Genomic DNA, 136,988 nt, shown 5'->3' on the forward strand with positions numbered 1-136,988 from the left:
TTGGGGGCGCTCGTGAGCAGCAACCAGGATGGCTGCCTATTAATTTTGTGCCTCGGCTGCCGGACGCATCGGCCGATTCTTGACCCTCAGGGGGGGTCCCTCTGCTTTCTCCCTGGTCCCTTGTCCCTCCGGTACCCTGATGGGTAAAAAAACGCCGGCCGCCCGCACATCCAGTATCCGGAGAACCGCGCCGGAGGTTGCGGCCTACCCGCCGGAGGTCGCGGCTGAAGCCGCGGCCCCGATTTTGGGCCGGCCGCCAGAGGCTTCCATGACCCTGGCCACTGGTTCGCGACTCCCGCCGGAGACCGCAGATGAAGCCCCGGCCGCGATTTCGGGTCCTCCGCCATCACTATCTGCGGGTGAGATGAATCCTGGTAGGATGGAAGACCTTGCATCAGAGCCATCCCTGCAGTCTCCCATCATATCCCTGCGGGATGCTGAGCTCCTGCGCCGCTTCAAATGCATGCTGCAGTCAGAATTGTCTTCCGCTACCTCAAGCTGGCCGACCGTCTTTCGCGGGAAATTCGGGAGTTGGGTAACCGAACAAACGATCTCGAGGATAGAATGGACGCTGCGGCCACGGTCATTGAAAATCACGAACAGGATTTGTGCGACCTCAAGAAAGAATTGGCAGACGCGCTGATACGGCTTGAGGATTTCGAAAATCGTTCCCGCCGTGGCAATTTGCGGTTAAGGGGTATCCTGGAAACGGTCACGGATCTTACTTCCACCGCTACTGCTCTGTTTCAGGAGCTGACACCCGCTATTCCCATTGACCGGCTCGAAATTTGACCGCATACATCGCGCTTTTGGCCCCAGACGACCAGATGGGCCCCCGAGGGACATTATCATCAAGTTTACTTATTACTGCACTAAGGAAACTATCCTCTTGGCGGCCAGAAATAACCCTGATCTCAGCTTCCAGGGGCATCGCTACCAGCTTTTCGAGGACCTCTCCCAGACCACTCTTCAGAAGCGCCGCCAGTTGAGGCCCTTTACTTCGGTCCTGGTGAAACACAGTATTAAATATGCCTGGGGCTTTCCGTTCCGCCTCACCTTCACCTATCAGGGCCGCAGTCGCTCTGTGACTACGCCGGAGGAGGCCCATTCTCTCCTGGAATCGTTACACCTTCTTTCACCGGATGCTGCTGATCGGAGCCCAGCTCATTCGTCTGGATCCCCGGCGAGGCCGCTTCCTCCGGGCCACGTCTGGGAGCGGTCGTCCAACAGGAAGAGGGCCCTCCCTCAGACCCCTTCGCAATCAAGTCCTTCCTGTTCTTCTCCAGGCTGAAGATGCGTTTTGGACCTCCCACGTATTGTCTCACCGATGGACTTTTCTGACGGGACCGTGAGTTTGGCCCTTTGGGCTTTCCCAGTTTGTTGGCATTCCAGGTTGGGACTGCTCCAGCTTGCTCCCTTGGGTTCTATCCCTGGTTGGGGGGGGGGGTCTCTTCCTGGCCTTAAGACGCTGTCCTAGCCTATTTTGGACCCGGGTGATGATATTCGGGTCTCCGTTGGTGGCATTGGGTGATGGTTCCCTCGGGTTCCGGGGTGGGAGGTTGACCCGGTAGGCTTGGTTGGGTGGGAGGAGGTTGGCCCCTATGGTTCTCCGGGTTTTAATGGGGAGGTCATCACGGAGGTTCCTGCTCCTGGGACTTTTAGTTTTATTATTTTGGTACCCCGTTTTATTATTGCCTTTTTGCCCCCTGAGGGCTTATGTTTTTGATGTTTCCATTTGCAGCCATGTGTCTGGTGGTAGAGCCACCCCTAACTGGTATCCTTCACGTGTAGGATGCATGTCACCATTGGCGTGACACGATTGCACTGTTGTATATACTTTTTGTGTCTTTTTCCTTTTTTCTTTCTTTGTTTTTTTTTTCCTCTCTGTTCTTTTTCGTTTTTGTTTTATGCGGGGTTCCGGGACGCCATGGTCCGATCGCAATTGGGAGTGGAAATTGCTGGCAGCTTTAGGCTTTTTTTTGCTGAGCATGTTGCTCTGATGCCGCCATGGCCTCGCCCCTTTTGAAAATACATTCACAAAATGTTCAAGGTTTTAACTCGCCTCAGAAGCGGGCTAAAGTTTTTCATCACCTCAAATCGCAACAAATTCATGTGGTATGTTTACAAGAGACCAGGTTTTCTCAGTCCTACGTTATTTTTCACATCACTATCCCACCTTTTACACGGCCTCGGCTCCTGAGAAGCGTCGGGGTGTACTGATAGCTTTTAAACGCAATCTCCCTTTTGTCTGTGCTAGGAATATAGCGGACCCCACAAGCAGGTATCTGCTTCTGCAAGGTACGCTCTGGGACCAGGAGGTTACTTTTGTCTCTTACTATGCGCCTAATCGTTTTCAGCATAAATTCTTTTTGCATCTTTGCACCATTGTTTCCCGACACTGTAAGGGTCTTCTTCTTGTTTTGGGGGATTCAAATCTTACCTTGGATTCCACATTGGATAGGCGCTACGCACGGGGGTCGACCCCTTCTCATGACTTGGTGTTGGAGGAATGTATGCGCTCTCTCTTGCGGATGGCGGGGCTGGTGGACGCCTGGAGGGAACTTCACCCAACCGAGCGCGACTTTACATTCTATTCCAATCCTCAGGACCGTTTTTGTAGAATTGACCATATATTCATGTATGTTCAGCAGCTTCCCTTGGTTCGGCGGATAACTATTCCCTCCTCACCCTGGTCGGACCATGATCCCTTGGTACTCCTCCTGGCCCTTTCTGGGTCAGAACAGCGCCATTTTCATTGGCGCATCAATGACTCTTTATTGACCACTCAGACTACCTGCCAACAAATAGAATTTTTCTTACGAACATACTTCACGGAAAACTCGGGATCGGTCTCTTCGGCTGTGCATAGGGAGGCGCATAAGGCCACGGTGCGCATAAGGCCACAGTGCGGGGTCATGTTATATAGCTGGCGGCGGTCCGGAAGCGGGAGCGCCGACTTTTGGAGCTTCATTCTCTCCTGGCCTCTGCAGATGCGCGTTGGAAGTTATCTCCATCCGCGGCCCATAAACGCGCTCGGGACGCTCTGGCGGCAGAGTTGGACCTACTTGCCTCTTCGGAGGCGGAATGGTGCCCTGCGTTGGACCAAACACAAATTTTATTCCTGTGCTAATAAGCCGGGCCCGATGCTGGCCAGGAAACTCAATTCTGTGGGGAAACCCCATAAACCGATTCGACTGCGACTTCCTACAGGTGGCTATACTTCTAATCCCCAGCAGATAGTTTCCCGTTTCTCAGACTTCCTTTCGCGCCTCTACGCTAAACCAGATCCCTTCCCCGTGGCTCAAGCAGAGGCATTCTTTCAAGATCTCCGACTTCCTGGGTTATCCGAGGCAGCACAGGTGGCACTCAACGCCGGTGTCACTGTACCAGAAGTGCTCCAAGCTATCAAATCTTTACGGTCCACCGCGGCCCCAGGTCCCGACGGCTTTTCCGGTCTTTTTTATAAGAAATTCTCAGCCTTGTTGGCGCCCTTTTTGGTTGACTATTTTAATGCGTTACGACAGGGCTCCTTGCCCTCTCCAGATGCGCTTAGAGCGCATATCGCCATGATTCCTAAGACGACTGATGATGTACAGGAACCGCAAGCCTTCCAGCCCATTTCTCTTCTTAATGAAGACCTGAAGATATTGGGCAAGATCCTTAGTTTTCACATCAATAAATATTTGCGTAGCCTGGTCCACAGGGACCAAGTAGGGTTCGTCCCCGGGAGGCAGGTGGGTGATAACGTTCATAAGGTGGTCCATCTTATACATTTTCTGCAACAGCGGAAAATCCCGGGATTCTTACTGTCTTTAGACATATATAAAGCCTTTGATTCTCTATCCTGGGAATATCTGCGGTTTGTGCTGTCTCGTTGGGGTTTTGGGGATTCTATTCTTTCTTGGATTCAGGCCTTGTATTCTTCTCCTTTGGCCTCCGTTAAATACGCTGGGTATTTTTCAGATCCCTTTCCTATTGGGCGAGGGACGAGACAGGGTTGTCCCCTGTCCCCAGCGCTCTTTGTCCTGGCGCTTGAGCCACTGGCTTTAGCGCTTCGGACCGATTGCAATGTATCGGGGGTTCCTTACACGGGACAGGAGTTCAAACTGAACCTTTTTGTGGACGATGCCCTCCTGACTCTTACTAAGCCCCTGACGACGCCTCCTAATTTGCAACAGGTTCTTGAGCTCTTCTCTTTGATTTCGGGTCTCCATATCAACTTGGATAAGACTGTCACCCTTAATATTGCTTTGGCTTCAGATTTGGTTTCGCGCCTACAATCCCACTTCCCTTACAAATGGGCTTCCTCTTCTCTTGAATACTTGGGCATTCACTTGACCCCCACTTATGACTCCTTGTTTGCTGCGAATTATTATACATTGCTTAGCTCTTTATCTTCTCTTATGCACTCTTGGCAATTTCCGCACCTGTCTTGAATAGGATGGGTTAATTCGGTGAAAATGACCATCTTGCCGAAATTGTTGTATTATTTTCGCACACTCCCGGTGCGGGTTCCCCCTCATTTTCTTTGGTTGCTTCAGGCGAAGTTAATGCGTTTTATCTGGGCCGATAAGTACCCCAGAGTATCCAAAAATACGCTTTTTGCCCATAGACTTCAGGGTGGTCTTGGGGTGCCTAATGTAACTAAGTATTATCAGGCGAGCCAGATTGCCCCGCTGTCTGTTGCACGCCTCTTCCGACGTCCCCCTCTGGGTCCTGTTGGAACTACCTAATTGTGCCCCTATCGCACTGTCGACGCTTCTATGGCTTCCCCCTGCCCTGTGCCCTATGGCACTGAGTCCGATGTTACTTCATGGCTTACAAGTCTGGGACTCGGTACGTTACTCTGGTGGCCTGATGTCACCTTTTCTGCCTTTGCTCCCAATTATTAACAACCCTCTTTTCCCACCGGGTTTAGATCACCCAGGGGCGTTGTCTTGGTGGGTGACTAATGGTTTTTCGCAGGTGCGGCACTTTTTGATTTTTCGGTCCTTTCCCACCTGGAACTCTCTTCGGGAATCCCGGAATATCCCCCCGGCGGAATTCTTTCGATATCTTCAATTGCGACACTGGCTGCTCTTGCTGCGGGGCACTTCTGCTTTCCCATACCAGAAATCTGCCTTTGAACAGCTTTGCCAACAGCGTCCGGGCACTCCGGGCCTTATATCCCTTCTTTATGCAGCTTTGAACAGACGCTCGTCGCATACTTCTCTTTCATATGTTGTTCAGTGGGAGCGCGACCTGGGAGTGGCTGTGGATCCGGAGGACTGGAATAAGGCCTGGTCACTCATAGCTAAATGCTCATTTAATACGACCACCTTGGAGGCAGCCTATAAGGTATTGTTTCGTTGGTACTGGGTTCCGACTCGGTTGGCCCGGGCTAACCCTGCCTGTAGTGATCAATGTTTTCGGGGTTGTGACCATCGTGGAGATGTATTGCATATCTGGTGGTCATGCCCAAGACTGTTTTTCGTTTTTGGTCTCGTGTGTTTGGCCTCCTTTTCACCTTGTTCCATCTCTCCATACGCCGGGATGCTCGGTATGCTTTGCTTCATTGCCCCATACCGGGCCTCTTGGCTCACCAGCAGAAGTTGGCTTCCTATCCGTTTTTATCGGCCACTAGAACAATTGCTCAGGCCTGGAAGAGTCCGTTTGTCCCTCTTCAGGGGGTGCGGGATCGTATGACCACTATGATGCTCAACGAACAGATGTCGAGTATCTGCAACGACTCCTAACGTACATTTTTGAAAATATGGGAGCCGTGGTTGCAATATGCCTTTCCCTCACTCCCCCCGGCTAGTCTGGGGATGTAATGGCGTTCGGTATTGGCGCTCTTGGACCCCTGCTCTTTGCCCCCCCCCTTTTTTCTTTTTCTTTCCTCTTTCTTCCTTTTTCTCTCTCTCTCTGTTTTTGGTGTGACTAGACAGCTGCATTTAGTTGTTATAGGCAGTTACATTAATGTTTTGCAACTTATGTGCCATTGATAGCCCCTGCGTGGGTGTACCTTTTGCCCTGTTGGCGTTAGAGCACTGTTTTTCCTTTTTTTTATTTTGCATTTTTTTTATCTGTGCAATTGACAGCCCCTGCGTGGGCGTGTTTTATTGCCTCTGTTTTATATTGTTTAAAAAAATTAATAAAAACCATTGAAATAGAAAACATTAAAAATTATTAAAAAAATGTAAAAAAATTTAAGAAAAATATATATATATATATATATATTTTTTTATACTGTCACCAGTCAGTGCCCCTGATCACTGCCATGCCAGTTATATGATGACGCTGTACTGCACTGGTGACAATATGTAAAAAAAAAATTGTGAAAATAATTTTTTGCATTTTTTCATTTTCCGAAAAATTATGACAAAAAAAATACAACTTCAAAAAACTCGCCATGCCTCTTATGAAGTACGTCGGACTGTTTACTCTGCAAAAAGGGTTCATTTGGGGGATATCTGTAATGTTCTGATATTCCTGGACCTCAAGAAATTAGATTGCCTGTCAGTACTTCAGGATTGATCAATTTTCAGATATATCCCATAGTTTGTGAACTCTATAACTTTACTACAAACTAAAAAATACATCCTAATTTGGGTTATTTTCACCAAAGACATGTAGCAGAATACATATCGGCCTAAATGTATGAAGAACAATTATTTATTTGCAAACTTTTATAACAGAAACAAAGAAAAACGTGGGTTTTTTTCCCCCACATTTTTGGTCTTTTTTTGTTAATTTAGCAAGGACTAAAAACCGCAGCGGTGATTAACCACTTCCCATCCGGCCGTTGTATATAAACGTCCGGACGGTGGCAGTGCAGGGTCGGGTGGCCGTTTATAAACGACTTTCCTGGCCCCCTGCTTGTGCGCGCTCCCTGGGAGCGTGCAGCACCGTGATCCGGTGCCCACTGTGTCCTCCGGACACAGTGAAACACCGATCATCGGGCGGGACCTCCGTGGGAGGTCCCGATCATGTGATCACTGATTAGCCAATCAGTGATCACATGCAGAGTAGTAAGCAAGATGTCACTTGTGACATCATTGCTTACTACATGTGAAATCTGTGAATGATCACAGAGGTCACATGGTACAAATCTATTCACAACAGCCTTGTACCATGTGCCAATCACGGCTCTCACACTATTTATCAATGGCTGCAAGAATGCAGCTAGAGAGAAGGAGAAATGATTGCTTTTACAGCCTTTTTGGGTGTAAAAGCAATCAGTGTAAAAAGAAAAAAATCTTCACCCCCCACAAGTAGTACAGTGACACTGTACTGGTGACACTGTACTGTTAGGGTGACAGTATGTAATAAATAAATAAATTAATAATATAAAAAAAAAAAAATGTAAAAAAAGTGTTTACAAATTATTATTTTTTTTTAATATTCATTTTCTCTCATTTTATCTATTTGGAAAGCCTTTCATGGTCCCAGTACATTGTTCTGGAAGCATGGTGACAAGCCTTATCTTACCTTACACAGTGAGGGGGTTTTCTTATTAACTCTTTAAATAAATAAAAAAAGTGAATTTTTGTTTTTTAATTTCTTAATTTGAGCTGCCTTTCAGTGTCACCTATCAGTGCCAGCCAGTGCCACCTATCAATGCCAATCAGTTCCACCTATCAGTGCTGCCAAACAGTGCCACCTATCAGTGCCAGTCAGTGCCGCCTATCAGTGCCAGTCTGTGCCGCCTATCAGTGCCCATCAGTGCCGCCTATCAATGCCACCTATCAGTGCTGCCAGTCAGTGCCACCTATCAGTGCCAGTCAGTGCCGCCTATCATTGCCAGTCCGTGCCGCCTGTCAGTGCCGCCTAACAGTGCCAGTCAGTGCCGCCTATCAGTGCCACCTATCAGTGCTGCCTTTCAGTGCCCATCAGTGATGCCTGTCAATGCCCATCAGTGCCACCTACCAGTGCCTCCTCATCAGTGCCCATCAGTGCCACATATCAGTGTCTATCACTGCAGCCTCATTAGCGCACATCAGTGAAGGAGAAAATTCACTTATTTACAAAATTTTATAACAAAAACTAAGAAAAAACTTTTTTTCCCCAAAATTTTCATTGGTTTTTGGTTTGTTTAAGAAAAAATAAAAAACCCAGAGGTGATTAAATACCACCAAAACAAAGCTCTATCTGTCACAAAAAAAAATGATAAAAATGTCATATGGGTACAGTGTTGCATGACCGCGCAATTGTCATTCAAAGTGGGACAGCGCTGAAAGCTGGAAATTGGCCTGGGCAGGAAGGGGGTATAAGTGCCCTGTAGGCTGGTGGTTAACAAAAACAAAAAAAACCCCAGTTGATCCTGCCAGAAATCTTATCAGCTCAGAAGTCATGGCCTGGACTGAACGGAGCTAAGGGGAGGGCCAGCATGACTGCGGCTTGCAGACGAGGCGGAGATTGGATTTGGGTGGGAGGATATTCAGTAGGTAGGGGTGGTTACTCACCTGATTGGAGTATTGGAGTTTGAGGGTGGTCTTTCCAGGATGAGGAGAGGGGTTGGGACTTGCTGGGTGTCAGGCGGAGCTTGTGCCAGCACGGGTGAGGTTTCTCCCGCCCTCCCTCCCTGGACCTGTTTTGCTGTTTTGTTTTTGTTATTCCTCTTGTCCTTTGTGTTTGTCGTGTTGTTTGGTTTTGTTTGGGTTCCTTGATTTTATCTTCTTTCCTTGATCGGCATTTTGTGTCCTGGGGTGTTTGGCGTTTTTTGTTTTGTCATGGCAGCCGGCAGGGGTCGCTGGGTCTTTGAAGGCGGTGTTGGAGTGACCATTTGGTGGATTATGGGTTGGGCCCATCGTAGGTATGGGTGTTCCTTCCCAATTATAAGGTCATGTTGGTAAGGTGGGAGTTCATTGGCTGTATCTGGGACTACGTAGTTGTAGTATTGTCCCCGAGGCAGTGTAGTAGCGGCTGGGGGCCTTTTCATTGGGTGTCAGATACAGCTGAGTTATTGATTTGAGTAACAGTGCCTTCGAAGACCTTGGACCCGGTTGGGATCATTACTGTCAGTTACTTGATTGTACTGTATGAAGTGTTATGTAAGAGTTATGTTAACCCGTTGCCGCCCAGCCTATAGCCAGATGGTGGCCGGGCGAACAGCTCATCCCTCCGGGTGGACGCCATATGGCGTCCTTTCCAGAGCGCACATTGCACATGCCCAAAGGGCCGCGCTGCGGCATGATCTGTCACTGGCCATGTACCTCGGACAGGGCCGATGACAGTTCTGTGTACCGGCCCCGTTGCCAGTACCATGTGACCTGCTGTGACCAATCACAGCAGGTCACATGACACTTGTATACAATGGATGGCATGAAAGGAAGCCATCCATTGTATACAAGTGTGTCTAGCTGTGAATGGTCACAGCGATCACATGCACAAACTGGGCCAATCACGTGTCATGTGATTAGCCGTGGCCAAATCACAAAAAAAAAAACCTGAATGAATCGTCTTCATTCAGGTAAATGCTTGCTTATAGCAAAGTAATTCTTTGTTTATAAGCAAATTGTGTAAAAAAAAAAAAAATACTGATCACTTCCCCAAAGTAGTACAATGTTACTATGGTAACATTATACTACTTTGGTCATAGTGAAATATGAAAATAAATCTTAAAAAAAGAGAAAAAAATGTAATAAAAAATAATAATAAAGAAATGATCAATTTTTTTTTTCGTACTGTCACCAGTCAGTGCCCCTGATCACCGCCATGCCAGTTATATGATGACGCTGTACTGCACTGGTGACAGTATGTAAAAAAAAAAAAAAAAGTGAAAATCATTTTTTTAATTTCTTTATTTACCGAAAAATTATGTCCAAAAAATTACAACTTCATAAAACTCGCCATACCTGTTATGAAATACCTCGGACTGTCTACTTTGCAAAAAGGGGTCATTTGGGGATCTCTGTACTGTCCTGATATTCTTGGACCTCAAGAAATTAGATTGGCTGTCAGTACTTCAGGATCAACCAATTTTCAGATATATCCCATAGTTTGTGAACTCTATAACTTTCCTACATACTAAATAATAAATACTAATTTGGGTTATTTGCACCAAAGAAATGAAGTAGAATACAGCTCGACCTAAATTTATGAAGAACAAATATATATTTGCAAACTTTTATAAACAGAAACAAAGAAAAACGTGTTTTCAGTAATTTTTTGTTAATTTAGCAAAAAATAAAAACCCGCACCTGCGATCGTGTTGTGGGCTGAGATGCGCGGGGGTGCCATTCGGAATGAATGGCAGCCCCGTGCGTCTTGTAAGAGCAGAGCGATTCAGCTGTGGGTGGTTGCGGGTGCAGGAGATGATGCGATTCCCGAACCCACAACCAGAACGTACAGGGCGGGCTAGTGTGAACCCAGCCTTACAGGGGAGGGGGACATAGCAAGGAGGGTGGAGGGGGGGAGGTAACAATAGTGTACACTTAGAGGAGATATTATGGGGGGCAGGGGTAAGAGGATATGCGTTGGAGGGGGGGTGCTTTGAGAGGGGAGAGAACTTATGCTAGAATGAGGGGGGTTGGAATTTGAAATCCCCCCACCCCACCTTCTAGCACAAGTCCTCTCCCCTCTCAAAGCACCCCCCCCCCAGCGCATATCTGACTCCCTCCTCACCCCACCTTCTAGCATAAGCCCTCTGCTCCCCCAACACATAATCAAAGCCTGGCCTTTGTTTAGCCATGCCCCATAAGGCCCACCCACTGTAAAGGTTTACCACGCCCACTCTCGCAGCGCCACGCTATGCGCATCGCAGGTCTCTGCCTCCCTCAAGTATATAAATATTTATTTATTGTAGACAGAGTTAAAAATTAAAAAAATATAAAGAAAGAGAGATTTTTTTTAAAATCTATATATATATACTATGTGTATGTAGACAGCGAGATCTGTTGATCAGCGGTGCTGGTGGGAGGAGCCTAATTGACTGCCACTGTGGTGGGTGGGGCCTAACTGGCTCCACTATTATGGGCGGAGCCTAACTGAATGTTTTAAGAAAAACATCCGGCTCTGTCATTTCTTCTTGATCCGCGCACTGATCACAAGTGTTTGTGATTGCTCTACAAAGCGATTTCTTTGACTGATTTGCGTTTATCACCTGTTAAATCAGCGAGGCAAATATCAAATCGATTTCTTTGATTTCTGTTTGTCAGCTATAATATCTGCGAGACAAAGATGGGAATGCTGCTGAGAGCATTGATCTTTGGTATTGTTCTACATCTGGCAACAGGTACATATTGATCTTACATTTATTTATTTCAGGTACTTATATAGCGCCGTCAATTTACGCCGCGCTTTACATATATATTGTACATTCACATCAGTCCCTAACCCTCAAGGGGTGTACAATCTAAGGTCCCCAACTCACATTCATACATACACATACTAGGGCCAATTTAGACGGGATCCAATTAACCTATTCGTTCTATTCCTATTCCCTTCTATTTCCAAAACTAAAAGGTTATTGGCTTACTTTAACCACTTCCCTCCTGGCCAATAGCTGAATGGCGGCCGGGAAAACGCTCTAGATTTACGGGTGGATGCCATTTGGCGTCCTCTGGCACATGCGCAGTTTTTTTCGCGCTTACAGAGCCGCGCAGCGGCGCGATCTGTAACCGGCCATTCACCTCGGACACGGCCGATGACAGATCTGAATACCGGCCCCCGTTGCTGGTTCCATGTGACCTGCTGTGACCAATCACAGCAGGTCACATGACAGTTGTATACAATGGATGGCTTCATTCATGCCATCCATTGTATACTAGTGTCTAGCTGTGAATGGTCACATCGATCACATGCACATGTCATGTGATTACCTTTGGCCAAATCACAGCTAAGAAAAAAAAAAAAAAAAAAAAAACCCTGAATGAATCGATATCATTCAGGTAAATGCTTGTTTATAGCAAAGTAATTCTTTGCTATAAGCAAATTGTGTAAAAAAAAATAGTGATCACTTCCCCAAAGTAGTACAATGTTACTATGGTAACATTGTACTACTTTGGACATAGTGAAATATGAAAACAAATCTTAAAAAAAAGAAAAAAAAAATAATTAAAAATTATTTAAAAAATTAAAAAAATGTAATAAAAAATTAAAAATTATAAACAAATTTAAGAAAAAAAAAATATATATATTGGCTGATTTGGAAAGAATTTATTTGCAAATTATGGTGGAAAATAAGTATTTGGTCACCTACAAACAAGCAAGATTTCTGGCTCTCACAGACCTGTACCTTCTTCTTTAGGAGGCTCCTCTGTCCTGCACTCATTACCTGTATCAATGGCACCTGTTTGAGGTTGTGGACAGGTGTCTTTTATACTGATAACAAGTTCAAACAGTCACACTCCAAACTCCACTATGGTGAAGACTAAAGAGCTGTTGAAGGACACCAGAAACAAAATTGTAGACCTGCACCCGGCTGGGAAGACTGAATCTGCAATAGGCAAGCAGCTTGGTGTGAACAAATCAACTGTGGGAGCAATAATTAGAAAATGGAAGACATACAAGACCACTGATAATCTCCCTCGATCTGGGGCTCCACGCAAGATCTCACCCCGTGGGGTCAAAATGATCACAAGAACGGTGAGCAAAAATCCCAGGACCACACGGGGGGGGATCTAGTGAATGACCTGCAGAGAGCCGGGACCAACGTAACAAAGGCTACCATCAGTAACACACTACGCCTCCAGGGACTCAGATCCTGCAGTGCCAGACGTGTCCCCCTGCTTAAGCCAGTACATGTCCGGGCCCGTCTGGAGTTTGCTAGAGAGCATTTGGATGATCCAGAAGAGGATTGGGAGAATGTCATATGGTCAGATGAAACCAAAATAGAACTGTTTGGTAGAAACACAACTCGTCGTGTTTGGAAGAGAGAGAATGCTGAGTTGCATTCAAAGAACACCATACCTACTGTGAAGCATGGGGGTGGCAACATCATGCTTTGGGGCTGTTTCTCCGCAAAGGGACCAGGACGACTGATCCATGTACAGGACAGAATGAATGGAGCCATGTATCGTGAGATTTTGAGTGCAAACCTCCTTCCATCAGCAAGCGCATTGAAGATGAAACGTGGCTGGGTCTTCCAACATGACAATGATCCCAAACATACTGCCCGGGCAACGAAGGAGTGGCTTTGTAAGAAGCATTTCAAGGTCCTGGAGTGGCCTAGCCAGTCTCCATTTCTCAACCCCATAAAAAACCTTTGGAGGGAGTTGAAAGTCTGTGTTGCCCAGCGACAGCCCCAAAACATCACTGCTCTAGAGGAGATCTGCATGGAGGATGGGCCAACATACCAGCAACAGTGTGTGCCAACCTTGTGAAGACTTACAGGAAACGTCTGACCTCTGTCATTGCCAACAAAGGATATATAACAAAGAATTGAGATGAACTTTTGACATTGACCAAATACTTATTTTTCACCATCATTTGCAAATAAATTCTTTCCAAATCAGCCAATGTGATTGTCTGGATTTTCTTTCTCATTTTGTCTCTCATAGTTGAGGTCTACCTATGATGCCAATTACAGGCCTCTCTCATCTTTTTAAGTGGGAGAACTTGCACAATTGGTGGCTGACTAAATACTTTTTTGTCACACTATATCAGTATTATATATTTATAAACAGTTAGTAGTGTATGGCCAGATCTGGTCTGTATTTATAGAAAACACTGAATACTGTATGGCCAGGTCTGGACTGCATTGAACACTTTGAAGAGATTTTTCAGGCTGAGAAAAGTTTAATGATGCAGGGAAAGTTTCACGGTGGAAAGGCTGTCCCCTTGCTGATTGAGGATCGTATGCATTATGTGAGTACGTTGCATCCCAGAAATGCTGAAGGGAAACCTAAAGACAAAAAGTGATATGCAAACATTAAAAAATATTGTGCAGACAATAGTGAATGGCGTTATATAAAAATATAAAACAAACTAACAGGGGCTGTGACCCTTCCCTGCTCTATCAACGAACAAAAAAAATGGCTTTAGATATCCATTTACTGATCTCCCTCAGTAGTGTGAACCCGGAAGCAGTCAGTGCTGAGAATGTTTGGCTTCAGTGTTGTCATACCTCGGCCACTCTGACTGAGGAAGAAGCTAATTAACCACTCTCCCACCAGAGGATTTACCCCTCTTCCTGACCAGGCCATTTTTTGCGTTACTGCGCTGCGTTACTTTAACTGATAATTGCACGGTCATGCAACACTGCACCCAAATGAAATTTACATCCTTTTTTCCCCACGAATTGAGCTTTCTTTCGGTGGTATTTGATCGCCTGTGTGATTTTTATTTTTTGCGCTATAAAAAAAAAGTCTGACAATTTTGAGAAAAAAAACAATATTTTGGACTTTTTACTATTAAACACGTACAGTAAAAAAATGTAAAAGTCAAATTTCATCATAAATTTACACCAAAATGTATTCTGCTCCATGTCTTTGCTAAAAATAAAATCCCAATACGTGTAAATTAATTGGTTTACATGAATGTTATAGTGTTTACAAATGGCGGTATAGATACTGGAATTTTTGTTTTTCTTTTACTAGTAATGACGGCGACCAGCGACTTATAGCGGGACTGCGGCGGACATTCTGACACTGGGTGGGGAACTGACTTGGTGTCACTGATATTCCCAGTGACACCAATACAGTGATCAGTACTAAAAAAAAGCACTGACACTGTACTAATGGCACTGGGCAGGACGGGGTTAACAGGAGGGGCGATCAAAGGGTTAACTGTTTTACTAGGGGGCAGTGTGTTGGTGCTTCACTGTAAGCACACTGCTTTGGATGGCTGTGCTGTGCACAGCCATCCAAAACAGTATGCCCGAGCCGACAGGGAGGAAGCAGATTGATAGCCGATTGACAGCCACAGCCGTGAATGGCGGCACTGGTAGGGCTCACACACGCCCCCTACCCAGAAATACAAAATCACGTATATATACACACGTGATTTTGCACACCCCTGCTGCCCTGTAGCAGTATTTCTGTTATAGGGCGGTGGGGAAGCGGTTATGCACAGCGGTTGTCCACAGCCATCCAGAGCAGTGTGCCCGAGCTGACAGGGAGGAAGCACATTGACAGCCGCTTTGACAGCCGTGGCCGCAGATGGCGGTACAGATAGGGCTCGCCCCCTACCCAGATACACAAAATCATGTATATATCCACATGATTTTGTGCACCCCTGCTGCCCTGTAGCAGCATTTCTGCTATAGGGCGGCGGGGAAGCAGTTAAACACAGTCTGTGCTTGATCAGCTTCAACAGCAGGGGTGATATCATGGGTCTAATAGACCCCTTATGTCACCTTAAAGTGAACCTGTCACCTGCTCTGTGCTATGACAGCCTCCAGTGATAACATATAACATAGCCTCCTTGTGATAATAAAATTTGTTTAAAAAAACGCAAACATTTAATACAATAAATTAAAAAACACTCAACAACTCACTATTTTTAAAGCCCCCTGCCCCATGTACACAGACATATGAACATGTGCTAAATCATACATTGGGTGCAGATGTGTGTGAAAATGACAATTGTGTCACAAATACTGTATCAGGTATCATCACGCACACCATAGTGAGAGTTATACTTCTAAGGCCATCATTTATGGGGAAATCTACACTGATGACCTGTAAAAGCTTTTAAAGTGTCGCCTACAGGCAACTTTGGGTACCATAGTGTTTTGCCATTTTACAGGAGCATGCCATTGTGAGGTTTGGCATATTTGGTATCTATTTGCTCAATGCAACCTCATCTTTTATATTTTAACAAGAAATTGGAGGTTATGTAAATTGTATGTGCAATACAATTAATTTGAGTGCATTTTTTTTTACTGAACATATAAATTTGATAAACAGTAGTAAATACTGAGTGACTTAAAGTGTTCCTAAACCCCAAACCCTGCATCTACTATACCTGGTCTCCCCGGACCCTGCATCCACTATTCCTGGTCTCCCCGGACCCTGCATTCTCTATATCTGCTCTCCCCGGACCCTGCATCCACTATCTGGTCTCCCCGGACCCTGCATTCACTATATCTGGTCTCCCCGGACCCTGCATTCACTATATCTCGTCTCCCTGGACCCTGCATTCACTATATCTGGTCTCCCTGGACCCTGCATCCACTATATCTGGTCTCCCAGGACCCTGCATTCACTATATCTGGTCTCCCCGGACCCTGCATCCACTATATCTGGTCTCCCTGGACCCTGCATCCACAATATGTGGTCTCCCTGGACCCTGCATTCACTATATCTGGTCTCCCTGGACCCTGCATTCACTATATCTGGTCTCCCAGGACCCTGCATTCACTATACCTGGTCTCCCAGGACCCTGCATCCAGTATATCTTGACTCCCATAGTACACACAACATGGAAATGCAATTATTTTAGTAAATATAAACTGCTAAATACCTTTTCTCATCAGAAGTTAGAGCAGTCTTGTGTCAGCTGTCAAGCCCAGCGCTAGCTAAAGCTTGTAGGAGGAGTTTTCTTTCTGCTCTAGGAAGATGCAGGACCCCTGACCTCTGTCTGACTAGTGCTGATTGGCCCTGTGCTGATCACATGCAATCTCCCAAGAAACAAAAAAACCTCTCCGGCAATACACACCAAACTGAGCATGTGCAAAATGCCTACGGTTCAGTCTGTCTTATCAGCAGATAAGAGGTAAGCGCTTGAAAAGGGGGAGGACCAGAGGAGAAAGGATCAAACGGCTTTTTTAACCAGTGCAGAGGATTAACCCCTTAAGTTCCACTCTGAGTATAAAAAGCATGCTTTACTGCATATACAGACTGATTTTACTGTTGTAGGTTTAGCAACACTTTCAAAATGTTGCATCCACTACCATTTTATTCTACAGGGTCTGCTTTCAGAAAATATATAATATGTTAAGCTTTTAGGTGCAATTTCATGTAAAACAAATGTGCATTTTAGTATGGTTGTGTAAAACTTAAAAAAAAAATGGATCCAGAAGTGACAGGGTTAGGGATATAAAGTCATGGTCATGGGAGGGAGAGGTTGAAATGCAATATCTGCACACAGGGGTGGGCAACTGTGGCCCTCCAACTGTCGCAGAACTACAAGTCCCACCATTCTTATGCCTCTGGGAGTCATGATTTAAACTGTCAGTCTTGCAGTGCTTCATGGGACATGTAGTTCAACAGCAGCTGGAGGGACACAGTTGCTCACCCCCGTCTGCACAGATTAAAAGGTATACAGGAACGTCTTGTTACCTTCAGTATTTTCCAGCAGCAGGCTTCATGATGCTGTATATGGATTTGTCCTTGAATGTTAGTTCCTATTTGTGGAAAGAAAACAAGTCATCTGAGCTGGAATATAATTATAGGGCTGGGACTTTAGGTATATGGAAATTATAGATATTCTGTATCTTTCTCATATGGAAGTTGTTACCATTAGATGTCCCAGTACAGCATCCTACTGACAACGCAGTATAGCCAGGACACCAACAACTGGGATAACAGTCGGAAACCCATTTCAGTGCAAATACCCAGCATACAGATTCCTATTCACAGTTCAAATATGTATAATAATACTTACCTCATAGTGAGAAGCTTGACTTACTTTCTCCTGCATATAAAAGACACATATATTAAATATGATACATTATTATACATATATTATATTATAAAACAAATAACAAATCTTACCGGTAATAAAGTCTTATGTAACACTAGAAATTAGTGAACCAATGAATAGACGTGTGCACGCTGGAATTATTTATTTTGTTTCATTTCATTCATTCTTTGAAGAATTTTGTTTCGTCATATTCGTTATGTTGAGCCAGTTTTTGGAATATGTTTTGTATTTTTGCCCTTCCCTTCGTACATTTGTTGGTCTGGGGTGAAGTTTTGAAAAATTTTGCAGTTATTCCAGAAGATTGCTATTTATTCTATCTATTATCAAATCGGAAGGATTTGAATTAGAAGCATTCAATAGTTCAACCCAAACCAACCCAAAAGAAATGGCATGAGCGGATTGGACAATATCAACTGGCGTCATGTGCATCCAAATTGACAAATGAAATGAATTTCAGATCCATTCATCACCCGAATCTGAATTACCGAACAAATTTGAAAATTTAATTAATTTCCCCATGGGCCCAAACTACCATCGCATCATGTGATGTCATCTGAATGAAACAAATGCATTCATTCATTTCATTATATCTTTTTCTCTTGATTCATTGACATTGGTTTCTACATCCATAGGTAGATTTGTATACATCCGAAACTCCGAAAATGAAATTTTCATCCCAAAAAAATTAATTGAAATGAAACAAAACACACGTCTACCAATGAACTAGGCTGGAGACTTTTTTTTGTCCCAATCCTCTGCAAAATTTTTTATTATATTAAGGATATCAACCGATCACCTCTGAGCCCTGTAAAACATTTGTTTCACAAATGTCAGAAGCATTTGTACTGCATCTTTGTAAAGGATTAATGCCTGTTTCTTCAGTTCCATCCAGTGCCCAAAATGCAGTTTAATTTTCTGAAACACCTCAATCAGAAGACTTTGCCAAAGTTTGGCCACAAGATGCAGCTGAGGATACAGGCATTCATTTCTTACAAAAATTATTGTTATTATTATTATACAGGATTTATATATCGCCGACAGTTTGCTCAGTTCTTTACATTATGGTGGGAGACAGTACAGTAACAATACAATTCAATACAAGAGGGATTCGAGGGCCCTGCTCCTTGGAGCTTACAATCTAGGAGGGAGGGGATAGTGGTACAAAAGGTAATAACTGTGGGGGATGGAATGGTTGGAAGAGTGGAGGATTCCAGTATTAGCTGAGGGCGGGGTAGGCTTCCCTGAAGAGATAGGTTTTCAGAGTGCGCCTAAAAGTGAGCAGAGTAGGCTATAGTCTAAAAGATTAGGGTAGGGAGTTCCAGAGGATGGGGGAAGCCCTGGAGAAGTCCTGGAGACGAGCATGGGAGGAGACAAGGGAGCTAGAGAGTAGGAGGTCTTGTGAGGAGTGGAGAGTACGGTTTGGGTGATATTTGGAGACAAGATTGGTGATGTAATTTGGGGCAGTGTTATGAACCGCTTTATACGGCAGTGTTAGTGTTTTGAATTTTATCTGTTGGGCAATTGGAAGCCAGTGGAGGGATTGGCAGAGAGGGGTGGAGGTCAGTGGAGGGATTGGCAGAGAGGGGTGACAGATACAGAACGGTTAGTAAGGTGAATGAGTCTGGCAGCAGCATAGACTGAAGTGGGGATAGCCTGCGATGAGGTAGGCCAATGAGGAGGGAGTTACAGTAGTCGAGGCGTGATATAATAAGGGAGTGAATGAGTTTCTTAGTGGTTTCCGAGGTTAGGAATGGGTGTATCTTGGAGATTTTGCGGAGGTGAAGTCTACATGAGTTTGTCAGCGATTACAGGACATTTTGTTCAGCATGCACAGATACTTCAGACATTTATTCAATGAATGTTTTATAAATAGACCCTCCAAGTGCATGGCCTGGTATTCTTATAGCAACTATTTGCCATTTATCACTAAGCATGAAGGTGGCCCAAAAACTGTCCCCATTTCAAACACAAGCCTGGCACTAATGGATATTGGTTTCTTTGGCATCCCTTTTTGGTGCATGCATATAGTTACTATCTGCCATGATAACCAGGTAAAGGAGTCCTTTACACCTAATATGATCACTAGGGATGAGCTTTCAGATTTGGACCAAACTAGACTGAATTTTGACATTTCAACATATGGGCAAACTAAATAGGGTGTCCACTTAACCAGGAGATGGAACCTCCAGTTGCAGCTGGAAGTCAGACATTTAGTGGCAATATCACTACTTCTATCATTACACACTTCCAACATCTAATACTGGCATTTCTTTACTACATGAAAGGTGCAGGAAAGAGCCCGTAGGTGTGTTCCAGTACCACAAACAGACACGTTCCAGTATAATCAGATTACCAAATAAAGCAATTAAGGTGGACTAATACTGCTGGTACTGAAAAGCTCCTCTGCCCCTTCACCCCATGGATTCTACCTACAGAGTGAATGAATCTCTTTGATTCTCATGGGGGTTTATTATAGGAACTGAAGCATAAGATTTTAGGGACTTTCAGTTCCCTTACTCTAATCAGCCCTTTCATGTATTCATAGGAAGTATTGTAATAAGAGATAAGCGTTCTGTTGTTTATTCCCCTTTTACTGCTTTTGCAAAATTGTCATTCTGTAAGTTTTTGTGATGCTAAAGCTAAGCTCAGGCTAAATACACAGATGAAAAACATACTGTATAAGGGAGCTACTTTACCTGCCAAAAGATTTATATCTCAGTCTATCCAGGTATAAGATTTCCACAGCTCTGCCACAATGCACAGATTTTTTGTTTTTACAATTATACACAATTATAAACCTTTGTAGTTTTATTATTATTTTTGAAGGGATGGTACAAATTTAACAGAGGTATGTATGATCTTCTTGAAATTAAAAATACATATAGAATAATGACAGTTTAGTAGAATATAAACTGATATTTTGTTACAAAATAAAAATAATATTATTAATATTAATTTAAAAAATGTATAAATGTATAAAAAATATATAAATAAATATTATATATAATATATATATACTCAGTATCTCACAGAAGTGAGTACACCCCTCACATTTTTGTAAATATTTGATTCTATCTTTTCATGTGACAAAACGGAAGAAATGACACTTTGTTACAATGTATTTACAAAAATGTGAGGGGTGTACTCACTTCTGTGAGATATTGTGTGTGTGTGTATATATATATATAAAATTATTATTCTATTACCTGAGTTCCTGGCAAAGTCCTTTCATAGTTTTGTTCAGAAACATGTTCATTCTCATACACTAAGCTACTTGGAGCCTCTAAAAAGAAGGTACAATGTGGTGTAAAAAAATAGTTTTAAACACACAATGAGATAAAATTATAAATAAGATGAATAATAAAAAATACAATTAATAAGATCATATAATAAAATCAATAGGATAACATTACATATACAGTCAGGTCCATAAATATTGGGACATCGACACAATTCTAAAATTTTTGGCTCTATACAGCACCACAATGGATTTGAAATGAAACGAACATGATGTGCTTTAACTGCAGACTGTCAGCTTTAATTTGAGGGTATTTACATCCAAATCAGGTGAACGGTGTAGGAATTACAACAGTTTGCATATGTGCCTCCCACTTGTTAAGGGACCAAAAGTAATGGATCAGAATAATAATCATAAATCAAACTTTCACTTTTTAATACTTGGTTGCAAATCCTTTGCTGTCAATTACAGCCTGAAGTCTGGAACGCATACACATCACCAGACGCTGGGTTTCATCCCTGGTGATGCTCTGCCAGGCCTCTACTGCAACTGCCTTCAGTTCCTGCTTGTTCTTGGGGCATTTTCACTTCAGTTTTGTCTTCAGCAAGTGAAATGCATGCTCAATCGGATTCAGGTCAGGTGATTGACTTGGCCATTGCATAACATTCCACTTCTTTCCCTTAAAAACCTCTTTGGTTGCTTTTGCAGTATGCTTTGGGTCATTGTCCATCTGCACTGTGAAGCGGCATCCAATGAGTTGTGAAGCATTTGGCTGAATATGAGCAGATAATATTGCCCGAAACACTTCAGAATTCATCCTGCTGCTTTTGTCAGCAGTCACATCATCAATAAATACAAGAGAACCAGTTCCATTGGCAGCCATACATGCCCACGCCATGACACTACCACCACCATGCTTCACTGATGAGGTGGTATGCTTAGGATCATGAGCAGTTCCTTTCCTTCTCCATACTCTTCTCTTCCCATCACTCTGGTACAAGTTGATCTCGGTCTCATCTGTCCATAGGATGTTGTTCCAGAACTGTGAAGGCTTTTTTAGATGTCGTTTGGCAAACTCTAATCTGGCCTTCCTGTTTGAGGCTCACCAATGGTTTCCATCTTGTGGTGAACCCTCTGTATTCACTCTGGTGAAGTCTTCTCTTGATTGTTGACTTTGACACACATACACCTACCTCCTGGAGAGTGTTCTTGATCTGGCCAACTGTTGTGAAGGGTGTTTTCTTCACCAGGGAAAGAATTCTTCGGTCATCCACGACAGTTGTTTTCCGTGGTCTTCTGGGTCTTTTGGTGTTGCTGAGCTCACCGGTGCGTTCCTTCTTTTTAAGAATGTTCCAAACAGTTGTTTTGGCCACGCCTAATGTTTTTGCTATCTCTCTGATGGGTTTGTTTTGTTTTTTTCAGGCTAATGATGGCTTGCTTCACTGATAGTGACAGCTCTTTGGATCTCATCTTGAGAGTTGACAGCAACAGATTCCAAATGCAAATAGCGCACTTGAAATGAACTCTGGACCTTTTATCTGCTCATTGTAATTGGGATAATGAGGGAATAACACACACCTGGCCATGGAACAGCTGAGAAGCCAATTGTCCCATTACTTTTGGTCCCTTAACAAGTGGGAGGCACATATGCAAACTGTTGTAATTCCTACACCGTTCACCTGATTTGGATGTAAATACCCTCAAATTAAAGCTGACAGTCTGCAGTTGAAGCACATCTTGTTCGTTTCATTTCAAATCCATTGTGGTGGTGTATAGAGCCAAAAATTTTAGAATTGTGTCGATATCCCAATACTTATGGACCTGACTGTACAATCCAATGGCTGCCACTGCATGAAAAATGGGCCAGAATGCCAAGCAAAGCGTGTACAAAGTATATATCATTCAAAATATAAGGCTGCTCTCACCAGACTTGAAAGGCTGACAATCAGTGATGAAGTTTTGATTGGATGTTAGGATGAAACACATGCTAAAGACCAAAGAAGGATCTGAGGAAGAGGACCTTGTGCTTCTTTAAAATGTTAAATATAAAATCACTGAGTGGTCACCTTTGAAGTTTCGTCAATGCTGCCTTTTCTTTTGGATTAAATACACACACACGCCAAAACATTATGACCACTGACAAGTTAATTATTTATTTAATTACCGTAGCATCTGAAACTCGGTGGATATATTAGGTAGCAAGTAAACATGTTGTCCCTAAAGCTGATGTGCTAAAAGCAGAAAGACTGGGCATCGCAGTTTGCTGTGTATGGGGCTATCTAACCGCAGACCAGTCAGGGTGCCCATGCTGACCCGTATCCACAGCCAAAAGTGCCTATAATAGGCATGTGAGCATTAGAACTGGACCACGGAGCAATGGAAGAAAGTGGCCTGGTCTGATGAAACATGTTTTCTTTTACATCATGTGGATGGCTGGGTGCATGTACTGTACATGGTTTACCTGGGGAAGAGATGCCACCAGGATGCAGAATGGGAAGAAGGCAAGCCAGTGGAGGCAGTGTGATGGTTTGGGCAATGTTCTGCTGGGAAAACTTTGGTCCTGCCATTCATGTAGATGTTACTTGACATGTACCACCTACCTAAACATTGTTCCTGACCAAGCACACCCCTTCATGGAAGCTGTATTCCCTAGTGGCAGTGGCCTCTTTCAGAAGGATAACGTATCTTGCCACAAGTCTGATCAGTGGAGGCTCCTTCCTCGTCCAGCCACTCGGCTTCTCCTCTCTACTGGCTGGCTGTGTGTGCCCTGCAGATATTGGCTCCTGTGTGCACTGCCACCTCCTGTGTCATTTCTGCCGGGGGGTGTCAGAAAAAATGACACCCAAGGCAAATGTTCACGAATGGTTTGAGTAACACAACGAGTTTGTGGTGTGGACTTGACCTCCGAATTCTCCAGATCTCAATCCAATTGAGCATCTGCGGGATGTGCTGGAAAAGCAAGTCTGATTCATGGAGGCCCCACCTCTCAACTTACAGAACGTAAAGAATCTGCTATTGACTGCTTGGTGTCAGATACTACAGCATACCTTCAGAGCTCTAGGAGGGTCCATGCATTGACAGGACACAATTGGCAGCATAAGGGACCTATTCAATTTTAGGTGGGTGGCTGTAAACCTATGGGTGATCTAATTTAAAATAATAATAATATATATTAAGACAAATGTTAATCCAATAAAATTGTGTGTTTTGCTGTACATGGCAGCTATGGTCAAATTCAGATTTGACCTGAACATCCTATAGAACTCCTTCACTAGAATATCTGACCAATTACTTAATCTTCTATATGTACTTATTCAAGTGTTTTACATTTTTTGTAATGCTGATTTGATCAAAAATATGGTTTAAACGATATATTATGATGAAGTTTACTCGAACACAGGAAGAAGAATACTATACTGTACTTCTTTTTGCCTTTAGAACAAAGTACACAATGACTTCAAGGAGGAATATCCCAAACACTGTGCCGATGACAATTCCAGCAATCTCCCCACCGCCAAGTCCACTTCCAGAGGTCTGACATAGTGTTGAAGCTGGAGGACAAAATAGGTCAGATAGAGGGAAATTACAAGAGAAAATGAAGAATTATAATGTTATCAAAGCACCTGAAAGTAAATGAACAAAAACAATTTTCATTGAACAAAAAAAATGTATAAAGTGTTTTTAAACCCAAATGCTTAATGGATAAGTTCACCTTTATGGAAAGAATAATAAAAACACATATTTTTGCAGAAAATATTGAGCCTGGAAAGCATTGCACCTGTGATCAGTAGATCATGGGTGCAATGTGGCTCCTGCAGATATGTCCTCTGGCTTCCAGCCCTTATCTCTATACAGATGCCCTCACCGTCCTCTAAAACTCAAGTCCATCTGCAATAGTAGAAGACGGTACTTGCAGTTTATTCATTCACAAGAAACTGAGAATGACAAATCAATGAATGAATGACACAACTGTGTTGGTGGAGCTCTACACAGCTGTGCTCTTTTAAAAAATTGACAGTGGGTGAAAGGAGAAGTATCCACGCCGACTGTCATGGGGGAAGGAGGATCGGGGGGAAAGGAGGTAGTAAAAATAGGAGGTAGTTGAAACATGTTACATGTTTAAACCCGTATTGAGGGTAGAAGGTTCCAAAGGAACTGCAGAGGTATGAAAGTTTAAGAGTTAAAGTCAAGTGTAGCCCCCGCTATGTGCATCGAGGGATTCCATGCTGCTACTGGGACTGGTATTGGAAAACACTAGACAGGTGGTTGTGGTCAGCGTTAGGCATGGTCTGCCTAATTCGGGTGTCGGCAACCCGCGGCTCCAGAGCCGCATGCAGCTCTTTTTCACCTTGGCTGCAGCTCCGGAGCACACTGCCCACCAGGTGACAGGCAATAGGGCAGCAATGGGCAAACTACGGCCCGGCGGACCTTTTAATCCAGCCCGCGGAGCTAGGCTCCCGCTAGGCTCCTCTCACAGTCCGCCCTGAAGACCGGTGTAGCATGAAAATCTGTCTCCTATGAGGATCTGTCCCCCTCGACGTATCTGCGCATGTGCCAGACATCGCCGATCGGCTGCTAATGCCTGAAACTGGCACATGCGCAGATACGTCGAGGGGGACAGATCCTCATAGGAGACAGATTTTCTTGCTACACCGGAACGGCGCGGGAACACGGCGAGAGGAACGCGCGGAGCAAAGGTAAGTGAATTGACACAGGGGGGACTTGGGGACTTAATATGGGGGATGAATTACTATAGAGGGGATGAATTACTATATGGGGATGAATTACTATGGGGGATGAATTACTATATGGGGGATGAATTACTATGGGGGATTAATTTCTATATGGGGGATTAATTACTATATGGGGGATTAATTACTATATGGGGAATGAATTACTATATGGGGGATGAATTACTATATGGGGGATGAATTACTATGGGGGATGAATTACTATATGGGGGATGAATTACTATGGGGGATGAATTACTATGGGGGATGAATTACTATATGGGGGATGTATTTTCAGTTTTAAAAATGTGGCTCTCAAAATAAATTTCAATCGTGGTTTTGGCGAGATTTGGCTCAGTTGAAAAAAAAGGTTGCCCACCACTGACCTAAGGCTATGATTGTGATTATGACTATACACTGTGGCCCTGATTAACCCTTTGCTTACTGGGCTCTTAAACCCCCTTCATGACCAGAGCGCTTTTTGCAATATATGCAGTGTCGGATTTGTTTTAAATGTTGCAATGGTTTTGCGGCTCCCAGTCTTTTTTTCCCTCTCGGAAACGGGTCCAAGTGGCTCTTTATGTCTTAAAGGTTGCAGACCCCTGGCCTAATTGATAGCTACTGTGGGAAGATATACATTTACACGGGGACCCAAGTGTTAACTGGAAAACAGTTGTTGTGCAATTGTACATGGTGTATGTTCATCTCTAAGAGTAGAAGTCTGTCTTAATGTCACGTATTCCCTGATGGCAACCTCAGCCTTGTCCCAGGGCAATGGTGAAAATGGCACTAAAGCAAAGGTACCCCGTGTATGTGAAGCAGAGAGAGAGTGACCTAGATGCCTAGCGTAGCCCAGAAGAAACTCACCCCTGGGTAGGCCTCTCAAGTTTCCCAGACTTGGTGCCCAATGAGTTCATTTGAAAACATGGAGGAAATGACAAACAATCACCACCCCACTACCCCCTCCCACCTTAGAAACTGGCCATACATGGATTTAAATTCGTCTGGTTCAGCAGGATCCAGCCAACTTTCAATCCATGTATGGGCAGGCTGATTATAGCCAAGTCAATTCATTGGTCAACTTTCTTGATTTTTTTACAAGCTATTACTGCCAGCGGCTATAGCCCCTAGCATTAACCATTGTGTTCTGCCCATGGGGAAGGCTCTCAATGCCCCCCCCCCTTCCGACAGAACACAATAGCCCTGCAGGAGGCATTTGAGCAATTTCCTTTCCTTCTATATATTATCATCTATAGGCTGCTTTAGTCTGCGCACTTTGCTATTTTTGTCTACTTCAAATAAAAACAAAACAGCAGCACCCAATGCAAAGGGAAATTCATCTTGCTGGGTCAGGGTCCAAATGCATTGTCATAAAACACTATTTTTAAATAAAGCCAATAATGAGATATTTTATTCTAACCTGTGAAGTGTCAGGGCAGGAGCGATGGAATGGGCAGGCAGGCCTAATGGTAAGGTCATGCAGCGACTGAAGACAGCCGCTACTCACAGACCAGAGTCCCTCAGGGCGCGGAGTCTAAGCCCCAGGCTGCCCTTCACCAGGGCCCCTGATGGTGGGGATGGACTTGACGCAGCCTGAGACCAGGTCGCGGCCCCCGAGTAACCCCAGCTGTGGTAACGAATGCCGCCAATGGTGTACAGCTGGTGGAAAACGTATAGCGTGGTCGGACAGGCCGGGTCGATAACAACGGAGCAAACAGTACAAGACGGTAGACAAGAATACTCAGGTCACGGGCCGGGTTCAGCAACGGGAGGTCAGGTAATGGGATAGGGCAGAGAATAGTCTTGTCCAAGCCGAGTCGGTTACCAGGAGAGCAACGAGAACAGAACAAGAGCTTGCGACAAGGAAACATACAGGACACGAATGCAGAGAGCAACTGCAGGCAGCAGGCTTAAATGTGATCAGCCACACCCTTCTGGAGGAGGAGCCACAGAGGCCTGAAAGCATAAAGACTCCCACCATGCTTTGCAGGAACTTAAGATGGATGCTGGCACATGGAGCAACACAATCTCTGAGGAAAGGTAGGACCTTGACATGAAGTAGACATGTGCAGTTTGTTTCATTTTGAATAGAAATTCGGATGAAATTGTCATTATTCGGAGTTTTGGATGTATCCGAATTTCACAATAACATTAGTAACAAATTTAATCGAATGCAAAATAACAAAACAAAATTTAGTCTGAAATTCGAACCGAAACAAAATTGAATTTGAAAACAAAGTCGAAATATAAACATATTGCTGACTATTGCTGATTTCTTTCAAACACTATGTGCTAGAATATAGCTGTCTTCTGAAATCCGAATTGCGAAAAGAATAGAATAGAAAATAATACTATAGAAAATAAATAGAATAGAAAGGATTGGAATATAGTAGAATAGAAAAGAATAGAATAGAATTTAAAAAAAAGCATAGATTTGAAAATAATAGGGTAGAATACAATAGAAAGAATATAGCCTTCTTCCAAATTTCGAATTTTGAAAAGAATAGAATAAAATAGAATAGATAAGAATAGAGTAAAACAGATTAGAATATGCTAGAATAGAAGGTAAAGGAATAGAGTAGAAAAGAATGGAATAGAACAGAACATAAAAGAATAGAATATAAAATATTAGAATAGAAAAAAATAGAACAGAAAAGAATACAAAAAATAGAATAGAGTAGAAAAAAATAAAATAGAAAATAATAGAATAGAAAAAAATAGAATAGAATGAATATTGCTGTCTTCCGAAATTCAAATTTCAAAAAGAATAAAACATAATAGAATAGAGTAAAACAGTAGAATAGAATAAAAAATAAAAGAATAGAATAAAATAGATTAGAAAATAAAGGAATAGATTAGAAAATAAAATAATCGAAAAGAATAGAATAAAATAGAAAAGAATAGAAAGAATATAATCATCTTTCTAAATTCAAATTTCTAACTTCAAATAGAATAGAACCAACTATTCTTCACAATAAATTAGGATCGATTCAAATTTGTTTCAAATCCATTGGAAAAAATGTTAATCCGTTCGGAAACAAAGGAGTGAAACAAAATTAGTAACAATGGAACGATCCGAAACGAAACAATTTTTTCATTTTGCAAGTGTCTACTCTGAAGTACTTATCACTCTTTAACGACTAGCCTACAGGGCACTTATACCCCCTTCCTGCCCAGGGCAATTTCCAGCTTTCAGCGCTGTCACACTTTGAATGACAATTGCGCGGTCATGCAACACTGTACCAATATGAAATTTTTATCATTTTTTTGTGACAGATAGAGCTCTCTTTTGGTGGTATTTAATCACCTCTGGGTTTTTTTTTTTTTCTTAAACAAACCAAAATCCACTGAAAATGTTGAAAAAAAATGTTTTTTCTTAGTTTTTGTTATAAAATTTTGTAAATAAGTGATTTTTCTCCTTCACCGATGTGCGTTAATGAGGCTGCACTGATGGACACTGATAGGTGGCACTGATGGGCACTGATGAGGAGGCACTGGTAGGTGGCACTGATGGGCATTGACAGGCATCACTGATGGGCACTGAAAGGCAGCACTGATACATGACACTGATAGGCGGCACTGATAGGCAGGACGGCACTGACTGGCACTGTTAGGCAGCACTGACTGGCACTGATAGGCAGCACTGACTGGCACTGATAGGCAGCACTGACTGGCACTGATAGGTGGCACTGATTGGCAGCACTGATAGGTGGCACTGATTAGCATTGATAGGTGGCACTGACTGGCACTGATGGGTGACACTGAAAAGCAGCTCAGATGGGCACTGATATGTGGTATTGATGTGCACTGGTGTGCACTGATATGTGGCACTGACGGGCACTGGCACGAGGCACTGACATAAGGCACTGATGGACACTGACAGGTGGCACTGCTGGGGCTACACTGATAATCAGGGCACACTGATCATCAGTGCCCTGGTGATCAGTGTACATGTCCCCTCCGTGGAAAGCCGATTACCAGCTCTCCTCTCCTCTGTCAGCGTGACAGCTTGAGAGGAGAGAAATGCCGAAAACCGGCATTTCCGTGTTTACATGTGATCAGCTGTGATTGGACACAGCTGATCACATGACAGAGCCGACATCTTCTGCTCTTTCCTTGATCGGTGATCCGCTGTGTCCAAGGGACACAGCGCATCGGTGATCGCCGCGCTGCACGCTCCCTGAGCCGCGCATGCGCAGTGAGAATGGGAGGACGTCATATGACGTCCTCCCAGAACGAGAAAACCACCTTGCGCCCGTCATATTACTATATGGCGGGTGGGAGGTGGTTAAAGCGATTGAATAGTACTTTATTGGTCAGGAAATGTTTGGGAAATTACCATATCTGCCTTTATATATAAAGAAGCTGTGGCAGTATGCTGAGTGACTGGGTTGCTGACCACACATGTGTACGTCATCTCATTGTCCAACTTTGCTCCATCTATATGGAATGTATTCTCCTGGACACTTAAATATGTTCCATTAAACCACTGGTAGCTGGGCCGTGGGACAGAATCAGCAGAACACATTAATAAAATGGCAGAATTTTTGAGTGACTGGTCAATTATTTTCACATTTTCTGGCCCATCTGCAATACAAAAAACAAAACACGGGCATCAGTATAACAGCTGTAGAGAGAATCTGAATTGGAGGTAAACAAGGTTGTGTTCCTCGAGTTCTGAGCACATTGAAAGTTAAACTTAAACCAAAAGTATTTTTTCTTTACATTAAACAGATTTAGAAATAGTGTTTTTTTTAATTTTTATTTTTTATTTTATTTGCTGTTTCTGTTCCTGTTGGAGAGATTTCTTCCAACTTACTTTTCCAATAACAATTTTCAGTGGCGCAATGAAGGAAAATTATGGAAGGAACCAAGATGATAAAAACAATAAAGCTGTGAGGTTCTATACCTTCCACACTTTATCTAAAATGAAATAAAAATTCTGACAGGAGCTTGTCTTTAACATTAATAAAGTGATATTAACTCAAAGGCAAACATTTATTATATTGCAGCCTACCAATTCTTAGATGTGAGGTGATGGCTGCATTAGTTTTCTACAGGGTTTGGGTTTTCTTTCCTTTATTTTCACTTGGTGGTCCGGTAAAGCTTGGCCATACATGGGTTGAATTCCAAACAAATTTTCTTTAAAAAATTTTCATTCAAATTTTGCACCATTAGTGGGCCACAGCAACAGCTGATTTTCTTGCGGCCAACACTGGCTGTGGAAGGAAAGAAAATGATATCATCCAGTCCAATCATGCAGCCATCACATCTAATGATTAATAAGCTACAATATACCCTATTTTTCGCTCCATAAGATGGACCTAGATTTTAGAGGAGGAAAACAAGAAAAAAATTATTCTGAACCAATGGACTGCAAACATAGCACAGGAATTGACCAGAGACTGCTGATGTACTACAGGAGATGACCAGAGACTGCAGACATTGTACAGGAGATGACCAGAGACTGCGGACATAGTACAGGAGATGACCAGAGTCTGCGGACATAGTACAGGAGATGACCAGAGACTGCAGACACAGTACAGGAGATGACCAGAGACTGCAGACATAGTACAGGAGATGACCAGAGACTGCGGACATAGTACAGGAGATGACCAAAGACTGCAGACATAGCACAGGAGATGACCAGAGACTGCAGACATAGTACAGGAGATGACCAGAGACTGCAGACATAGCACAGGAGATGACCAGAGACTGCGGACATAGCACAGGAGATGACCAGAGACTACGGACATAGTACAGGAGATGACCAGAGACTGCGGACACAGTACAGGAGATGACCAGAGACTGCGGACACAGTACAGGAGATGACCAGAGACTGCGGACACAGCACAGGAGATGACCAGAGACTGCGGACACAGCACAGGAGATGACCAGAGACTGCGGACACAGCACAGGAGATGACCAGAGACTGCGGACACAGTACAGGAGATGACCAGAGACTGCGGACATAGTACAGCAGATGACCAGAGACTGCGGACATACTACAGATGACCAGAGACTGTGGACATACTACAGGAGATGACCAGAGACTGCGGACATACTACAGATGACCAGTGACTGCGGACGTACTACAGGAAATTACCAGAGACTGCGGATGTACTACGGGAGATGATCAGTGACTGCGGACATACTACAGATGACCAGGGACTGCGGACATACTACAGATGACCAGAGACTGTGGACATACTACAGATGACCTGAGACTGCGGAGATACTAGAGACTGCGGACATAGTACAGCAGATGACCAGAGACTGCGGACATACTACAGATGACCAGAGACTGTGGACATACTACAGGAGATGACCAGAGACTGCGGACATACTACAGATGACCAGTGACTGCGGACGTACTACAGGAAATTACCAGAGACTGCGGATGTACTACGGGAGATGATCAGTGACTGCGGACATACTACAGATGACCAGGGACTGCGGACATACTACAGATGACCAGGGACTGCGGAGATACTATAAGAGATGACCAGAGACTGTGGATGTACTACAGGAGATAACCAGAGACTGCAGACATAGTACAGGAGATGACCAAAGACTGCAGACATAGTACAGGAGATGACCAGAGACTGCAGACATACTGTAGGAGATGATCAGAGACTGCGGACACAGTACAGGAGATGACCAGAGACTGCAGACATAGTACAGGAGATGACCAGAGACTGCAAAACTTTGGGGAGCAATGGGAGCAGGAGGGGGGCGGGTACCCAAATGTGATAGGTACCCGCTGTGACGATCGCGGCATCAGACCCCAGCCCTTCTCACCAAACCCGTCACGTGCGTAACAATGCCACGCCCAGCTGTGCCCTGCACACAGATTTTCCAGCTAATGGACCACAGTCTGTGTACCGGCAGCCTGGAAGTAATTGTTACTGGGTCAGGTTAATTACGCAATTAACCCTTTTTTTTTTTTTTGCATTAAAATTCAAATAAGTAGTTTTTTTCCTCCAAAATATTGCATTTGAAAAACTGCTGCGCAAATACTGTGTGACATAAAAAAAACACCATTTTATTCTCTAGGGTCTCTGCTTTTAAATATATATATATATACATATACACACACACACACATGGAGCTCAAGTGGTGAAGCAAGCAGAGCAGTTATAATAAATACCAGAAATATCTTTATTATGAAATTGTATTAAAAAAACTGGTGAGCCATTGAAGGAGCACCCTACATAACAGAAACTGGTTAACATACGTTTTTGAACTTTGTCAATCACACCTATATGAGCCTATTGGACTCGCATTCCAACACCATGGCCATTAATATAGAGCCCCCCCCCCCCCCGCCCCATCCTTTCCAGCTATAGCAGCTTCCACTCTTCCGGCTAAAAAACACTAGTCAATTCTAATACTGAGGTCGGACTTAAAGACCTGACTAACAATTGGTGTTCTATTTCATCCCAAAAGTGTTCAGTAGGGTTGAGGTCAGGGCTCGGTGCAGGCCACCTAAGTTCCTGCACATCAAACCATGTCTTTATAGAGCTGGCTTCATGCTAAAATCAAAAATGACTTTCCGCAAATCGTTCCCTCAAGGTCAAAGAACATTGTCTAAAATATCTTTGTACTGTATGCTGTAGCATGAACAGTACCGTCCACTGGAAATAGCTGGACTCAACAATTGGGTTTTAGAATGAGATGTCCAACAAGCTTATGTAGATGTAATGGAAAGGAGTCCAATAATCGTTGGCCATATATCGTAGTTTTTTTGATTGTTGACCTGTTGGACTGTCTGTGATGTATGATAAAAAGCCCTTCATAGAAACAACAACTATAGAGAATGGAATTAATGTCACCTACACACTGTGGCTGCTTTGTTTTCTGCAGTCCTCAGAAACAGGAAGTTTTCTTTATTAAATTTTTTTTACTGTTACAAAGCCAAACCCTAATGTAACATTCTTTATCAAACAGAGTATCCAAAACAAAAAGCAAACAAAGGTGAGTTTCTTTTCACATGATGTAATTATTTATATTTTAATTAACTGGTTGGGCTTTGCGTTACTAGACAGCATTGAAAAGGTAACTTAGCTTTTGGTCTTCCTTCACCCTATGATGAGGTGTTTTTATTACAATTATGTATCTGTTAGAGAGAGATATGCCCTCACTTCCTGTTCTTGTGACAACTTTCCATTAGGGACTGGAAGTGAAAAAAATCTACCAAACAAGGACACAAGCAGAAAAATAGTCTGACAAGTTATAATCATTCCCTAATCTATCCAAAACTAGAAATAAAAAAAGAAAGTTTTAGTTAGAGAAACACTTTAATTTTAAGCCCAACTCTGGGACTGAAAAAAAGTGTATCTAAAAGCAAACAAAATACTGATTGTTAAAGAGGAGGGCTGAGTAGCAGCCAGGGTGGGATAGTCAGGAGGTCAAATTGTGGTCAGGGCTGAGAGGCTCTGCAGGCCAGCCCCTCTGGAATTTCCCACTGCTCTAGAGCTTTGGAGGAAGGTCTAGAGGCAGTGGGTGGATCAGAGGAGTGACTGGCTTGTACTCTTGAGGGATCCTGGCCAATCCCCAACAGGAGGCTTGGCAAGGGGCCAGGACAACCCTTAAAAGTAAGAGAGTCTACACAGCAGCAGGAGAGTTGGAGGGGAGAGGTGGAAGACAGAGAAGGATGTGAGGCTGGAGGTAGGAGCCTGTGAGGGGGTCCAGATGGAGAGGGGCTCACCTGCAGGCAGAAGATCTTGGAAGGTGAAAAATTTGGACTTCACTGGCCCCGAGAGAAGACCACCTGTGTGGCAGGGAAGGAGCGACCCAGATAGAAGACCTGGTAGCAGCCACAGACCCACCCACCAGCAGCACAGGAGAGGGACCAAGTGAGTGAACCTGCACCCCCTGGGCCAGATAGGGGAAGGAGCACTCTAGTGGGTAATTGGATTTGCTATCTTACCCAGACTGTTTCACACTGCAGTGGCAGGCACTGGATCCCCTGACCAGGGATACACCCAGTACAGCTGGATGAGAAGAGGAGTCATCGGGGGTGGTACTACAGGAGATGCTGTCTGGCTCTCCAGAAGAGAGAATGTGCTGTAAAGACTTGTACATAGTTGCTAAGGAGTTTGTCATCAGTTGTCATTTCCCTTGGGAAATCCCATTTACCCTTACTCCATCCAAGTTCTAAACCACCTATTAAAACAAAGCACAAAGACTGGTTACTTTCTCCTGGTGCAAGTCTGAGTGAAGGAAATGTGTGTTGCCTGGCTGTGCATGACTATAGGGATACCCAAATTCCTTGCAACTCCAAAGGGGGTAGTGCTACACAGCTTAACGGTCCTTGGACTGGACTAATACCCTCAAAGGACATATGAGGCAAATAGATGAGAAACCATTGTGCAGCATTCTTTATTAATCATTAAAGCATAAAATGAAGAACACTTAGGGCTCATATACACTTGCAATCAGATGGTGGTAAAAAATAGGTGGTTGAGCCCAATGGCGTAGAGTGGGTTGTCAGCACCAAGGGCAAGGCAACTAATTTGCGCCCCCTAACCTGTTGACTTTTAGCACTCCCTGAGATCCTTCCACTAGTTCTGCTGCAATGGATTATTAAGGGATCTTTGCTATTCACAGCCTTAGCCTCAGATTGGCTGCCTGCAACCCTGCATCCTTTTATTATTGGTTGAGTCTGAGTGACAGCTCTTTCACTACGGTAGTCAAAGAGCTATCTCAGATTCAACCAATGAAAGACTGCAGGCAGCCAATCAGAGACTCTGGCTGTGAATACCAAGGAGGCGGAGCCCTTACCAATTCATGGCAACAGATTGGCCAGCCTATAACCCTGATGTACGGGGGGGAGGGCAGTATACAGTGGGGGGAGCATTGAGCAATATACAGAAAGGGGGGGAGGCAGTAGAGATGCAGCTAGGTGGAGGGGAGGACACAACCAGGTGGACAGAGGAGAGGAGGAGTTGCAGCCAGGTGGAGGGGAGGACAGAGCCAGGTGGACAGGGGAGAGGAGGAGTTGCAGCCAGGTGGAGGGGAGGACAGAGCCAGGTGAACAGGGGAGAGGAGGAGTTGCAGCCAGGTGGAGGGGAGGACAGAGCCAGGTGGACAGGGGAGAGGAGGAGTTGCAGCCAGATGGAGGGGAGGACAGAGCCAAGTGGACAGGGGAGAGGAGGAGTTGCAGCCAGGTGGAGGGGAGGACAGAGCCAGGTGCACAGAGGAGAGGAGGGGATAGAGCCAGGTGCACAGAGGAAAGGAGGAGGCAATGCAGCCATGTCCCCCATCACCACTCACCTGGTATGGCTCTTTTTGTCTCCCACGCAGTGCTGGAAGTCACAGCCTACATCGGGCAAGGAGATCCAGAGCAAAAACCCAGACAGCAAAATGAGGCCGCGGGAGCAAGAAGCTGTGCCAACTGACCACTATCACCTGCCACAGTCAGCTTTGTACACCTCTGCATCCACATCACGTGACCCTGATCAGCCAATAACAAACAGCGCCCGGTCTCAGGCTGCTAATGGGCGAAAGGATAGACTGCACATTTGGGAGTCATGACGACGGGCATGGCAAGAGTGGGGGGTTTTCTGCACCCCTCTAGATCTTGTGCCTGGGGCTGCCACCCCGACTGCCCCCTCATGCTACGTCATTGGGTAAGCCACATATTTACTGCCCCCCAACTTCCTCCCTAAAGCTGCAAAGGCAATAAGGGTTGTACACGTGCTGCAACCATGATGTTGTGCTTCAAAACAAAAATCAAAATGCTTTGCAACAAAAGATATTGTAAGCTCCAAGGAGCAGGGCCCTCCTTTCCCTCTTGTATTGAACTGTACTGTCTCCCTTATATTGTAAAGCGCTGAGCAAGCTGTTGGCGCCATATATATCCTGTACAATAATAATAATAAAGATATAACCCTTTGAAGTGAATGGGGTAGCACAGCATCCGTCAAACACTAGGCTCATGATTGCACTGTAGTATTCCCATTCAGGAGGTTGCGGTATCAAAGAGTGACACATTTGTAAATGAGCCTTTATATAAGTACTTTCCCAGAATTAAGTGAAGAATTGCCCAATATAGTATAGGGGGAATGCACCTACTGCTCCAGAGCTTCTATCTGTTGAATGTGCCTTTCTTCTTTGTGGGCAATGACACATAGACTCCCCCCCCCAACATGTTTCCTCACTAGGATTTTGCCAGATGACACAGAGTAGCTCCAAAGCTGCTGGAGGACTAGAAGTTGTTTGGCCATGCCAAAAATGCTGCAAAACCAAAGAATAAGAGCACTTTCTGCTAACTGCCAAATTGGAGTGCTCAACTGATCACCAGTTCCCCAAGGAATTTGCATGCTGTTATTTCCATCTAAGAAAAATGAAAGAGGTTTTTCATGCTAGAAAGATAAAAATACTGTAGCTGGTGACTTTCAATAACAGGACTTTTACCTGTCCAGGGATCCAGCGCTGTCCTCTGTAGTTCTTCACTGTTCTTTGGGTCCCCGACACCGGCATGTTTACTGTGGGAAGCCAGCTGTGATACTTTGCAGCATCACAGCTGGCTTCCCATTGTCGATGTGTGACCCAAACGGTGCTTTGTGAATGGTCACAAGACCTTCTGGGACCTATGACTGTCCCCATCTGAACAGAAGTGGGAGCAGCTACCAAAACTATGTTCCTGCTCCCCCCCAAAAAATGTGATGTATCAAATGGGGAGAGGAAGGGGGAAGGAGGACATTAAGCAGACTTTCCCTTTTAGGGTGAGTTCCAATTTAATGATGTTGAAGACTCTTATGTAACTCTAGATAAATCTAAAGCTGGCCATAGGTGGATAGAATTTCCAAAGTAAAATTCTTAGGAAAAGTCCTAGGAAAGTTTGTATGAAAATTTAGGAAAATGTTGGAAATATAAATTAAAAATTTTCCATCCTGCTCTTTTGAATTTTCTCATTACTGTGGTCAAAAATGATTGTTGATTTGACCCCAATAATGATTAGAAAAATGAAAGGACTTTCTTAGAACCTTTTTTTCTCAAGAATTTGCATTCAAAATTCTACCCATCTATGGCCAACTTAAGACCAGCTTGGCGACTGACATTTGAAAATGAGAATCAGTGCAATTTCTGTTTTCTATATAAGGTACATAGATAGATGTATTAGGTACTTACAAGCTACGGTCAATGTGTAGGGTTCACTGGTCCTCTTACTGACAAAGTTCTCAGCTTCACACTGATAGTCCCCTGAATTTATACGCTTTATCCTAGGGAAGGAGATAGTCCTGTTATCTGAAGACAAGGTGGATCCAGAGGGGACCCTGCTCCATACTATCCTCTCTGCATTAGTAGAGGTACAGGTGAGGGTCACCGTATCATTTTCCTTAGGAAGCGAGGTAGAGGCTGTAATTGTTGGTTTACTAACCATGTCTGCAGAAAATGGAAATCATATTAGTCATTCTAATACATGTTAACAGTAAATATGAACAGGATCTATACAGAGTCAACAGTTTACGCAGCGTTTTACAATCTAAAGGGTTACAGTACACTTACAATACAATAAAAAAACACGAGGGCTCTGCTCATAACAGCTTACAACCTAATAGGATGGGAAAAGTGGTACAAAAGATAATAGGTATGGGGATGAGCTGATGGAAGAGTTAAAAATTCAGTTGTTAGTTGGAGGCATGATAGTTGTAAGCCATGTACCGGGGTGGCCTCCCCAGGATACAGTGAAGTCACGAACGAGGAAAGCAACCCCAACACCAGCTTTTGCCACAACAGAATTTTACTTAGATGTGGCAAATAAACACAACCGCAAATGCTGGAAACATACAATAAATTTACATACACCCAGCCCAAAGGCTGAGACCCTTGTGCTGCACAGTATGGCGCCTTCTGATGGATGAAGGTAGAAAGTGTAGTAATTTACCTACTGGCGGGCACAAATAAGCTGCCACACCTTACCTGTTATTACCCTAAAAGAGCAGGAATCAGTGTATGGGTGTACGGTATGGGCTAGCCTGCGGTGCAGCACAACAGCTTACAATCTTACACAAATCTACAGTATTCCCCCTCCCATAACTGGTCCTGTAGCACGTGCCTGAGTATTCCTTCTGAGCAAAATGCCAGTCTGGCTTGAGTTTGTAGGATTTTATCAGCTCTCCAATGTGAAATATCACTTTAAGTGGTGGAGTCCTTCCAATAATCAGTAACAACACTTGTGGCCTGACACAAACAGAGACCCTAACTAACTATCAGCCTGGACTCAGTCTCTAGGCGCCAACACTGAAATGAGGTGCGTGCACGATCTTATCGACCCGGGTCTGCTTTGCATCCGCTGGTGACTCTGAACAAAACAAATGTTGCTTAGTTCCTCTGCTCTCATTAGCCTTCCTGGCAGCAATCTCATCAGCTTCCTGGCAGCAATCTCATCAGCTTCCTGGCAGCAATCTCTGGTTAGTGAGGGACGCTTTCACACCTGGATGTCATTGGATTCTCAGCTCACACGGCCCCTTCATTCAGCATCGTCCAAAACATGGCTGCAGTCTCCTCTTCCTGTTCACTAAACTCCAACTCTGTGTGAAAACCCCACCTCTGATGAATATACAAATATCTATGCAGTCTGAGCCTGTGTTAAAAAAACAGTGTCATCTTGTGGCTAAACCGCAGAATGTCAGTCAAAACATTAATTTATTCCACACAATAATTTACTGCACACAAACAGTGTTCAAACAATGAGAGCTGTTTCCCCATCTCACAATAGGCTTCTCTGAAGAGATTCGTTTTCAGGGATCACCTAAAAGTGGCCTGGGTAGGAAATAGCCAGATAGATTGAGGTAGGAAGTTCCAGAGGATGGGAACAGTGCTGGAGACATTCTGGAGATGAGGATGGGAGGAGGAGACAAGGGAGCTAGAGAGAAGGAGATCTTGGTAGGAGCAGAGAGGGCAGTTTAGGTAATATTTGTGACAGATTGAGGTAGGGAGTTTCAGAGGATGGGAGCAGCACTGGAGACACTCTGGAGATGAGAATGGAAGGAGGAGACAAGGGAGTTAGAGAGCAGGAGGTCTTGGTAGGAGCAGAGAGGGCAGTTTAGGTAATATTTGTGTGCTGCGCCAATGAGTCTGGTTGCAATTAACAAACTTGTATTGAAGGAACAGCTCAAAGATACAAACAGCCCAGTGGGTAGTCTCCCAGCTGGGAACACTCACAGTTCTGTGCCAAAAATGTAGAGCGGAGAAGGATCTGATGCACTGACAGCATCTGTCTCTGAAGGTGGAATGTGGCCTGGCTAGTCTGAGCCCAATAGGAGAGGATTCCTAGGAAGAATATCATGTCCCTATCCTGTCCCTATTGTTATCCACTTTCCCTGAAAGATTGATAACCTGTCCCTGCCCTGTCCACTCCCAAAATGCATGTCAAACCAGGGAGCCAGGGTCTTAAATAGACTCTGCCTGACCCAAGATGGCCACCAGAGTCATATGGGGTGGCAACATCGGACCGGATTGCTTCCCCAGTGACCCAAGAAACTAAAGAGGAATATGTTTTTCTTCCTTCCTCTCCCTCTGCAGTGGCACTGTGATGAAGCACTGCCTGCCTACACTTGTGGACAAAATTGGTGATATAGCTGGGGACAGAGTTATGGATGGCTTTGTATGTTGTTGTTAGTATTTTGAATTTAATTGATTGGGTAATATAATAAAAATAGTTGAGTTTAACTTGCCATTCACAGTGCAACTACAGTTGTGTCCAAAATTATTCAACCCCCAATGCTGTAAAGGGGTTTAGGGACTATAGTGTACATTTGGAATTGTATTCAGAATCAAATCCTACAAGGACGTTGTAACTACCCAAATGCAACTAAAATGACATCAATTGTTTATGTAATACAGTAGTAAATGGTTCTTATGTGGTTTCTTCATTGCCACAATTATTCAACCCCTTAAAGACTACCACTCTGAAGAACAGAGGTTCATACAGGTGCTTTCCATCAGGTATTGAAAACACCTGTGGATGTCACCGAGCAGCAATCAAGCATAATAAGCACCAATTAGGCAGCTTTAAAATGACTGTGATACTCAGCTCCTTCTAGACATTTACTGGTGTGGTTACAAACATGGTGAAGGCAAGAGAATGGTCCAGGAAGACAAGAGAAGAGGTGATTTCTCTTCACAGGAAGGGCAATGGCTATAAGAAGATTGCAAAGATGTTAAACATACCAAGAGACACCTTAGGAAGCATCATTCGCAAATTCAAGGCAAAGGGCACTGTTGAAACGCTACCTGGTCGTGGCAGAAAGAAGATGCTGACTTCGACTGCTGTGCGCTACCTGAAGCGTAGAGTGGAGAGAAGTCCCCGTGTGACTGCTGAGGAACTGAGAAAAGATTTGTCAGATGTGGGTACAGAAGTTTCAGCCCAGACAATAAGACGCACACTGCGTAATGAAGGCCTCCGTGCCAGAACTCCCAGGCGTACCCCCTTGCTGTCTCCAAAGAATAAGAAGAGTCGACTGCAGTATGCCAAAAGCCATGTGGACAAACCACAAAAGTTGTGGGATAGTGTTCTGTGGACTGATGAAACAAAATTAGAACTGTTTGGGCCCATGGATCAACGCTATGTTTGGAGGAGGAAGAACAAGGCCTATGATGAAAAGAACACCTTGCCTACTGTGAAGCATGGTGGAGGGTCAATCATGCTTTGGGGCTGTTTTGCTTCTGCAGGTACAGGGAAGCTTCAGCGTGTGCAAGGTACCATGAATTCTCTTCAGTACCAGGAGATATTGGATGGAAACGTGATGCAGTCCGTCACACACCTGAGGCTTGGGAGACGTTGGACCTTTCAACAGGACAATGATCCCAAGCATACCTCCAAGTCCACTAGAGCATGGTTGCAGAGGAAAGGCTGGAACATTTTGGAGTGGCCATCGCAGTCACCAGACTTAAATCCGATTGAGAACCTCTGGTGGGACTTAAAGAAAGCAGTTGCAGTGCGCAAGCCTAAGAATGTGACTGAACTGGAGGCCTTTGCCCATGAAGAATGGGCGAAGATACCCGTAGATCGCTGCAAGACACTTGTGTCAAGCTATGCTTCACGTTTAAAAGCTGTTATAACTGTAAAAGGATGCTGTACTAAGTACTAAGATTGAATGTCACTTGGGGGTTGAATAAAACTGATAATGCTGTGAGCACAGAAAAGACATTTGTGGTTATTTCATTATAACTGTTATGTTATATTTGTCTGACCTACAAGTGCCTCTTTAATGTAAATGTAAGCAAGATGACTGAATGATCAAAAGCAATGTCAAACTGGCCAAAACACTCAATTTCAGTGGGGGTTGAATAATTTTGGACACAACTGTATCAGTGCAAAATATGAAAAGAAACTATATGGCTATGATTAGAGATGAGCGAAGTATTCAAAAATTCGATTCGACTGATTCGGCGAATTCGTGGAAAATATTCGATTCGAGTCGAATATATTCGCTGTGAATTTAACTTCAAAAAGGGTGTTTCTAGGCTTCAGAGAGACTTAATATTAGTGCAGAACACTGTACCTTTAATTTAAATGCCCTTGGAGTCTGCTGGGGAAGAGAAATAATACTGTCAGTCAGTATGACATGCAGATGAGTGCCGTCGATCTTAGAATCACCGCACACTTCACTCATTTGGCCAGTCACGGGGCCAAAACCAGTGTTTGGAGCCACAGTGTGGCGGTGGAGGCAGCAGCAATGGGAGGCCATACAGCAACCTATGACAAAATGGAAACCAGCAGGAGTGTGAGGAGACCTGAAAGTGGCACATGGCAGAGTGGGAGCAATGGGAGGCGGTACAGGGACCCAGGTCACACTGTGGGCTCAGCAGCAGCGTGACCAGGCGGTACGGGGGCCCATGGCCGATTTGGGGCCTGGCGGCACCTATGGGAGGCCTGTAATCTGCCAGCAACCTAAGACAAAATGCAAAACCGCAGGAGTGTGAGGAGACCTGAAATTGGCACATGGCAGAGTGGGAGCAATGGGAGGCGGTACAGGGACCCAGGTCACACTGTGGGCTCAGCAGCAGCGTGACCAGGCGGTACGGGGGCCCATGACCGATTTGGGGCCTGGCGGCACCTATGGGAGGCCTGTAATCTGCCAGCAACCTATGACAAAATGGAAAACCGCAGGAGTGTGAGGAGACCTCAAAGTGGCACATGGCAGAGTGGGAGCAATGGGAGGCGGAACAGGGACCCAGGTCACACTGTGGGCTCAGCAGCAGCGTGACCAGGCGGTACGGGGGCCCATGGCCGATTTGGGGCCTGGCGGCACCTATGGGAGGCCTGTAATCTGCCAGCAACCTATGACAAAATGGAAAACCGCAGGAGTGTGAGGAGACCTCAAAGTGGCACATGGCAGAGTGGGAGCAATGGGAGGCGGTACAGGGACCCAGGTCACACTGTGGGACCAGCAGCAGCGTGACCAGGCGGTACGGGGGCCCATGGCCGATTTGGGGCCTGGCGGCACCTATGGGAGGCCTGTAATCTGCCAGCAACCTATGACAAAATGGAAAACCGCAGGAGTGTGAGGAGACCTCAAAGTGGCACATGGCAGAGTGGGAGCAATGGGAGGCGGTACAGGGACCCAGGTCACACTGTGGGCCCATCAGCAGCGTGACCAGGCGGTACGGGGGCCCATGGCCGATTTGGGGCCTGGCGGCACCTATGGGAGGCCTGTAATCTGCCAGCAAACTATGACAAAATGGAAAACCGCAGGAGTGTGAGGAGACCTCAAAGTGGCACATGGCAGAGTGGGAGCAATGGGAGGCGGTACAGGGACCCAGGTCACACTGTGGGCACAGCAGCAGCGTGACCAGGTGGTACGGGGGCCCATGGCCGATTTGGGGCCTGGCGGCACCTATGGGAGGCCTGTAATCTGCCAGCAACCTATGACAAAATGGAAAACCGCAGGAGTGTGAGGAGACCTCAAAGTGGCACATGGCAGAGTGGGAGCAATGGGAGGCGGTACAGGGACCCAGGTCACACTGTGGGCTCAGCAGCAGCGTGACCAGGCGGTACGGGGGCCCATGGCCGATTTGGGGCCTGGCGGCACCTATGGGAGGCCTGTAATCTGCCAGCAACCTATGACAAAATGGAAAACCGCAGGAGTGTGAGGAGACCTCAAAGTGGCACATGGCAGAGTGGGAGCAATGGGAGGCGGTACAGGGACCCAGGTCACACTGTGGGACCAGCAGCAGCGTGACCAGGCGGTACGGGGGCCCATGGCCGATTTGGGGCCTGGCGGCACCTATGGGAGGCCTTTAATCTGCCAGCAACCTATGACAAAATGGAAAACCGCAGGAGTGTGAGGAGACCTCAAAGTGGCACATGGTAGAGTGGGAGCAATGGGAGGCGGTACAGGGACCCAGGTCACACTGTGGGCTCAGCAGCAGCGTGATCAGGCGGTACGGGGGCCCATGGCCGATTTGGGGCCTGGCGGCACCTATGGGAGGCCTGTAATCTGCCAGCAACCTATGACAAAATGGAAAACCGCAGGAGTGTGAGGAGACCTCAAAGTGGCACATGGCAGAGTGGGAGCAATGGGAGGCGGTACAGGGACCCAGGTCACACTGTGGGCTCAGCAGCAGCGTGACCAGGCGGTACGGGGGCCCATGGCCGATTTGGGGCCTGGCGGCACCTATGGGAGGCCTGTAATCTGCCAGCAACCTATGACAAAATGGAAAAAAAAAGGTGTGAAAAAGGCCACCATTTTAGAACGGTAGCGAGGGTCCAACAAGGTGGACAGCCAAAAGTCATCCCTCTGTCTGATGGTTATTATTCGGCTGTCGCTACGCAAGCAACCGAGCATGCTATGGGCCATTTGTGCCAAGGAATGCGAGGGACTCCCTACCTCCATCTCCACAGCATACTGCCACGGTGCGTCTGGGTCCTCTGTCTCCTCCTCCTCCTCCTCTACCAGATGCTCCTGCTCCTCCACTCCTGTCCGCTGAGTGGAAAAACCACCCATTTCACTCAATAATTCCTGAGCACCAATGTCCTCCTCTACCTCCTCCTCTTCTTCCTGTCCTGCCCCCACAGGGGTCATGTGGCGTTGAGATCTGTGCGCCACGTCTACCGCACTCTGACCAGCCATTGTTAACAGCATTTGTTCCAGGACGTGCAACAGAGGAATGACCTCGTTCATCCCATAGTCCTGCCGACTCACGAATAGCGTGGCCTCCTCAAAGGGCCTGAGCAAGCGCAGGTGTCACGCATGAGCTGCCAATGGCTGACATCTAAGTTACACAGGGAGTACCTTTATCCGCTTTTAACATCAGGAAATCTGTGATGGCCTTTCGCTGTTCGTAAAGGCGGTCTAACATATGTAGGGTTGAATTCCACCTTGTTGCAACGTCACAGCATGAGGAGTCGGTACGGGGGCCCATGGCAGATTACGTGCCTGGCAGCAGCAATGGGAGGCCCGTAATCTGCCAACACCCAATGTCAAAAAATTGAACACACCAGCAGTGTGAGGAGACCTGAAAGTGGCACATGGCAGAGTGAGGCGATGGAGACAGCAGCAATGGGAGGCCGTACAGGGACCCATGAGAGACTGTGGACCTGGCAGCAGCATGAGGAGGCGGTATAGGGGCCCATGGCAGATTAGGGGCCTGGCAGCAGCTATGTGAGGCCCGTAATCTGCCAGCACCCTATGACAAAAAATGTAACACACCAGCAGTGTGAGGAGACCTGAAAGTGGCACATGGCAGAGTGTGGCGATGGAGACAGCAGCAATGGGAGGCCGTACAGGGACCCATGAGAGACTGTGGACCTGGCAACAGCATGAGGAGGCGGTATAGGGGCCCATGGCAGATTAGGGGCCTGGCAGCAGCTATGTGAGGCCCGTAATCTGCCAGCACCCTATGACAAAAAATGTAACACACCAGCAGTGTGAGGAGACCTGAAAGTGGCACATGGCAGAGTGTGGCGATGGAGACAGCAGCAATGGGAGGCCGTACAGGGACCCATGAGAGACTGTGGACCTGGCAACAGCATGAGGAGGCGGTATAGGGGCCCATGGCAGATTAGGGGCCTGGCAGCAGCTATGGGAGGCCCGTAATCTGCCAGCACCCTATGACAAAAAATTGAACACACCAGCAGTGTGAGGAGACCTGAAAGTGGCACATGGCATGAGAGACTCTGGACCTGGCAGCAGCATGAGGAGGCGGTATAGGGGCCCATGGCAGATTAGGGGCCTGGCAGCAGCTATGTGAGGCCCGTAATCTGCCAGCACCCTATGACAAAAAATGTAACACACCAGCAGTGTGAGGAGACCTGAAAGTGGCACATGGCAGAGTGTGGCGATGGAGACAGCAGCAATGGGAGGCCGTACAGGGACCCATGAGAGACTGTGGACCTGGCAGCAGCATGAGGAGGCGGTATAGGGGCCCATGGCAGATTAGGGGCCTGGCAGCAGCTATGGGAGGCCCGTAATCTGCCAGCACCCTATGACAAAAAATTGAACACACCAGCAGTGTGTGAGGAGACCTGAAAGTGGCACATGGCAGAGTGAGGCGATGGAGACAGCAGCAATGGGAGGCCGTACAGGGACCCATGAGAGACTGTGGACCTGGCAGCAGCATGAGGAGGCGGTATAGGGGCCCATGGCAGATTAGGGGCCTGGCAGCAGCTATGTGAGGCCCGTAATCTGCCAGCACCCTATGACAAAAAATGTAACACACCAGCACTGTGAGGAGACCTGAAAGTGGCACATGGCAGAGTGTGGCGATGGAGACAGCAGCAATGGGAGGCCGTACAGGGACCCATGAGAGACTGTGGACCTGGCAGCAGCATGAGGAGGCGGTATAGGAGCCCATGGCAGATTAGGGGCCTGGCAGCAGCTATGGGAGGCCCGTAATCTGCCAGCACCCTATGACAAAAAATTGAACACACCAGCAGTGTGTGAGGAGACCTGAAAGTGGCACATGGCAGAGTGAAGCGATGGAGACAGCAGCAATGGGAGGCCGTACAGGGACCCATGAGAGACTGTAGACCTGGCAGCAGCATGAGGAGGCGGTATAGGGGCCCATGGCAGATTAGGGGCCTGGCAGCAGCTATGGGAGGCCCGTAATCTGCCAGCACCCTATGACAAAAAATGGAACACACCAGCAGTGTGTGAGGAGACCTGAAAGTGGCACATGTTTGGGGCATGATTCATGGCGGATTTAGTCAGTTGTGTCAGGAACTGGTGGTTTGAAATCCAGACTAATCCACGCCTGATTCATTTTCACAAACGTGAGTCTCTCCACACTTTGGGTGGACAGTCGTGTCCTCCGCGGAGTTACAATACCTCCTGCCGCACTAAACACGCGCTCCGATGCCACGCTACTGGCCGGGCATGACAGCCTTTCAAGGGCAAATTCAGCTAGTTGGGGCCAAAGGTCAAGTTTCGTTGCCCAGTAGTCAAGGGGATTGTCTACCTCGGTTGGCAGGGTGCTGTCCAAGTAGGCCCAAGCCTGTTGTTTGAGCTCCTGGTCCAGGTCCACCTGATGCTGCTGCTGCTGCGGCTGGTTAGTAGTTTCCTCACTGCGCTGGTGAAGAAAGCTACTGATCATCGACTGCAGACTGAGGCAGCCGCTGCTGGTGGAGCTGCCACTGCTCCTACCACCCCACCCCTCCCCTGCTGCCATGGCAGCGGAACGCGAGCGCACAGGGCCCACAGTGTCTGAGGATGGACGTTGGCGCACAAAGGTAGAGACCAACTGACTACATAGGTGGTTTTTATAGTACGTAATTTTGGCCTCCCTCTCAGCAGGTGTGAAAAAGGCCACCATTTTGGAACGGTAGCGAGGGTCCAACAAGGTGGACAGCCAAAAGTCATCCCTCTGTCTGATGGTTATTATTCGGCTGTCGCTACGCAAGCAACCGAGCATGCTATGGGCCATTTGCGCCAAGGAATGCGAGGGACTCCCTGCCTCCATCTCCACAGCATACTGCCACGGTGCGTCTGGGTCCTCTGTCTCCTCCTCCTCCTCCTCTACCAGATGCTCCTGCTCCTCCACTCCTGTCCGCTGAGTGGAAAAACCACCCATTTCACTGAATAATTCCTGAGCACAAATGTCCTCCTCTACCTCCTCCTCTTCTTCCTGTCCTGCCCCCACAGGGGTCATGTGGCGTTGAGATCTGTGCGCCACGTCTACCGCACCCTGACCAGCCATTGTTAACAGCATTTGTTCCAGGACGTGCAACAGAGGAATGACGTCGTTCATCCCATAGTCCTGCCGACTCACGAATAGCGTGGCCTCCTCAAAGGGCCTGAGCAAGCGGCAGGTGTCACGCATGAGCTGCCAATGGCTGACATCGAAGTTACACAGGGAGTACCTTTATCCGCTTGTAACATCAGGAAATCGGTGATGGCCTTTCGCTGCTCGTAAAGGCGGTCTAACATGTGTAGGGTTGAATTCCACCTTGTTGCAACGTCGCAGATCAGGCGATGATGTGGAATTCCGTTCTGCCGCTGCAGCTCAATGAGGGTGTGCTTTGCGGTGTAGGAATGGCTGAAATGCAGGTAAAGTTTACGTGACATTTTAAGGATGTCTTGCAGTGGGATGGTGGATTTTAGGAACCGCTTGACAACCAGATTGAACACGTGAGCCATGCATGGCGCATGGCACAACCTTCCTTGACGCAGAGCAGACACCATGTTCTTTCCGTTGTCGGTCAACATGGTTCCGATTTACAGTTTGCGCGGAGACAGCCATCTGTCGATTTCTCTGTTCATTACACTCAGAAGTTCCTCCCCTGTGTGACTACGTTCGCCAAGGCATACCAGGTGCAGCACAGCGTGACACCGTTGCGCCCTGCACATGTGATATGCCGGTCGGGTAATGGGACTTGGCACGGGGGTGGCGGCTGAGGACACGGCGGAAGAAGAGGTGGTAGAGGCGGACATGTTTGCTGGACCAAGGACGTGCAAACGTGGAGGCAAAAGCGTCGTGACCTGTCCAAGTTGCTGGTGCGGCTGTGCCGGCACCACGTTCACCCAGTGGGCCGTAAATGACATGTACTGTCCCTGACCGTAGTTACAGCTCCACACGTCGGCGCTGCCGTGCACTTTGGCAGAGACCGACATGCTCAAAGACTGGCCCACCATCTCTTCTACATGTGAATGCAGGGCTGGCACTGCCTTTTTGGCGAAGAAATGACGGCTTGGCACTCTCCACCGCGGCGCGGCACAAGCCATCATTTCTCGGAAAGGTGCTGAGTCCACCAGTTGGAAAGGGAGGGACTGCAGCACCAGCAACTTGGACAGGAGGACGTTCAGCTTTTGCACCGTCGGGTGCGTGCTCGCAAACTGTTGTCTCTTGGAAACGGATTCCAAGAAAGACTGCTGACGGAATCCGCGAAGAGGAGTAGCAGGAGAAGGAGCATCTGAACAAGCGGAAGATGCCAACGAGCGACAACTCCCCTCAGCAGAGGTGTTGGAGCCTTGACTGGCTGAGAGAGGGCGATTGACGTCGGGTGACGGAGCAAGTAACGGAGCGGGTGATGGAGCGGGGGCTGGGGCAGGCAGAACCGCCGTATCTTTATCACGGTTTTCCCAGGCCACCGAATGGCGACGCTGCATATGCTGACGCAACGCTGTAGTCCCAACATGGGCCCCCTGGCCACGCTTGACTTTCTGACCACATAGTCGACATACGGCTACGTTTACTTCCTCGGGCGGCTTGACGAAAAATTGCCACACCACCGAGTAGGAAACTTTGCCCCCGCTACTCCTCACTGGCTGACTGCTACTTCCTCCGTGCGCACCGGCACCACTACTGGCCGTGGTGGTAGGCTGCAGTGGAGCTGGTGCTCTACTCCGTGGCCGTTTGGCTCCACTGACACTGCTGCGACCCTGCTGCCTCCTGGGCAACCCACCGACTGTTTCGCTCGCTGCCAAGCTGGCACCCTCTTCTCCTGATGATGCGGAAGAAATTACCTGATGACGACGAGGCTGCCAAGTGCGATCAACCTCCTCATCATCAAGTAGGGTCTCCGCCTCACTACTAGCCCCCTCGGCTGCGTCTGGGTCAGGAGACAGACCTGTCTCTAGACCGGCTACCGAGCCACTCTCCTCGCCAGTACTTCTTCGCCTGGCTGCTGAAAAGGCGGATGTCTCCCCCCGTTCCTGACCGCCCTCTGTTAGCTCTTCCTCACTGTACAGTGGGGCTGAGCTCACAGCATGCGATACTTCGCTTGGTGAGGGAACACCAAAGGACAGGGGCAGGTAGAGGACACGTGATTTCAGTGGGCTTGCTCCCGGGCCATGCCAACTAACGGTTGTGTCTGACGTACCCACCGACCGTTGGCTGTAGGTGTCAGAGGTGACCTGGGAAGAGGAAGACGACCGAGCCAACCAATCGATGACGGCAGGGTTGTCGGTGGAGACACGACCGCTGGATGACACCGGGAGCACTGGCCTCTGGCTGCGAATAGTGCTGCCTCGACCCCTTCCTGTGCTGCCACGTCTGCTCGCTCCTAAAACATTGCCTCCTCTGCCACTCCTCTGCATGTTGTCTGACATACTCTTTAATTCAACGATTCTGTGTCCCTGAGTAACAATTCTGTGTCCCTGAGTAACAATTCTGTGTCTGTCCCTGAGTAACAATTCTGTGGCCCTAAGTAACGGTTCTGTGGCCCTCAGTAACAATTCTGTGTCCCTGAGTAACAATTCTGTGTCTGTCCCTGAGTAACAATTCTGTGGCCCTAAGTAACGGTTCTGTGGCCCTCAGTAACAATTCTGTGTCCCTGAGTAACAATTCTGTGTCTGTCCCTGAGTAACAATTCTGTGGCCCTAAGTAACGGTTCTGTGGCCCTCAGTAACAATTCTGTGTCCCTGAGTAACAATTCTGTGGCCCTAAGTAACGGTTCTGTGGCCCTCAGTAACAATTCTGTGGCCCTCAGTAACAATTCTGTGTCTGTCCCTGAGTAACAATTCTGTGGCCCAAACTAACGTTTCTGTGGCCCTAAGTAACAGTTCTGTGGCCCTCAGTAACAATTCTGTGTCCCTGAGTAACGTTTCTGTGGCCCTAAGTAACAGTTCTGTGGCCCTCAGTAACAATTCTGTGTCTGTCCCTGAGTAACAATTCTGTGGCCCTAACTAACGTTTCTGTGGCCCTAAGTAACAGTTCTGTGGCCCTCAGTAACAATTCTTTGTCTGTCCCTGAGTAACAATTCTGTGGCCCTAACTAACGTTTCTGTGGCCCTAAGTAACAATTCTCTGGCCCTCAGTAACAATTCTGTCTGTCCCTGAGTAACAATTCTGTGGCCCTAACTAGCGTTTCTTTGGCCCTAAGTAACGATTCTGTGGCCCTCAGTAACAATTCTGTGTCCCTGAGTAATGCTTCTCTGTCCCTAAGTAACATTTCTCTGTCCCCAAGTAACGTTTCTGTGGCCCTAACTCTCTCCCTGCATACAGCCAGGTCTGCCTCTCTTGAATGACTGCAGGCAAATGAAGAATTCTAAAATCGCCGCTATTTATAGCTCGACCATTACACAGTGCTGGCTGGCTGGCTGCTGATTGGCTAATGCGATCACATGTCATTAATGAATGCATTATGGGTCAGCGCGCCTTGTCTGCGCGCCTTCCCAGACATCCCCGCTCCGTCGCCGCACATGTCGCCGCCATTTTAGGAAAAACTTCAATTCGCGCGTCCGAAGTAGGCTATTTTTCGGATTCGGCGCGAATCGAAAATTTTCCAATATTCGAAACGAATTCCACTTCGCCTACTTCGATTCGCTCATCTCTAGCTATGATGCATGGGCACGCAGGATGTTTATTGCATGTTAATTAACACTTAATGTGGAAAAGGTTGCTGTCCCTGATCTGCAGTATTTTAATAACATACTAATGCTGGATAATTAAATTTTTTATGAAAATCGTTCAGGTGTACAAATTTACCTTTGCGAAGACATACATTTACTTTAATCATTCCACTTATGCACAGTGGTGTATTTAGGTTTTGTGCTGCCATAGGCAACACAAAAATTGTCTGCCCCAACGGACACTGACCAACACCACCCCCTTTCCCCCTCCTGCGAAGAGAGTCTGACATTGACCAACAACACCCCTGCCCCCCACTCGAGAGAGCCTTCCACTACCCCCCCTGGTGATAGAGAGAAAGACACTCATCTTCAAAGCTCTGGACATCCCTGGAAACGGGAGTCAGGCTCTACATACACCATCAAGGAGCCCACAGCCTCTCTTGGATCCCACCTGGTTCCCATGGCACGCGTGTCCCTTCTTTCATCGCTTCTTCTGGGGGGAGGTGCTGCCCCCCTGAAAAATGTCGCCCTAGGCAGGTGCCTTGTTTGCCTTATGGTAAATACGCCCCTGCTTATACAACAGACATCTGTGTTTGTGAAGATATTGTTATCTATCCACCTATCACTCATTAACCTCCCTAGCGGTATGATTATTTCCGATTTTTTGTGCTGAAAGCAGTACCATTATTTTGCATGGAAATATGTAGTTTTTTTATTGTAGGCTGTAATTTTTCATAAAAAATGTAATGTAAAAAATGTAATTTAATCATAAAAAATAATAATATAATAAGAATACATTTAATTCAATAATATAATCAAACTGAAAACACTGAAATTTGAAATATAGCGCCAAGTTCGCACATTGCTGAGCAAAGTCACAGAATCGTTTTCAGTGTCTGATGACGAATTTCCCCACGAATCATTATCACTCAATTCTGCAAGTGGTTCTGATTTACTATCGCTGTTCTCTAGCCGGTCTAAAACCGCTTTTGACGTAAAGGGACACTTTTTGGACGCCATGGATGTTTCTCAGTTTCCAGGCAGAAAGAACAGACAAAATGCAGGCAGGGCGCAGGACAAAGCACTCGGGACAAAATGTATGTGAAATGGTTTGAAACAGCAATGTTTTACTATGTAAAACTTGTTTTGAAAAAAATGACATTTTTTAACATTTTCAAATTTCCTGCCGCCGCCGGCGCCCGTACGTCCCGACGTCACAGGGACCGGAACACAGAAGCCAGATGCCGGCATCAGCCGGAGTAGATGGCCGGGGATGCTTCAGGGGACACATTGTGGGAGCGAAGGACAAGGTAAGTGCTGCAGGGACTCCCTATGCAGCGCCGCATGGTAAACCCAAGTGTAGCTCGGGGTTACCGATTTTGGTACTGACATTTTACCCCGAGCTACACTCGGGAATACCGCTAGGGAGGTTAATAGTCTTGAGTTCACAAGCATGAAGGATATATGACTGGATAGTCTGCCAGCTCAACTTAAAATGTCTCCATAGCAAAAGTGTACATGAGCCAGCTAGTCTCTATGGGATGGTGTGAATGAAGCTTTCCCTATAGCCCTGTACACACAATGAGAATATTGGACGAACGATCGTCCGTTTATTCTTTTTTTTGCATGCTAGTCTTATATCAAAAGTGAAGAGTTTACTAAAGTCACAAAAATGTACGACAGAAGTCACAAAAATGCATGACAGAAAGAAAATTCGGAAGTGATGTAATGTATTTTGTATTGTATTTTTGACAAAAATACGTACAAAAACTGTACTGATTAAGCGAAAATCGTACAATCTGGTATCATAAAAGAACATTTTTTGTGCTTATCCCTTCAGATAATTTCGGACGAAAGCTGTATACTAACAATCAGATAATCCCGCGATTGCTTCAAAAGCAGTATTTTTCATATGATTTTCTGATTGTGTGTACTAGGCTTTAGTGGTAGGGTAAATTTACCTTTTGTAAATAAGGCTCTTATCTTGTCCAGATTAACCTCCCTAGCGGTATGATTATTTCAGATTTTTGGTGCTGAAAGCGGTACCATTTTTTTGCATGGAAATATGTAGTTTTTTATTGTAGGCCTGTAATTTTTAGGAATAACTCACTGAAATCTGTCCGAACAAGAGTCTAGTAAACATTCCGGATATGATAAAACTTGAAACACGAAATCATAAATTATAATTTAATAAATAATCATAAAAAATAATAATATAATAAGAATACATTTAATTCAATAATATAATCAAACCGAAAACACTGAAATTTGAAATATAGCGCCAAGTTCGCACATTGCTGAGCAAAGTCGCAGAATCGTTTTGATGATGACGAATTTCCCCACAAATCATTATCACTCAATTCTGCAAGTGGTTCTGATTTACTATCGCTGTTCTCTAGCTGATCTAAACCCGCTTTTGACCTAAAGAGACACTTTTTGGACGCCATGGACGTTTCTCAGTTTCCAGGCAGAAAGAACAGACAAAATGCAGGCAGGGCACAGGACAAAGCACTAGGGACAATATGTACGTGAAACGGGTTGAAACAGCAATGTTTTACTATGTAAAGCTTGTTTTGAAAAAAATAAAATTTTTTAAAATTTTCAAATTTCCCTCCGCCGCCAGCGCCCGTACGTCCCGGCGTCACAGGGGCCGGAACACAGAAGCCAGATGCCGGCAGATTAATCCCCCAAACCCGCGTATATCTTTTGCTTTCAAATAAAGTGAAAAAAAAAATACATTTAAAGGGTAAATCTGTCTGACAATTATATGATGTAATACTCACCAACAATTTTCAAGTATGCCGTTATATCACTTTGATTATTTGTTTGTATCATCACTGTGTAGTTTCCCTCATCGGTTCTATTTAGGTTGGAGATCTGTAGAGATCCATTGGGGAAAGTTGTCATCCTACCAGGGATGAACAGAGGTCCAAGTAATAGTTGGGCATTACCAAGGGTGAGATATCGAAAGATTTGATATTCTCTGTTTGTGTTCGATCCTTTATACCAAATAAAAGTCTGAATTCTCTCAGAAACACCAGTTACACTCAGAGTGACAGATCCCCCGATGACCGGATTCTGAGGGATCACCTCAATACTCATCATTCCACTGGAAACACTCACTAACACACCGAGGAGAACTGTAAGAGAAAGTGAGATAAGAAGATCAGGGATCATAGTGAATAATTGGTAGCCATTTGCCCATGTATGATTTGAAGGGATTCGCCCATCAGTTATTACCTGCATTCCCTGTACTGTGACTCTCCTTGTCCTCCAGCATCACCCTATATTTCTTCTTTTTTCTTTCACCTATTACCCTCCTATTACTCCCCCCTTCCATTAGCAGCCCCTCTCTATACTGTGTTTCCTTCCCAACCAACTCTCCCTCAAACACGCACTTTTTCTCCTCCACCATTGCCATTGCAGGGGGTTAGCGGCATTCCATCCACAAACCAGCAGATTCACTCAGCAGTAAGGTAGGCATAATGGTTGACATCTAAACCATTCACCAATGTTAAACAAACAACCAGCAGCACAGACACCAATCTTTGGGTATACATGTTGGAATGCACCTGCCAACAAAATTGTATCATACCATTACTATCATTTTCTCAAATGGCACTTCACTTACCTGACACAATAATATGGGAGCCAAAGGAAAGTTGCTTGGTGATCATTCTTTTTAGACACACAAATTAAACAATAGAGATTTCTTTCCCCGTGATGTTTCTTTGTTCCTGGCAATCCTCTGTGTCACATTTGATTTGCCAGATTCCTTTATTTAGGTCCAGGATATATTATATCTATAAATCTCAATTTGTATGTGCTTAGTGTTCCCCTGTGTCTGCTTTACGTCTGGATGAGTCTCCGTGTACGGGGAAATACAAGGTGTGGGAGGTATAGTAAGGGAAGTAATGTAATATTTCACAATCTGCTGTTACTCTGCACATGGATGGTTCCTATTCAAAGCATTTAAAGTAGCCCATACTTTTCAGATTTTTAGTAGATATTGATGAGCAAGTCATTCACAGGAGAGTTTATGTCATGGAATAATGTTTTGCATCCTTGTCCCCTCTGCATGTCCTCCTTCCGCCCCCTGTGGTTTCCAGGTTCTCCTTCTCTTACAGGGTTCCCGGGACCACAATGATAGAAAGTAGGAGCAGACCAAGGCACATCCATGCCTTACAGATCTTTGGCAGACAGCTCCCATCAGTCAGCTGAAGAACCAGGGTCACTCTCGCTCTTACTTCAGACCATCAGGTTGCCTACCTGAGGCCACATTGCAGCAGGTGCCTGAGAAGGCAGTGTGTCTTCCCCCCAGGCTGGAGCAATCCTTTCCAAAAAATAAATATGCCCAAAGAATAAATACCCTCTCCTCTGGCCTGAAAGAAACTGGAAGCTGCAATGATTTTGTCACTTCTGGTTTTCCGATCCTCCATTTTCTGGCTGGTACAGCCAGAGGAGCATCTATCTGAGTGGATCTGTGCCCAATTACATACTGTGAAGGGTTGAGGACAGGGGCGGACTGACAACTCATGGGGCCCCCGGACAAAAGGGGATCATGGCGCCCCTGTGTCCTTGCCCAAACTCAAAAAAGCCTATAAAAAAGGTACCAGGGGCATCTCATGGGGCTCCCTACTGACCCTGGGCCCTAGGGCAGTGCCCGAGTTTCCATTTTTTTTCATGGCGCCCCTGTGTCCTTGCCCAAACTCAAAAAAGCCTATGAAAAAGGTACCAGGGGCATCTCATTTGGCTCCCTACTGACCCCGGGCCCTCGGGCAGTGCCCGAGTTTCCAAATGGTCAGTCCACCCCTTGTTGAGGAGACATTGGGGTCTACTACACCCCTAATGATTCCATGAAGAGTACCCACCATCTGGCCAGTGCTGCCACATGGGGGTTTATCCCTTGTGATAGCAATTAGGTGCTGTAGTGCTTACCTCCGTAGGAGCCGCTGTAGGTATTGTCTAGGCCTTCCCTAATTTTCCCCCGCTGCCATGCACAAGGTAGTTTTGCAACCAGGTGCACACATACTTTCACTTGCTGTCTCCAATAACCAGTGTAGGGGTTGTTGTTTTTGTTGTTTTATTATTGGAGAACTTGGGTAGGGATGGGGAATTTAGTATAATACGCCAAGAATAAAAATAATTACAGTTAAGGATGGAATTTTCTTAAGTAGCAGCTTTGAGCAAAATCCCGATGACAGGAAGGGGGTAAATAGACAGTGATCTTCAGGACACCAGGTGGGTCACTGTTTACAGACCCATGCTGACTATATAGCATCAGAGGGGTAGCAAAGCAAAAATACTCACAAGGCTCAAGGACAGAATGGTAACCTCCTTCAAATATTCCAAGCAATACCCTCCAGTGATACCAGACAGATCTTTGGCAGACAGCTCCCATCAGTCAGCTTACTGAAGAACCAGGGTCACTCTCTGTCTTACTTCAGGCCCTCGGGTCGCCTACCTGAGGCCACATGGCAGCAGGTGCCTGGGAAGGCAGCGTGCCTTCCCCCCATGCTGGAGCATTCCTTTCCAGGAAGGCACCAGGGTTCAGTATGTTACATAGTTACATAGTTAGTCTGGCTGAAAATAGACAAAAATCCATCCAGTTCAACCATAGAAAAAAATGCCCAAAGAATAAATACCCTCTCCCATACCTCCCAACATTACTGCATTGACAAGCAGTTAAGCATGCTTGTTATACTCACTGTGGAACCTAAGGGGTCAATCCCCTGCATGAAGTAAAAGCGCTGTTTGATCTTGACTTCTCTGATCCTCCTCTTCTGCCAGTGCCCCCTCTTATCTCCTGATAAGACAACGTGTGGAGTCACTCTGCACATGCTCAGTTTGGTGTGTATTGCTAGAGAGGTGTTTATTTCTTGGGACAGTGCATGTGACCAGCACAAGGCCAATCAGCTCTGTCCAAACAGAGGTCAGGGATCCTGCACCCTCCTAGAGCAGAATGAAAACTCCTCCTACAAGCTTTAACATGTGCTCTCCTGGACACTGATAGAAGTCACAAGACTGCTCTAACTGCTGATAAGAAAAGGTATTTAGCAGTTTATATTTATAAATAATTTCTATGTTGTGTATACTCTGGGAGACCGGATATAGTGAATGAAGGGTCCTGGGTTTAGTAACACTTTAACTACTTTATGGCAGAATTTGAAAGTGGTTGTAAACCCTTAAATATACCCAGTTAGAGGACAGTCCTCAGGTGATACACAGAGATGAGACAAATCCTCCTACATAAGTTGTACCTGTTTATCTGTAATTGCTCTTCTCTACATCTGTCCAAAGTGCTGATTTTATAAAGCTTGTCTGAGCTTTAAGAAAGCAGGGGGGCAGGGAGCTAAACGTGCACACTGCAGACCTCAGTGAGAGCTGATTGGAAGGAGGGCACACACCCCTCCCTCCCCATAGTCCTCTGGGGCACGTGACAAGTCCCAGAAGAATACAGAACCATTTACACAGGAACAGGGCTGAGGCTGTCAATCAGCTGGAGGTCCCTTCCCATCAGAATTTTTCTCTTGGTGTCAGGAAAACGTGTCAGAAGTGACTCATGCTGATAGCAGAGGAAGGAAGCAGCAGACAGAAATGACACTTAGTGGACTGGATTGAGACAAGTGCACACTATAGAGGGATATGCATTGTTCATATTTTGTGTCTGAGGTTTACAACAACTTTAAATCTCTTGAATACAACAAAGAACGTAGAAAAATAGAGCAAGAAGGGCACACCAGCTTAGTGCATTACTTCCATCATCATTTATTGATATTAACAAAGTGTATGTGTATATGTGTACATCACACGTATGAAATGAATCCTGGGACAGGGTCTCTTGGTGTTTCCAGAACCTGGATGACCAATATAGAAGACCCTTGCAATGATACACTGTACAAAGCAAATATGCTGAAGCATTTCAAGAGATATACCCTGTTCCCCAGAGCTCTTCCCACAGTAGTTCAAGCAAGAACAGCCTACATACAGTAGAAGTGACAACTCTCCTCTGAATCCAGTAGTAGTGCAGTGTTGTCACCCCATCACAGGAAGCTGCATTAGGTGTACTTCACTGGCAGGATCAATAGGTATTTGTGGAACTTTGCTGGGGGGCTATAGGAAAATGGCAGATGCAGATGGACTTATGATTGGACCTTATGCCCCCGTTCCTCAATCACCTAATTTCGACCTTCTGGTAGGACTTCCTGAACCTGAGATGGTCTGGATTCTACTGGGTCCTTTTCACCAGATCACACGCCATCATACCTACTGTGCTTGTGGCAGTGTTTCAAGACATCCGGAGTCTGTCAGTGATGAACGATCTGCTCAACGTTCTTCAAAGAACTCTGGTAATTGCCATCAGTGAAGTGGACCTCTTATTAAAATCTACACGCTACAAGTCATTCATGTCATTAGAGATTGCTGAACATCAAATGAATATAGAGTACCTGTCACTGCCCAAAGCTTGTTTGCCCCCTTGTTATAACTATAAAGAAAAATGAAAAAAAGGTGTAAAAATAATAAAATTTAAATTAAATTAATTTTATTTTTTTAAAAAAGTATCCCTATTCCCTCAAGCATGCACGCAAATGCGTGTAGGTCCGGCATGCATATATAAACAGTACTTGCAACACACATGTGAGGTATCACAGTGAACCTTGGAGTGAGAACAATAATTCTAAGGTCATAATTCTAAATTGATAACCTGGAAAAGGCTTTTAAAGTGCAGTTTTAAAGCGGAGCTCCACCCAAAAGAGAACGTTCTGCTTTAAGGACTGGTCCTCTGCTCCCTGTTAAGGATTGGCACCTTTCGGGAGTGGGTATCCGAAATTGACAGGTACCCGCTCCTAATTCCACTGCGATTGCCTAGGTGATCGGAAGTGGAAGTTGTCCTCCCCTCTCCCTCCCCGTAGTCTTCTGGGACATGTGACAGGTCCTAGAAGACTACGGGACCATTCAGAAAGCGCACTGAAACGCATGCGCAGTGGGTACCCGGCTGTGAAGCCGCAAGCTGTCACAGCCGGGTGCCCACACTGAAGATGCCAAAGCACGGGGAAACCAGGGCGGCTGGTGAAACGGGCTGCACGTGCGGGGGGAAAGGGGGGGTTATGGGCACCACTGGATTGAGGGCCAAGTGAGTAGCTGTTTTTTAAACGTCAGCAGTTACAGTTTTTGTAGCTGCTGACTTTTATTTTTTTATTTTCACTGGAACACCACTTTAAGTACCATAGTTTGTCACCATTTCATGGACGTGCACAACGTTAAATCTTGACGTGTTTGGTTTGTATTTATATGTTACCAAAAACAAATGGGTATTATATTGAGTTTGTGTGCACTAAATTTCATTGAAGTTTTTTATTTTTCCCTCAAAATTTGCTTTTGATAAATGGCTACACAAATACGTGACATTAAAATTGCAATGGTCACCTTTTCATTTCCCTGGGTCTCTGCTTTCAGAAAATATATAATGTTTGGGGGTTCTAAGTAATTTTGCAGCCACAATTCTGACTTTGACATGTGTGAGGAATGTCAAAATTGCCCTGGACAGCATGTGGTGAAGGTGGGTGTGAACTGCGGGGATAGCAGGTCATATGTCGGCTATTCCTACCAAACCTTGCATTTTGCATTCAAACACAGCTGAATGCATTCCAATGGAAAGTGAAGCATTTGACCAGAACACCCAATGACACGACCTTTAGAAAAATGTATTATGTGATTTATTGCAAATATGAAAATACCTTTTTTGATGTAGGCAGGGCTTGTTTGATTTGGGCGGGGCTTGATAGAGTCCTGTCCAGGCCTGACTATGACTTCTTTTCCTCACCAGTCATTTGAATTTTTCCTCTGTAAAGTGGTCACCTTCTTTCTCATCGTATTAAAGGATACGGTTCACTTTAAAAAAAAAATAATACATGCCCATTTATTTGCAGGTAAAAAAACTGGATTTTTTGTTACTCACCTTAAAATCCCTTTCTCTGAGTTAATTGACGGACACAGCTGCTTCTTCTTTATCCATAACAAAACAGGGTTTTATAGCTCCACCTACAGGAGTAGGACACTAAGCAGAAAAAAACTTGGCACCTCCTGTGGGCAGTCCTCTCTGGGTATGAAACCCCTTCTCTGCTATAGGCCTCCAGTCACAAGCAGTGTCAAAGGAGAAAACTCCAAAGAGGGGTGGGTGTCAAAGGAGAAAACTCCATAGAGGGATGGGTATCAAAGGAAAAAACTCCATAGACGGGTGGGTGTCAAAGGAGAAAACTCCATAGAGGGGGTGGGTGTCAAAGGAGAAAACTCCATAGAGGGGGTGGGTGTCAAAGGGGAAATCTCCATAGAGGGGGTGGGTGTCAAAGGAGAAAACTCCATAGAGGGTTGGGTGTCAAAGGAGAAAACTCCATAGAGGAGGTGGGTGCCAAAGGAGAAATCTCCATAGAGGGGTGGGTGTTAAAGGAGAAAATTCCATAGAGGAGGTGGGTGCCAAAGGAGAAAACTCCATAAAGGAGGTGGGTGCCAAAGGAGAAAACTCCATAGAGGGGTGGGTGCAAAAGGAGAAATCTCCATAGAGGGGTGGGTGCCAAAGGAGAAATCTCCATAGAGGGGTGGCTGCCAAAGGAGAAATCTTGAGAGAGGGTTGGGTGCTGTGTCCATCAATGACCCCCGGGCAACATGCCAACACTCCGAACCATCACAAGGGGTGCCCAAGAGTCCTAAACTGCCACCTGCAAAACTGTGCGGAAAAAGCTAGCATAGGTAGATGCCCACACATCGACTGCACAGATGACCAGTCAACACTTGCAAGAGAGGGAAATAGACATCTGATGTTGGAACGCCCAGGAGGCGCTAACCATCCAGAGTGCGTAACAGGAAAGGGAAGTTCCCGCCCTGCAAATGCATACACTCGCACAATCATCTGCTGAAACCAATGGAATAGTGGCAGAAGAGGCTGTCAAGCCTCTCTGCCAGGGGCGGACTGACCATTTGGAAACTCGGGCACTGCCCGAGGGCCTGGGGTCAGTAGGGGGCCCCATGAGATGCCCCTGGTACTTTTTCATAGGCTTTTTTGAATTTGGGCAAGGACACAGGGGCCCCATGATCCCCTATTGCCCGGGGGCCCCATGAGTTATCAGTCCACCCCTGCTCTCTGCAGACCGTCCATGAGAACAAAAAGAGAATCAGACATCCAAAAGGCAACCTTCACAGAAACCACGTCTAAGGTATGGAAAGCCATCTTCTTAAGGCGGGACAGCTGAGGGAACAGGTGAAAACTGACACCTTCAGAAGAAAGGCAAGGGAAAGTTGAACCACCACCTTGTCCTTGAGTAAAACCATATAAGGCGTCTTGCAGGACAAAGCCGCCATCTCCAACACCCACCGAGCTGAAGGCACTAGGCAGAATGACTGAAGGCCTATACCAGAAAGGGGGTTTTATACCCAGAGAGGACTCCCCATAGGAGGTGCCAAGTTTTATTCTACCTAGTGTCCTACTCCTGTAGGTAGGGCTATAAAACCCTATTTGGTTATGGATAAAGAAGAAGCAGCTGTGTCCATCAATGATCATAAGAGAAATGTGCATTTACACTTTTATTTTGGAGCCTCGAAAGCATTGCACCAACAATCAGTAGATCACTGATGCCATGAAGGGCTCCAGCAAACCTGTCGACAGTGTACGGACAAACAGATACACTCTGAAAGGAATAATCAATGAACTACCACAGCGCTCAACAGTGCCATGGAAGTTCATTGAGAACTACAAGCCGACAGTCGCAAAGGCTGTAGGTATGTGGAGTTCATTAATTCACAGAACTCTGTGAATGAATGACACAGATGTGTGGGAGAAGCCCCGCACGGCAGCGCACTTTTCAAAAAGTGACAGCTAGTACAGGGAACTTCTCCCCATACTGCTCATACACGGGGGGGGGGGGGGGGGCAATGGGCAGTGGCTGCAGCAGTGGGAACATGTTACATGTTCCAACCTAAAAACGGGTGGAACATGTAAAGTGTTCCCAAAGATAAACATCCTTTAATCATTGCCATAAACTTGTATTTTGTGGTGGTTTACATCCCACGTCTGGGCAACATTGCCCTGTTTGTGGTGTTTGGAATTTTTCTGTTATTTTATGCAGTCTTCATGTTATACTGGATAAATACCAGTTCTAGAGACAACCTGGATGCGTTACCTAATAATCGCATCTGACCTACACCTTTAACTTGCTTTTGCACCCGCTTTTATGTGCAACCTGGCCCTAACCCAAAGAGCTCATACTCACCACCCATCGCTGTTTTGTTGCTTCCAAGTTAAAAGAGAGCCGACTGGTCATAAGTAGCTGTCTTAGATGAGCCTTACTCAACCTTATTAACATGAAAGAACCCTGGAAATACTTTCAGGTCTCGGGAACCCCCTGCTAATAATTACTGTAGCTACAGCTCATGCATATTGGTGTGAACAGTAAGTCATATAACATGAGTTCCCTTATGTAGTACTGCCCCCTTAAGGGTTGCTTAGTAATTTTTGGATTCCTAGTCAATCTGAACCTCTTGTTGAAAGCCCAATCTCTGCTGACACCATCGTAATTTCTTGACCAAAGTAAATCAAAAATGTGAAATGGACTCACACGCAAGTTAGTAAGGACCAATATGAAGTTTATACTGGAATTAAATGTAACTTGGTTAAAAAGAACAAAATGACCCTGATATATGCAGCAAATATAATCACTCTTGGTAATTGTGAGCAAAAGTAATGACATTCACCATAAAGCAACAATAACTGTTGGCAGGCCTGCCTTCAGAAATGATCCACTGTCTCCAATCTGAGGGGACTGCTGAATCTCCAGTGAGCAGAAACAACTATCAACTAGATAGCCGAGGTGGCAAACTTTCTGTATTCACTTGGTTAGTGGGCATATGGGTCTCTCTCACCCAATCAAAGTAGTCCAGCAGATCATAGCGGTCTGTCTTTCTCTGTAAACGGGTCAGTCCATGGACTCTCCAGCTCAGACTTAGCATCCCGTCTAGTCTCCTGCTGTCAGATTGGCCTGTTGGACATCTTGACAGACCAGGTGGTCAGTAGGCTCTTTCCGCTCTCTCTCTTCTCTCTCCAACCCTGGCTCCACGGCTTATTCATCTGTCAGCACACCTCCTTCTCTTTCAGTCTCTCCTGTCCAATCTCCTGGGCTTTTATAGCTCACACACTACCCTTCCTGGGAAATGTAGTCCCTGATTGCCCTGCTCACCAGCTGAGTCCTGCTATTCAGCATACAAGTTCCAGAGGGCTGTTCTGTCTATGTGGGTGACCCTGAATGGCAGGCCACCGCCATCTAATGTCCATCTTAATGTATTACAAGTAATAACATTTCAATGGGTCACACATATTGGTGGTCCATGGAACCTCCTTTACATAAATGGTCAGTAGAGACAGGCTTCCTTAGATTGGTATGCTGTGGGAGAAGGACCCTTTACATTGGTGGTAATTGGGAGAAGGGTCCCTTTCCTGGTCACTGGGAGGAATTCCCCTCACATTGGTGGTCAGCAGGAAGCACGCTCCTTACATTAATGGTCAGTGGGAAGAATGCTCCTTACATTAGTGGTGAGTGGGAAAAATGCTCCTTACATTAGTGGTCAGTAGGAAGCACACTCCTTACATTGGTGGTCAGTAGGAAGCACACTCCTTACATTGGTGGTCAGTGAGATGAATGCCGCTTACATTGGTGGTCAATAGAGACAGGCTCCCTTAGATTGGTATGCTGTGGGAGAAGGAACCTTTACATTGGTGGTAATTGGGAGAAGGGTCCCTTTCCTGGTCACTGGGAGGAATTCCCCTCACACTGGTGGTCAGTAGGAAGCACACTCCTTACATTGGTGGTCAGTGGGATGAATGCTGCTTACATTGGTGGTCAATAGAGACAGGCTCCCTTAGATTGGTATGCTGTGGGAGAAGGACCCTTTACATTGGTGGTAATTGGGAGAAGGGTCCCTTTCCTGGTCACTGGGAGGAATTCCCCTCACACTGGTGGTCAGTAGGAAGCACACTCCTTACATTGGTGGTCAGTGGGATGAATGCTGCTTACATTGGTGGTCAATAGAGACAGGCTCCCTTAGATTGGTATGCTGTGGGAGAAGGACCCTTTACATTGGTGGTAATTGGGAGAAGGGTCCCTTTCCTGGTCACTGGGAGGAATTCCCCTCACACTGGTGGTCAGTAGGAAGCACACTCCTTACATTGGTGGTCAGTGGGATGAATGCCGCTTACATTGGTGGTCAATAGAGACAGGCTCCCTTAGATTGGTATGCTGTGGGAGAAGGACCCTTTACATTGGTGGTAATTGGGAGAAGGGTCCCTTTCCTGGTCACTGGGAGGAATTCCCCTCACACTGGTGGTCAGTAGGAAGCACACTCCTTACATTGGTGGTCAGTGGGATGAATGCCGCTTACATTGGTGGTCAATAGAGACAGGCTCCCTTAGATTGGTATGCTGTGGGAGAAGGACCCTTTACATTGATGGTAATTGGGAGAAGGGTCCCTTTCCTGGTCACTGGGAGGAATTCCCCTCACATTGGTGGTCAGGGGGAAGCACGCTCCTTACATTAGTGGTGAGTGGGAAGAATGCTTCTTACATTAGTGGTCAGTAGGAAGCACACTCCTTACATTGGTGGTCAGTAGGAAGCACACTCCTTACATTGGTGGTCAGTGGGATGAATGCCACTTACATTGGTGGTCAATAGAGACAGGCTTCCTTAGATTGGTAGGCTGTGGGATAAAAACTCCTTTACATTGGTGGTAACTGGGAGAAGGGCCCCATTCCTGGTCAGTGGGAAGCACGCTCCTTACATTGGTGGTCAGTGGGAAGAATGCATCTTATATTGGTGGTCAATAGAGACAGGCTCCCTTAGATTGGTAAGCTGTGGGAGAAAGACCCCTTTACATTGGTGGTAATTGGGAGAAGGGTCCCTTTCCTGGTCAGTGGGAAGAATGCATCTTATATTGGTGGTCAGAGGGAAGAATGCTCCTTACATTGGTGATCAGTGATAAGAATGCTCCCTACATAGACGTCAGTAGTCAGGCTCCCTTAGATTGGTAGGCTATGGGAGAAGGATCCCTTCACATTGGAGGTAATTGGGAGAAGGGACCTACTACTCCTCTGGTTGGTGGCAAAAATGCTCCTTACATTGGTGGTCAGTGGGAAGAATGCTCTTCTTACAGATATCTAAAATAAATATTGGTGGTTAGTGGTTTTTCATATGAGAAATTGCTCAGCATTCTAGGTGTTAATAACTTGAAGTATATTTCTATTTTTTTGGAAGCGTTAGAACTCCTCAATTATTTGTATATGTTTTTGCTGCCTGTGGCTCTTGAGTATACAGTATTTCCCTTCATTTCCTGCCCCAGAAAGTGAGGGTTATTCCCTCTTACACAGTTGTCAATGAAACAGATGTCCGCATCAGCAGATTTTTTCTTTATTCCCGTTCCATTGACAACAGTAACATTTTGGGATATATGACAACTAGAGGCTTAACATTAAAAAAAAAAATTAGTTTTCAACCAAATGTATCTTTCATTGTTTCACGATTGTGTTTGATGTTGTAATTATTTATTCAAACCAGTACTGTTTAGTAGATTTCATTTTTAAAGGACTTCCTTATATAATTGTTTTACTCCTCTGTTGCAGTTATGGACATGCGGCCTGCCCACAGTGTTCAGTTCCTGTCCGATGGACTGCACATGCAATCTCCTATGGACAGACGGAAGATGACGACAACCCAATGGGGTCACTACACTGAGGTGTGTGCATGGGGACCTTCGTGTATTAGACACTATATCTCACTGGGACTTTGTATATTGAAAATGTGGGTCTGACTGATACATGTAAGGCTTTACTCCTGAGAAGCCCAGTGATGTAGACTTCTACAATAGTTATGTTACATTAGATGTTACACTATTACTGAATGTGGCACTGGCTATACTATATGGATGTACCAATACTAAACTGGGGGTCTGTGGTCAGAGGGGGCCCATGATGTATTTATGTTCAGTGCCTGATGTGTATACCTGGGAACTTTCAAAATTTGATGAGTTTGAGATCGGGGTGGGGCGGGGTAAGGGGAGGGGCTATAAGGAGCACAGCAAAGTTGAAGTATTAGTTTAATAGTGGCACTGTGGCAGTGCGGTATCCTGCCACGGTGGAAATCATGATGGAGACCCAGGATTCTCAACCATACCGGTTGAGGGGCTCCAGGCAGTTCTCTTAATGTAGAGGAAACTGGTTTATAAGTTTCCTCTTTGGGTTTGTAAAGCTGTTTTGGGACCTGTAGCCTGGAGATTTCTAAGAGATTTGGGAGGGATGAAATCTCCAATCCTGGGCCCATGTTTTGAGAGCAGCCAGCGTGCTAATTGCACAGGTGTGTGCAGGCCTTTTTGTGGAGGCCAGGCCATGATTCTGGGCTCCACCCCAGCCGACGGGAGTCAGGAGGGCTCCACCCCGGCAGACGGGAGTCAGGAGGGCTCCACCCTGGCAGACGGGAGGTCTCTGCCTTGGAGTCAGGTGGGCTTCACCAAGGAGAGGTGGAAGCCAGACAAGCTGTGTGCTATTGGCTAGCTGTGTGCGGGAAAGCCATTTTTGGATAGAGTCTGCAGGAGACAGACGGAAATCGGTGTACCAGCCAGAAGGCTGAATATCATTTGCATTTGTTTGATGTTGGATACCCCCGTGTGGGAAGCATTTGTGTTTCTGGAACTTTTTCTTTTAAATAAAATTGGGCAACAAGGCCCTGAAAGAAGCGAGTTGCTGTGTGCTTTAACAAGAAAAGCTCTACCATTCTGAAGCGAGTTCCCACAGCACACATGATGTTCCACAGCAAATTATGATCAGATGTTAGAATATGTAGACATCAAAACAGGAAATCCTGACAATACTTTGGCAGCAAACAGGCAGTCTTGAGGTCTTATTAAAGCAGAACTAAATTTCCACTGTTCACTGTGAGCCCGCAGGCTTTTTATTGCAGAAGAGACACACAATGCCGCACCTAACGGCACCTACCTGCCTGCTCACAGCGATCCCTGGCATGTAAACTGAGCTCTGCATGCAAAGTGGCCATCCCAATCCCTGTGCACTGGGATGACTAGCACCTGCGCATGCACAAGAGTGACATCATCCCCCGCCAGCCAATGAAGATGATAATAAAAATGTGAAAAATATACAAATCACAAATAATAGCGCAAACCAAATTCCCTCGGAAGAAGTCATTGGACGAAATGCGTCAGGGTGTGGCCTTCCTGTGACATCACTACTCATGCTGATGCACGTGTCCGGATCACGTGATCGCACTACTACCATCTTGAATGAGGGCTGGCTGGTGAGACACAGGATGCAGAGACTGGAGCTCTGATATAAAAAAACGCCTTGTTTTTATTTGCTCATTGTGAGTGTGATTTTAAGAGGGGGTTTGTTTGGCAATAAATTTGTTGGATGATACTGCACTATGGCGAGTATTTTCTTTACCCACATGTGCTAATCTGGATATGAGAGGATCTCCTCTGGAGTTTGTTTGGTGATATGCTGGATACACAGTAATATGCTGAGTAATTACCAACACATGAGGATAGTCCTTTGAAGTCTGTTTGGTGAATGCTGGATATATACTGACATGCTGGTTAATTACTAGTACATGGTGAGTGTGCATTTTGATGGGGTGTTTTTGAGCACTGAATACCACATTGCTTATGAAGGAGGATCTCATTACTTCATTTACAGAGGATCATGTTTATATGGACTTTTCTGAATGGACTATATTGAGATTCCCTATTTATTGATTTTTTTTGTTTGCACTATTAATATGCACTTATTTGGTGGTGGTTATATTTAGTTGTGTGATTTGGTTTGCGCTATTATTTGTGATTTGTATATTTTTCACATTTTTATTATTATTTTGAGTTTTTTAATAATAGCAGCATCCAGTGAGTGTATTTCCTCTCTTTATTACATTGGCACAATGATGTTGGTATAATAGAAGTGTTGTATTTAATGAAACATTTCTTTGGTAACTAACTTTTTAGCCAATGAAGATGGCCAAAAACTGGCACACAGAAGAAGATGCCAGCAGCGTTAAGGGATAGGGACAGTTGGAGGAAAGGTGAATATTGCTCTCCCTAGTGTTGCTTTTTCCCTTTTTTGTCACCAACCTTTGTCATACATAGGCAGGGTTTTACACATACTATAGACCACCAGTAATGCATGTAAATGTCAGCTTTAGGGTGGAAGTGATCTTGAGGCTGTACAGCCACAGGACTGCTTTCACAGACACCATCTCCACTATCTCACTTGTGAGCCCGGGACCTGCCCGGGTCACCGAGTAGATGGGAGAGAGATCAACAAATGTCCATTCTATGCTCTTCCCTAGCTAGTAAGAATTCTGCTGTCACTTTCCCCAGCTGAAGCTAGTGAGCAAGTAAGAAGCTCCCTTACCTTCAGTTAAGGGCTGGGAAACATCAAAGGTCTAGTAGACCCCTGATATCTTATTAAAGAGAACCTGTCACTTTAAACCCCCCCCCAACCCCAAAAATCTTAAGCCCCTACATACCCACACACATACTTAAGAAAACGCCATGCACTACCCATGTCACTCATTGCCACACACGTAGGAGTGAAAGTAATAATTGTAGGTGGATTATTCACAGTTAACTCTAAACTTATGACCTGTAAAAGGTTGTAAAGTGTTGCCTATGGAAAATTTGGGGTACCAAAGTGTGTGACCATTTTATGGGTACACCCAGCTTTAAGGCTTGACATGTTAGGTATCTATTTACCCGGCACAACCTTATGTTTTATCTTTTATATGGCCAATGCCTCCTCCATCTTTCTCTCCTCTGTCTTGTTTTCTTACTCAGCTCCCCCATGTATGTAGACTTTCTAGGAGCTCCCTACCATGCTGCTAGCTAGCCCCCCCCCCTTTCCCCGCTTTGGACACCACACAGAAGAATCCAGGAGATGTAGTCAGTGTGTCTCTCCTCCTCTTAACTCACTACCTATGTTAGCTGGTAAATGTGACCAGAGGGAAGAGCTGGAGGAGAAGAGAATACAACCAACACCTCCTCCTGGTTCCCTCCTCCTCAGCACTGGCTTCCCTCTTCCACTTCTAGCTGATATAAATAGTCACACTGCTGCAACTACTTCTTTCAGCCTGCAACAGAAGAGCCGAAGAGACCCCCCCAATGGTCTAGAGCAGGGGTCTCCAAATTTTTCAAACAAAAGGGCCAGTATATGGTCCTTCAGACTTTAGGAGGGCAGGATAAAGGCCAGTGAGGATAGAATATGTCCTGGACCCAGCATCAGTGAGAATAAACATGGCCTCAGGGTTGATGGTCAGTAGGAGGAGTGGTGCCCCATCATTGGTATTAGTGGGAAGAATAGTACACCATCATTGGTTCTAGTGGGAAGAATAGTACACCATAATTGATTTCAATGGAAGAAGTGCTGCCCCATTGTTGGTCTCAGTGGGAGGAATAGTGCCCCAAGGGCCGGATAAAGGATAGCAAAGGGCAATATCCGGCCCTCAGGCCACAGTTTGGAGACCCCTGGTCTAAAAAGCCCGGCAGGCAAACCAAAAGTCTGGAGTTTCTGGACCAAATGCAGAGAGTTCCCCAGTGTTTTGATGTGTCACATCCATTTCTGTAGGAAATCATAAATTGATTTTTCACTAAGTGAAGGTGAACAGATATAACCAACCAATAAAAGCCAAAAACTGGATGTACAAAGATATAATTGTTTGGACTCTTTACCTCTGAAATGTCTTTAAAAAAATTTTTTTAATAAAAATACTGGACCCTAAGGTTTCTTTGTTTTTTATTAATAATATTATTATTATTCAGTGAGGACTATGTGACTTCAGCAGTTGGGTTGTCTAGGGCTCACAGCAGGCATGCTGGTGGGACTTTTTACATGGTTCCATTGACCCACTTTGGACCAATGTACCAGTTCATGTGCCATACCTGTGGGATCATTAATGAAGCTGGAAAATGACTGTAGTAATTACTGCTACTACAGTGATTAGTGCTCCCTTTGGGGTCCTGTGTCAAGCGGTTGCCCTGATTTCCACCTCATCCAATCAGTAAACACTTTGCTTTCAATGAGAAAATGGAAAGTGTTCTATGAATGGTACTCATGCCAAGCAGGTATCCTTCTGAGTTCAGTAAGCTGCAGGGCAGCTGCTCGGCACGGGACCCAGAAGCTAGCAGTAACCACTGGAGTAGCAGTGCCTGCTACAGTGATTTCCAGTGAAAAAAAATAAATAAATAAAATTTCTTTATAAAAATAAAATGTATTCTGCTCCATGTCTTTGCTAAAAAAAATCCCAATAAGTATATAATAATTGGTTTACATGAACGTTATAGCACCTGCAAATGGCAGTATATATATATACTGGAATTTTTTTTTTTAATATACTAGTAATAGTGGCGATTAGCAACTTATAGTGGGCTGCGGGACTGTGGCGGGCATTCTGATGCTGGGTGGGAACTGACTAATTGCCACTGACATCCCCAGTGACACTAACACAGTGATCAGTGCTTAAAAAAAAAGACTGACACTGTACTAATGACACTGGGCAGGAACGGATAACATTCGGGGTGATCAAAGGGTTAACTGTGTGCTGTGTGTGTTTTGCTAGGGAGACATGCTGTGCAGAGAAATACAAAGCAGCATGTCCTTGCTGACAGGTGAGAGACATGTGTTAACACACAGGTCTCTCCCCTAACAGCTCTGCTAAAGATCCGAGAATCGCTGGCCAGTACCCGGTGATTGACATGTCCAGCAGCCAATAGTGGCAGGTGTAGGGTGGCGAGCACGCCCCTACCAGGAAATGCAAGTCGTTCCTTCCCGGTGATGTCTCCGGCTGCTGCTCTCTGAAATACCACTAAAGGGTGAACATTTATGAGATATTCATTTTACCTCCAGGGAAGATTTATTATAAGCTCAACTGTAGGTCTAAGTCAAAGAACGGACAATAGCAGATTGACGGCCGGGCGGGACGCTCCTCCTTCTGAGTGGCTGTCATATGACGTCCTGTCTGAAGGTACTGCTCACGCAGCTGCAGGGTCGCGCAGCGGCACAATCTGTCAGCGGATGTGTTCACGGGACACAGCCGATGACAGATCACTACACCGGCCCGCTGCCAATGTCATGTGACCGCTGTGACCAAGGGTGGACTGACAAATCATGGGGCCCCCGGGCAATAGGGGATCGTGGAGCCCCTGTGTCCTTGCCCAGACTCAAAAAAGCCTATGAAAAACGTACCAGGGGCATCTCATGGGGCCCCTTACTGACCCCGGGCCCTCGGGCAGTGCCCGAGTTTCCAAATGGTCAGTCCGCCCCTGGCTGTGACCAATCATAATGTGTAAAACAAAATCCTGATCACTTGCCCAGAGTAGTAGTATTATGGTGTCATTGTATTGCTCTGGTCACATTGTGTGGGAAAACAAAATAGTTAAAAAAAAAATGTAGTAAAAAAGAAAATAAATAAAATAAATAAATAAAAAGTAAATTATTATTATTATTTTATACATGCTGTCACCAGTGTCCCTGATCACTGCCACACCAGTTATATAATAATGCTGTACTGGACTGGTGACAACATGTAAAAAAAAAATTAAAAATTGTGAATTTTTTTTTTAATTTCTGCATTTTCCAAGAAATTGGAACAAAAAATTACAACTTCAAAAAACTCGCCATGCCTCTTACTAAATACCTTGGACTGTTTGTTTTACAAAAATGGGTCATTTGGGTGGTATTTGTACTATCCTGGCATTTTCAGGCCTCAAGAAATGAGATTGGCTGGCAGTAGATGAGGATGGATCGATTGTCAGATATATGCCACGGTTTATGGACACTATAACATTCCTACAGATAAATAATATATACTAATTTGGGGTATTTTCACCAAAAGAAATGTAACAGAACACATTTTGACCTAAATTTATGAAGAAAGGTTATTTTGTTTGCAAACGTTTACAACAGAAATGAAGAATTTTTTTTCAAAAGCTTTTTTTTTATTTAGCAATAAATAAAAAACTCAGTGATGATTAAATACCACCAAAAGAAAGCTCTATTTGTGTGAAAGAAATTATAAAAATTTTTTATGGGTAAAGTGTGGCATGACCGCGCAATTGTCTTTCAAAGTGCGACAACACTGAAAGCTGATAATTAGCCTGGGCAGGAAGGGGATAAATGTGCTCGGTATTGAAGTGGTTAACAGAAATGACAAAACCGACCTGCTCTGTGCGTTTGATAAACAATAATGTTGTATTAAAGTTCATGAAAGGATAAGTTCCCCTTCGGCATCATGTTACGCATTTCACATGATTTTAAAGCTTTAGAGGCTCCGAACACAAAATTTAATAAATGCACATTTTTTTTACCTGCAAAATATGTGCCTTTATTATCTGTTGTGTAAATGTGAACTTATCCTTTAAGTAAAGAAAAAGGTGGAGTGGAGGTAGGATTGCCACCTCATCCCTTTAAAACCAAAAACATTAATTACACAGTTTCTGAGGCTAATTTAATGCAGATAAGGCACTAGGTGAGTTTAATTACCACCTTAATCAGCCACAGAACCTGGGTAATTAATATGTGTTTGGTTTTAAAGGGATGAGATGGCAATCCTAAGTGGAGGTCACAGATTTCCTGTCGAGTGGAGATCCACTCTGCAGCCAGGGCAGTCTTTAATACCAATTGGGCCTTGGGCAAATATTTTCGTGCGCCCTCACCCTCTGAGACATACAAAAAAATAGCAGGTAGACTCAAAATCAGTTTACTGCAGCAAATCATGGAGCAATTGCAATTGGTTGCCAGAGGTTACAAGACATAATTTCTGCTCACTGATTGGTTGCTATAGACTGCTTATCATTACCGCTTACTGATTGGTTGCTAGACGTTACAGCACATCATTATTGTTAACTGATTTGTTGCTAGAGATTACAGCACATCAATACTGTTCACTGGTTGCTAGAGGGTACTGCACTATATTAATGCTCACAGAGCAGAGGAGCCATCCCAAATAATTGAGCAAGTAAAGCAGTAAACTAATACATATACTACAAGAGATGATCAGAAACTGTAGACATACTACAGGAGATGATTAGAGACTGCAGCCATACTACAAGAGATGGTCAGAGACTGCAGACATACTACAAGAGATGGTCAGAGACTGCAGACATAGTACAGGAGATGACCAGAGACTGCAGACATAGTACAGGAGATGACCAGAGACTGCAGACATAGTACAGGAGATGACCAGAGACTGCAGGCATAGTACAGGAGATGACCAGAGAGTGCAGACATACTACAGGAGATGACCAGAGACTGCAGACATAGTACAGGAGATGACCAGAGACTGCAGACATAGTACAGGAGATGACCAGAGACTGCGGACATAGTACAGGAGATGAGCAGAGACTGCGGACATAGTACAGGAGATGACCAGAGACTGCGGACATAGTACAGGAGATGACCAGAGACTGCAGACCTTTGGGGAGCAAAGGGAGGGGAGCAGGTACCCGAATTTGACAAGTATCCGCTCCCACCTCCGCGGAGTTGTCCTCCCTCCCCGTCTTCTGGGACATGATGCCGGGTAGAAAAGATGGTGAGGACAGCGCTGGACCAAGGAACAGGTAGGACCAAGGAGCACAGAAGAGATGAGGGGCTGGCCCGGTATTCTAACATGGCGCTGGCTATATCGGCCGGCCGCTCCATTTGACGCACAGACATTTTTCCCCATTTTTTGGGGGGGGGAAAAGTACGTCTTAAAAATACGGTAGTTCTTTTCAACCTGCTTGGCTCAATTTAAAGTCACATGGAGTTAGGCTTTAACCCCTCCACTGTGCTATAGGGATAGTGTGGCCCGTTGTTCCACCTCCATCCAGCCTACAGGATTGGCATTGGGGGATGGACTGCTGAGCCAGAGGACCATGTGGATGTCAGGTTTGAGAGGCAGACCCAGAGCATTGCTGGCCACCTCTCACTTGGTTAGGACAGAGTATGTGAGATTGATCGCCAACAAGAGATCATCTGCAGCATCGGTGTGGTGGGAGCCCTTTGGCCACCCTTATTTGTGTCATACTTGTTGCCCATCACATGCTGCCAGTAGAGATCTGCCTAAAGGGGATTTCATACGCTATCCTGTACATGACATACTCCTGACCCCTGCACTATTTATACCATATTGTACAACAGATGGTTAATCAAGTTCTTCTTTGAGGTAGGCTGGCTGTGTGCAGAAAAGCGTATGCAATGGTAGAGTCTCATATCTGAGTTTTGTACATGCCTGTTGACTCTTGCTTGTGGCACAGTTTCTAAAGCATATTTATTGGGTGCAGGGACTGTGGCATTTGTCTTAGTGTACACAGTGAGGAGGGTCATGTTTTAAGCCCCTCCTACACTTTTTCAGCAATTTGCCACACCCACAATTTGTCATTATGTGGCAGGCGCACTATTATTCTCTGGGTACCCAAGGCTGAATTCCCCCAGGAAAAAAAAAAGATCTATGGCCCTGCCAAGTTATGCAACCTTTGGAGCACAACTGTAGTTAGGAAGGAAGATTGTCTTCCATGCAGCTCACGGGAAGTGACAAGGGCAGGATCAAGGGGAAAAAAAAATATAGAATTTTTGCTTGCACTTGATTGGATGATGGAAGTCAGCAGAGCATCCCCCCATTTACCAAGATCTGGGGCAAAAGTTGCAAAGTGACTATTAACCTATAATAAACCAACCGCAATATCGGCAAAGGAACACACACGTCTTGCATCTTATCTGTTGTGGCAGAGCGTCCCAAAGAAACCCTGGGAAAGTCCTGTTTGGGGTTTATACTGTAGATCTCCCAGGTTCCTGACCTATACCTTTAGGGATCTCTGATATGAGGTCCTTAGAAGAAGGGACACACGTGGCATGGGGACCTGGTGGGTTCCGAGAGATGCTGTGGGTTTCATGACGGTGTATGCACAACCCGACTCTCGTTCCTGGGGATGTCTGGAACTGTGAAGGTGATGCAGGCCATAGATGGGTCGAAAATCGGCCGATTTTTCGGCCGAAAATAAAATCGGCCGATTTTCGGATCGTTAGTGGGCGATTTGGTCGGCCGATTTCGGTATTTTGGCCGTTTTTTTTTTTCGGTAAAGTTGGAAAAAAATCGGCCGATTTTGCCGATCGGCCGATTTTCGCGGCAATTAGTGGGCGAATCGGCCGATTTTTTACCGATAAAAAAACTGCGCATGAGCAGTGACCTGCAAGAGGAAGACAAAAAGAAGAAAAAGAAGAAGAGGATGAAGAAGAGGATGAAGAAGAGGAAGAAGAAGAGGATGAAGAAGAAGAGGATGAGGATGAAGAAGAAGAGGATGAGGATGAAGAAGAAGAAGAAGAAGAGGATGAGGATGAAGAAGAAGAAGAAGAAGAAGAGGATGAAGAAGAAGAAGAGGATGAGGATGATGATGATGAAGAAGAGGATGAGGATGAAGAAGAGGATGAGGGTGAAGAAGAAGAAGAAGAAGAAGAAGAGGAGGAGGAGGAGGAGGAGGATGAAGAAGAGGATGAGGATGATGATGATGAAGAAGAAGAAGAAGAGGATGAGGATGAGGAAGAAGAAGATGAGGATGAGGATGAAGAAGAAGAAGAAGAGGATGAGGATGAAGAAGAAGAGGATGAAGAAGAAGAGGATGAAGAAGAAGAGGATGAGGATGAAGAAGAAGAGGATGAGGATGAAGAAGAGGATGAGGATGAAGAAGAAGAGGATGATGATGAAGAAGAAGAGGATGAGGATGAAGAAGAGGATGAGGATGAAAAAGAAGAAGAAGAGGATGAGGATGAAGAAGAAGAGGATGAGGATGAAGAAGAAGATGAGGATGAGGATAAAGAAGAGGATGATGATGAAGAAGAAGAAGAAGAAGAAGAGGATGAGGATGAAGAAGAAGAAGAAGAAGAAGAAGAAGAAGAAGAAGTAGGATGAAAATAAGAATAATTCCAGTCCAGCAAAAAGTGTCTCTGCAGAGAGCTCTGCTATTTCTGACAGTTCTCTGACAGTTCCTTGACATTTACAGCGGTTGAAACATTGTATCTATTTGTTTCCGAATAAAAACATCTGTATCCTAAATGGAAATAAATAGATACAATGTTTCAACCGCTGTAAATGTCAAGGAACTGTCAGAAATAGCAGAGCTCTCTTCAGGGACACTTTTTGCTGGCTGTAGAAGGGATGAAAATCGGCCGATTTTTTTTACCATTGATGGCAACGTCGGCCGCTTGAACGACCGAATTTTCGTTTTTTAAAAGAAAAATCTGCCGTTTTTCTGCCCATCTATGGCCTGCATGAGTGTCTCTCTCTTGCCATGGAGGATGGTGGCTGGTGTATGGGGGGCAGTGGTAATGGAAGGCTCAGGTGGAGGGCAGAGGTGTTCTTGGTCAATGTCAGGCTCTTTCTGCGGGGGGGGGGGCGCCAATTTTTGTGTTGCCTAGGGCAGCACAAAACCTAGATACACCACTGGATGTACCTATCTCTGTGGGCAATTAAATCCACCTGGGACCTGTAGTTGGAACACTCAGCCTGGGGATCAGACAAGTCCTGTCTGGAGAGCTGGAATGTTGGTGGAATCGAATGAATTGTGTATGTTGTGGCTGACAAGCGGTAGGCTTGGTCAGTCGGATAGTTAGGTCCTGTGTTATTGTGTAGTTAGAGCCGGGACATGGCTAGGCTTTTGTTTTATATATTTTGTTTTATACACTGTACAGAACTTTTGTAAATACCCCTAATAAACACCTTCACTGTTTGCCATTAATATCATTGGATCTGGTGTCTAAAAGTCTGCTTACCCCAAGATGGATATATCCCAGCTGCCTAAATCCAGCTCACACTATGCACACAAAAATGTTCTTCGCTCAGTTGCATGTGAAGTCAAGCATTGTTTGTGTTTTGTGGTGTGTGTTTATATATATATATAGATATATATGACAAAAAACATGAAATATAGAAATTGTGGTTGTGTCGATTCCCCGTCTTCAAAAAGTTTACTGCTGATTGTGTGATATTAGATGACTTCCCCTATTGCATGATTCATATATTGCGCTGCCCAATACACAGACTGGCACATAGACACTGGAGACCGAGAGATTCACTAAACACAATTGGATATTTACAGATCTAGGAAATTCCAGGATTCCAAAAAAAAAATCTAGGAAGTCTGAGGAATCGGAGAATCCTTCAGATCAAGGAGGTGCCAGGATTAGAGTGAAGGAAACGTTATTTACTATCAGTTTGAAGAAAATGATCTTCGAGCAACACCAGTTGGCCTCCTGGGCTGCTGTGTCAGGTAAGGCTTTTTTCACATATATGCATTTTGCCTTTGATGCTTTCTCCAGAGCGTTTTGCAGTTTGTTTTTGCGTTTTTCAATATGCTTTTTTGATGCATTTTTGATGCATTTTTTACCACATTTTGTGTTTTTGTTCAGCTCTTTTATTGTTACAGTGGAATATTTTGTTGTTGCTTGGCAGAATGCAAAACGTGGCAAAAAATGCACTACCATGCATTTCAGCAGTTTCTCCACTGAAAGCAAAAACACTTATTTTTGCTTTTAAAAAAAGTCCCTGGCCCTTTCCAAAAACACAGCAGCTTAAAAAAGCATGGATGGAAACATGTTCCATAGGAAACCATGTGAAATGGACTGTAGTGCGTTTCTGCAAAAACACTAAAAAGCACATTGGTGTGAATGGAGCCTTAGACTAGCAACAGACCCCGGGAATGTTCCCCGTCTTGATTGTATTGCTGCAGTGATGTTGAATAAAGGTAATTAAAGAATACCCACAATTTACACAGCACTTTACATACATATAATAGGCCATTAATATTCCTGGTTATGTTCTATTTCTGAGAGGCAGGGTATATAGGAAAGGTGGTGGTGTCTGTCTCTATGTGAGAAGTAATCTCAGAGTGTGAAAGAGGACCTAGTTGATGGAGAGAGTGATGAGGCTGAAGCATTATGGGTGGAATTGCACATGGGGGTGCGTACTACAAAGGTAATCCTTGGAGTTTGTTATAGGCCTCCCAGTGTCAATGAGGAGGTGGAGACTTGGTTCCTTGCACAGTTCGAAAGGACTGGGACAGTGATAATAATGGGGGATTTTAACTACCCGGAAAATGACTGGAGTAATGGTACTGCAGGAACAATTAACCACTTGACCTCCAGAGGATTTACCCCCCTTAATGACCAGGCCTCTTTTTGCTACTCGGCGCTGCACTAATTCAAATGATAATTGCGCGGTCATGCAATGCTGCACCCAAATGAAATTTACGTCCTTTTTTTCACACAAATAGAGCTTTCTTTCGGTGGTATTTGATCACCTGTGCGCTTTTTATTTTTCATGCTATAAACAAAAAAGGGCCAAATATTTTGAAGAAAAACAATATTTTTTACTTTCAGCTATAAAAAATATATAGTAAACTCAAAGTTGGTTATAAATTTAGGCCAAAATGTATTCTGCTCCATGTTTTTGATAAAAAAATCCAAATAAGTGTATATTGAATGCTTTGTGTGAAAGTTATAGCGTCTACAAACTATGGTATAGATACTGCAATTTGCGCCATTTTTTTGCTATACAGCGCTGCGCTAGTTTAACGGACAATTGCACGGTCATGCAATACGGTATATAAATGAAATTTACATCCTTTTTTCCCCACAAATTGAGCTTTCTTTCAGTGGTATTTGATCGCCTGTGCGGTTTTAATTTTTTGCGCTATAAAAAAAAAGGCTGACAATTTTGAGGAAAAAAAAACAATATTTTGGACTTTTTGCTATAAAACATGTCCAGTAAAAAAAAATTTTAAAATCAAATGTAGTCATAAATTTCTGCCAAAATGCATTCTGCGACATGTCTTTGCTAAAAAAAAACCCCAATACGTGTAAATTAATTGGTTTACGTGAAAGTTATAGCGTTTACAAATGGCGGGAAAGATACTGGGATTTTTAGTTTTTTTTATCCTAATATTGGCGGCGATCAGTGACTTATGGCGGCAATCAGCGACTTATGGCGGGACTGTGGGACTGCGGCGGACATTCTGATATTGGGGGGTACTGACTTGGGGTCACTGACATCCCCAGTGACACCAATACAGTGATCAGTGGAAAAAAAAAACCACTGACACTGTACTAATGGCACTGGGGAGGAAGGGGTTAAGTTTATTTTTCAGGGAAAGGGTTAACTGTGTGAGGAGAGTGTTTTACTAGGGGGCGGGGGTGTGTTCTGCACTGATCCGGAGAGAGAAACTCTTCTGTCCCGTTCAGCGTGTCCTGGAGCTGTCAGGGAAGTGACAGAAAGCACAGCTACTGCAGCTGTGCTTTCTGTCAGCGATTGCCACCGATCGCCAGGACATAGACGGTAAGGACCGGCTGTGACCCGGCGACTGACATCCGCGGCTGTGATCGGCGGGACAGGTAAGGCGGCTGCGGCGCGCCTCGCGCGTGCCCCCTACCTGTTTACAAAACACAAGTTTTAAAATGTGGTTTTGCCCAGCCGTGCCGCCCTACCGTCGTATTTATACAGTGGCTGGGCGCCATGTGGTTAAAGGGCAAAACATTTTAAACCTACTACAGGACACTTTTATGGTATAGTTCATGGAGGCCCCAACTAGGAATGATGCTCTGCTGGACCTGGTAATCTCAAACCAGGTAACCCTCTAAGCTCCGGACGTCCGGCGAGACGGACGTGTCTCGGCGAGCTCCTGCTCCCCCGGCCCCAATCCGCTGCCATCTGGGCGGCAGCGGACCCTGACGGGGGCCCCACGACTCTCCGGTCCCTGTTCGCCAGCCAGGGAAGGCCACTGGACCTTTCTCCCGGAGCTCCGGGACTTGCGGCCTACCCGGCACCTGAAGCCGCGGCCTCGATTTCTGGCGCGGCCGACCAGGATCACCGGACATCAGCCCGGACTACTGCCACTCCGCTCCTCGGTCCCCGCCGATCAGGGGATCACCCCTGCGCCCCTACCGCTGCCATCAGGGCCCATCCGGGCCCCTGTGTCTGCTGCCGAGGTCCCCACCAACACCCACAGTCACTCCGTCCCTCCAGCGGAGCTCCGGCGGTTCGCAGCAGCCTGAGGCCTACCGCGGCACCCGAAGCCGCGGTGTTTCCTGCCAGCCGTGGCTGGAATCGCGGCGGGAATTGCGGCAGCGGCGGGACGCCTCCGCTGCTCCGGGAAGCTACCACCACCACCAACGGTCCTGCTAACCCAGGAGGGATCCGCCTCCACCCCGACGCTCCAGGACACCAGGTACTTCACCAGGGGCGCCCACTACCCACCAGGGAGCCCAACCACCATCACACCGCCAGCCTCCAGGGACTCACTCACTCAGGGATCCCACCATCCACCTGAAACCCCAAACCACCAGGGACCCTAAGCCACTATCCCTCCAGGGATCGCTACTACCCCACCAGGGATAGCACGGCCACCATCCCATCGGGGATCCCCTGCCCACCACCCCACCTGGGATTACCAGCCAGCCACCACACCAGGGACCGCTCGCCCAGCACCCTGATTTCCGGCACGCTATTCCCTCTGGCGACGCCCCGGCGACTAATGGCCCACCACGACCCTTGAAGCCGCGGTCTCTCCTACCGGCCGCAACAGATCACGGTTGAGCACAAACCACGCAGGGCCGACGATCGCTACCGCAACGCCCCGCTCGACTCTGATGACGATCCTTCAACACCTTCAGCGCCTCACGACGCCGAGCCCTCAGCACCCGACGCCTGGCCTCAACAACCCCAGTCACCGAGCCGCCAGCATCACCAGTCGCCGTGCCTACCATCACCCCCAGCCATCGCACCCTACGACCCCTCCACTAGCCGAACCACCGTACCCACTGAAGACATGCCACAGCACCCATGGTCGCCAGCTTACTGCACCCACAGACTGCTGCCAACCAGCTGCCGCCCACCACCCTCACTCTACCCCTACAGAAGGACTCAAATGACTCTCCCATGGTAACACAGATTCCCCACACACCTTGCCCTGACCTGTACCCCTTCACCTCCCCTGACCCAACTGTCACCGCACCCACCCCAACATGCCTCCTGCACTCCTCCTCCTCATTTTCCTCTCCACCATCCCAAAAATCGCCTCCCTCTACCCGCCTACCCCCCCAAAACAGCTCTACATTGCCCCTTCACTACTCCCCTCTCCCCACTACGGCACTCACCACCTCCTCCTGCTACTCCACTCCCCCGTCGACCCACGTGCCACCACTATCAGACCCACACGCTCCTACACTTCCCATTCCCATGCCACCTTCCTCACCCTTCTCCTTCTCCTATCTGCTGGGGACATCTCCCCGAACCCTGGCCCCTCGCCACCTCACCCCTCCTCTAGGGACCCCCCTGCTCCCGCCAGCCGCCGTAACCCCCTCAACCTCATATCTGTGCCCCTTCTCCCCGCATCCATCCCCCCTCTCTCGGTTGCACTCCTGAACGCCCGCTCGGTCTGCAACAAACTTACTGCCATCCATGACCTCTTTATCTCCCGCTCCCTTAACCTCCTAGCCATCACCAAAACCTGGGTACAGGCCACTGACTCCACCTCCCCTGCGGCACTCTCCTATGGAGGTCTCGTCTGGTCCCATTCACCAAGACTGAGCGGTCACAAAGGTGGTGGGGTCGGCCTGCTCCTATCACCGCTGAGCACCTTCCAGGTCCTCCCTAATCCTCCCTCCCTAACTTTCTCCTCCTTCGAGGCTCACTGCATCCGGCTCTTCTCACCCACCCCCCTAAGGATCGCAGTGATCTACAGGCCTCCCGGATCCATACCCCGCTTCCTGGATGACTTCGCTGCCTGGCTTCCCTTCTTCCTCTCCTCTGAGCTACCAACCATCATCCTCGGGGACTTCAATATCCCCATCAATGACAACAGCCCGGCTACTTCCCAATTCCTCCACCTAACCTCCTCCTTCGCGCTCACACAGCACACTCAATCCTCCACCCACATCATTGGGAACACCCTGGACCTCGTCTTCTCCCACCTCTGTACCCTCAACCAGTTCTCTAACACCCCCTTCCCTCTCTCCGACCACCACCTCCTCACGTTCTCCATCTCCCCTTCCCCTAACTCCCCCCCCCCAGAGCGCCAAACCATCACCAGCCGCAACCTTCGCAACCTGAACCCGGCCCCCCTCCACTCAGCTGCCGACCGCCTACACGACAGCATCCTTCCACTGTCTTGTCCTGACCTAGCCACTAACACGTACAACGACTCACTATCAGCTACCCTAGACTCTCTGGCACCCCTAACCACACGCTACATCAAACCCAGACCGCTCCAACCATGGCAGAACGACCACACTAAATGCCTCAAACGTCGCAGTCGTGCGCTGGAGAGACTATGGCGCAAAACCAGGTCCCCCCGTTCATTCTCCCTCTACAAATCTGCCTTCCTCACTTACACCTCCTCCCTCCACGCCGCCAAGCAGGCTTACTTCGTAAACCTGATTAACACCCTCTCCTCCTGCCCTCGCCGACTCTTCTCCACCTTCAACTCCCTGCTCTCTCCCCCCCCCTCCTCCACTCAGTACCTCACTCACCGCCCACGAGATTGCCACTCATTTCCACAATAAAATTGATGCAATCCGTCAGGACATAGTCAACTCGCAATCTACCTCCCCACCTAGCCTCCCCCCCCCTATCTCCCCCTCATCTCTTCCCTCCTCTGACCTCGCAACCGCACTGCCCCCCTCCACACCCAAGACCCCGCTTACCGTAACCCCACCAGCTCTGCACTCCTTCAGCCCCGCTACCACTGAGGAAGTCACCAGGGTCTTCTCTGAAGCCCGCCTCACTACCTGCCCCCTAGACCCTATCCCCTCTCGACTCCTCCAGTCACCCCCCTCTTCCCTCATCTGCTCCCTCACCCACATCTTCAATCTCTCCCTCTCTACCGGCGTATTCCCCTCCCCCCTAAAGCATGCGCACATCACCCCCATACTCAAAAAGCCCTCCCTGGACCCCTCTGACCCAAACAACCTCAGACCCATCTCCCTGCTGCCACTCACTTCCAAACTCCTGGAGCGCTTAGTCTACAACCGCCTAAGCGCCCACCTAACTGACAACAACCTCCTTGATCCACTACAGTCCGGCTTCCGTCCCCTACACTCCACCGAAACCGCCCTCCTCAAAATCACCAACGACCTACTTACCGCCAAAGCCAAAGGCGACTACTCTGTCCTCCTCCTCCTGGACCTCTCCGCGGCCTTCGACACAGTTGACCACCCCCTCCTCCTTAATAAACTATTCTCCCTTGGCATCAGAGACACCGCTCTCTCCTGGTTCTCCTCTTACCTATCCCGACGCTCCTTCAGCGTTTCCTACAATGGTGCCACCTCCCCTTCCCTCCCCCTCTCTGTTGGGGTCCCCCAGGGCTCTGTCCTTGGACCCCTTCTCTTCTCCATCTACACCTCCTCCCTTGGCAAACTCATACACTCCCACGGCTTCAACTACCATCTCTATGCTGATGACACTCAAATTTACCTCTCCACCCCTCACCTCACCTCCACTTTCTCCGCCCGCATCACTCACCTCCTAAACGACATCTCTGACTGGATGTCACTCCATTTCCTCAAACTCAACCTCTCCAAAACCGAGCTTCTCGTCTTCCCTCCTGCCCGCGCCCCCCCCCCCCATCCTATCCATCACTACTAACATCACCACCATCAATCCCGCCCCGCAAGCCAAAGTCCTTGGGGTCATTCTGGACTCTAACCTCTCCTTCCAACCTCATGTCAAATCACTGACAAACACATGCAGGCTCCACCTCCGCAATATCGCCAAAATACGCACCTTCCTTACCCCAGACACCGCTAAACTACTTGTGCACTCCCTGATTATCTCACGCCTTGACTACTGCAACTCCCTCCTCACCGGCCTACCCCAGTGCAAACTCTCCCCGCTTCAGACCATCCTGAACTCAGCTGCCAGACTCATCCACCTCACCAGCCGCTCCACCTCTGCCACCCCCCTCTGCCTCTCCCTCCACTGGCTCCCTATCGCCCAACGCATCAAATTCAAACTACTCACTCTGACCTACAAAGCCATTCACAACACTGCCCCTAACTACCTCACCGACCTGATTCCCAAGTACCACCCTACCCGTACCCTTCGCTCTTCACAGGACCTCCTTCTATCTTGCTCCCTGGTCTCCTCCTCACACGCACGTCTGCAAGACTTCTCCAGGTCCTCCCCCATCCTCTGGAACTCACTACCCCAATCCATCAGACTGTCACCTTCCCTTCTCACCTTCAGGCGCTCCCTGAAAACCCACCTCTTCAGGGAAGCCTACCCCACCCTCACCTAACTGCTGCTCTCCTTCATTCCTCCTACCACTCCATCCCCCACAGCCACTTCCTCCTGTACCACTACCCCCTCCCTCCCAGATTGTAAGCTCGAAAGAGTAGGGCCCTCTTACCCCTCGTGTGCTGTTCGTAGCTGCTGTAATGTTTCATGTACTGTCCCCCCCTTTATTGTACAGCGCTGAGCAAACCCTTTGGCGCTATATAAACTCAATGTAATGTAATGTAATGTAATGTAATGCAGAGCCTATTACAAATGTCCACATAAAAGAACATCTGGATAGCAGTGACCATAATATGATTTAATTTATTGTTAGCTGTAAACAGCGAGCACATACAGGGCAAATAAAAATGCTCAATTTTAAGAGAGCTAATTTTCCAAGGCTGAGAGATGTTCTCCCAGACTTAGACTGGGAGGGAATATTGGCATCGATGAACACAACACAGAAATGGGAGTTCTTCAAAAAGACTGTATGTGAACACACTGCAAAATATATTCCCATGGGCACAAGTTTAAAAGGCTAAAAATCAAACCTATGTGGCTTACGGCCAAAGTTAAAAAAGCTATAGATAATAAGAAAAGCGCTTTTATTAAGTAGAAAAATGAAGGAACGCTATCATCGTTTAAGCATTACAAAAAATATAGCAGAATATGCAAAAAGGATATAAAGGCCACTGAAACTGAAAATGAACGACAGATTGCAAAAGATAGCAGGATCAACCCCAAAAAATTCTTCAAATATATTAATAGTAAAAAGGTTCAGTCCGAGCATGTAGGTCCTTTACAAGATAATCTAGAGTGGGTGACTGGGGACAAAGAGAAGGCAAATTTAATAAATACCTTCTTCAGCTCTGTGTATACAAAGGAGCATAGGAGAGCTCTTGTCCATAATGGCCATGGTATTGACAGCTCCAGATGATCCACGTTTGCTCACAATTGATATGATCCAGAAATATTTAGACCGAATAAAGCACCTGGACCGGATGGCATACACCCACGGGTCCTTAAAGAATTGAGCTCTGTCATTTCAAAGCCATTGTTTCTCATTTATAGGGACTCTTTAATGACTGGCATAGTACCACTGGATTGGCGTAAGGCCAACGTGGTGCCAATATTTAAAAAGGTATATGTGCCCAGCGCTAATCAATATATACTGATAACATATAATAATATAAAATATCCCCAATGGTAAGGAAAAACAATCTGTGACAGTCCTGATACTGAATAAAGAGTGATAGATAACTTCCAGTCCAGTGATGGTGCTCTCTGTGATAAGGTAAAAAATGCGCACTAACCAGAAGCGTAATTGAATTATGCAGTGTATACACTGTGTAATTCAATTACGCTTATAATATATATATTGATTAGCGCTGGGCATATATACTTTTATGTGATTGTGACAAGGCTTTTATTTGGTTTCCTTGGATGTCCAGCTGCTTAATTTACAAGAGTGCTCACTTTTACTGCTATTCCATAATATTTAAAAAGGGGTCAACATTTTACCAAGTAATTATAGACCTGTTTGTCGCAAACGTGCGCACCAGAGGCAGGCACGACCCTCCATTTTGTTAAGAATTCTCCATGTCTCCCTCATTCTCCCCCCCTTCCCTCTCTGAGAGTCACAATAACATTTGGCCACTGTGTGTGTGTGTGTGTGTTAGGAGTGTCACAGGAGGCCAGAGCCCAGCAGGGGGCTATGAGCTATAAAAACCCCAAGGGAGCTGGGGCCTCATTTAACATCAGAACCAGCTTAACTATGTAGCTATGTAACTCACCGGCCACTTTATTAGGTACACCTGTTCAATTACCTGGTAACAGAAATTGCTAATCGGCCAATCACATGGCAGCAACTCAATGCATTTAGGCATCTAGATGTGGTAAAGACGACTTGCTGAAGTTCAAACTGAGCATCAGAATGGGGAAGCAAGGGGATTTAGGTGACTTTGAACATGGCATGGTTGTTGGTGCCAGACGGGCTGGTTGGAGTATTTCAAAAACTGCTGATCTACTGGGATTTTCACACACAACCATCTCTGGGGTTTACAGAGAATGGTCCAAAAAAGAGATAATATCCAGTGAGTAGCAGTTGTGTAAATGAAAATGCCTTGTTGATGTCAGATGAAAATGGGCAGACTGGTTCAAGATGATTAAAAAGTAACAGTAACTAATGTCAATATGGACCCAAGTCTCTGAAAAATGTTTCTAACACCTTGTTGAATCTATGCCACAAAGAATGCAAAGGCAATTCTGAAGGCAAAATGGGGTCCAACCCAGTACTAGGAAATAAAGTGGCCGATGAGTGTATATTACATTTACCCCAGTACCTGGCCTCAAGGAGCTTACAATCTAAAGCTGGCCATACATACAGTTGCAAGAAAAAGTATGTGAACCCCTTGGGATTACGTGGAGTTTTGCATGAATTGGGCATAAAATGTGCTCTGAACGTCATCTAAGTCACAACATTAGAAGAACACAGTCTGCTGAACATAATACTACACAAACATTAGATGTTGCCATGGTTTAATTGCACATAACATGTAAACATTCACAGTGCAGGGAGGAAAAAGTATGTGAGGCCCTAGCTTAATGACTTCTCCCAGAGCTAATTGGAGCCAGGAGTGAGCCAGCCTTGACTCCAATCAGTGTGATGATATTGGATGTGTTGCTGACAGCTGTCCTGCCCTTAAAAAACACACATTTGTTTTGGGTTTACTGGTTTCAAGAAGCACTGTCTGATGTGAACCATGCCTCGCAGAAAAGAGCTCTCAGAAGACCTACGATCAAGAATTGTTGACTTGCATGAAGCTGGAAAGGGTTACAAAAGTATCTCCAAAAGCCTTGATGTTCATGTGCCCATGGTAAGACAGACTGTCTACAAATGGAGAAAGTTTAGCACTGTTGCTACTCTCCCTAGGCGTGGTCGTCCTGTAAAAATTACTGCAAGAGCACAGCGCAGAATGCTGCATGAGGTAAAAAAGAATCCCAGAGTGTCAGCTAAAGACCTACAGAAATCTCTGGCACATGCTAACATTTTTGTTGACACATCTACAATAAGGAAAACATTAAACAAGAATGGAGTACATGGGAGGACACCACAGAGGAAGCCATTGCTGTCCAAAAAAAATATTGCAGCACGTTTGAAGTTTGCAAAAGAGCACCTGGATGTTCCACAGCACTACTGGCAGAATATACTGTGGACAGATGAAACCAAGATTGAGTTGTTTGGGAAGAACACACAACACTATGTGTGGAGAAAAAAAGGCACAGCACACCAACATCAAAACCTCATCCCCACTGTAAAACATGGCGGGGGGAGCATCAAGGTTTGGGGCTGCTTTGCTGCCTCAGGGCCTGGACGGATTGTTGTCATTGATGGGAAAATGAATTCCAGAGTTTATCAAGACATTTTGCAGGAAAACGTATGACCATCTGTCCGCCAACTGAAGCTCCGCAGAGGATGGGTGATGCAACAGGACAATGACCCAAAGCATACAAGTAATTCAACAAAACAATGGCTGCAACAGCACAGAATACGCCTTCTGGAGTGGCCCAGTCAGAGTCCTGACCTCAACCCGATTGAAATGCTGTGGCATGACCTTAAGAGAGCGATTCACACCAGACATCCCAAGAATATTGCTATACTGAAACAGTTTTGTGAAGAGGAGTGGTCCAAAATTACTCCAGATCGTTGTGCAGGTCTGATCTGCAACTACAGGAAAACGTTTGGTTGAGGTTATTGCTGCCAAAGGAGGGTCAACCAATTATTAAGTCCAAAGGTTCACATACTTTTTCCTCCCTGCACTGTGAATATTTACATGTTATGTGCAATTAAACCATGGCAACATCTAATGTTTGTGTAGTATTATGTTCAGCAGACTGTGTTCTTCTATTGTTGTGACTTAGATGACGTTCAGAGCACATTTTATGCCCAATTCATGCAAAACTCCACGTAATCCCAAGGGGTTCACATACTTTTTCTTGCAACTGTAGTTCAGTTGTTTTCATTGAACTATGCATGGGATCCTCAACCTGTGTCATTGTATTCTGTATTCCCATGCCTTTACAATACACTGAGCAGTGCTGTAGCTGATTGGCCGCATGTGCTGATTGAAGCAAATTTTCCAACAAGGTATTTCATGTGAAGTCATTTGATAGATCAGCCATACAGCGGGGAAAATAATAATTTGATCCCCTGCAGCTTTTGTAAGTTTGCCCACTTACAAAGAAGTGAAGGGACTATAATTCTTATCATGGGTGTATTTTAAAAGATAGACAGAATATAAAACAAAAATCCAGAAAAAACACGATACAAATGTTATGAATTGAGTTGCAGTTCAGTGAGTAAAATAAGTATTTGGTCCCCAAGCAAAACATGATTTAGTACTTGGTGGAGAAACTCTTGTTGGCGAGCACAGAGATGTTTCTTGTAGTTGGTTACCAGGTCTGCACACATCTCGGGAGGGATTTTGTTCCACTTTACTTTACAGATCTTCTCTAAATCCTTAAGCTTTCTTGGCTGTCGCAAAGTTTCAGCTCCCTCCATACATTTTTTTTTTTATAGGATTAAGGTCTGGAGATGGGCTAGGCCACTCCATGACCTTAATGTGCTTCTTCTTAAGCCACTCTCGTGTTGCCTTGGCGGTATGTTTTGGGTCATTGTCATGGGAAGACCCATCCACGACCCATCTTCAGTGTTTTGGCTGAGGGAAGAAGGTTCACATCAAAGATTTTACAAATTGGCCTGTCAATGCGGCCAATGAGGGGGATCCAAAATTTCAGCAACTCCTAAGGGGGTAGTGCTACACACATACTAGGGCCAATTTAGATTGGAGCCAATTAACCACTTCAAGTCCAGACACTTTCACCTTCTTCCTGTCCAGGCCAATTTTCAGCTTTCAGCGCTGCTACACTTTGAATGACAATTGCGTGGTCATGCAACACTGTACCCAAAATGAAATTGTTATTTTTTTTTAGACAGATACAACTTTCTTTTGGTGGTATTTATTCACCACTGGGATTTTTATTTTTTTGCTATATAAATGAAAAAAGATCATACATTTTGAAAGTGTTTTTCTTATAAAATTTTGCAAATAAATAATCTTTCTTAATAAATCTTGGCCAAAATGTACTCAGCTATCTTTTTTGGTAAAAACAAATAACCCAAATCATTGTATAAAAAAATAGTTATAATTTTTACATCTTTAACAAAACTTTATATATATATATCTGTACTTTGTGTGTGTGTATATTATATATATATATATATATATATATATCATTTGTTTTTTTAAATTTATTTCAGATACTTATATAGCGCCGTCAATTTACACAGCACTTTACATATATATATTGTACATTCACATCAGTCCCTAACCCTCAAGGGGTGTACAATCTAAAGTCCCTAACTTACATTCATACATAGACACACTAGGACCAATTTAGACAGGATCCAATTAACCTATCAGCATGTCTTTGGAGTGTGGGAGGAAACCGGAGTACCAGGAGGTGTAGTGGATTGTGATAGACAGTCCACGTTCTATTAGATGATCAGTAAAATGACAATTTTATAGTCTTGCTACTTTCTGCTTCTTGCTCTTTAAATTCCTTACTCTCTTAAGTAAACAATCAGATATAAGTTGACAGAACAATGATCATTAAGATGGCGCCTTCATCCGGAGTCTCACCCGAGGTGACTCATTAGAAGAAAAGTATCTTTTAACGTAAACAACCCCCCATAAAAGGGAATGAATCGTTTTGGGGACAATGATTGGAAGATATCAACACGGATGGAAGAACACACAGAAACCTAGTGGACTTTTCACCCAATCAATGTATATGCTTCACCTGCATTATGAGACCTATAAATTTTACTGTTAGTTCCTCAATAAAACAGAATTTTAGGAAGTTGGCAAACTGCGAAGTGTCAGTGTCTTACTTCCACGTGCACGTAATTCTATATCAATTTGGCTCACTAGTAGATCACAACAGCTGTGGTCGGTAAGTGACCGCATCCAAAACAGAGGAAACCCACGCAGGCACAGGGAGAACATGCAAACTCCAAGCAGGTGGTGCCGTGGCTGGGATTTGAAATGACGACCCTAGTACTGCCAGGTGGAAGTGCTAACCATTTAGCCACTGTGCTGCACGCACACACACACCCTAGCAGTACAGTGTTTTTTTAATTTTTTTTTTTTTTTTTAACATACTTTCACCCTATTGACACTGTACTACTTGTGGGGGTTGCTGAAGATTTTTTTTTTTTTTTACACTGATTGCTTGTATACCCATAAAAGCTATAAAAGCAATAATTTCTGGTTCGCTCTGGCTGCATTCCTGCTGCCATTGAGAAATACTGTGAGAGCTCTGGTTGGTCAAAGCTTGTCACATGGTACAAGGCTGTTGTGAATGGCCTTGTACCATGTGACCTCTGTGATCATTCACAGAATTTACAAGTAGTAAACAATGATGTCAGGAAGTGACATCTTGTTTACTACTGTTCATGTGATCACTGACTGGCCAATCACTGTTCACACGAATCAGGACTTCACACAGAGGTCCCGTACATCGATCGGTGCTCCAATGTGTCCGGTGGACGTAGCGGGCACAGATCGCGGTGCCTCGCGCTCCCAGGCAATGGATGCAGGGGGACGTTTAGAAACGTCCCCCCACATTGGCAATGTTCTCGTTTGGCCGCTTATCGGCATGGGCCAGACAGGAAGAGGTTAACCTACCAGCATGTCTTTGCAGTGTTGGAGGAAACTGGAGCAGGCGTGCCGGAGTCTCGGCCGTGGCACAACGCTCTGAAGGTAATGCAGTTCCTTCAGAGTGCATGCACCGGTGATGTCATCAGCTGCAGAGACACTGAATATCTCCAAATGGCGCACATGTAGGAGATATTCCTTGTACTTACAGGAAGCTTTATTATACGATTTCCTGTAGTTCCAGGTGTCCAGTGGGAGATTACTTCTACTTTGAGACAGTGGTATAGATATACATTAGATGCAACTTCAGGCGCGATTGTAAATCGTATGTCGCACCTGAAGTTGCATAGGTGTGAACCAGGGCTAAAAAAGAAATGAAAGGTAAAACATTTATGTATACATGAAAAAAAGTTGTCTAATGAGCTGAGAGAGCTAGGGGAGGAGAAACAGCATCACACTGGTCTTCCCAATGAATGGCTGTATGGGGGGGGGGGGGTGCGTCAAGACAAGTTTGGTTATTGGAGGAGAGCAGGCTGAGTTCCCAGTACAACCAGAAAACTGACCACACTGTGCCCTCATACCTAGTGTGGTCAGTTTTTAAAAGGAAAGCAGAGAATCTGGAACACCAGGGATTTCACACAAAGGAAGCAATACAAAGAGAACAGGATATGTTTTCATACAAGTACATGGTACAGCAGGCACATACAGTATCAGGAATATGAAATGCTGGGTTTACATATTCTTTCAATGAAATATATATATATATATATTTAATATTCTTTCAATGTATTTGTCTGGAGTTCAGCTTTGATTTCAAATGTATGCCATTTACATATGCCTTTGGCTTTACCAAACATACTTGGAGGATAAACCTGACCAATCCATGCAATTAGTATCAAATTAGAAAGGCCTCTGTACTACATAGTTGAGCTAACTGAGATTGTACAATCAGATTGTAAAGTATATGGTCACTTTTATTTTGTTGTCTGATTTCATCTGCATGAAAGAAAATAGTATGTGCCATCCTGACCTACATAGATGATGGCTGAACATTGATTGGTTGTTAAATGCAGCTCCAGCAGTATTCTATTGTCCACGCTTTGCATTTTTCGCATGGGAACAAAGGGGATCGATGGCGATATATTGATATGATTCCTGATCTTCTTATCTGTCACTTTCTCTTGCAGTTCTCCTCGGTGTGTTAGTGGATGTGTCCAGTGGGATGATGAGTATTGAGGTGATCCCTCCGGTCATCGGGAGATCTGTCACTCTGAGTGTTACTGGGATTACTGGGAAAATTCAGTCTATTACTTGGTATAAAGGACTGACCACAGACAGAGAATATCAAATCCTTACATATATCCCTGGTGATAATCCAATAATTCCTGGACCTCTGTTTATCCGTGATAGGATGACAGCTTTCCCCAATGGATCTCTACAGATCTCCAACCTAAATATCTCTGATGAGGGAGATTACAGAGTGAAGATACAAACAGATAAACAAAGTGATACCAATGTACACCTGAAAATCTATGGTGAGTAATCCATCAGAAGATTGTCAGATTTATCCAGAATGGACTCGTGTTTTCATGTAATAGTTTCGGGGGTTATAGCAGACATCGCCTTATTCCAGCATCAGCTCCATCCCAGCTGTTCAGGATCTTCAGTTTAGAGCCAATCAGAGACTGCCGGCGCCACAGCCAGTCCAATGCCAAGTGATTTTTTTTTTTTTTAAGGGCCAGTGCATGTGTTACTCAGCATTAAGGGTGAAACCCGAGAACATAAAAAAAAAAAATACAGGGGTTCTAGCACCCTCCTAAAGTACCTCTTCAGCTCCAGCAATGTAGCCGTACATCACTGGAGTTTGAGCCGTTATACCAGGATGACGCTTGCAGCCACAGGCATCATCCCAGTACTATCTGTTAGAGCCAGCAGTCTGCTCTTTTGTAAAAGTGATCATAGTGGTTAACTAGCCGCTCGATCACTATTACAAGCAGCAGGCGGGGACATTCCCCCCGCCGCCTTCTGCTGCTTGCTCAGGCTCTCCCGTCCCTCCAGGAGACCCAAGCTATCAGCCGGTGCATTTGCCGGCTGGCCGGACGTCCGAACAAACAAATCGACTTTGATCAGGGTCTCCGCTGTGGTAACCCGGAAGCATTGACCTGACATCACTTCTGGTTTACCCGGATGTCCACAGCGCCATTTAAAAAAAAATAAAAGCATGGAGCTTGGTGTTTTGAATGCTTTTACGTGCAGAGGAGGGATCTGGGGTCTTTTTGATAAAAAAAAAAAATAAAGTGACTGTGTAAAAGTAAAAACATTCAAATAAAATAAAAAATGTTATGCACACCCCCCCCCCTCCATCGTTCCGTGCTCAGCGAATGCAAGCGTTGCTCCCGTGTCCGTACGTAAACAGCGATCGCACCACACATGTGAGATATCACTGCGAATGTCAGAGCAACAGCAATACTTCTAGCATCAGACCTCCTGTGTAACTCACAAATCTCCTTAGGTGACACTTTAGAAGATTTTACAGGTTACTAATTTAAAGTACTGCAGTTTGGCGCCATTCCAGTCTTAAAGCATGACATGTTACATATTTTTTGACCCGACCTAACATCATCTTTTATATTTTACCAAACAATTGGGTATTATATTGCGTTTTTGAGCAATAAAATTCCATAGAGGTGTATTTGAAAAAAAAAAAATGCGTTTGAAAACTGCTGTGCAAATACCACGTGACATAAACAACCACCATTTTATTCTCTAGTGTCTCTGCTGAAAATATATGTAATGTTTGGGGTTTCTATGTAATTTTCTAGCAAAATAAACTAATGTTTGCAGGTAAATAGTGTCAAAATAGGCCTGGTCTTGGACTAAGACCCAAGTCACACTGAATGCGAATTGGAATGAGATTATCATGCCATGCGACTTGCAAATCACAGCCTATTGTCCACAATTAGAGCGGTCATAACAATCCGATTTGGTCAGAACCGCACCGATTTCTAAAGTAGTACATGCAATACTTTTGGTGTGATTTGCATAGACTTCTGTAGCAGATATTTTGCAAATTGCACCTGAATTCGGCATGTCATCGCACAATTGGAAAGTAGGATTTGATGTGACCGGGGGGGTTAAGATCGCATGCTTGTTTTTCATGTTTATTTTGCACGAAGTGCAGTTTTATATTTTTTGTTACATTTGTGTAGTTGAACCAGAAAGACCTTCCTGTAGTAGAACTGTTCCCATTTTTCTCCCCCTACAGACATGGTTGGTAAACCTACAATCACAATTTCCTCCTCGCTTCCTAAAGAAAATGTTTCAGTCACCCTCACCTGTACCTCTACTAATGCAGAGAGAATATTATGGAGCAGGTTCCCCTCAGGAACCCCTCTCCCTTCTGGGGCCACTCTATCTCAAGATAACAGGACTGTCTCCTTCTCCAGGATTCACCGTTCGGACTCCGGAGATTATAGATGCCAGGCTAGTAACCCTGTCAGTACGGAGAACAGTGATCCCCTCACAATGACCGTGGCGTGTAAGTAGCCGGGACTGTCATGCTAACAGTAAAATACAAAGTATCCTGCCTGTAATCAAGCTTAGTATAGGGGAATGCTGAGCCAAAAACCCATCTTTCCTGCTATTCATGGCTCTGTTTGGGAGATTTACCCTCACTTGTGTCCCTGTTACCAATCAAAGATCAGACAGAGTTACGTTAAATTGCAGTTTACTAAACGGGTGCAAAATTTTACACGGAAGCTGCTGAACAGAATAGAATAAAAAGTCATAGGAAAGAAAAGAAAACAAGAGAATAGAATAAAGTATAAAATGGTAAGATAGAATAGAATGAAACAGAATAGAAAAAAATAGAATAGAATAAAATAGAATGAATATAGCCATCTTTCAAAATTTAAATTTCAGAAGTCGGCTATGTTTGTTCTATTTTTTTTTTTTATTCTGTTTTGCTCTATTCTTTCTGCTGTTCTATAATGCAGCCGAAGTCTTCCTCTTTTCCTTTTTTTTATAGCTTACTGTACTTACTGCACTATGTTTCCATTTGGAATTTAAATTCTGATAAGTTCGAATCAATTTGAAAATAACCAACATGCAAAAAGAATCAGAATATAGGAAAACTCCAAAAATGAGACATTCAAACATAACAAATTTGACGAAATATTAAGTTGTTAACTTAACAAACGATCTGAAACACAAAACAAACTTTACATCTCTAGTGCACGTTTAAAACCTCACCTCCCCACTGAATTGCATTGAAAATGCATCAAAAACACATAAATGCTTCCATCAAAAACCCGTCCGCCCAGTCAAACCGCAAATGCAGCATAAATACATGTGCATTTTTACTGCGTTTTGCAATGTAGCAATGTGAAAGGAGCTTTAGAAGCAATACTGTAAATGCTTCATTGGGGTCCAGAGGTGGCATTAGGGGTCCAATAGACCCATGATATCTCCCTATTATATAACTAGAGGCAAAAACATTATAAACAATTCCTGCAACACTCCACACAAATCCTTTGTGCAAAAAGGAACATAAAGTAACAAATAATATGTATAACAATAAAACAAGACATTCACTCTATACTGCCAGCTGTGCGCTGCTTCAATGTGCGTATTGACAGGTACCACAGGAGAGGAGCACTGATCAACGTGACACAAACAGGCTGGGACCTGACCACAGGCAACCAACATGCATGCAATAGAGCTGCTTTTGGAGGATCTAGGCTGACTCCTAGCTGGCTGGCCCACTGATCTTTTTAGCCATTTGTTGCACTCCTATTTGCGCTTGAGTCAGGGGTGGACTGACAACTCATGGGGCCCCTGGGCAATAGGGGATCATGGGGCCCCTGTGTCCTTGCCCAAACTCAAAAAAGCCTATGAAAAAGGTACCAGGGGCATCTCATGGGGCCCCCTACTGACCCCGGGCCCTCGGGCAGTGCCCAAGTTTCCAAATGGTCAGTCCGCCCCTGGCTTGAGTTATCTATTCTAAAGGCAAAATGTATTTTTTAGTCTTGGATACAGTAGAGATGGATTAGAAGCCTTGTCAGGTTTTTATTGCTTTTTCTGCCCGTTAGGGTGATTCACCCTCTCTATTTGTCCTGTTTATTGTGGTCACCGAGAGTGAAATCACCGAGAGTAAAATCATAGGGAGTGAAATCACCGAGAGCGCAATCACAAAGAGTGAAAGAAAATCCAAAATGTAGGGTTGTCACCAGAATGGTGATAGAGAGGAAATCTTTCAAATATCTTGGTATCACTTAGTCAATTACTTTTTTTTCTCTTTAGCCCTTTTATTCTGATGTTGAATTTTTTGTTATTGCAGATGGCCCAGAAAACATGAAAGTAAAATCCACGTCACATTCAAATTCCTTCATTTTATTAGAATGTTCTGCTGATTCTGTCCCACCAGCCACCTACCTTTGGAGACTACATAGGACAGATATAAAACAACAGCAGAGCCAGCTTGAGGTAGCTCAAGAGAAGGCTGAGAATGAGGCGACTTACACATGTGTGGCCAGTAACTCAGTGACGCAGCTTACTGCCATGTACTCTGTATATGTGGCTGTAACATTCGGTAGGTATAAGAATCATCTGCCATCAGAGCAGAATTCCATCACTAAGGCTGAGTTCACATTAGTGCGACTCCAAAGTCCAGTGTGACTTTGGTGTGCAAATTTTGATAATTGTGATGCAACTTTTACACTTTCTGGCATTGATTGATGTAGTGACGTTAATTCAGGTACCTTTGTGTCTTTAAGTCGCATTGATCGGAACGAGTGCCATTGAAATCGATGGTCATGGGACTTTATGTATTCAGAGTCACATGACCAGTTGCACAAGTGTGAATGGAGCACTGAACCTGTAAGAACAATTCTAAATCGCATGATTTGTGTGCAATTTCAGGTGCGATTTCTGAAAACTTTATTGCTAATTGTGAAGATTTTAAACGACTTCTTGAAATTTGCAGTACGATTTCCATTATATTCTATGTATGTGAAGTAGCAACAAAACTGTAGAAAAAGTAATGCAAGACCTACTTTGGAAACGGCGCTGCAGCAAATCGCACATGTTAAGACACCGACATTCACATTCATTAGATGTGATTTCAGGTGTGATTTCAATTTGCAAATCGCACCGGCACTAAAGTGCATCTAAAGCCAAAACAATATCTTTTTATTTTGAACGAGTGGTAAAGCTTCACAACATCAGTCTGGATTATGTTGCTGTCTGTGTCCCCCGTTACGAAGATTCGCTCTCTATTTGATCTGGTGACCATTGTCAATGGAAGTGGAAGGAAGGGGTAAAACCAAAATCTGAGTTGCCACCAGAACAGGAATAGAGGGGAAATCTTCTAATGATGACAGCTATTCTGGGGACCTCACTTTGGAGAGATTCTCTCTCACTTTCTGTTGTGGCTACGGGACAAATAGTGAAAGGAAATCTCCCTCTTTTGAGAAATTAAGAAAAAAAAAACCTGACAGGGGTTTAATCACTACTGGATTTTTTTTCTTTTTTTTGCTATTCAAATGGAAAAAAAGATTTTGGAAAAAATTTTCTTTGTTTCTGTTATAAAATTTAGCAAATAAGTAATTTTCTTTCTTCACTGATCTGCACTGATAAGCTGCAGTGGTGGGCACTGATAGGCGGCACTGATTGGTACTGATAAACTGCACTGAAGGGGCTGCACCGATAATCAGTGCAAACAAAGTACTGACAGCCTTGATGGGTATCAGCTGTCCTTTCTTTACATAGACACAGCGTGTGAGGAAAGGACTGCTAATAACCGTCAAGTCTGTTTACATGTGATCAGCTGTTTCCCGTGTGGATTCCAGCACCACATTCCAAACACAATGCCCTTGTGATCTGCAGTGGGTGTCAGTGCACAGTTAACAACACAACAAATGCAGGTTGCAAATGCAATGAGTTTGTCAGCACAAGATCACATGGTACAAAAGTGCCATGCGATCAGGTTGCAGTGCCTTTCAAAAAGTAGTCCATGTGGTACTTTTGGTGCGGTGTGGCAGGACTGCAGCCCATTCAAAATGAATTTCAGAACTGAAATTGCACTGCACAATAGACATGCACACGCCGCAAATGTTTGTTTCATTTAGTTTCAGATGCATTCGTTCATTGAAGACATTTTTTTTGTCATATTCATTATATTGAACCAATCCTTTTTCATGATTCATTTTGTATATTCTTTGGTCCTGGTAGATTAAAAAAAAATTCTGCTTTTTTCAGAAGATTGCTATACTTTTCAGGTGGATTCGATATTCAGGATTCAATATTTTCGGACGCCATTGCAATACATAATGCAAAATTTGTCAGCCCCAAATTTTTCAAACCTAACAATTGCATTAGATTTCAGAACTGAATGACTGTGACAATTACAAATTCAATTTAAATCACAAATTTACTTGAATTTGAACTATTTATTATATTTATTATTGAACAAATTGGAAAATTGAATACATTTCCCCATGGGCCAGAACTACTATCGCATTATGTGATGTCATCCGAATAAAGCAAATGCTTTCATTATAACTTTTTTTTTCATTTGTTGATGTTCATTACTATGTCCATTCAGAGATTCATATACATTCTATTCCCCAAAAATCACATTTTTGGCCACAAATTGATTATGAAATTATGCGCATGTCTACTGCACAGAACTGCATGTGAATCTCATAGGAATGCTGTTCTAGTATGAATGGCCCTTACACTTTTTTCTTAAAAAAAAAAAAATACCTGTTGCTGTAGAATTTGCTTAAAAAATATTACCAAGTGTTGAGCTTTGCTTTATTTTGCACTAAAATTCAATTCAAAGAATACGTAAACACAATGTTTCATATTCCTGATTGCCGCCCCCCCCCCCCCCCCCATGCTATGGTAGTCTCCCTCTATCTCTCCCTACATGTTGTGTGAGACATTTAAAGGAAAGAGTGCAGCTGGCCCAAGAAGAAGGCTGATGGTGGTGAACCATGATACTAAGCGCTGATTGATAATTATAAAACAACTCCCATTAGATTCACTTTTCACATTGACACAGACAAACAGTTCTTTCATCAGAAGAGCAAAAGGCAGGAATCTCTTACTCTTTAATGAAATAAAAATCTAAAACATTACAGTCTTTGGTAATTATCTAAAAAAAAAAAAACTTTGTAGTTTTTTCATGACTTTCTGTATAATAGACACGAGGACCAACATCAAGGGGGGGTGTCCCTAGCAGGGACAGCAATATAAATCTGACATAAGTTCTAACCTTCCCCCAGGGGGGAACTGAGCTGGGGGGGGGGCAATTACCCCGTGGGCCACTCTGATGCCCCATAAAAAGGCCACACTACTTCCGCCGCACCCATGCCTAAAATGATTCCTGGTGAAGAGGAGTAAAAGGTCCACACTGGTGTTCTACTAAGTGTGGGATGAGGACGAGGACACAAGGCAAGGCCGGCTCCTCCGGCATGGATGGTATACATTCTAGCACAGGCTAGCTCCGCATCCCTCCAGACGCTCTCCTCTCCTGGCCAGCCTCAACCGAGCTGCTCCAGCTCCCCCCTAAAGCCCTGGCTGCTCCCTGCTGGACAATTCAGGAACCCCAAGTCAGTGCAGCAGGTGCTGTCCAGCCCGACACGTCTGGTGAGCAGAGAGTATCTGAAGTGTGGCTTCAGCCTGGGATTGGGGTTGAGAGGTGGCAGGGAAGAGGGAGGGGGGGGGCAGAGTCACTGCACCATGGGCCTCTGGGTTGTATTTGCCCCCTGGACCATATGTTGCCAGTTAGCCCCTGCCTTCCACATTCTATCCAAAAACAGTACTTTACATACACTTTGACTAATTTCTTGAACGAACAAAACGAAATGTATATTGTGTCACTGACATACAAACTGTTTTCTTTTTTCAGAAGCTAAAAACACGAATGACAACCTCAGTCACAGGACATTATCCACTGGAGCTATCACTGGAATTCTAATTGAAGCTCTGTTACTGCTGGTTCTTGCCGATGTGTTAGGTTACCTTTTTGTAAGACACAGACAGCACAAAAGGTAAGTGTTTTACACAGGATAAAGCTCCAATGTAAGTACAATTATCCTACATCTTTCCAGTTCCAGCTAAATAAAGCCTTGAATGAGTACAGAAGATCACCTGATGCCAAGGTTCATTTGATTGTTTGAAGTTTTTTTTAAACATTTAGCCCAGGTTCACACTATGCGGTGTCGGACACGGCATGTAATTCGCACAGGAATCGCACCACATTCCAGTGCAAACTACATGCAGATATCTGCTGGCATTGCATCACATCCGTACCGAAAAGGTGCAGGATCCTTTTTTAAATCTGCACCCAAATTACATCACATGGGTGTTCTCACCCTTGCGATGCAAATTCTAGTAATCGTATCACGTTTTGCGATCTGTTTGGGGTGTCATTAATTTATCATTGACACCCGAACCAGATCACATGAATACGATTCGATTGCAATGAGGTGTGGGAAACGCACAGGATTCGCAGCATTTCCCGCACCGCATTGGTGTGAACCCAGGATTAATGGTTAAGAGCTTAAAATACTATGAATGCATTTCGGGGAGGGAGCCTCCTCCTTCTTCAGGGTTCCTTGAAAAATTTGCTCTCTTAAAGTCGAGCATTTTTATTTTTTCCCATATTTGCTTGCTGTTTACAGCTAACAATAAATGAAATCATGTTATGGTCCCTGATACCCAGATGTTCTTTAATATGGACATTAGGAATAAGCTTTGCATGGCTTGAGACTACCAGGTCCAGCAGAGCATTATTCCTAGTTGGGGCCTTTATGAACTGTACCATAAAATTGTCCTGTAGTAGGTTTATAACTTTTTTGCCCTTTAACTGTTCCTGCAGTGCCATTACTTCAGTCAATTTCCAGGTAGTTAAAATCCCCCATTATTATCACTGTCCCAGTTCTTGCAGTCCTTTCAATCTTTGCCAGGAGCTGAGTCTCCATCTCCTCATTAACAGTGGGTGGCCTACAACAAACTCCAAGGATTACCTTTGTATTACACACCCCCATGTGCAGTTCCACCCATAATGCTTCAGCCTCATCACACTCTCCATCAACTAGGTCCTCTTTCACACTCACTCTAAGATCACTTCTCACATAGAGACAGACACCACCACCTTTCCTTTTTACCCGGTCTCTCAGAAAGAGAACAAAGCCAGGAATATTAATGGCCTAGTCATGTGAAGAATGAAGCCAAGACTCAGCAATACCAATTAAATCATAGTTCTCTTCATGTACCAAAGCTTCCAACTTGCCTATTTTGCTTGGCAGACTTCTGGAATTGGTGAGCAAACACTTTCATTCATTGACACATTGCACACATGTATTTTGCATATTTTTTTTATTTTTGTACAGATGGTACCAATTCCAATGGTTGTTTGTAACATGGGAACCTTCTTATCACCTGCCATAGCCCCCCCCCCATCTTTCTCTATTCCACCCACCAATAAGGACTGACACCTGTCTGACCTGTCTGCCCCAATGTAATCTAATTTTACCTCCTGTCACGTACCATAGTAGTGAGCCTGATGTGAAGAGGCAGACCTCTCGTACAACCCCGGCTCGGGAACCGCTGGGAGTGAGACAGCAGTCACAGGAGCGCGGCTGGGTAAGAGGGCCTGAGATCCATCTGGTGAAGTAGCAGAACTGGGGAGGAGCAGACCAGAGCAGGATGCGGATGGATCCGTGTAGGATGGATGGATTTGGATGCACCGTGAGGCAAGTAGCGGAGTCAGGCGGGCCAGGTTTGGTATCCGGGGAGGACGAGCAGACCAGAGCAGCAGGCAGAAGGATAGTCGGGTCACAGGCCAGGTCCAGCAACAGGAGGTCAAATGATCAGGAGCAGGCAGAAGAATATCCAGAGACAAGCCAGGGGTCAGGGCAGGAGATGGTCAACAGTAGTCAGAGGCAGGCTGTGTTCGGCAACAGGAAACAAATCAGAGTCAGGAATCATAGGCAGAAGAATAAGACCATCCGGCAATTTGGATCCAGTGGCCCGTTTAAATAGCCCACTTGGCGCCGTCATTGGTGACAGGCGCGCACCCTTGAGCATGTGCGGCTGCAAATGCCGCTGTGTGCGCCTTGGTCCTAGTGCCCGCACGCCTGTATGCCTTGTTGGGATCCCGCGCATGCACAGATTTGTCTGCCGTTGCGATCTTCTATTTCTCTGACACCTCCTCCCACGATCCTAGTTAAAATACTCCTCCAGCCGTCCCATAAATCTCTCCCTCAGCACAACAGACCGCCTTCCATTTAGGTGTAAACCATCTCTAGCATATAGGTTGCACCCCAATGAAAAGTCAGCCCAGTGCTCTAGAAACCCAAATCCTTCCCTCTTACACCAGGTCTTTAGCCCTGCATTGAGTTCTCTAATTTCCCCGTCTTTACTGAGTTGAGCATGGCACAGGAAACATTTCAGAGAATATCACCTTGGAGGTCCTTCCCTTCAACATGCAGCCTAGTTATTTAAATTGTTTCTTAAGGAGCCTCCACCTTCCATTTATGCTGTCATTGGTTTCAACGTGGACCAAGACAGCTGGGTCATGCCCATCCCCTCCCAGTAACCCGGTCTACCACATGCCGAACCCTGGCATCAGGGAGACAGCAAACCATTTGGTTGAGTCGATCCTGGCAACAGATTATTCAGTCCATCTGATTAAAGAATTCCCTATTACTACCAACTGTCTAGGCCTTCCTGCACTACCCTCACCACCCCTCCCAGATGGTCTGTTAGGAATAGCAGTGACATCCAGGGCTGCCACCCCCACACCTTCACCCAACTTGGCAAATATGTTTGGGTGCTCAAAACCAGGGCTGGCCTTCTTTTTCTGTGAACCCCTACCACTTCCTCTTGCTATAGTAACCCATCTTCCTACCTGATAATCCTGACTAGCCCCTCCGCCCTCCGCATCAATCCCATTAGCTACCTGCTCAGAGAGCAGAAGACCCCTTTCAAGGTTGTTGGCTCTGCCCAATGTTGCAACTTGCTCCTCCAGATCTCTTACGCGAGCTTCCAGAAGGGCAACCCGCTCACATCTGTCGCAGTGGTATCCATCCTGGAGCTGTTGCTCCCCATTGTTGCATACATGCGGTACACTATGCACTGCACAAAACCTTCCACCCTGATAGCAAACATTATCCCAGTTACAATATTACTAATAGGAAATATCCAATTAATATGCACTTATTGGGATTTTTCCAGCGTTAGGATAAGGTGTAGGGTTTTCTGCCATGCCTAATAATAATGCAATAATCTTGGTTTTTCCTCAAAACAATGAGAAGCTGAGATGTTAATCTGACTGGTAATATGTCTTATCCTACATCTTATCCATCTTTAGATGAGTTTCACAGAATGATCGCTCATCCACTAATATTGTCAGACTGCCGTCCTGTAACGTATTATTACTATCCAATACCTGTCCTTAAAACTTCACTCTCTCAATCGACATTGACTGTTTTTAATCCTTATGTCATTAGCATTAGTAAATAGATAGGGAAGCATGTCACATTTGCTTATTTTAAACCTTTTTTTCACATTTCTTTAGCTACTTCCTGCTTTCCATGCCTAGGCAAATGACATCATACATCAGGATTCTTCAGGAGAGAAGGAGGGGTTTTCTCAGCTAAGAACACTCTTGCCTGCATGCCTGAGCTAAGGGCAGATGGAATCCAGGAAGTAAATGCTACATGAACCATCTGCCCTGACTCAAGATGGCCACTGCCAAAAATACTAGGGATTTTTTTGTTTCAAAATAATTTCTGAACAAAATAAAGCACAGAAACATGGAAGAGTTTGCTTTAAATATTAAAAATTAATGAAATAGCGTTTTTGGGTTGTGGTTCACAGATGCCGTGTAGTTCCATTTTAACATCTTTGTAAAATGTGTCTCTATATGCTACAGATGTAATTCACCATATTAGAAACTCACAGCCTCTTTTCTTTTCAGCCAACGAAACAGAACAAACAATGGTAAGTTCCCACTGACATAAAAACCTGATATCTGTGCTCAGACCAATCCAAGACTTTTTCTTCAGCAGGATTTTTCAGCGGGCCACCTCCAGTACTGAATGTATGTAATGACAAGGGGTGCTTGGGTGTGTTGGAGGGTCTATTGATGCTGGCTGTTGGGGATCTATTGTCAATGGAAGGGATCTATTTTACCAACAATTAGTATACATGTGGCCAGCACAGCTCAAACCACACCTCCCTTTGTTTTATATATTTGGTGGTCCGGGTAGATTTGAAAAATTTTGCAGTCTTTCCAGAAGATTGTTATACATTTGATTTACTGTAATTTTGAATCTGACGGATTTGAACTGGAAGCTTTTTCAGACGCTTGTTCAACCCACTAAGAGAAATGGCATGAGCTGATCGGACAATATGGACTGGCGTCATGTGCATCCAAATTAACGAATGGAATGAAATTCAGACACATTTGTTATCTGAATCCGAATTATTGAACACATTCAAAATTTTAATTAATTTCTCCATGGGCCCAAACTACTATCGCATCATTTGACGCCATCTGAATGAAGTGAACGCATTTATTAATTTTGTTAGAACTTTTTTTTGGATTCGTTGACATTTGTTATGTCCATTCCGAGATTCGTAAAATGCAAATATCAGAAAATGACATTATTATTTGAAAAACGAATCGTATTAAAACAAAATCGCACATGACTTATCGGTACTTTACAGGAATGTGCTCTCTGTAGACACCTCCTAGCTGGGTACACCTCTCCCAGGGACTCTCAAGGGAAGCAGTCTCACCCAGGGATCTCCAGCCTGGACTAATTGGCCTTTTGTAATCCGCCCTAGCCCCCACCTCCATAAGGTGCGGGATCAGCTCCTCCTGCTCCTCCAACCTGCCTCCTGCCCTGTCCAGAGCCTACGTGTGTTGGCTATGTGCTCACAGGTGTGGGGTGTTTAACTCCCATGCCCCAAGACTGTGTGTGTTCCCTTCCCACCTACGTTATATGTAGTCCCTGACGCACTCCTGAATCCTGTGAGAAATATATCATTTAAATGACAACTTTGTGTTAAAAAAATGTTTGTCATTTTCCAAAAACTTGTGGAAAAAAAAAAATCTTCCATTCTATACCATAGTTTGTAGACGATATAACTTTAACACAAAGCAATCAATATACACTTATTGGGATTGTCTTAACCAATAACATGTAGCAGAATACATTTTGGCCTAAATTTATGACGCAATTTGAGTTTTTTGGATATTTTTTATGACAGAAATGAGAAAATATTGTTTTTTTTCAAAAGTTGTGTTCTTTTTTTGTTTATAGTGCCAAAAATAAAAAGCTCACAGATGATCAAATACCACCGAAAGAAAGCTCTATTTGTGTGAAAAAGGACATACATTTCATTTATGTACCGTATTGCATGACCGCGCAGTTGTCAGTTGAAATAGTGCAGCGCTGTATAGCAAAAAATGGCATAAATTGCAGTATCTATACCATAGTTTGTAGACGCTAGAACTTTCACACAAAGCAATCAATATACACTTATTGAGGGTTTTTTTTACCAAAAACATGGAGCAGAATACATTTTGGCCTCCATTTATTACTAACTTTGAGTTTACTATAGATTTTTTATAGCCGTAAGTAAAAAATATTGTTTTTTTTTGAAAATGTTTTGTCTTTTTTTATAGTGTGAAAAATAAACAGCATACAGGTGATCAAATACCACCAAAAGAAAGCTCTATTTGTGTGAAAACAAGGACTTAAGTTTTGTTTGGGTACAGCATTTCATGACTGCGCAATTGTCAGTTGAAATAGTGCAGCTCCGAATAGTAAAAAGAGGCCTGGTCATGAAGGGAGGTCCTCAGGATGGCAAGTGGTTAAGACAAGTACACACTATAGAGGGATGTGCTTTGTTCATATTTCATGTCTGAGATTTACAACTACTTTGAAGATTACAGACCAACTGTATAACATCCCCACTTTACAGACTACTTGTACTAATATCAAATCTCAAAACTTGCAGCAACAACTGAACCATTGTTTGTGACTTTTTTAATATTTTGTTTCACAATTTAAAATTGTTTCTTTTTTAACAACTCCAGAAGGTCCAGTATATGAAAATGTAAATGAAACAACCCTGCCAGGAATTCCGGTAATAACTGTTTATGTATTGGTACATTACAAATAATATATTCAAGTTACGTTTCACTGAATGATTTAAGATTCTTACTTTATAGTCTTTATACTTTGTAGTCGAACATACAATATGGTTTTCATAAGGTTTCTGTACAGTCTTGTCATGCCAGCAAGAGCACCTACAATATATGTCACCCATACATAGTCTAAGTCTTGGGTGCTTCCCAAACCCAGTATGTGCATAGTATGCAAATATTAACTTTTAGCTAAGGCAGCAACTGCGTGCAACCGCGGTCTCATATGCACACACATGCAGTCATAGCGATCTATGTGTGGTTCACTTGAGCCGCCACAATTTGTTTTTAAAAAAAACGATACAATATACCAATCCAGAGAAAAAACTTTAACAGATGATGGCCAACAAAATATTACTTCCCATGATAAATTTATTTTAAAAATTAAATTTTTTATTATACCTTTTATATTATTTTAATATTTGTTTTTTATTCTTTTATATTTTTTTTAGATTGTTTTATATCATTTTTGTACAGAGTGGGCCCCTTCTGTCATTTTTCCCATTTAAAAATCTGGTGCTGAATTCTATGACTTCTGACATTTGTTATTTGTTTTTCTAAGTATTATTCTTTGTTTTTGAAATGCAGGTGCAAGAATCTCACTATGAGGCATTGTTATCACTATTATTGTTATTTTTTGGGATTTGAAATTATATATATATATATATATATATATATATATATATATATATATATATATTTGACTAACATAACACTGAAATGTTTTCGTGCTTGAAGCTTACATTTTTTTTTTAAATAACAAACATGCCTATACTTATCTGCTATGTGTAGTGGTTTTGCACAAGAAAACCAGGCTCCTCCTCTTCTCAGGTTCCCCGCAGGCTCTCCTGGCCCCTCCTTTCTGTCAGGTGCCCCCATAGCAAGAAGCTTGCAATGGGGGCACCCACTGCTCCATGTCTCCATTCACACAAGGAGGAGCTGTGGCTTGGCCCTGCCCCCTCTCTCTTCTCATTGGCTCACTGGCTGTGATTGACATATACAGTATATACATATATTGGTACATAGACAGATATACAAATATATGTATATAGACATGTATATTGGTACTTAGAGGAGCTGGAATTCAGAAGAAAAAAAAAACCGTGAACAAAGGTGAACTTATCCTTTAAAGAGCAACTACAGAAGACAAAGACTTTTGAAAGAGTTAAATGGCCATTGGATATCTATAACATTTTTTATTTGTCTGTTCAGCTGTTTCTTGCTTCTGTCAGTGTCCAGTATTTTAACCTGAAGAATTTGGGGGTTTTTTTGCATTCATGATATTTTTCTATATGGATATGTGTCCTTGCTTCATTGCCAAACCTCTGAATAATGTCTGAACTCTGTATTCCTGCCTACACAATCCTCCCAATCCTCCACCATGTCTGAATCAAGGGCTTGTGAAAGGGTATAGTATATAGTGATGAAACACCACACTATGGCCACTAGATGAGGCTGATGACCATAGGAAATACATAATAAGCAAAATATCGGGATTATTTGTGACAGCTGAGCCATAGACATTTGCGTAGCAAATGTTTTAAAATGAAGCTCCTAGGGCGTGGTACTAACAGGATCACTAGGTGAAAATAAAGGAAACGAAAATAGAAAATAATATAACTAATGCAGCAACTATGCCTAAGCACAAATGTTTAACCCCTTGCCCTTCAGAAGATTTACTCCCCTTTCCTGACCAGGCCATTTTTTGCATTACAGCATTACATTACTTTTATTGACAATTGCACGGTCATGCAACGCCGCACCCAAATACAATTTATGGCCTTTTTCCCCATAAATAGAGCTTTCTTTTGGTGGTATTTAATGGCCTGTGCGGTTTTTAATTTTTGCGCTATAAACAGAAAAAGACCGACAATTTTGAGAAAATAACAATATTGTTGACTTTTTGCTAATAAACATATCCAGTAAAAAATATTAAAAAAATAATTTTGTCATAAATTTAGGCCAAAATGTATTCTGCGACATGTCTGCTAAAAAAAAATTCCCAATCCGTATAAATTAATTGGTTTACGTGAAAGTTATAGCGTATACAAATGGTATATATACTGGGATTTTTTAATTTATAATTTTTTTTTACTAGTAATAGCGGCAATCAATAACTTATAGCGGGACTGTGGTGGGCATTCTGACACTGAAGGGGAACTGACTTGGTGTCACTGACATCCATAGTGACACCAATACAGTGATCAGTGCTAATAAAAAGCACTGACACTGTACTAATGGTACTGGGCAGAAAGGGGTTGACATTTGGGGCAATCAAAGGGTTAACTGTGTGCTGTGCATGGTTTACTAAATGTGCTGTGTGTGGTGTTTCACTGTAAGCACACTGCTTTGCATGGCTCTGCTGTACAGAGCCATACAAAGCAGCGTGCAGGAGCTGACAGGGGAGAGATCTGTATTGTTCATACACAGGTCTCTCCCCTGTCGCTAATACTCGGTGATCACCATCTGGGACCCGGTGATTGACAGCCAAGGCCATGAATGGCGGTGCAGGTAGGGAGTGCGTGCAACTCGCGCCCACCATGCACAATCATGTGTATATATATATACGCGATTTTGCACACCCCTGCCGCCCTGTAGCAGTATTTCTGCTATAGGGCGAAGGGGAAGCAGTTAATAGGTGCTTTCCTAATGAGAAAGTATAGTATTTCCTTAATATAAAACAATATAAACAGCGCAAATCAAAACCCATAAAAATAAAGATAAAAATATTAAATCATATGATAATAATAAATTAGATTATACTGCAAAAAATACATATATAAATATAACAAAATTATAAAAAAGTGTCCAAAAAACATATAAAGTCCTTCTTCCCAAATTCCTTAGTGCCCCAACCAAAAAAACTTCCTCCTTTAATATGTGCTTCCACCATCCACCAGTGCTGTAACCAACATAAACCGCACTCACCAGATATTGGTGAATTACACGCCTCTTAGGACTTTTAGGGATCCTATACCCCCTCTACAGCCTCCAGGACTCCATTCCACCATACAGGGCTTTAGATTCTCTTTCATAATCACTCCTGATATATCCTTCCAAACCAGCTCCACAGTAGTGCAAGAGAAAAAAATGTATATAGTGTAATATTGCTAATACCCATATAACATTTAGTAATAATACCAGGCCACTCACATTTCACAAAATCAATAAAAGTATTGTTTATTAGCCTTCATCCGGCCAAACAAGATCCCCATAACATCCAGGGACAGCTCCAGAAACCTCACAGCCTTTTTGCAGAGGATGACAGAGTGTATCTCAAACCAGATCAAAGATGACCGCTTGGAACGCACCGTTCAGCGTGCGTTCCACTCACCGGACGTTGCGCGGGACGTTTAGACAGCAGACCTGAAGTGCGTCAACGCGTTTCGCCCCTCCCACTGGGCGTTCTCAAGACGGTCTCAAGGGTGGAAGCACATATTAAAAGGAGGAAGTTTTTTTGGTTGGCGCACTAAGGAATTTGGGAAGAAGGACTTTATATCTTTTTGGACACTTAATTTTAATTTTGTTATATTTATATATGTGTTTTTTGCACTATAATCTAATTTATTATTATCATATGATTTAATATTTTTATCTTTATTTTTATGAGTTTTGATTTGCGCTGTTTGTTTTATTCTATATTCGTGTATTACAATAGTGTACAGCAGCAGCTCATACCTTTCTGGGGGTGTGTTTTCTCTGTGGCGCTGGAGTTTATATTTAAAACTTTCATAGTATTTCCTTGTTTGGACAGCAATGTCACAGAGAGGTTGGCCCCCATGTGATATTACTGTTTTACGGCCCAATTGAATCCTCAGTATTTATTACTGTAATGCAGTCAGGCTACATATCCTCTTCTTTGTGTTTTTTTCATTACTAAATGATGCTGTCGGGGATCGCCGCGGCACTGGTCCCGGCGCAGGCGCAGTGCACCGCCCTGTGCAGGGACACAGGCACTAGGGCCGGGCCGACCGCGAAGCTCGCGCATGCGCAGTAGAGGCCGCGGGCGCGCGCCTGGCACCAATGACAGCACAGGGCGGGATATTTAAATGGCCCTGAGCTGTCATTCAGTGCCTTCTGGTCTTATCCTGTATCCTGTATTGCGAATCTGTTTCTTGTAAGTTGCTGACCCGGATTGTACCTGACCCTGCTGTATTCTCCTGCCCAGACCCTTGCTTTGCCTGACCTCTCTCCTGGATACCCCCTATTGGACCTGACCTGCTGTTGCTGACCTGGCGTGTGACCCGACTATTCTCTGCCTGCTGCTTTGTACCGCACCATCCCCATAGTTACCAACCCGGACTGCCTGACTTTGCACTTGCTCAGCCATCCATCCATCCATCCCTCTCAACGGGGTCTCCAGACCTCCTCATATCAGGCTCTCTCCTGTGGGAGCCCCTGGCGAATACCCCTACCACTGACGGGTATCCTCAGTAGTCACGACCTGGTCCCGGGGTACTCCAAGTCCATCCCCACCATCAGGGGCCCTGGTGAACAAGTACTCTGGGACTTAGACTCCATGTGCTGGGGACGCCTGATCAGTGGAGTGCTAGTGGTGTCGCCGGGCGGTCCCTTACAGATGCAACAAGAGTTAAAATACCCTGTGCTAGCAGCATGGTGGAGAGTCAAATTGTTGCTCTCACAGCATTGGACTGGATCTCTAGAGGTTCAATATCCATTTGCAGTCTCTGGGCTATAATTACATGGCATGTAAACTCATCAATTTTCTGTCTTCGAACAGCAATTAAGTCATAAGGACAGAGCCATATACAGCACCCTTGCATCTAAGGCTGGGATGCAATAATGGTAAGAACATGTTTACTGAATATCCTTTAAAGTCTAACGCCAGACATTTTTTTTTATTTCAGTCCCTGTGCAGCCCATATAGGAAATAGGGCCACAGATGGCAATAGAAAGCTGATAAAGCCTCAACCAATCCCCAGCCTACCATTAAAAAAAAAAGAAATTAAAAGTTTTATATGGTTTGGGGGTTTAAACATTTGTTTAATGATTACATGGCCATCTTATTTGGTTCTATCTCTCTATATACAGTAAATGCATTTCTCAAAAAGTTCTATGAATTTCTTTATAATTTCTATACATTTCCCTATAAGAATTATTTTCCGTATATAAATAATTTGTTATCTATATAAATGAATAAATGTTATGTCGTAATTTCAAACAGCTGCATAATAACTGCACAGATCAGCAGAAAGCATTTGAACTACCATTCCTGTAGAGAGAACAAGAACCATTCATACCTTGCCCCCATCCATGATCACCCCTCTTCTTTGCCTACTCTCTCTTCACCCTCTGGTCTATGACCAGTTCTCCTTCTGCATCCTCTCCCAGAGGAACATGATCCATTTTCAGTCCACTGTTCCCTCAACCCCTCAGCAATATTTACTTTGACTCTACCTCCTCTTCTCCATGTCCATGATCTCCACTATCTCATTTACACCAGCCACAATCATATTCAGCCTAATTTTACCTATTCTCCCAATAGTCCATGGTCAGGTCAAACATTGTCTCCTCTCTCCCCTGTCTTTGAGCATGTAGTCAGGTGCAGTCTACTTTCTCTACTGTAGATCGCTCTCATCAAGAGTGACAGTGCAGTTGGAGGGGGAAGTCAAGAGAAACTGGGCTTCCCCGGAGCAGCGTTCTGATTTGTATCCAGGTGACCCTGGCGGCAATCTTGGGTCACGCAGTGTCTTCTTAGGTCCCTGCCCTTGGGTTTGGTGTGCTTATGCAAAGTGGCTAGTGTAGGGAGAGCATGCCCGTCTGTCAGGGACAGGACTAGCAGCAGGGAGAGGTTCCATAGGAATAGGGAAAGCTCAGGGCCTACTGTATGTCTGCAACTCCGCAACTCGAAGGAGCTTCCTTTTGGGTTGGACCAGCCAGCCTGCATTCTACCTTCCTTGTCAGATGCTGTCTTTAGTTTGGGCCTACTCTCTGCTAACTCTTGTTCCTTGGGCATCCCATATACCCCTAGACCCCATCCAAATGGTTAACCCCTTAATAAAAAACAACCAAAAACCATCTCAAGCACTGTATTACTGACTCTGGACGTGCAAGTGTGGGAGAGGCGTTTTTCAGAGCATTGGGGGACTCAAAACAAATTCAGCAACCCTCAAAGGATAGTGCTACACATCCCTCATGGTCGATGTTCATCTTCTGCTCTATCTGCCTATATTTCTTCACCATCCATGGTCAGCTTGAGCTCTGTCTCCCTCCATAATAAATGTAAAACTTTTTTATTTTGGATAGAGTAAGGGAGGGTTAGAAACTCTTTCAATTTCTTTTTTTTTTTTGCCATCTATGTCCCATTGGAGACATATACCTTCACTTCCTGTCCCATAGCCAACCAGGAAGTGAGAGGAAAATCCATAAATTAAAGGAATCCCCTGGGAACCTCAGGTTACCAGAACTAGTGTCCCCATTGGAAAATTACCCTTCTATTACAGTTGTGTCCAAAATTATTCAACCCCCAATGCTGTAAAGGGGTTTAGGGACTATAGTGTACATTTGGAATTGTATTCAGAATCAAATCCTACAAGGACGTTGTAACTACCCAAATGCAACTAAAATGACATCAATTGTTTATGTAATACAGTAGTAAATGGTTCTTATGTGGTTTCTTCATTGCCACAATTATTCAACCCCTTAAAGACTACCACTCTGAAGAACAGAGGTTCATACAGGTGCTTTCCATCAGGTATTGAAAACACCTGTGGATGTCACCGAGCAGCAATCAAGCATAATAAGCACCAATTAGGCAGCTTTAAAATGACTGTGATACTCAGCTCCTTCTAGACATTTACTGGTGTGGTTACAAACATGGTGAAGGCAAGAGAATGGTCCAGGAAGACAAGAGAAGAGGTGATTTCTCTTCACAGGAAGGGCAATGGCTATAAGAAGATTGCAAAGATGTTAAACATACCAAGAGACACCTTAGGAAGCATCATTCGCAAATTCAAGGCAAAGGGCACTGTTGAAACGCTACCTGGTCGTGGCAGAAAGAAGATGCTGACTTCGACTGCTGTGCGCTACCTGAAGCGTAGAGTGGAGAGAAGTCCCCGTGTGACTGCTGAGGAACTGAGAAAAGATTTGTCAGATGTGGGTACAGAAGTTTCAGCCCAGACAATAAGACGCACACTGCGTAATGAAGGCCTCCGTGCCAGAACTCCCAGGCGTACCCCCTTGCTGTCTCCAAAGAATAAGAAGAGTCGACTGCAGTATGCCAAAAGCCATGTGGACAAACCACAAAAGTTGTGGGATAGTGTTCTGTGGACTGATGAAACAAAATTAGAACTGTTTGGGCCCATGGATCAACGCTATGTTTGGAGGAGGAAGAACAAGGCCTATGATGAAAAGAACACCTTGCCTACTGTGAAGCATGGTGGAGGGTCAATCATGCTTTGGGGCTGTTTTGCTTCTGCAGGTACAGGGAAGCTTCAGCGTGTGCAAGGTACCATGAATTCTCTTCAGTACCAGGAGATATTGGATGGAAACGTGATGCAGTCCGTCACACACCTGAGGCTTGGGAGACGTTGGACCTTTCAACAGGACAATGATCCCAAGCATACCTCCAAGTCCACTAGAGCATGGTTGCAGAGGAAAGGCTGGAACATTTTGGAGTGGCCATCGCAGTCACCAGACTTAAATCCGATTGAGAACCTCTGGTGGGACTTAAAGAAAGCAGTTGCAGTGCGCAAGCCTAAGAATGTGACTGAACTGGAGGCCTTTGCCCATGAAGAATGGGCGAAGATACCCGTAGATCGCTGCAAGACACTTGTGTCAAGCTATGCTTCACGTTTAAAAGCTGTTATAACTGTAAAAGGATGCTGTACTAAGTACTAAGATTGAATGTCACTTGGGGGTTGAATAAAACTGATAATGCTGTGAGCACAGAAAAGACATTTGTGGTTATTTCATTATAACTGTTATGTTATATTTGTCTGACCTACAAGTGCCTCTTTAATGTAAATGTAAGCAAGATGACTGAATGATCAAAAGCAATGTCAAACTGGCCAAAACACTCAATTTCAGTGGGGGTTGAATAATTTTGGACACAACTGTACATTTCCGTGACAACCCAAAATGTGGGATTTTCTTTTACTTTCCTTTTCAATGATAATGGTAAGCAGGACAAATATAGAGTATGAATCTCCTTAATGGGCTCACAAACAGCAATAAATACCTAGCAGGGGTTCTAATCCCTCTTCACTTTATCCAAAGCTAAAATATGTTTTGCCTTTAGTTATACTTTAAACTTATAATAAATATTCAGCTAAATACTGTCAGATTGGGTAGTAATGCATACATGTATGTTGAGTTACTAGAGAACAAAAAACATTCATCCTAAATTAACTATTTATACACGAGTACGCACATGTTTGCTAAAGTACAATATATATTATATTTAGTGTGTGTTTTATGTATTTAATTGTATGTATATTGTTATTTGTCTTTAGGTTTTCCTTTGGGATTTTTCTAAATTAAACAACTTGCAAGAAATGATTTATCATATGTCACAGGATAATAAAACAGATGCGTTCACCCTGGAAGATTACTGTACCCCTTCTTCACTACCAATACTTACCAGCCTTGAATGTCCAGAAGAAAAATATAATAAATCAACTGAAACAATTTTATACCGGGCCGGCCGCTCCATATTCGCACCATAAGACCCACAGACATTTTTCCCAATTTTTTTTTTTTTTTGGGGGGGGAAGTGCGTCTTTGATAAACATTAATTCCAAATGCATAATTCGCCACCTATATTATACTGATGACAAGCTTGCAAAATATTTGGTTTTTATGATTAATCAATATTAATATTAAAATGTGTGATTGGCCTTGAACAAGTGAGAATGTTAAATTCTTCAGTTATAGCTCAGCTAACTAGCTGAAAGCTGAGTATTCCATAGAAGGGTATAGCTGGTTAAAAGGTCTTTGGTATAGAATGTCATGGGAGTGAACCAAAATAGAATTAATATGAAATAATATCTATTCTAATAGTATCTGTGTGTATTTAATTTACGTTTTATAAGTTGGTAATATGTGTTACACAAGTAGATTTTTGGTTATACAACATTATTGAGATATTATGTTGCAAAGATAAATTCTTAGTTTCTATTATCATTTAAACAGAGAGACTGGTCACATGAGCAGGCTGATGCAACATTGCCAGCTTATGGGGTCATTACATATGGGTCTGTCAATTAAAAGACCATATATGTAGTGTCCCCTCCCTTCAATGAAGCTCTGCTAAGCAGTATTGTTTGCCATACAAGGTTCTAAGATCATGAATTATGATGTATACAAGCATCATAAAAAGACATCCTAAGAGATGCGAAGAGCAGTTCACACAGACACACGGCATGAAGACATTATGGACTGACAGACTGGAACATGTATTCTAAGAGGCTCTAAATACACGTCACTTCCTCCTTCTTGCTAGAACACAGGACAAGAAGCACCACATGGAAGAACAACGGGCATGAAAATTAGGGTGACACATCTTCATAACTTCTGTTTTGATATTTCTGTTTTACCTACACAGAACTGTTCATGATACATTTTACATTGTTATTTTAAGCCATTGTTTGATAAAATAAAATCACATTATTTTATTCTTATTTATTCTTATTATTATTATTTTATAATCAAATTATTTTCTACTTCGCCGGCTCTTTAATTTTTCCAAAATCGCCTATAGACACTTGTTCCGTCTCTCCAATCTAAGCATTGAAAGTGTGATCTCTGTAACTTACAGTTGTGATGAGATAGCAATAACTTCAACCTCAGTTGGATACCACAGGCAGTGACTCAATCGAGATGATATCTTGTAGATCTTGCGAAGTTTATTCCATAAACTGAGAGAATCTTACAACAATGAACATCGGTCAAAAGATCATAATGTGTCCTGCTTCATGACATGAGGCTAGAGCTGCAATGTATTTCGGGGGAAAAGGGTGGGCTATCTATACAGCATTAATTAAACCGGAGGAAAAAGAGGAGCAGAGACAAAATATAGAAACCACTTATAGGCACATGACAGTCAATATGACAATTAGAGATGAGCGAATCGAAGTATCCGAAGTGGAATTCGAGTCGAATATCGGAAAAATTTCGATTCGTGCCGAATCCGAAAAACAGCCTAATTCGGACGCGCGAATCGAAATTTTTCCGAAAATGGCGGCTGACATGTGCGGCGACGGAGCGGGGATGTCGGGGAAGGCGCGCAGACAAGGCGCGCTGCCCCATAATGCATTCCTCAACGACATGTGATCGCATCAGCCAATCAGCAGCCAGCCAGCCAGCACTGTGTAATGGTCGAGGTATATATAGCGGCCATTTTGGAAATCTTCATTTGCCTGCAGTCATTGAACAGAGGCAGACCGCTCTGTACTAGGGACAGGGACAGAGTTAGGGCCACAGAAACGAGAATTGGGGACAGAGAGAAGTTACTTAGGGACAGAGAACCATTACTCAGGGACACAGACTTGTTAATGAGGGCCACAGAATCGTTATTTAGGGACAAAGAAACGCTAGTTAGGGCCACAGAATTCATACTCAGGGACAGACAGAATTGTTACTCAGTGCCAGAGAATTGTTACTTAGGGCCACAGAAACGTTATTAGGGCCACAGAATTTTTACTCAGGGACAGACAGAATTGTTACTGAGTGCCAGAGAATTGTTACTCAGGGACAGACAGAATTGTTACTGAGTGCCAGAGAATTCTTACTCAGGGCCACAGAATTCATTCTCAGGGACAGACAGAATTGTTACTCAGGGACAGACAGAATTGTTACTGAGTGCCAGAGAATTGTTACTCAGGGACAGACAGAATTGTTACTGAGTGCCAGAGAATTGTTACTCAGGGACAGACAGAATTGTTACTGAGTGCCAGAGAATTGTTACTCAGGGACAGACAGAATTGTTACTGAGTGCCAGAGAATTGTTACTCTCACAGACACAAAATTGTTACTTGCACAGACACAGAATTGTTACTTGCACAGACACACAATTGTTACTCAGGGCCACAGAATTCATACTCAGGGACAGACAGAATTGTTACTGAGTGCCAGAGAATTCTTACTCAGGGCCACAGAATTCATACTCAGGGACAGACAGAATTGTTACTCAGGGACAGACAGAATTGTTACTGAGTGCCAGAGAATTGTTACTCAGGGACAGACAGAATTGTTACTGAGTGCCAGAGAATTCTTACTCAGGGACAGACAGAATTGTTACTGAGTGCCAGAGAATTGTTACTCTCACAGACACAAAATTGTTACTTGCACAGACACAGAATTGTTACTCGCACAGAGACAGAATTGTTACTCAGGGCCACAGAATTCATACTCAGGGACAGACAGAATTGTTACTGAGTGCCAGAGAATTGTTACTCAGGGACAGACAGAATTGTTACTGAGTGCCAGAGAATTGTTACTCTCACAGACACAAAATTGTTACTTGCACAGACACAGAATTGTTACTTGCACAGACACACAATTGTTACTCAGGGCCACAGAATTCATACTCAGGGACAGACAGAATTGTTACTGAGTGCCAGAGAATTCTTACTCAGGGCCACAGAATTCATACTCAGGGACAGACAGAATTGTTACTCAGGGACAGACAGAATTGTTACTGAGTGCCAGAGAATTGTTACTCAGGGACAGACAGAATTGTTACTGAGTGCCAGAGAATTGTTACTCTCACAGACACAAAATTGTTACTTGCACAGACACAGAATTGTTACTTGCACAGACACACAATTGTTACTCAGGGCCACAGAATTCATACTCAGGGACAGACAGAATTGTTACTGAGTGCCAGAGAATTGTTACTCAGGGACAGACAGAATTGTTACTGAGTGCCAGAGAATTCTTACTCAGGGCCACAGAATTCATTCTCAGGGACAGACAGAATTGTTACTCAGGGACAGACAGAATTGTTACTGAGTGCCAGAGAATTGTTACTCAGGGACAGACAGAATTGTTACTGAGTGCCAGAGAATTGTTACTCAGGGACAGACAGAATTGTTACTGAGTGCCAGAGAATTGTTACTCAGGGACAGACAGAATTGTTACTGAGTGCCAGAGAATTGTTACTCTCACAGACACAAAATTGTTACTTGCACAGACACAGAATTGTTACTTGCACAGACACACAATTGTTACTCAGGGCCACAGAATTCATACTCAGGGACAGACAGAATTGTTACTGAGTGCCAGAGAATTCTTACTCAGGGCCACAGAATTCATACTCAGGGACAGACAGAATTGTTACTCAGGGACAGACAGAATTGTTACTGAGTGCCAGAGAATTGTTACTCAGGGACAGACAGAATTGTTACTGAGTGCCAGAGAATTCTTACTCAGGGACAGACAGAATTGTTACTGAGTGCCAGAGAATTGTTACTCTCACAGACACAAAATTGTTACTTGCACAGACACAGAATTGTTACTCGCACAGAGACAGAATTGTTACTCGCACAGAGACAGAATTGTTACTCAGGGCCACAGAATTCATACTCAGGGACAGACAGAATTGTTACTGAGTGCCAGAGAATTGTTACTCAGGGACAGACAGAATTGTTACTGAGTGCCAGAGAATTGTTACTCTCACAGACACAAAATTGTTACTTGCACAGACACAGAATTGTTACTTGCACAGACACACAATTGTTACTCAGGGCCACAGAATTCATACTCAGGGACAGACAGAATTGTTACTGAGTGCCAGAGAATTCTTACTCAGGGCCACAGAATTCATACTCAGGGACAGACAGAATTGTTACTCAGGGACAGACAGAATTGTTACTGAGTGCCAGAGAATTGTTACTCAGGGACAGACAGAATTGTTACTGAGTGCCAGAGAATTGTTACTCTCACAGACACAAAATTGTTACTTGCACAGACACAGAATTGTTACTTGCACAGACACACAATTGTTACTCAGGGCCACAGAATTCATACTCAGGGACAGACAGAATTGTTACTGAGTGCCAGAGAATTGTTACTCAGGGACAGACAGAATTGTTACTGAGTGCCAGAGAATTGTTACTCTCACAGACACAAAATTGTTACTTGCACAGACACAGAATTGTTACTCGCACAGAGACAGAATTGTTACTCAGGGCCACAGAATTCATACTCAGGGACAGACAGAATTGTTACTGAGTGCCAGAGAATTGTTACTCAGGGAAGACAGAATTGTTACTGAGTGCCAGAGAATTGTTACTCAGGGACAGACAGAATTGTTACTGAGTGCCAGAGAATTGTTACTCTCACAGACACAAAATTGTTACTTGCACAGACACAGAATTGTTACTCGCACAGAGACAGAATTGTTACTCAGGGCCACAGAATTCATACTCAGGGACAGACAGAATTGTTACTGAGTGCCAGAGAATTGTTACTCAGGGACAGACAGAATTGTTACTGAGTGCCAGAGAATTGTTACTCTCACAGACACAAAATTGTTACTTGCACAGACACAGAATTGTTACTTGCACAGACACACAATTGTTACTGAGTGCCAGAGAATTGTTACTCAGGGACAGACAGAATTGTTACTGAGTGCCAGAGAATTGTTACTCAGGGACAGACAGAATTGTTACTGAGTGCCAGAGAATTGTTACTCAGGGACAGACAGAATTGTTACTGAGTGCCAGAGAATTGTTACTCGCACAGACACAAAATTGTTACTTGCACAGACACAAAATTGTTACTTGCACAGACACAGAATTGTTACTCGCGCAGACACAGAATTGTTACTCAGGGCCACAGAATTCATACTCAGGGACAGACAGAATTGTTACTGAGTGCCAGAGAATTGTTACTCAGGGACAGACAGAATTGTTACTGAGTGCCAGAGAATTGTTACTCAGGGACAGACAGAATTGTTACTGAGTGCCAGAGAATTGTTACTCAGGGACAGACAGAATTGTTACTGAGTGCCAGAGAATTGTTACTCGCACAGACACAAAATTGTTACTTGCACAGACACAGAATTGTTACTCGCACAGACACAGAATTGTTACTCGCACAGACACAGAATTGTTACTCAGGGCCACAGAATTCATACTCAGGGACAGACAGAATTGTTACTGAGTGCCAGAGAATTGTTACTCAGGGACACCTAATCGTTGAATTAAATAGTATGTCAGACAACATGCAGAGGAGTGGCAGAGGAGGCAATGTTTTAGGAGCGAGCAGACGTGGCAGCAGAGGAAGGGGTCGAGGCAGCAGTATTCGCAGCCAGAGGCCAGTGCTCCCGGTGTCATCCAGCGGTCGTGTCTCCACCGACAACCCTGCCGTCATTGATTGGTTGGCTCGGTCGTCTTCCTCTTCCCAGGTCACCTCTGACACCTACAGCCAACGGTCGGTGGGTACGTCAGACACAACCGTTAGTTGGCATGGCCCGGGACCAAGCCCACTGAAATCACGTGTCCTCTACCTGCCCCTGTCCTTTGCTGTTCCCTCACCAAGCGAAGTATCGCATGCTGTGGGCTCAGCCCCACTGTACAGTGAGGAAGAGCTAACAGAGGGCGGTCAGGAACGGGGGGAGACATCGGCCTTTTCAGCAGCCAAGCGAACAAGTACTGGCGAGGAGAGTGGCTCGGTAGCCGGTCTAGAGACAGGTCTGTCTCCTGACCCAGACGCAGCCGAGGGGGCTAGTAGTGAGGCGGAGACCCTACTTGATGATGAGGAGGTTGATCGCACTTGGCAGCCTCGTCGTCATCAGGCAATTTCTTCCGCATCATCAGGAGAAGAGGGTGGCAGCTTGGCAGCGAGCAAAACAGTCGGTGGGTTGCCCAGGAGACAGCAGCAGGGTCGCATCAGTGTCAGTGGAGCCAAACGTCCACGGAGTAGAGCACCAGCTCCACTGCAGCCTACCACCACGGCCAGTAGTGGTGCCGGTGCGCACGGAGGAAGTAGCAGTCAGCCAGTGAAGAGTAGCGGGGGCAAAGTTTCCTACTCGGTGGTGTGGCAATTTTTCCTCAAGCCGCCCGAGGAAGTAAATGTAGCCGTATGTCGACTATGTGGCCAGAAATGCAAGCGTGGCCAGGGGGCCCATGTTGGGACTACAGCGTTGCGTCAGCATATGCAGCGTCACCATTCGGTGGCCTGGGAAAACCGTGATAAACATACGGCGGTTCTGCCTGCCCCAGCCCCCGCTCCATCACCCGCTCCGTTACTTGCTCCGTCACCCGACGTCGTCAATCGCCCTCTATCAGCCAGTCAAGGCTCCAACACCTCTGCTGAGGGGAGTTGTCGCTCATTGGCATCTTCCGCTCGTTCAGATGCTCCTTCTCCTGCTACTCCTCTTCTCGGATTCCGTCAACAGTCTTTCTTGGAATCCGTATCCAAGAGACAACAGTTTGCGAGCACGCACCCGACGGTGCAAAAGCTGAACGTCCTCCTGTCCAAGTTGCTGGTGCTGCAGTCCCTCCCTTTCCAACTGGTGGACTCAGCACCTTTCCGAGAAATGATGGCTTGTGCCGCGCCGCGGTGGAGAGTGCCAAGCCGTCATTTCTTTGCCCAAAAGGCAGTGCCAGCCCTGCATTCACATGTAGAAGAGATGGTGGGCCAGTCTTTGAGCATGTCGGTCTCTGCCAAAGTGCACGGCAGCGCCGACGTGTGGAGCTGTAACTACGGTCAGGGACAGTACATGTCATTTACGGCCCACTGGGTGAACGTGGTGCCGGCACAGCCGCACCAGCAACTTGGACAGGTCACGACGCTTTTGCCTCCACGTTTGCACGTCCTTGGTCCAGCAAGCATGTCCGCCTCTACCACCTCTTTTTCCGCCGTGTCCTCAGCCGCCACCCCCGTGCCAAGTCCCATTACCCGACCGGCATATCACATGTGCAGGGCGCAACGGTGTCACGCTGTGCTGCACCTGGTATGCCTTGGCGAACGTAGTCACACAGGGGAGGAACTGCTGAGTGTAATGAACAGAGAAATCGACAGATGGCTGTCTCCGCGCAAACTAAAAATCGGAACCATGTTGACTGACAACGGAAAGAACATGGTGTCTGCTCTGCGTCAAGGAAGGTTGTGCCATGCGCCATGCATGGCTCACGTGTTCAATCTGGTTGTCAAGCGGTTCCTAAAATCCACCATCCCACTGCAAGACATCCTTAAAATGTCACGTAAACTGTGCATGCATTTCAGCCATTCCTACACCGCAAAGAACACCCTCATTGAGCTGCAGCGGCAGAACGGAATTCCACAGCATCGCCTGATCTGCGACGTTGCAACAAGGTGGAATTCAACCCTACACATGTTAGACCGCCTTTACGAGCAGCGAAAGGCCATCACCGATTTCCTGATGTTACAAGCGGATAAAGGTACTCCCCTGTGTAACTTAGATGTCAGCCATTGGCAGCTCATGCGTGACACCTGCCGCTTGCTCAGGCCCTTTGAGGAGGCCACGCTATTCGTGAGTCGGCAGGACTATGGGATGAACGACGTCATTCCTCTGTTGCACGTCCTGGAACAAATGCTGTTAACAATGGCTGGTCAGGGTGCGGTAGACGTGGCGCACAGATCTCAACGCCACATGACCCCTGTGGGGGCAGGACAGGAAGAAGAGGAGGAGGTAGAGGAGGACATTTGTGCTCAGGAATTATTGAGTGAAATGGGTGGTTTTTCCACTCAGCGGACAGGAGTGGAGGAGCAGGAGCATCTGGTAGAGGAGGAGGAGGAGGAGACAGAGGACCCAGACGCACCGTGGCAGTATGCTGTGGAGATGGAGGCAGGGAGTCCCTCGCATTCCTTGGCACAAATGGCCCATAGCATGCTCGGTTGCTTGCGTAGCGACAGCCGAATAATAACCATCAGACAGAGGGATGACTTTTGGCTGTCCACCTTGTTGGACCCTCGCTACCGGTCCAAAATGGTGGCCTTTTTCACACCTGCTGAGAGGGAGGCCAAAATTACGTACTATAAAAACCACCTATGTAGTCAGTTGGTCTCTGCCTTTGTGCGCCATCGTCCATCCTCAGACACTGTGGGCCCTGTGCGCTCGCGTTCCGCTGGCATGGCAGCAGGGGAGGGGTGGGGTGGTAGGAGCAGTGGCAGCTCCACCAGCAGCGGCTGCCTCAGTCTGCAGTCGATGATGAGTAGCTTTCTTCACCAGCGCAGTGAGGAAACTACTAACCAGCCGCAGCAGCAGCAGCAGCATCAGGTGGACCTGGAGCAGGAGCTCAAACAACAGGCTTGGGCCTACTTGGACAGCACCCTGCCAACCGAGGTAGACAATCCCCTTGACTACTGGGCAACGAAACTTGACCTTTGGCCCCAACTAGCTGAATTTGCCCTTGAAAGGCTGTCATGCCCGGCCAGTAGCGTGGCATCGGAGCGCGTGTTTAGTGCGGCAGGAGGTATTGTAACTCCGCGGAGGACACGACTGTCCACCCAAAGTGTGGAGAGACTCACGTTTGTGAAAATGAATCAGGCGTGGATTAGTCTGGATTTCAAACCACCAGTTCCTGACACAACTGACTAAATCCGCCATGAATCATGCCTCAAACATGTGCCACTTTCAGGTCTCCTCACACTGCTGGTGTGTTGAATTTTTTGACATAGGGTGCTGGCAGATTACGGGCCTCCTATAGCTGCTGCCAGGCCCCTAATCTGCCATAGGCCCCTATATACCACCTCCTCCTGCTGCTGCCAGGTCCAGAGTCTCTCATGGGTCCCTGTACGGCCTCCCATTGCTGCTGTCTCCATCGCCACACTCTGCTGCCATGTGCCACTTTCAGGTCTCTTCACACTGCTGGTGTGTTAAATTTTTTGACATAGGGTGCAGGCAGATTACGGGCCTCACATAGCTGCTGCCAGGCCCCTAATCTGCCATGGGCCCCTATATACCGCCTCCTCATGCTGCTGCCAAGTCCAGAGTCTGTCATGGTCCCTGTACGGCCTCCCATTGCTGCTGTCTCCATCGCCACACTCTGCTGCCATGTGCCACTTTCAGGTCTCTTCACACTGCTGGTGTGTTAAATTTTTTGACATAGGGTGCAGGCAGATTACGGGCCTCACATAGCTGCTGCCAGGCCCCTAATCTGCCATGGGCCCCTATATACCACCTCCTCCTGCTGCTGCCAGGTCCAGAGTCTCTCATGGGTCCCTGTACGGCCTCCCATTGCTGCTGTCTCCATCGCCACACTCTGCTGCCATGTGCCACTTTCAGGTCTCTTCACACTGCTGGTGTGTTAAATTTTTTGACATAGGGTGCTGCAAGATAACGGGCCTCACATAGCTGCTGCCAGGCCCCTAATCAGCCATGGGCCCCTATACCGCCTCCTCCTGCTGCTGCCAGGTCCAGAGTCTCTCATGCCATGTGCCACTTTCAGGTCTCTTCACACTGCTGGTGTGTTTAATTTTTTGACATAGGGTGCAGGCAGATTACGGGCCTCACATAGCTGCTGCCAGGCCCCTAATCTGCCATAGGCCCCTATATACCGCCTCCTCATGCTGCTGCCAGGTCCAGAGTCTCTCATGGGTCCCTGTACGGCCTCCCATTGCTGCTTTCTCCATCGCCACACTCTGCTGCCATGTGCCACTTTCAGGTCTCTTCACACTGCTGGTGTGTTAAATTTTTTGACATAGGGTGCAGGCAGATTACGGGCCTCACATAGCTGCTGCCAGGCCCCTAATCTGCCATGGGCCCCTATATACCGCCTCCTCATGCTGCTGCCAAGTCCATAGTCTGTCATGGTCCCTGTACGGCCTCCCATTGCTGCTGTCTCCATCGCCACACTCTGCTGCCATGTGCCACTTTCAGGTCTCTTCACACTGCTGGTGTGTTAAATTTTTTGACATAGGGTGCAGGCAGATTACGGGCCTCACATAGCTGCTGCCAGGCCCCTAATCTGCCATGGGCCCCTATATACCGCCTCCTCATGCTGCTGCCAAGTCCAGAGTCTGTCATGGTCCCTGTACGGCCTCCCATTGCTGCTGTCTCCATCGCCACACTCTGCTGCCATGTGCCACTTTCAGGTCTCTTCACACTGCTGGTGTGTTAAATTTTTTGACATAGGGTGCAGGCAGATTACGGGCCTCACATAGCTGCTGCCAGGCCCCTAATCTGCCATGGGCCCCTATATACCGCCTCCTCATGCTGCTGCCAAGTCCAGAGTCTGTCATGGTCCCTGTACGGCCTCCCATTGCTGCTGTCTCCATCGCCACACTCTGCTGCCATGTGCCACTTTCAGGTCTCTTCACACTGCTGGTGTGTTAAATTTTTTGACATAGGGTGCAGGCAGATTACGGGCCTCACATAGCTGCTGCCAGGCCCCTAATCTGCCATGGGCCCCTATATACCGCCTCCTCATGCTGCTGCCAAGTCCATAGTCTGTCATGGTCCCTGTACGGCCTCCCATTGCTGCTGTCTCCATCGCCACACTCTGCTGCCATGTGCCACTTTCAGGTCTCTTCACACTGCTGGTGTGTTAAATTTTTTGACATAGGGTGCAGGCAGATTACGGGCCTCACATAGCTGCTGCCAGGCCCCTAATCTGCCATGGGCCCCTATATACCGCCTCCTCATGCTGCTGCCAAGTCCAGAGTCTGTCATGGTCCCTGTACGGCCTCCCATTGCTGCTGTCTCCATCGCCACACTCTGCTGCCATGTGCCACTTTCAGGTCTCTTCACACTGCTGGTGTGTTAAATTTTTTGACATAGGGTGCAGGCAGATTACGGGCCTCACATAGCTGCTGCCAGGCCCCTAATCTGCCATGGGCCCCTATATACCGCCTCCTCATGCTGCTGCCAAGTCCAGAGTCTGTCATGGTCCCTGTACGGCCTCCCATTGCTGCTGTCTCCATCGCCACACTCTGCTGCCATGTGCCACTTTCAGGTCTCTTCACACTGCTGGTGTGTTAAATTTTTTGACATAGGGTGCAGGCAGATTACGGGCCTCACATAGCTGCTGCCAGGCCCCTAATCTGCCATGGGCCCCTATATACCGCCTCCTCATGCTGCTGCCAAGTCCAGAGTCTGTCATGGTCCCTGTACGGCCTCCCATTGCTGCTGTCTCCATCGCCACACTCTGCTGCCATGTGCCACTTTCAGGTCTCTTCACACTGCTGGTGTGTTAAATTTTTTGACATAGGGTGCAGGCAGATTACGGGCCTCACATAGCTGCTGCCAGGCCCCTAATCTGCCATGGGCCCCTATATACCGCCTCCTCATGCTGCTGCCAAGTCCAGAGTCTGTCATGGTCCCTGTACGGCCTCCCATTGCTGCTGTCTCCATCGCCACACTCTGCTGCCATGTGCCACTTTCAGGTCTCTTCACACTGCTGGTGTGTTAAATTTTTTGACATAGGGTGCAGGCAGATTACGGGCCTCACATAGCTGCTGCCAGGCCCCTAATCTGCCATGGGCCCCTATATACCGCCTCCTCATGCTGCTGCCAAGTCCATAGTCTGTCATGGTCCCTGTACGGCCTCCCATTGCTGCTGTCTCCATCGCCACACTCTGCTGCCATGTGCCACTTTCAGGTCTCTTCACACTGCTGGTGTGTTAAATTTTTTGACATAGGGTGCAGGCAGATTACGGGCCTCACATAGCTGCTGCCAGGCCCCTAATCTGCCATGGGCCCCTATATACCACCTCCTCCTGCTGCTGCCAGGTCCAGAGTCTCTCATGGGTCCCTGTACGGCCTCCCATTGCTGCTGTCTCCATCGCCACACTCTGCTGCCATGTGCCACTTTCAGGTCTCTTCACACTGCTGGTGTGTTAAATTTTTTGACATAGGGTGCTGCAAGATAACGGGCCTCACATAGCTGCTGCCAGGCCCCTAATCAGCCATGGGCCCCTATACCGCCTCCTCCTGCTGCTGCCAGGTCCAGAGTCTCTCATGCCATGTGCCACTTTCAGGTCTCTTCACACTGCTGGTGTGTTAAATTTTTTGACATAGGGTGCAGGCAGATTACGGGCCTCACATAGCTGCTGCCAGGCCCCTAATCTGCCATGGGCCCCTATATACCGCCTCCTCATGCTGTTGCCAAGTCCAGAGTCTGTCATGGTCCCTGTACGGCCTCCCATTGCTGCTGTCTCCATCGCCACACTCTGCTGCCATGTGCCACTTTCAGGTCTCTTCACACTGCTGGTGTGTTAAATTTTTTGACATAGGGTGCAGGCAGATTACGGGCCTCACATAGCTGCTGCCAGGCCCCTAATCTGCCATAGGCCCCTATATACCGCCTCCTCATGCTGCTGCCAAGTCCAGAGTCTGTCATGGTCCCTGTACGGCCTCCCATTGCTGCTGTCTCCATCGCCACACTCTGCTGCCATGTGCCACTTTCAGGTCTCTTCACACTGCTGGTGTGTTAAATTTTTTGACATAGGGTGCAGGCAGATTACGGGCCTCACATAGCTGCTGCCAGGCCCCTAATCTGCCATGGGCCCCTATATACCACCTCCTCCTGCTGCTGCCAGGTCCAGAGTCTCTCATGGGTCCCTGTACGGCCTCCCATTGCTGCTGTCTCCATCGCCACACTCTGCTGCCATGTGCCACTTTCAGGTCTCTTCACACTGCTGGTGTGTTAAATTTTTTGACATAGGGTGCTGCAAGATAACGGGCCTCACATAGCTGCTGCCAGGCCCCTAATCAGCCATGGGCCCCTATACCGCCTCCTCCTGCTGCTGCCAGGTCCAGAGTCTCTCATGCCATGTGCCACTTTCAGGTCTCTTCACACTGCTGGTGTGTTTAATTTTTTGACATAGGGTGCAGGCAGATTACGGGCCTCACATAGCTGCTGCCAGGCCCCTAATCTGCCATGGGCCCCTATATACCGCCTCCTCATGCTGCTGCCAGGTCCAGAGTCTCTCATGGGTCCCTGTACGGCCTCCCATTGCTGCTTTCTCCATCGCCACACTCTGCCATGTGCCACTTTCAGGTCTCCTCACACACTGCTGGTGTGTTGAATTTTTTGACATAGGGTGCTGGCAGATTACGGGCCTCCCATAGCTGCTGCCAGGCCCCTAATCTGCCATGGGCCCCTATATACCGCCTCCTCATGCTGCTGCCAAGTCCAGAGTCTGTCATGGGTCCCTGTACGGCCTCCCATTGCTGCTGTCTCCATCGCCACACTCTGCCATGTGCCACTTTCAGGTCTCCTCACACACTGCTGGTGTGTAGAATTTTTTGACATAGGGTGCTGGCAGATTACGGGCCTCCCATAGCTGCTGCCAGGCCCCTAATCTGCCATGGGCCCCTATATACCGCCTCCTCATGCTGCTGCCAAGTCCAGAGTCTGTCATGGGTCCCTGTACGGCCTCCCATTGCTGCTGTCTCCATCGCCACACTCTGCCATGTGCCACTTTCAGGTCTCCTCACACTGCTGGTGTGTTGAATTTTTTGACATAGGGTGCTGGCAGATTACGGGCCTCCTATAGCTGCTGCCAGGCCCCTAATCTGCCATGGGCCCCTATATACCGCCTCCTCATGCTGCTGCCAAGTTCAGAGTCTGTCATGGGTCCCTGTACGGCCTCCCATTGCTGCTGTCTCCATCGCCACACTCTGCCATGTGCCACTTTCAGGTCTCCTCACACTGCTGGTGTGTTGAATTTTTTGACATAGGGTGCTGGCAGATTACGGGCCTCCTATAGCTGCTGCCAGGCCCCTAATCTGCCATAAGCCCCTATATACCGCCTCCTCATGCTGCTGCCAAGTCCAGAGTCTGTCATGGGTCCCTGTACGGCCTCCCATTGCTGCTGTCTCCATCGCCACACTCTGCCATGTGCCACTTTCAGGTCTCCTCACACACTGCTGGTGTGTTGAATTTTTTGACATAGGGTGCTGGCAGATTACGGGCCTCCTATAGCTGCTGCCAGGCCCCTAATCTGCCGTAGGCCCCTATATACCGCCTCCTCATGCTGCTGCCAGGTCCAGAGTCTCTCATGGGTCCCTGTACGGCCTCCCATTGCTGCTGTCTCCATCGCCACACTCTGCCATGTGCCACTTTCAGGTCTCCTCACACTGCTGGTGTGTTCCATTTTTTGTCATAGGGTGCTGGCAGATTATGGGCCTCCCATAACTGCTGCCAGGCCCCTAATCTGCCATGGGCCCCTATACCGACTCCTCATGCTGTGACGTTGCAACAAGGTGGAATTCAACCCTACATATGTTAGACCGCCTTTACGAACAGCAAAAGGCCATCACAGATTTCCTGATGTTAAAAGCAGATAAAGGTACTCCCTGTGTAACTTAGATGTCAGCCATTGGCAGCTCATGCGTGACACCTGCGCTTGCTCAGGCCCTTTGAGGAGGCCACGCTATTCGTGAGTCGGCAGGACTATGGGATGAACGACGTCATTCCTCTGTTGCACGTCCTGGAACAAATGCTGTTAACAATGGCTGGTCAGGGTGCGGTAGACGTGGCGCACAGATCTCAACGCCACATGGCCCCTGTGGGGGCAGGACTGGAAGAAGAGGAGGAGGTAGAGGAGGACATTGGTGCTCAGGAATTATTGAGTGAAATGGGTGGTTTTTCCACTCAGCGGACAGGAGTGGAGGAGCAGGAGCATCTGGTAGAGGAGGAGGAAGAGGAGACAGAGGACCTAGACGCACCGTGGCAGTATGCTGTGGAGATGGAGGCAGGGAGTCCCTCGCATTCCTTGGCACAAATGGCCCATAGCATGCTCGGTTGCTTGCGTAGCGACAGCCGAATAATAACCATCAGACAGAGGGATGACTTTTGGCTGTCCACCTTGTTGGACCCTCGCTACCGTTCAAAAATGGTGGCCTTTTTCACACCTGCTGAGAGGGAGGCCAAAATAACGTACTATAAAAAACACCTATGTAGTCAGCTGGTCTCTGCCTGTCTGCGCCAACGTCCATCCTCAGACACTGTGGGCCCTGTGCGCTCGTGTTCCGCTGCCATGGCAGCAGGGGAGGGGTGGGGTGGTAGGAGCAGTGGCAGCTCCACCAGCAGCGGCTGCCTCAGTCTGCAGTCGATGATGAGTAGCTTTCTTCACCAGCGCAGTGAGGAAACTACTAACCAGCCGCAGCAGCAGCAGCAGCATCAGGTGGACCTGGAGCAGGACCTCAAACAACAGGCTTAGGCCTACTTGGACAGCACCCTGCCAACCGAGGTAGACAATCCCCTTGACTACTGGGCAACGAAACTTGACCTTTGGCCCCAACTAGCTGAATTTGCCCTTGAAAGGCTGTCATGCCCGGCCAGTAGCGTGGCATCGGAGCGCGTGTTTAGTGCGGCAGGAGGTATTGCAACTCCGCGGAGGACACGACTGTCCACCCAAAGTGTGGAGAGACTCACGTTTGTGAAAATGAATCAGGCGTGGATTAGTCTGGATTTCAAACCACCAGTTCCTGACACAACTGACTAAATCCGCCATGAATCATGCCCCAAACATGTGCCACTTTCAGGTCTCCTCACACTGCTGGTGTGTTCCATTTTTTGTCATAGGGTGCTGGCAGATTACGGGCCTCCCATAGCTGCTGCCAGGCCCCTAATCTGCCATGGGCCCCTATACCGCCTCCTCATGCTGCTGCCAAGTCCAGAGTCTCTCATGGGTCCCTGTACGGCCTCCCATTGCTGCTGCCTCCATCGCCACACTCTGCCATGTGCCACTTTCAGGTCTCCTCACACTGCTGGTGTGTTCCATTTTTTGTCATAGGGTGCTGGCAGATTACGGGCCTCCCATAGCTGCTGCCAGGCCCCTAATCTGCCATGGGCCCCTATACCGCCTCCTCATGCTGCTGCCAGGTCCAGAGTCTCTCATGGGTCCCTGTACGGCCTCCCATTGCTGCTGTCTCCATCGCCACACTCTGCCATGTGCCACTTTCAGGTCTCCTCACACTGCTGGTGGGTTCCATTTTTTGTCATAGGGTGCTGGCAGATTACGGGCCTCCCATAGCTGCTGCCAGGCCCGTAATCTGCCATGGGCCCCCGTACCGACTCCTCATGCTGCTGCCAGGCCCGTAATCTGTCATGGGCCACTGTTGTCGCTTGTTGGCATATTCCGCTCGTTCAGATGCTCCTTCTCCTGCTACTCCTCTTCACGGATTCCGTCAGCAGTCTTTCTTGGAATCCGTTTCCAAGAGACAACAGTTTGCGAGCACGCACCCGACGGTGCAGAAGCTGAACGTCCTCCTGTCCAAGTTGCTGCTGCCAGGCTCGTAATCTGTCATGCGCCCCTGTACCGCCTCCTCATGCTGCTGCCAGGTCCAGAGTGTGTCATGGGCCCCCGTACCGACTCCTCATGCTGCTGCCAGGCCCGTAATCTGTCATGGGCCCCTGTACCGCCTCCCCATGCTGCTGCCAGGTCCAGAGTGTGTCATGGGTCCCTGTACGGCCTCCCATTGCTGCTGCCAGGCCCGTAATCTGCCATGGGCCCCTGTACCGACTCCTCATGCTGCTGCCAGGCCCGTAATCTGTCATGGGCCCCTGTACCGCCTCCTCATGCTGCTGCCAGGTCCAGAGTGTGTCATGGGTCCCTGTACGGCCTCCCATTGCTGCTGTCTCTATCGCCACACTCTGCCATGTGCCACTTTCAGGTCTCCTCACACTGCTGGTGGTTTCCATTTTTGTCATAGGGTGCTGTATGGCCTCCCATTGCTGCTGCCTCCACCGCCACACTGTGGCTCCACACTCTGGTTTTGGCCCCGTGACTGCCCAAATGAGTGAAGTGTGCGGTGATTCTAAGATCGACGGCACTCATCTGCATGTCATACTGACTGACAGTATTATTTCTCTTCCCCAGCAGACTCCAAGGGCATTTAAATTAAAGGTACAGTGTTCTGCACTAATATTAAGTCTCTCTGAAGCCTAGAAACACCCTTTTTTAAGTTAAATTCACAGCGAATTTATTCGACTCGAATCGAATATTGTCCACGAATTCGCCGAATCAGTCGAATCGAATTTTTCATTTCTTCGCTCATCTCTAATGACAATCATGTGAAACATGACAACACTAAAGAATTATTTTAGGTTTCACGATATTTAACACAGTCTTATCGAGCGAAAAATACGGTAATTCTTCTGGACCTGTTTGGCTCAAACAATTTAAAGGCACATGGAGTTAGGCTTTAACCCCTCCGCTATGCTATAGGGCTAGTGTGGCCCGTTGTTCCACCTCTATCCAGCCTACAGGATTGGCCTCGGAAGATGGACTGCTGAGCCAGAGGACCATGTGGATGTCAGGTTTGAGAGGCAGACCCAGAGCATTTCTGGTCACCTCTCGCTTGGTTAGGACAGAGTATGTGAGATTGATCGCCAACAAGAGATCATCTGCAGCATCGGAGTTCTGCCTAAAGGGGATTTTATACGCTGTCCTGTACATGACATACTCCTGACTCCTGCACTATTTATACCATATTGTACAACTGATGGTGTTTGCTTAGTGGTCAGTGTTAATCAAGTTCTTCTTCGAGGTAGGCTGGCTGTGTGCAGAAAAGCGTATGCAATGGTAGAGTTTCATATCTGAGGTTTGTACATGCCTGTTGATTCTTGCTTGTAGCACAGTTTCTAAATCATATTTATTGGGTGCAGGGACTGTGGCATTTCTCTTAGTGTACACAGTGAGGAGGGTCATGTTATAAGCCCCTCCTACACTTTTAGCACAATTTGCCACACCCACTATTTGTCATAATGTGGCAGGCGCACAATTATTCTCTGGGTACCCAAGGCTGAATTCCCCCAGGAAAAAAAAGATCTATGGCCCTGCCAGGGTATGCAAACTTTGGAGCACAAATGTAGCAAGGAAGGAAGATCATCTTCCATGCAGCTCATGGAAAGGGACAAGGGCAGGATCAAGGGGGAAAAAAATATAGAATTTTTCCTTGCACTTGATTGGATGATGGAAGTCAGCAGAGCATCCCCCATTTACCAAGATCTGGGGCAAAAGTTGCAAAGTGAACGGTCTATTAACCACTTCCCGTCTGACCCATGTATATACAGTTGTGTTCAAAATAATAGCAGTGTGTTGAAAAAAGTGAATAAAGCTCAAAATCCTTCTAATAGCTTTTATTTCCATCCACACAAATGCATTGGGAACACGACACATTCTATTCCAAATCAAAACATGAAGAAAAATAGATCAAATTTGTGTTGTTCCTCTAAAAAAATTAAAGAAAAGTGAATATTAGACGGTTCAAAAAAATCGCAGTGTTTGTATCTTCTTTACAAACTCAAACATTCACTATATAAACTGAAAAATGTTTGAAGATTTTGCTTTCCTTTGAATCACATAATTAATATTTGGTTGTAGTCGCACTGTTTCTGAGAACTGCTGTACATCTGTGTTGCATGGAGTCACCCAACTTCTGGCACCTGTGAACAGGTATTCCAGCCCAGGATGATTGGACGACATTCCACAGTTCTTCTCTATTTCTTGGTTTTGCCTCAGAAACTGCATTTTTGATGTCACCCCACAAGTTTTCTATTGGATTAAGATCCGGGGATTGGGCTGGCCACTCCATAACGTCCATCTTGTTGGTCTGGAACCAAGATGTTGCACGTTTACTGGTGTGTTTGGGGTCGTTGTCTTGTTGGAACACCCATTTCAAGGGCATTTCCTCTTCAGCATAAGGCAGCATGACCTCTTCAAGTATTCTGATGTATTCAAACTGATCCATGATCCCTGGTATGCGTTAAATAGGCCCAACACCGTATAATGAGAAACATCCCCATATCATGATGCTTACACCACCATGCTTCACTGTCTTCACAGTGTACTCTGGCTTGAATTCAGTGTTTGGGGGTCGTCTGACAAACTGTCTCCGGCCACTAGACCCAAAAAGAACAATCTTACTTTCATCAGTCCACAAAATGTTGTGCCATTTCTCTTTAGGCCAGTCAATGTGCTCTTTGGCAAATTGTAACCTCTTCAGCACGTGTTTTTTTCAACAGTGGGACTTTGCGGGGGCTTCTTGCAGATAGCTTGGCTTCACATAGGCGTCTTCTAATTGTAACAGTACTCACAGGGAACTTTACACCTTCTTTCATCTTCCTGGAGCTGATTGTTGGCTGAGTCCGCGCCATTTTGGCTATTCTTCTATCCATTCCAATGGCAGTTTTTCGCTTTCTTCCACATCTTTCAGGTTTTGGTTGCCATTTTAAAGCATTTGCGATCATTAAATCTGAGCAGTCTATCATTTTCTGCACTTCTTTATATGTTTTCCCCTCTCCAATCAACTTTTTAATCAAGGTACGCTGTTCTTCTGAACAATGTCTGGAACGACCCATTTTCCTCAGAATTTAGGAGAGAAATGCACTGTAACCAGCATGTACAACATTTGCTGCCTTCCTTCCTTAAATAACTTCTGACATCATTGCTTACTACTTGTGAAATCTGTGAATGATCACAGAGGTCACATGGTACAAGGCTATTCACTACAGCCTTGTACCATGTACCACAGCTCTCACAGGATTTCTCAATGGCTGCAAGAATGCAGTCAGAGAGAAGGAGAAATTATTGCTTTTACAGCCTTTATGGGTGTAAAAGCAATCAGTGTAAAAAAAAAAAAAACCTTCATCACCCCCCACAAGTAGTACAGTGTCACCATGGTGACACTCTACTGCTAGGGTGACAGTGTGTTAAAAAAACATAAATACTAATATAAAAAAATAAAAATGTAAAAAACTATTTTGAAACTAATTTGGGTTATTTATTTTTTACTAAAAAGATAGCTGAATACATTTTGGCCAAGATTTATGAAGTAAGATTTATTTGCAAAATTGTATAAGAAAAACACTTTTTTTTCAAAATTTTTGGACTTATACAAATCCCAAAATACAAATCCTTATACAAAAAAAATACAAATCCCAGTGGTGAATAAATACCACCAAAATAAAGTTTTATCGGTCTAAAAAAATGCTTAAAACTTGGATACAGTGTTGCATGACCGCGCAATTGTCATTCAAAGTGTGACAGCGCTGAAAGCTGAAAATTGGCCTGGATAGGAAGGGGGTAAAAGTGTCCGGACTTGAAGTGGTTAACCTTTAGTAAACCAACCCTAATATCAGCAAAGGAACACACACGTCTTGCATCTTATCTGTTGTGGCAGAACATCCCAAAGGAACCCTGGGAAAGTCCTGTTTGGGGTTTATACTGTAGATCTCCCAGGTTCCTGACCTATACCTTTAGGGATCTCTGATATGAGGTCCAGTGCAGGATGTACCTATCTCTGTGGGTAATTAAATCCGCCTGGGACCTGTAGTTGGAACTCTCAGCCTGGGGATTAGACAAGTCCTGTCTGGAGAGCTGGAATGTTGGTGGAATCTAATGAATTATGTTGTGGCTGACAAGCGGTAGGCTTGGTCAGTCGGATAGTTAGGTCCTGTGTTACTGTGTAGTTAGAGCCGGGACACGGCTAGGCTTTTGTTTTATATTTTTTGTTTTATACACTGTACAGAACTTTTGTAAATAAACACTTTCACTGTTTGCCATTAATATCACTGGATTTGGTATCTGTGTCTGAATGTCTGCTTACCCCAAGACATATACAGTCATGGCCGAAATTGTTGGCACCCTTGATATTTTTCCTGAAAATCAAGTATTTCACACAAAAAAGGTATTGCATTAACACATGTTTTGCTATACACATGTTTATTCCCTTTGTATGTATTGGAACAAATATAAAACAGAGGCAGAAAAGCAAATATGACATAATGTCACACAAAACCCCAAAAATGGGCTGGACAAAAGTATTGGCACCCTTAACTTAATATTTGGTTGCACACCCTTTGGAAAACATAACTGAAATCAGTCGCTTCCTATAACCATCAATAAGCTTCTGACACCTCTCACCCGGAATTTTGGACCACTCTTCCTTTGCAAACAGCTCCAGGTCTCTCTTATTGGAAGGACACCTTTTCCCAACAGCAATTTTAAGATCTCTCCACAGGTGTTCAATGGGATTTAGATCTGGGCTCATTGCTGGCCACTTCAGAACTCTCCAGCGCTTCTTTGCCATCCATTTCTGAGTGCTTTTTGACGTATGTTTGGGGTCATTGTCCTGCTGGAAGACCCAGGATCTTGGACGCAAACCCAGCTTTCTGACACTGGGCCCTACAGTGCGACCCAAAATCCTTTGGTAATCCTCAGATTTCATGATGCCTTGCACACAGTCAAGGCACCCAGTGCCAGAGGCAGCAAAACAACCCCAAAACATCATTGAACCTCCACCATATTTTACCGTAGGTACTGTGTTTTGTTCTTTGTAGGCCTCATTCCGTTTTCGGTAAACAGTAGAATGATGTGCTTTACCGAAAAGCTCTATCTTGGTCTCATCTGTCCACAAGACGTTTTCCCAGAAGGCTTTTGGCTTACTCAAGTACATTTTGGCAAACTGTAGTCTTGCTTTTTTATGTCTCTGTGTCAGCAGTGGGGTCCTCCTGGGTCTCCTGCCATAGCGTTTCATTTCATTT

General features: G+C 45.5%; 2 protein-coding genes across 2 annotated transcripts; one reads left to right on the top strand and one right to left on the bottom strand.

The window, feature by feature from the left end:
* Nucleotides 1–13,699: 13,699 nt before the first annotated feature.
* Nucleotides 13,700–54,957, bottom strand: LOC149443907 (cell adhesion molecule CEACAM7-like). Its single transcript, XM_089655144.1, has 8 exons — nucleotides 54,912–54,957; nucleotides 54,064–54,420; nucleotides 37,677–37,929; nucleotides 24,229–24,371; nucleotides 20,775–20,851; nucleotides 17,530–17,559; nucleotides 17,205–17,269; nucleotides 13,700–13,825 (listed from the first exon to the last, which is right to left on the bottom strand). The coding sequence occupies exons 1-7, from the start codon at nucleotides 54,955–54,957 to the stop codon at nucleotides 17,207–17,209; spliced, it is 969 nt and encodes a 322-aa protein (XP_089511270.1). The 3' UTR covers nucleotides 13,700–13,825; nucleotides 17,205–17,206.
* A 3,446-nt stretch (nucleotides 54,958–58,403) lies between these two features.
* Nucleotides 58,404–104,296, top strand: LOC149443908 (cell adhesion molecule CEACAM8-like). The gene is made up of 6 exons (XM_089655236.1): nucleotides 58,404–58,629; nucleotides 92,519–92,866; nucleotides 94,597–94,869; nucleotides 96,670–96,921; nucleotides 100,246–100,387; nucleotides 104,278–104,296. Exons 1-6 carry the CDS (start codon nucleotides 58,404–58,406, stop codon nucleotides 104,294–104,296), a joined length of 1,260 nt encoding a protein of 419 aa, XP_089511362.1.
* The last annotated feature ends 32,692 nt before the right edge of the window (nucleotides 104,297–136,988 follow it).

This window comes from Staurois parvus, unplaced genomic scaffold (genome assembly GCF_062004578.1).
Source record: "Staurois parvus isolate SC_StPar_1 unplaced genomic scaffold, SC_StPar_1.0 ptg000827l, whole genome shotgun sequence".
NCBI classification, from domain to species: Eukaryota; Metazoa; Chordata; class Amphibia; order Anura; family Ranidae; genus Staurois; species Staurois parvus.

Coding starts and splice junctions, on each gene's coding strand:
- LOC149443907 (XM_089655144.1), bottom strand. CDS start 54,957: ATGATCACCAAGCAACTTTCCTTTGGCTCCCATATTATTGTGTCAG. Junction 37,930..54,063: donor GGCATACTTGAAAATTGTTG/GTGAGTATTACA, acceptor CATTTTCTGCAG/ACATGGTTAGTAAACCAACA. Junction 20,852..24,228: donor TGTTCTAAAGGCAAAAAGAA/GTACAGTATAGT, acceptor CCTTCTTTTTAG/AGGCTCCAAGTAGCTTAGTG.
- LOC149443908 (XM_089655236.1), top strand. CDS start 58,404: ATGGCAGATGCAGATGGACTTATGATTGGACCTTATGCCCCCGTTCCT. Junction 92,867..94,596: donor TGTACACCTGAAAATCTATG/GTGAGTAATCCA, acceptor CTCCCCCTACAG/ACATGGTTGGTAAACCTACA. Junction 94,870..96,669: donor CCTCACAATGACCGTGGCGT/GTAAGTAGCCGG, acceptor TTGTTATTGCAG/ATGGCCCAGAAAACATGAAA.